Source organism: Nelumbo nucifera, chromosome 3 (genome assembly GCF_055504915.1).
Source record: "Nelumbo nucifera cultivar China Antique chromosome 3, China Antique-T2T, whole genome shotgun sequence".
Classification (NCBI taxonomy): Eukaryota; Viridiplantae; Streptophyta; class Magnoliopsida; order Proteales; family Nelumbonaceae; genus Nelumbo; species Nelumbo nucifera.
The window spans coordinates 40273664-40399630 of record NC_142651.1 but is presented as its reverse complement, the minus strand read 5'-3'; the positions used below and the strand labels follow the sequence as shown (position 1 = coordinate 40399630).

At 38.2% G+C, this 125967-nt stretch overlaps 2 protein-coding genes across 5 annotated transcripts; one reads left to right on the top strand and one right to left on the bottom strand.

The window, feature by feature from the left end:
* Positions 1-30632: 30632 nt before the first annotated feature.
* Positions 30633-73741, top strand: LOC104603993 (cyclic nucleotide-gated ion channel 1-like). Its single transcript, XM_010268192.2, has 8 exons — positions 30633-30976; positions 31794-31982; positions 38518-39091; positions 40012-40227; positions 66878-67161; positions 67526-67637; positions 68013-68249; positions 72823-73741. Exons 2-8 carry the CDS (start codon positions 31951-31953, stop codon positions 73522-73524), a joined length of 2157 nt encoding a protein of 718 aa, XP_010266494.1. The 5' UTR covers positions 30633-30976; positions 31794-31950; the 3' UTR covers positions 73525-73741.
* Positions 73742-80064: 6323 nt separating this feature from the next.
* On the bottom strand, positions 80065-92847 carry LOC104603994 (pyruvate kinase family protein). Of its 4 annotated transcripts, none has more exons than XM_010268193.3 (5): positions 92709-92847; positions 86670-86761; positions 85452-85882; positions 82572-84224; positions 80065-80406 (listed from the first exon to the last, which is right to left on the bottom strand). In XM_010268193.3, the coding sequence occupies exons 2-5, from the start codon at positions 86724-86726 to the stop codon at positions 80271-80273; spliced, it is 2277 nt and encodes a 758-aa protein (XP_010266495.1). In that variant the 5' UTR covers positions 86727-86761; positions 92709-92847; the 3' UTR covers positions 80065-80270. The 4 variants fall into 4 exon arrangements, 3 of the variants coding, with proteins under 3 accessions (XP_010266495.1, XP_088757258.1, XP_088757259.1); XR_016084044.1 differs by lacking the exon at positions 86670-86761 and adding an exon at positions 82012-82222 and having other exon boundaries at positions 80266-80406; positions 92709-92823; XM_088901132.1 differs by lacking the exon at positions 86670-86761 and having other exon boundaries at positions 92709-92821.
* Positions 92848-125967: the final 33120 nt, after the last annotated feature.

The window sequence follows — 125967 nt, the reverse complement described above, 5'->3', positions numbered from 1 at the left end:
GTACCAGATAAAATTTTTCTAGATATAAATGCAACATTGAATAAGTAATGTGTGAGCTCACACATTTAAAACTCCAGTCGGGGCTGGGCCGGGCCGGGTGGATAAATACCGCCACGCCTCGTCCCCGATCATAATAATTCCGGGTTTCCTCGAAACCCGCCCCGAACCCAGTCAAAAGTAAAAAAAATCCGCCCCGACCGGGGTCGGTGGGAAGGGGGCCCAACGGGGCGGGTCATCCCTAGCTCTTCTTATACCGTTATATTATTTTTTAAAAAGATTTACAAAATTCAAATTGCACATGAAATTGGCTTGTTCTCTCTCTTCTTAACTAGTAATTAAGCACATGTGTTCCAAGTATGAATTTTTTTCATATTAATTACTTGAATTTTAGATATATCATAGTTAAGATATAAATTGAAAATTAATAAAAATAACAATATGACTAAAAATAAACTTAAATACTTGTACTAAATGTGCACATACATAAAAACTATTATTATTATTATTACTACTACTACTACACTACTAAATTTTGTGTTCTATTTCTGTCTTAAATAAAAATAATTTAATTTTTATTTAATATGATGATTATATAACATTAGAAATGCTTCGAAATGTCTTTCACTAAACTCTATACTTTTTTATTTTTTGTGTTTGATCTTTTTTTTAAATATTTATTCTTCAATTATGACATCATGAATTTCTTTGAAAAGTTGGATCATTGATTTGCTTTCGGACCAGTTTTAAATTATATATTCCATCTACATTATATAAATATTTTTTACTTATCACACTTAATTTTTATTTAACATAATCAACATATAATTTTTTATATATTCTTTTGATTACTTGTATTTTTTATTACTTTTTAAATAATTATTATTTAATTATTATATCATCGATTAATCCATTTGACCTAAACTACTAACCCACGACAAAAAAAAAAAATTGATTTCTAGGTTGATATTAAATTTTATATTACATTTCCATAATTGATAAAGTTATATCTTATGTATAACATTTATTTTTGTGACACTTTGTATTTTCTATTTTTAAAAATTTTATTATTTAACTATGGCATCATTACATTTGTAGGTTAATTTTAATTTTGGCATTCCATTTTCATCATTTATACAAATGCTTCTCATATTTCATACTTATTTTTGTTAAGTATAATGAATATACAATATTAGTGGCGTGCCTAATTCTTTTTATTTTTTTTTGTATTATATATTTTATTTTTTATTATTTAATTATGCATGGTATTAGTTATTAACACATTTGACCCCAAATGGTTGAATTGCTTACCCACCACCGAGAGGGAAAAAATTGGTTTTGTTTTCAAATTATTTTTCAAAATATTTATCTTTATATTATTAAAATTAATATTGTGGATTTAATTAGTAGAATTTAATAATGAGAAAAATATATCATAAATATAGGATTTAATAAGAGAATATACCTTAGATATGAGATTTAATGAGAGATAATAGAAAATTAGTTTTACTTCCAAATGGTTTTAAATTTTACATTCCATTTCCATCATTAATAAAAAACATTTCTTATTTATCATCAATGTTTTCAACCTATTGCTGACATGGCCGATTGAACCATTCAAACCGTCACTTGGCCTTGATCCTGGGCTTGGTTTTGTTGAAACTCCCCTTTTAGTTAAAAACCGTCTAACCCAGGGTGGTTCAACCATTGTCTCGTTCGACCCAATAACCGGGTTACAGGTTGCACACTTAATTATGTGCAAACTTTTGGAAACCATAACCTTGCATTCCGATGTCTGATTGGGGTTATCTTTTTTTTTTTTTTTTGAGTAACTTTTCAAGATTTATACATCCCCCAAGGGCCTTAGGTGCCTTGCCTTGCTATTCTTGCGAAAACCCCCTTTTTGGCCCCAAATTGAAAATTTAATATTTTTTATAAATAAAAAAAATAAAATATGAATTAAAAACATAAATAAATGCAACATAATACATATATTATTTGTAATATATGTAAAACATAATTATAAAATATATGTAAAATATGACTATAATATATGTAAGACATAATTATACAATTTATTGATAAAATATGTATTTTTACATACACACACATATAGTGTTGATGCGGAGTCGCTTGACTCGTTTGACCTTAACAGTCGAACCGGTGACCTGTGACCTGAAGGCAAAAGTGGGTCGACCTCCGGGTTGGTTTTTAAAATATTGTTTATCATACTGATTAGTGTTTAATATGTCAAATATATGATGTTAAAATCATTTTCATTTTTAAATTTCTATATATTTTTATTTTATATATTTTTAAACTTTATTATTTAATTGTGGCAACATGGATTGGCCCATTTGACCCAATTTGTTTAATTTCTTACCACCACCTAGATGAAAACTGATGTAGGGTGATTCGGCCTGACCCCGTAGCACAGGGACACGTGTATATGACCTGGCATAAGCGACAATTTAGCGTGGCAACCTGGCCGCAACTTGGCGTAACAAACTCGCCGAGGCCCGACCAAACGACTCGACGGGTGTGACAACCCGCCGAGTAGCAAGGCCCAGTTCGCCCCAAGCCTGAAGGCAGAGCTCCCCGAGCTCCCTCGTGCAAGGGGACCCAAGCTCCCCTTCAGACTCGAGCTCCTCCTAAGGGGCCCCAAGCTCTCCCTTCCTAAGAAGGGAGCACCCCGGCTTTTGGCTAAGTGTCCCGAGGGAGAAACACCTCAGGGCAGCACCGTCGAGACTCCTGTTCGAACTTGCTTAAAGCTCGCCTCTAATGCGAGCACCTCGGTGCAAGGCAAATCAGCCCCAGGTGGTTCGGTGTACGGTAGCTCGACAGACTACAGGGAGATCTGCCTAACATCCGTGCCTGCCTGACATTCGTACCTACCGGATCCGGTGGCAGTGCTCAGATCCCTTGCCAAGCGGCGTTCTGCCTGCCGTCTCTGAAAAGCATGGCATGCCTGTCGAGTCCGTACCTTACAGTAGCAGCAGCCTGCACCTGCCACCCCTGCCCTGGTGGTAACGGCTAGGGCAGTGGCAGTTACACCTGATGTGACCGAGCTCCGATATAAAAGGACCCCAACCCTCACGAAACTAAGGTATTGAAGCTAGCACTTTCAGCACTCTCAACTCTCTGTATCTTCTTTGAGTTTTTCTCAAAGTTCTAACTTAACCATCAGAGTGTTCCCTCCGGGAGAGCTCCCCAGGAACCCTTCACCTTCCTCTTCCTCTTCCTCTTCCTCTTCCTCTTCCTCTTCCTCTTCCTCTCAGGTGTTTATAGGTAGGAGCCAATTCTCAGCCAATTAGGAGTGCACGGACTATTTTTTTTCCAAGTACATATTAAAAGTATAAGTTTTATATTATTGAAATTATTAATTTATTATTTATGGATTTAATTATAGAATTGAACATGAGAAAAAACAAAAAAGCCTTGGTGAATAGGGGTGAGCAAACGGTTTGTTCGGTTTAAAACTGAACCGAACAAGCTGAATTTTTAGAAACCGAACTATGAAATGTGGCAACTGAACCAAAATCGAATTTAGATTAAACCGAACTAAATTTATTTTTCGGTTAATTCGATTTTTTCAATTACAACCAAAAATTGCAAAAACTGACAGGAAATTGCAAAAAAATTGACAGAAATTTGCAAAATGAGAGAAGAAGAAAAAGAAAAAAAAACAATAATAAATATTACATACCTGAGAGTAAGAGACTTCGACAACCGACTTGCTGCTCGCCGTCGCCTTCGCCGGAGTATGAGACTATGAGGTTGTTGCTTCGGAGTTCAGAAAGAGGGAACTGGGAAAGTGGGAAGACAGTCAGACGCCAGATCAAACGCAAACATAGCACAACACAAAAATGGGAAAGTGGGAAGACAATCGACTCGCTGCTCGCCGTCGCCGTCGTCGGAGTATGAGAAGTGGGAAGATAGTTAGACGCCAGTTGCCAGACACAGAGACTTGGAGAGGAAGATTTACGCTCGTCGAGAAACGTTTGCTCACCCCTAATATTAATGGTTTTCCAATGCTCCTCTAGGAACCTCCTTCGGGAGTAAATGCAGAAACCTTTTTCGGGTATGCAACTACTGCTTTCAGTGCTCGTAACTAGTGAAAGAGAAGATAAAATAAAAGGACAAAGAATCCAGGAGAGGATGTTGGGTGTACTAATGGCTTTTCTCTTTGATGGACCGAATTTTTGTAAAGCAACTATATACGTGCATCATGCCATCATCCCCTGTTGAAACTTGAAAGATCAATTAACGATGTATTGACGGAAAGGACCCTTGTTAAGTGTTAACAATGTATTAGCTTGAAAGATCAGTTAAAGGGGTAGCTCACTTCAGCTCCCCAAATATGACAGAAAACAGAAAACATGATAGAGTGATGACGGGACATCCCGCCCTATTAGTCAGACGCCAGTTTGTCAGATGCCTGTCTAGCGTCTGACTAACTGTTCAATGCCTCCTAAGTCTCAATGGTTTTGGCGGGCCTAAACAAAAAGGGTTTTAGTATAATTACCAATATACCCTTATAATATCGGTTATTTCGGTTAACCGAAATGCAAAATACTCCAACTGAAATCGAAGATCGAATATTAAAGAACCAAAACCGAATCGAATATCCGAACAAACTGAGCCGAAAGCACCGAAACCGAAATTTCGGTTCAGTTATTCAGTTAAATTGAACTATGTTCACCACTAAAGGTGAATGCAAAATAATACCTTAAATTCTGGATTTAATGAAAGAGAATTGAATTCATTGAATATCTTAAAATTAACTCTTTTCAATCCATTTAATATTAATAACCAACTACCCTATTTTCTCTCATTTTTTATAAATCAATTTAAATATAGAGGGATGAGTTTTATCCTCATAAAATTTCATAAATATTTTTGAGGCTATTCGTACTTTTTAAAATAGTATGGATATTTTTTCCTTCTCCCCTTGCCTCATAACCAAATCACTATCTACCTCCCCCACAATGCCCTCGATTTGATTCCAATTCCGGAAGTTCCTCCCATTCCCTCTCATACTTCAAAATGTGTTTCCATGCACAAAAATTCTCTACACAACTTTCTCCCACCTAGGCACCCCAAAAACCTATTGCTTTTTGTCATATACTACGCCCCACAAATGCCCCACAACATATTCCAACCATGTATTGAGAACATCTCCTACCGACAATTCCAGGAGATGTTCCCAATACATGTTGAGATGTGCATATTGAGCGTTTGTGGGGCACATATGTGATCTCATATATACCAATATACCCATGCGGCTCTCCTGCTAGTGATATATCAAAGCAAAGCTCTCATGTAAAGTTTTCTCCTTCAAGCATGTGGCTAAACCTCCCACCAAAAAAGAGGGGTAAATAAAATTTTATCTAAAAAAATGTTTCCTAACTCAAGTAAGATAATTCGTAACTTCATATATTTCAATAGGAAATGCAATCTAAACTTGTTTCCTGATTAAAAAAACAGCACAAAAGTTTTCTCCATAAAATCAAATGAAATATTCAATCATTCTGCATAGATAATGTGCACTTGTACTTTCTCCATCCAACTATGGAATCATTAACTAGTTCTTTATCGGCAACTTTGGTACCATGCAGACAAAGTTGATTCTGATGTGGTTTGCCATTACATTGAGAGTAGCCACTCGCGTGTATAGAAATGATATCATTCAGAACTCCCTAGCTTGGATAATTAGATTCATGGGTTCAAAACCCTAGCTTAGCTGTAACCATTTCTTGCGTGGTCTAGACACATTGGAATTCTTTGCAAGCAAAAACTCTATACACCCTGTGAAAGCATTAAAATCCTGCCATACATTGAAAACATCTTCTTATAAATTTAACATAAATATACCGGAGATATTCCCAATGCGCCGCGGAAGATTATTGATGATACACAATCCGGCCGATCTTAACTGTCAACGATCTTGCCTCTGAACTGGGTGGCAGGGACCTGAAACGGAGGGAGAAGAGAAGCTCCGGGGAGAACCCGGGGTAAGGGCTTCGAAGCTCAAGTTAGAGTCTTTCAAAGACAAGATAGACCAGATAGCGCAAAAGTTAGCATACCTCGTTCCTAGGGGGTAGGAGTCTTTTATAACCACCTCGCGCACTCACTTCCAAGCTTCCGTCAGATCGGGCATGATTACTTCTGAACTCCTGCCAGTTCGGATGTCATTTCCTCTGGCCGGACAGAACCGCCACTGCTCCTTTTGTCGGAGCCGTCTCTGCGGCTAGTAACGACGGTGGCAAGTGGCGGTAGCAGGAGGCCGTTTGAAGTGCGGCTATCAGGCGTCAGATCCCAAATCAGTCAGGTGTGTCGCCCTTAGATACGGACGTCCTTGGTGTCAAGTACGTTTGGTCAGCCTGGTGTTTCGGAAGCGAAGTGTTGGAGTGGCGAGCGAGATGTCTTGAGTTCGGTTTGGGGAGTGTTCCGAGCTACCATGGGCCAGCTCGGGTCACAGCTTTGTGAGGCTTGGGGCCCAATATAGTTCGTGCTCCTTGCAGGGAGCTCGGGTTCTCAGTAGGGAGCTCGGGTTCTTAATAGGGAGCTCGGACTCTTGGTAGGGAGCTCGGGCTCCTTTTAGAGTGGTCTGGTGGAGTTCGGGCTCAGTAGTGAGCTTGGACTTGCTTTCGGTGCTCGCTTCGGGCGCTCTACTGTCCTTAGTTGCTTGTTTTTGCCACATGTCGGGTGATTGCGAGGTCGGGCCAAATTCCCCTTCATCAATTGCCCCCCACTCCCTGTGACAAGGGTCTTGTCTTGGCGTGGGGAGTTCGTAAGGTAGCAGGAGGGTTTTGGTCCGCGCTGAGGGCGCTCGCTTTAATTTGATTTTAAAAAAGGGCGCGCGTTTGGGAGACGTGACGACAGTCGTTCGAGAGTTGTGCTGCAGACGCTTTTATTGTGAGGAGACGTGCGCCGACTCCCCGTCAGTTTCGAGAAGGTGCGTGCTAACACCCGTCCTCTGACAGGACGTGCGCGACGCCTCGTCAGTTTCGGAAAGACGTGCGCTGATTGGCTTCGAAAGACGTGCGGTTTAGCGCGGCTGTGGGTCGTTGGATTGGCTTCGATCTAGGCCGTCGCTTTCCGGCCGCTGTGGATATAAATAGCGCACGGGGGGGGGCGTCCTTGCTACTGTTGTACCTCTTGAGCTCGCGCCTAAGTTTCAGTTCACGTCCAGGCTCTTCAGCTCGCGTCCCAGGTTCCTTGCTTGTTCGAGCTTTCGTGGTCTACTTCAGTCTTCTTCCCGGGTGAGTGCTTTTGGAATCCCGTTCCATTCTCTGATGTCTAGTTCGGAGGGTTCAGACTGTTCAAGCGGGTCTGATGTAGGTTCTACGAACCAATTTGCGTCCCCCGGTAGTTCAAGTGAGCCCGATGTAGGTCCTGAGAAAGGGGTTGAACCTACAGGCCGAGGTGCTTCGGGTAGGTCGGCGTCCACCTCCCGTCGTGGCCGGGTTTTAGATCAGTTCGGCCCTTCGACTATGACGCCTGAGGGACTTCAATCCCTCATAGACTACTACGACTTGCCCGGGGAGCACGCCTACTTCATCCCTACGGGTAGCTTCCCTTGGGAACACGGTCCTGATGAGATCGTGATTTTCCGGGAACAGCTTGCTGCGGGGCTGCGACTGCCTTTTCATCCTCTTCTCGTCGAGGTTCTAAACCACTTCGGTGTGACGGTCGGCCAGCTTCACCCGAACTCCATTAGGAATTTAGTGGGGACGATCTCCTTATTTTGTGACGAGAACTTTCCTTTGGATCTAGAGATTTTCTCATCTATTTTAATGCTGAAAAAGCAAGCGGGTCCCCTTCCTGGGCGTAGGCGGGCATACTACCTGTCTCCTCGCCCAAGTTTCAAGCTCTTACACGGACTCCCTAATAAGGTCCCAGCGTGGAAGCGGGACTATTTCGGGGTGCGAAGTGCGCTGGGGTGGTCGTTTCAGACCGGCTGGGGGATGGCCGCTCCCGATTCCGGCGTCACACTCGATAAGGAGACGGCGAAGGGACTCCGGCAATGGACGCGGCTTGGGCTGGAGTGTCAACGGTATCTGACGGAGGCCAAGCTTATTGCTGCGGGCCTGAGTTCGGGTAGGTTCTTTCCCTAGCGATCCTGTCTTGCTCTTCTTTTACGTGTCTTACTGATGCCGAACTCCTTTTCGCAGGTACGATGGACTCTCGAGGGACCCGAGGTGGGCACTTGTTCCAGGGCATGAAGAGGAGAAAATGGGTGGCTAAGCGAGCTCGCGCCGAACCACCCCAGGGTGCGGAGCCCGAGGTGCCTGACTATCCGGCAGAGGATCAGCCTATGGAGCCCGAGATGGTTCCTCCTATGCAGGAGCCGGCGGGGGCTCCGTATGCCGAAACCACACACACAGGGGCTCCCGCTTACTCCGAGTCTGCCCATACGCGAGTTGGGCCGTCGGGCTCGGAGGCCCCGGGGGACTTCAGGAGTGTGCTGTCGCCTGTTCATGCTCTTCAACGGAGTAAGGAGGCGATGTTTCCCGAGGAAGTTGCGGCGTGGACCGAGCTCCCTCTACACCAAGTGGCCTGCCGTGCCGTTACTCATGCTATGGTGGTAAGTGCTCCCTTCTTCAGAGTTCTTCGGCCTTTATTCTTCTATTCGTTCCTTTGATCCCGTTTCCCTTTGATAGGTGAACTCTTCTATTCACGCCTTAGCGAACCAGGTGGAGAGATGCTCGAGGCAGGCGCGAGCTGCCGAGGAGGCTGCTCGAACTGCCGAGGAGGCTGCTCGTGCTGCTGAGGCTGCTGCTCGCCTCTCGCGGTCTAGGCAGGCGAGGTCTTAGAGAGATGCCAAGGCCATGGGAGTGGTGGTGAAGCATATGGCGGAATTGAAGCTGGACCTGCAGCACCAGGTCAAGTATCTTCAGGAGGATATCAGGGAGAGGACCCATATCTTCTCTCAAGGCATCGAAGACGCAAAGACGAAAGCTGTCAGTGATTATATTGCTTCGCCGGATTTCGATGATCTGATGGTGGACTCCTACAGGAGGGGTTTCAAGCTAAGCCGGTGGATGATCCGGAATACGTACCCCGAGCTCGATACCAGCACCATATCCACTTCGCGCATTACTCAAGAGATGGCTAATGCTACGGATGCCGAACCGGACTCCGAGGGGGTGGCAGGTCCTTCGGGTGTTGTCGAAGTGGCTTCTGATAATGATGAAGTAGCCCCTGGCTTGTAAAATGGCTTTTTTTTTGAATGTACACCTTTATCTGAAATGAAATGGCTTTTTGTTTAAGTGCTGGTTGTCCTGTCTTCGAGTTGCGTTTTTTGCCGAACTGACCATTTCGGTCCTTCAGTTCATTTTCTAACACCTTTATCTGAAATGAAATGGCTTTTTGTTTAAGTGCTGGTTGTCCTGTCTTCGAGCTGCGTTTTTTGCCGAACTGACCATTTCGGTCCTTCAGTTCGTTTTCTACCTAGGCTTCGGGGTACTTTCCTTGGTAGTTTATAGGTAGTATCTTCTTAAGTTGACGACGTTCCATGCTCGGGGTACTTGTTTTCCTTCTAGGGTTCCGAGCTCGTATGCTCCCCCACCGAGTGCTTTCTTTACTCTGTAGGGTCCTTCCAAGTTTGGTCCAAGTTTCCCTACGCCGGGTTCGAGCACCATGACCTTACGGAGAACCAGGTCGCCGACGCGGAAGTTCCTCTTCTTTACTCGCGCATTATAATACCGAGCTACCTTTTGTTGGAAGGCCGCAGTTCGGATGTGCGCGAGGTCTCTCACTTCGTCCAGTAGGTCGAGGTTGGTGCGTAACTCACCCTCGTTTGTCTGTTCGTCGTACGCTTCTAGTCGCAACGTAGGCACTTCGATTTCCGCCGGGATCACCGCCTCGGTGCCGTAGCTGAGGTTAAAGGGGGTCTCTCCTGTGGCGGTTTTTTCCGTGGTTCGGTGAGCCCATAGAACACTCGGTAGTTCGTCTGCCCACAAACCTTTGGCTCAGTCTAATCGTGCTTTCAGTCCGCGGATGATGGCTCTGTTCATTACTTCTGTTTGGCCATTTGCCTGCGGGTGTGCGACCGACGTGAAGTTCTGACTAATTCCCATACTTTGGCACCATTCTTGGAACTTGATATCTTTGAACTGTTTGCCGTTGTTAGAGATCAGTACCCGAGGTAGCCCGAAGCGACATACAATGTTCTTCCAAAAGTTCTGTATGTTTCGGGCTGTAACTATTGCCAGGGGTTCAGCTTCTATCCACTTTGTGAAGTAATCTACTGCCACCGCTAGGAATTTTCTCCCGCCTATCGCAGGTGGGAATGGCCCTAGGAGGTCGATGCCCCATAGGGTGAATGGCCATGGGCTGGTGAGGTATTTGAGGTCGGCAGCGGGCTAATGGTGGATGTTGGCATGCTTCTGACACTTGTCGCATTTTCTGACGAGCTCGATTGCCTCTGTCTTCATCGTTGGCCAGTAGTATCCTTGTCGAAGTGCTTTTTGGGCGAGGGCTTTGCCCCCCAGGTGTCCGCCGCACAAGCCTTCATGGGTGTCGCGAAGTACCAACTCGGCTTCGGTTGGGCACAAGCATCACAGGTAGGGGAGCGTGTAGGATCGCCGGTACAACCGTTCGTCTATCATGACGTATTTGGCTGCCTGGCGCTGCACCCTCTTGGCTGCGTTGCGATCCGCGGGGAGGGTTCCGTCTAGCAGGAAGCTCGCGAGTGGGTCGATCCAGCTCGGCTCTGCTTCAGTGACGGGAGCGACCTCTTCTACCCCACCGAGAATGCTGGGCCGAGGTAAGTCCTCTACGTACACGGTTCTCCTGGCGTTGTGGCTCGTGCTAGTTAGTCGGGACAGGGCGTCGGCCTCAGCGTTCTCTGACCTCGGGATTTGCTTGATGAAGTGTGACTGGAAGCTGAGCAAAGCCTCCTTTACTTTTGCCAAATATGTAATCATTGTGAGCTCGCGCGCTTCGTATTCGCTTGTAACTTGGTTGACCACGAGCTGGGAATCATTGCAGATAACCATGTGCTTTGCTCCAACCTTGTGCGCTAGGTTTAGCACGGCTATCAGTGCCTCTACTCCGCCTCATTGTTGGATGCCACGAACTCAAAGCGTAGTGCGTATTCCAGCTTTGTTCCGCTCGGGCCGCGTAGCACTATTATGACCCTGCTGCCTTGTTGGTTCGAGGAGCCATCTACGTGAAGGATCCAGTGCTCCTCATCCCAGTTCGCGCTTGGTCTAACCAGGAGGGATGCCACACTGGCTGCTACTTCACGGGGTTCGGACTCGTTTGGCTTGGGAGCTCCGAGTTCGCCCGAACTGGAGATCTCGGGCTCGACCGGCTCAGAGGCTTCGAGGCTAAACGTACATTCTGCGATAAAATCTGCCAAGGCTTGGGCCTTAATGGAAATTCTTGGCTTGTACTGGAGATCGTACTCGCTGAGTTTGATGGCCCACTTCGTCAGTCGGCCGGAAACCTCGGGTTTGAGTAAAACTTGTCTCAGAGGTTTGTCGGTCAGGACGATGACGGTGTGAGCCTGGAAGTACGGGCGGAGTTTCCGTGCTGCTATCACCAGTGCATACGCTAGCTTTTCTATCTGTGGGTACCTTGTCTCTGTTCCCTGCAAGATTTTACTAACATAATATATGGGTCGTTGGACCCGGTCTGCTTCCTTTACTAGTACCGAACTGACCACCTCATCGCTAGCCGAGAGGTACAGTTCTAAGACTTCGCCTTCCTCGGGCCGAGCTAAGGTTGGCACACTGGCGAGGTAACCTTTTAGCTCGTCAAACGCGAGCTGACAGTCTTGGGTCCACTCGAACCCTTTGCCTTTGATTGCTTTGAAGAAGGGTAGGCAGCGATCTGCCGACTTGGACATGAAGCGGCTTAAAGCGGCTATGCGGTCGTTTAGCCTCTGAACTTCTTTTATTTTCCGAGGTGGTCTCATATCTATGATGGCTTTTATCTTGTCCGGGTTGGCCTTGATACCGCGTCGATTGACAACGTAGCCTAGGAATTTGCCCGAGGTGACGCCAAAGACACATTTGTTGGGGTTCAATTTCATGCTAAACTGACGCAGGATTTGGAAGACAGAGTCCAAGTCTTTTATTAGTTCTTGTGAAAACCGTGTCTTGACGATCATGTCGTCTACATAACACTCTATCTTTGTGCCAATCAGGGGCCGAAACAGCCTATTTACAAGTCTTTGGAAGGTCGCCCCGGCATTTTTTAACCCGAAGGGCATGACCTTGTAACAGTATAGACCGAACTTGGTTATGAAGCTGGTTTTTTCCTCGTCGGACTGGTCCATCCGGATTTGGTTGTAGCCTGAGTAGGCATCCAGAAAGCTTAACAATTCATGCCCCGAGGTCGCGTCCACTAGGCGGTCGATCCTAGGAAGGGGGAAGCAGTCTTTCGGGCAAGCTCGGTTCAGGTCGGTGTAGTCAACGCACATGCGCCACTTGCCGTTCGCCTTTTTCACCAGCACAGGGTTGGCCACCTAGCTCGGGTAATGGACTTCCCTTTTGAAGTCTGCCGCGAGGAGCTTCTCGACTTCCTCGTCGACCGCCTTCCAGCGCTCTGGGGCTAAGTTCCGTTTCTTCTGTCTAACGGGTCTGACTAAAGGGTCAGTGTTAAGTTTGTGAGTTATAAGACCAGGGTCAATACCGGGCATATCGGCCGCGGACCATGCAAAAATATCTAAATTTTGGAGTAAAAAACTTACCAGTTTGGTCCGTAGGGGTTCTTTGACGGAAGCACCAATCTGGAGTGCGCGAGCTGGGTCCGTAGGCGAGGTTGGGATCGCGACTGTTTCTTCTGTGGGCGAGGCTCGTTCTTCGCCTTGTTCCGCGGGCCGCTCCAGATCGAGGTCACCAGCCGCCTTGGTCTTTCCCTTTAGGGCGGCAACGTAGCACTTGCGAGACTCGAGCTGGTCGCCCCGCGCTACCCCCACACCGAAGTCCGTAGGGAACTTCATGGCCAAATAGTAGGTGGAGACCACCGCCCGCAGGATATGCGTGATTGGCCGCCCTATTATGGCATTGTATGGGGAGGGGGTCGCGACTACCAGGAAGTCGTGGTTGAGTCTGACCGCACAAGGCCACGTGCCGACTTCCACAGGCACCGTTATTTTTCCAAGGGGCCTGACTTCCTCTCCGCTGAAGCCCACCAGGGGAGTGTTTGTGGGCTTTAGTTCGCTCCTCGGCAGCTGTAGCCGATCAAACGCTGATTTGAAGAAGATGTCCGTCGAGCTGCCCGAATCTACGAGTACGCGTCTAACCTCGAAGTCGCTAATCCTTAGTTTAATGACAAGTGCGTCATCATGGGGGTAGAGAACTCCTCGCGCGTCGTCTTCCATGAAGAGGATTGGCTCTTCGGTCTTTGGCCTTTTTGGAGGGTTCCGCTCCTCGAGGACCGCTTCGTGAACTGAAATCCGGGCTGCCGCCGATGTACACCCCGCTACCACCGAACCTCCCACAATTACATGGATGGTTCCCCGAATTGGCCTCTCTACCGGGGGCTATCGCTGCAACGGTTCGATAGGCCTGCTGCTAGATTCGGGGGCGTCCTTTTCGTGCTCGCCTGGCCAATCCGCTTTATTGCTATTATTGTTGCGCTGTACAAAGTTTCTTAAGTATCCGCGACATATGAGCCCCTCTATTTCGTCTCGGAGGTTATTGCACTGCTCGGTACTGTGACCATGGTCCCTATGGAAACTACAATACAAATTCTTGTTTCTTTCGTTCGGATTTCCCTTTAGGCGAGGTGGCCATTTCACGTACGGGGCGTCCTTGATCGTCATTAAGATCTCGGTCCGCCTTGTGTTCAGTGGCGTGTAATCCATCCGAACTGGTTGGGGGGCTCGGAACGACTGGTTCGGTTTTGGGTCCCGGGCCGGGTTTTTTCGGTCGGCTGAGTTAGAGGGCTCGTCATCCCTCTTTCTTTTCTCGTTTCCGCTCTCGGTTCGTTGGTTGATTTCCTCCTCCGTCCTCATGAACTTGTCCGTGAGCTTAAGAAATTCGGCCACGGTCGCGGGCTGGTTAGCTACCATGTGCCATTTGAATTCTTTGTGCGTCACCTCTCTTTTTGCTGTCGTGAGCTGCACTGCGGGGTCTAACCGCGGTATCTGTAAGCATGCTTCATTGAATCGTTTGATGTAGCCCCGTATGGGTTCCCCTTCCCTTTGGACTACCCCGAAGATGTTTTCCTCTGCTCTAGGGCACCGTTTGCTGGTGACAAAGTGTGCAGTGAAGACCTGCACGAACTGAGCCCAACACTTTATCGACCCGGGGGCCAGGTTCCTGTACCAAGTGCGGGCTACCCCCCTGAGGGTGGTGGTGAAAGCCACGCACATGCATGATTCGCTGGCTCTGGCGAGGTGCATTTGGGACTGGAAAGCGTGAACGTGGTCGTTGGGGTCGAAGGACCCGTCATACTTGTCTAGAGGTGGGAGCTTGAAATCTCTGGGCAAGGGGACTGCCAGGAGTTCTGACGCGAGGGGGGAAGGAACTGAGAGAATCGGGGCAACTCCCACCTCGTCCGAGCTCATCTCGTCTTTGCCTCTGAGCTCTGACAGGACGCGGGTGGCGGTTCGTCGACCTCGACGGCGCCTTAGCTGTTGAGTGGGCCTTGTACTGGCGCTGCTGGCCTCCGTGTTGCCGAGCTCGATGGGCCCGGAGTGCTGGTAGTCCGCTGCTGCCAGTGCGCCGAATCGGTTTTCTACAAGTGGGAACTCTGGTTTGGAGCCCCGAGGTGCCGATCTCGCGGGCGAGGTTCCCGACCCGCCTGCGAGCTGCGAGGCGGGGATGACTTTTCTCTCTCTCCGGCCTGGGGATGAGGCCTGGCTGTTTGGGGGGTTCTGGGGCCTGGAGGCCTTTCCTTGGTGGGGGCGCCCATCCTGCGGAGAGGCCTTGACCGGCTTCGGAGCAGGGTGGCGAGGTGGAAGTAGTGGTTGGTTCGGTGGCAGTTGGGGGAACTGTTGTTGATAGTGATACTGGGAGAGGTTGTGCAACACTTGGTGCTGGTGTTGCTGGAATTGTTGCATCTGGGCTTGCATTGCCCGCATGCACTGCATCAGGTCGTCCAACCGATTTTGGCTAGCTGCCAGGGGGACGGCGGTTGGTTCAGCGAAGGTAGTCTCGATGGGGAGAGGAAAGGGGATGTTTGCGGCAGGAAGGTTTGCAGGCGCCACCGCTTGTAGCGTATTCAGATTGGGAATTCCGTCCACCGAGAGGGGGATGGTGAACTGCCCCACACACACCACGGGAACTTGAGGCTGTTCCCCGATGGTGTTTGTCTCTGTGCCGCATCCGGCGTTGCTGGAAGAGGCCATGAGTGTTGAGTTTTTCAAAGAAGAAGAAAGGGGTATGAAAGTTTTAGAGGGAGGCCTTTTTAAGCGTTCCCACAGACGGTGCCAATTGATGATGCACAATCCGGCCGATCTTAACTGTCAACGATCTTGCCTCTGAACTGGGTGGCAGGGACCTGAAACGGAGGGAGAAGAGAAGCTCCGAGGAGAACCCGACGTAAGGGCTCCGAAGCTCAAGTTAGAGTCTTTCAAAGACAAGATAGACCAGATAGCGCAAAAGTTAGCATACCTCGTTCCTAGGGGGTAGGAGCCTTTTATAACCACCTCGCGCACTCACTTCCAGGCTTCCGTCAGATCGGACATTATTACTTCTAAACTCCTGCCAGTTCGGATGTCATTTCCTCTGGCCGGACAGAACCGCCACTGCTCCTTTTGTCGGAGCCGTCTCTGCGGCTAGTAACGACGGTGGCAAGTGGCGGTTGCAGGAGGCCGTTTGAAGTGCGGCTGTCAGGCGTCAGATCCCAAATCAGTCAGGTGCGTCGCCCTTAGATACGGACGTCCTTGGTGTCAGGTACGTTTGGTCAGCCTGGTGTTTCGGAAGCGAAGTGTTGGAGTGGCGAGCGAGATGTCTTGAGTTCGGTTTGGGGAGTGTTCCGAGCTACCATGGGCCAGCTCGGGTCACAGCTTTGTGAGGCTTGGGGCCCAATACAGTTCGTGCTCCTTGCAGGGAGCTCGAGTTCTCAGTAGGGAGCTTGGGTTCTTAATAGGGAGCTCGGACTCTTGGTAGGGAGCTCGGGCTCCTTTTAGAGCGGTCTGGTGGAGTTCGGGCTCAGTAGTGAGCTTGGACTTGCTTTCGGTGCTCGCTTCGGGCGCTCTACTGTCCTGAGTTGCTTGTTTTTGCCACGTGTCGATTGATTGCGAGGTCGGGCCAAATTCCCCTTCATCAATTATGATAATTGTAAATGTAGTATCAAATAATTATGGAAAATATTAGAATTTTCCAATTATTTATTTGAAAAACTTGAAGTTTTATAATTTAACTCTCACTAAATTAAATAACCAAAATTAGTAATTAAATTACCAAAATTATAGTAAATATCAAAATTACTGATACTATAAAAAATAGATTTGTGGCAAGTTTAAAAATTTTATAGTAAAACTTATAAAATATTATTATTTATAATTCCCTAAATGGGATGGGGCACTCCTCCCTATTCAAATGGGGAATTATATGCAAACCCCATCCCCTCCTTGTCCCTAAGTTGGAGCAAAAATATTTTCCTTCACCCCACAATGTCTCTACCCCATCCCTATTTAAGATTCAAGAAAACTTGCCATGTTTGAGCTTTTATATATTTCTAAGAATTTTGATAACAACCTATTTTTTTTATATATTTACAATAATTTTTATATTATTGGCAATTTTCCTTGGGTTTTGGTATTTATTGGAAATTTTGTATTACGATGCATGGGATGGGGCGTTCCTCCATGTCCCTTGCCCCCATAGTCAAGACACTCTACCCACCCCCGCCTTGTCCCTCGTGGATTCGAGGCAAGGCACCCATTTCCCATCTTTGATGGAGAATCCCCAAATTTTCTCCACCTAAGCAACCACCTAAAAATAATATAATTTATTAATATTTTACAAATAATAATTATAAATATTATTATTTAGCTTTCGCTGAACAAAGCGTGCACGTCTCCACTAGTTTTAGTTTTGTTATACATAATATATATAAATATTATATAATGACGCATGTAATATCTTACATCTATATTTTATATTTATACAAATTATAACATATTTTATACATATACTATGTGTCGTAATATAAATTATTATATATTAAGTAAAAGCCCGCTTTGACCAGCCAGGTCGATTATCACCCCTTCTCCAGCTACCCATCTATATATATCCTAAAAGTCGATTTCTCTTCATTCGCTAAATGGAATATTTAGCTTCACAAAATGGAATCTACACGAGTGTAGATAGAGTGCGCGTGCGAAAATTTTAACGAAAAAGGTTTCTTTCCAATCTATTACCTTTATGGGGACCTGCACATGTAAAAACTCTTCAATTAATCTCATCAACCAATGGATTTTTTGCTTTAATTTTTTAAATGTTTATAAAAGCGAGTTCTCTTGGTCATGGGAGTGGCACGTATTATCCATCAAATCATCTCATCGACCAATGGTTTTTTGTTCTAGTTTTTTAAATGTTTATAAAAGTGAGTTCTCTTGGTCCTGGAAGCGGCATGTGTAAAAGTCCATCAAATAATCTCATCGACCAATGATTTTTTGCTCCATTTTGACTTACAAAAGTTGCTTTTAGGGGAAAACGTGTAAAAACCCATCACCTCATTCCATCAACCAATGGTTTTTTGCTCTAATGTTTTAACTTTAATTTTTTTAAATGTTTGTAAAGGTGAGTTCTCTTGGTCCTAGGAGCGATACATGTAAAAATCAATCAAATAAACCCATTGACCAATGGTGTTTTGCTCCAGATCTCTTTTCTCGAGTTTGCCTGTTTCCTAACAAGAGAGGAGGGAGAAGGAGGGGCGCAAAAGAAAGAAAGAAGGTAAGAGGGAGAGAGGAATGAATGTGTGTGTGTGAGAGAGAATGAGAGAGAGAGAGAAGGGATTGGGTTGGGCAGGTAAATAAACTAAATTAAAATGTGTTTTGGAGAGTCCAACCATTAAGTCTAAGTCTGTCAAATTTAAGTTTCAAATGAAGAAGGTGGCGTGGCAGTTTTCTATTGGTTGAGACAGAAATTTTTCTGTCCCATGTGTTTATGTTTTTTATATATAAAATGTTCAATAAATATTTTATATTTGTCATGTTTGTGCATAAAGTATATTTTGTATATTATATAATATAAAATATTAGATATACTATGTATTAGAAGTGTCATAACATAATATTTTTTGGTATTAGTTAATTGGTTTTAAATAAAATGTATCATAAATCCCCTGAAATCTCTCTTCTAAATCTTAGAAAATTTCATTATTTTTTCTATACATTTTTTTTTTCAAATTGGTCAAAAATATTCTTTCCAATAGTAGTAATAACATGATTCAGCGAGAGAAAAGGGGATTTTAGTGCTTGATTTATTCTATGTATTACAATTTTATAGAATTTATGTAGATGTAGGGATAAACATAAAAAAATATTAATCGAGGGGTCATATAAATAAAAGTCCAAACCAAGGAGTGATAAAAGACTAATAATGAAGGATTAAAAATTAAAATTTTCAAAAATTCCATTTCCCACAATAAGCTGGCAACTATTTCCAAAATGTTGAGAGCAGCATTCGTTTTATATTTATTTATTTATATAAAAGACTAATAATTAAATGTTTTTTGGGTACTTTCATTTAAGCAAGTCCAATGGTATTGTTAGACCATTGTTAATAATAATAATAATAAAGTTAAATATATTAATTAATTAATTAATTTCACTTAACTTTAAAATAAGTGGTGGTTAAAAAAACACCTTTTAACATAAGTTAGTTCAGAAAATGGGATCTTTTCTGGCTACAAGGCTGACAACCTATTCTTCAACATTATTAATTTAACAACTTTATTATTTTTGTTTTTATACTTCTTTCATTATTTTTTGTACTTTTAATGTTATACTAACATCATTAACTTATTTTTATGATTATTATTGTTTTTTAATGTAAACAAAAGAACATGATTTTTATTTTTTATTTTACATTTGTTAAAACATTTTTAATTTATATGTATTATTATTATTTCTACTATTACTAATCACTTAATTCTTATATTTTTTATTATTTTCTATTTCTTACCTTTGTTAAAATATCTTTAATTTAATCAAGTGGACTTAGATCAATCAATTAATTTATATTACACATTGATCAAAATGGAGAGGGAGAGAGAGAGGGGGGGTTATGTGGGACACGATGAACCGATGGGGCATGGTGTCATGAGAGTGAAAGATAGGGGTTGCGTAGGACTCGTTGTTGTAATCAGGGGGAGAGACCAGAGAGAGAGAGAGTGGCTTGTGTGGTGTGGTTTCAGGGGGGAAGGGATAGGGGTTATGTGGTACTCAGTGTCATAATTAGGGGGGAGGGAGAGGGGGAGAGGGATGGTTATGTGGGACACGATGAACCGATGAGTCCTAGTGTCAAGAGAGAGAAAGTAAAAAAAAGTGAGGGGGATGCATTGCATAGGACTTGGTGTTGTAATTAGGGGGAGAGACCGGGAGAGAGTGGCTTGTGTGGGACTTGGAGTGTGGTGGCGGGGATAGGGGTTATGTGGCACTCAGTGTTATAATTAGGGGGGAGGGGGATATACCAAGAGAGTTGGGGGTTGTATGGAACTTGATGGGGCCTAATGTAAGAAGAAGAAGAAGAAGTGATATGATTTCAATTGTAATATTTACACTGCAAAATCTATATTGCATCAATTTTCATAGAATATTTTGTCTAATTATAAGTTAAGCAAATTAATTTGATTTAATCATGATAAATTAAATTAGGTAAGTTAAGCAAATTAATTTAGTATAATTTGATTAGCTGTATTAGTTAATTTATTTGATTTAATCATGATAAAATAAATAGATTACTTAACTTAATTAATCTAATTACATGCTTAAACTACATTGATTACTCGAAATTTAAAAATTATAGTTACAACTAATAATTTAAGGTATTTAATAAATTATTTTAAAAATACATTAAGTAAGATTAATTTAACATACATTTTAGAAGTGTATATCCTTGTAGGGGACGGGTGGGGAGGGAAGGGGGAGGGGGGAAGTAGGTATTTAATGGGATTTAGATTATTTAATAGCTTTTCAAGAAAATGTGCCCCAGCTCAAAATAGGTTATAATGATGTATTGGCATATATATATATATAGTTTGGATCATTTATTTTTAGTTGATTTTTTTTGTAGGATACTTCCATGGTGGCTCTATATATGATAAAGTAATTAGGTAATATGCTTTTTAAAATGGTTTTATTCTCTCATAATATTAAATCATATATATATATATATATATATTTGCATCAATGTGAGCTTCAAAATTTGCTATTCTGGTAAATTGTCTATTATGACCCTAGTTAAGAACTGGGGTTGTGTTTGATTTGAAGGAAAAAAGAGAGGAAAACGTAGGGAAAAAGTAAGAACTAAGCCTTGTATAGGTTTTTCTACGCTTTCCTTCCTTTCCCTACTTTTTCCTTCAAATCAAACTAGCCTAAAATCAGATAATTGCATTTCACGTGATATGACGGGTATTAGTGTATTACTTTTCTGATGTATATACCTTAATTCTTTAAACAATATATATGCCTCCCAATTTTGCAGCTTTTTCCCTTCGTCCCAACTCCCAACTGCCGATATATATAGCCGTTGACACGCACCACAAATTCGGGTTGATATTATTAATGCAAATGCAACGCATCTAGCTCTTGTGGTGATGACAAATTGATAATAAAAATGAATTGAACGAGTCTTGGTCAATATAATAGGTTGGCTTCAACGTTTTCTAAATACAAATTGCAACAAATCAATTGCTAAATGTTGATATTTTCAATACAATGAATTATTTATCTCGACTCGTCGTCAACTTGTACATGGTTCTTACTTCTTAGATGGTTACAAAATTCAATTAAATATTGAATTTTCATATTGCAAAATAGGTTTTGTGACACCTTTATATAAGTGGCTATTTTTGTGTGGACATGATCCCTTTTGTACAGCTTGAGTAATCGGTTGAATGGTTAGTGCATGCCTGCGATCAAGTTGGCTTATGTTTCCTAATTAGCATTCAACCATTTTATTTAGCGATTCCTTTTTTAATAAAACGACCATTAAAAAGTCGACCAACCAAATCCAATTCGGATAATGTGGGTTAGTGTAAGAATTTTCAGTTGGACCGATCAGGTTGGGTAAGGGGTTTTTATTGGGTCGCCTCATTTTCACACCAACTTTTTCAAACCGATGTTGAGTTGGATGGTTGAATTGTTCGAACTGAATAGTTAAATTTGTATTTATCACTAAAAAAGCATTGACTTTGTAAAAAAACAGCTGACTGAAGTGGTTGAACCATTGATCCACCTAAGTGGTGAATCAACCCTAACCTAATATTTAGGGCTAGGTTTAGCCTTTTTTGAATGATGACACCAGGACTATGCTTGAAATTAAGGCTGTGTTTGGAATCGGTGTAAATCAAAAATGTCAATTAGATTTTGTCGGCATTTGAAAGGAGTGTGTAATTATGATTAACATAAAACTACAATTCTGGTTCAGTTTTGTATGCATTTGGATGGAGTGAAGTTTTATGTCATGAATCGGTGTAAAACCTCATTAAATATAAAGTTTTACATCGATTATCAATATAAATACTACATCAATAAAATCGATGTAAAGCTTTACACTGATCACATCATGCTTTTCAAAAGTGTAACGGTCACTTTTTAATGGTTCAGTGTAAAACGTCATTGTATACTTTTACACTGATAACATTTTACACCGATTCCAAACACAACATAAGTCTCAATTTGGAATGAATACAAATACAAATACGAAGAGTGCAAAAACTTATATTTTGTATGCATTTGTATTATACATATGTGTATTTATACTCTTTCCAAATTGAGCCAAGAGATTTCTTCAATGTTACTTGCATTTGAGAGGCACTTTTGGTTGAATCTTTTAACAAACGGAGTTCCTACAACTTAGTTGATCATGGATAGTTACCCAAGCAACGTAATGCTTTCGCAAGTGCTTTCTTGTGCTTAAGCGGCTTCAGCGAGTAGAAGGCGATTAAGAAGAATGAAATGACAAGGAAGATTGTGAGGTCTCAAGTTGCGTTCATGGTAAGGTTAGGATTAGATCTTATTTGAATTTGATCCGGTAAGAGCCAGGTTTGGACACCCCCTTATCCTGAAAAACTGAATTGAATTAGAACAGTCGGACCGTTTTGTCAATGGATCAAATTCGAATATACAATTTGATCCGCCACGACCTATTCGATCCGTTAGTTATTAAATATTAAATATCATATAACATTTATATACTTATATATAATATATTATTATATAAGCAAATTATATTGCAAATAAAAGAAGATAAAAGTAATTTAGAGTGAAATTTGATGGATCAACAATTTTGAGGATTTTGAATCAATTGGTGGCACCATCTCAACCTAAAACACGAAGAAGTGGAGATTTAATGCTTGATTGATATTGGCTAATATATATATATATATATACGGTCAATAATTTTTTTCCTTTTTTTTGAATTTTTTATTTTTTATTCTATGTCATTTTTGAAACAACCAATGAGATGCACTTTCCCAATAACCTAAATAATCTCTTCTCCTAAAATTTCTCCTAAACCACCTCTCCCACTTTCTCCAAATTATCTCTAATTCCTATTTATATTATAAATTATCTCTAATTCCTATTTACCTCCAAAATGATCTCTAATTTAGTAGGGAGTTTCTCTCCTAAATTATCTCTAATTCTTATATATCCTCTCCCCTATTTTTTATCTATATATATCTAAATAAATTTTTGATTAAAAAATTTAAGAATTATTTAAATATTCTAACAAATTTATATAATAACTTTAAAATATTTATTAAAAAGTCAAAAAATAATTTTATATTTTTACAAAATATATCACAAATTATGTACTAACAATTTAAATTATACTTTTTCTGGATTATCAATTTAAATGTTTTTCAAATATTTAATAATATGTAATAGATTTAAATAAACAAAATTAAATAACAAAAAAAATCAAATATTTTATAGATTATTTAAACATTTAAATAACTAAATATTTATCATAACTATATTTTAAATAGTTAAAATATCAAAATTATGTAGTAAATTTAGAAAAATTCTTCAAAGTAGAAAAATAATTATAACATTCAAATTAAAAATAATTTAATATACTATAAAATTAATAATGCTATTATGTAAATATTAAAACAAGGAAGTCTAGAAATTCTCTCCTTTATTTGAATTTTTTATTTTTTTAATTCCATGTCATTTTTGAAACATCCAATGAGATGCATTTTCCCAATGACCTAAATAATCTCATCTCCTAAAATTACTCCTAAACTACCTCCCCCACTTTCTCCAAAGTTATCTCTAATTCATATTTATCTCCAAAATTATCTCTAATTTTGTAGAGAGTTTCTCTCCTAAATTATATCTAATTCCTATTTATCCTCTCCCTACTTTTTATCTATATCTATCTAAAGAAAAATTGGATTAAAAAATTTAAGAATTAGTTAAATAGTTTAACAAAATGATGTAATAACTTTAAAATATTTATTAAAAACACAAAAATAATTTTATATTTTTACAAAACATATCACGAAATTATGTACTAACAATTTAAATTATATTTTTTGGATTATCAATTTAAATAATTTATATTTTCCGGATTATCAATTTAAATAAATAAATATTTATCATAACTAGATTTTAAATAGTTAAAATAAAAAAAAAATATGTAATAAGTTTAAAAAATTCCTTTAAAGTACAAAAATAATCATAACATAATATTGGAATTAATAACAATTTAATATATTACAAAATTAAAATTGAAATTATGTAATAATAGTATAAATTATGATTTTATGGATAATTAAATTCAATAAAAAATTAATATTTTAAAATTTAAATATATTACATATTATTTAAGTATTTAAATAACTATATATTTTAAATAATAAAATATTTAACATAACTGAATTTTTAAAATTTAAAATAAAGAAATTATGTAATAAATTTAAAAAAATTATAAAAAGTAGAAAAATAATTATAACACTAGCGGGGACCCGTGCGATGCACATGATTTATTAAGAGAAAGCTAAATAATAGAAAGGGTTATATAATAAAATACCCCTTATAGTTTCATGGATTTACTAAAATCTACTTAGCATTTTACTAAAACACCACTTATAATTTGCAATGGATTTAATCAATCTTCCATTAGATGACAGTGGAAAATGACAATGTTGACCCTAATGTTCATTTAAATAAATTTAATCAAAACAAAATAAAAATAAAAATACCATTTTTACCCTTAATAAGACACGGGCAACCACTCTATTTGCTATATTTGGTCAATTTTATTTTTTATACAAAAAAGTGTTAAGGGTATTTTTTGAATAAAAAATCAAGGGCCTAATGGCAAAACAAACACTTCTGAATGAAATGTTGATTAAGTAAATAAATTGTAAAATATATGGGATGTTTTAGTAAAATGAAAAATATAAGGTATGCTTAAGTAAATATGTAAAACTATAAGGTGTGTAGGAATGACAACGTGGCGGGGATCATATTCCCCGTCCCCAACCTCGATTATGAAATTAACCTCATCCCCGATCCCCGACGGGGATGGGTTTCCCGTGGGGACCCGAATCTCCAAAATGTTTTTTCAGATAATAGTATTTTTTAAATAAATTTATTTAAAATAAATAAAAATTTAAATTTAAAAGTCATGTTGTATATATATAATCAGGGTTGGGGCGGGGCGGGGACCTTAATCCCCATCCCCGACCTCGACCGAGGATTCCTATTAATCCCCGTCCTCACCCCCGCCCCGCCAAAACAATCCCCACCCCTAGCTCCATCGAGTTAGGGAAGTTGGGTTCCCGTCGGGGATGGGGAAAATTGTCATCACTAAAAGTGTGTTCTAATAAATAACCCTAATAGAAACACATAAGAGTATACCATTGTTTTATATTTTCAACTTTTTAAATAATTAATAATTATTCATATTTTATATACTACTTTTAATATTTTTTTTATAATTAAAAAATAATAATAATTAATTTCAGTTAGGTTTATTTATCAAACTGATGAAACCGACTAACCCAATTAACTCAACCCAAGTTTGTCAGTTTTCTAGTATTTTAGGTTGGCTTTGGTTTAAAAATTTTCCAATTCGACCAAGTTGGATCAGTTTCACTTTGCCCATTTGTAAACCGACCAAAATCAAACGACCTAACCATGGATATATATATATATATTTTTATATTATAAATATAATTTTTAATGTGGAAAACTAGGGATTTTCCCATATTTATTAGTTTAAAATGTTTTATATCATAAATCTAATTTTTAAATTTAGTTTTATAATAATTGCACTATAACTTTTAAAATTAAATTAAAATTTTAAGTTTAAATCTTTTGAATAGACTTACTAAACAAAAAAATTGACCAAAACCGATACAACTTGAGTGGGTCAGTTTTCACAAAAGGTTAGTTGGTTTCAGCTAACCAACTCCCTAACCTAACCAGGTCAATTTGGCTGGCTAAATAGCCTATGACCGAACCGAACCAACTCATGAATAGTCATAATTTTAGTTAAACTAATAATCTTATCTTTGACAAATAACAATAGTTTAATCCCCGATAATTATTGAAAATTTATAGCAAAAATACACAATTATTGAAAACATATAGATAATGAAAAATACAATAATTACAGAAATTACAAAAATACAATAAGTACTAAAAATATATTAACTTAGTCAATAAATAGTATAATCTCAAATAATAGTTTAATCTTTAATAAATATTAGTCAATAACTTATAACAAAAATACAATAAATTAAATTTAAAAATTTCAATAATAGTAATTTAATCTTCAATATTTATAGAAAGTTTTATGTTAAATAACAAAAAAATAAAAATAAATTTATACATAATCATTGATAATTCATTTATCACAAAAGACAATAAATATTAAGTTTAATATATATAATTATATAATAAATACATATTAAGAGTTTAAAATTATTACTAATAAATATTAGTTTTTTTTAAGTTATTTTCTCAAATTATTAATTGATATAAGTGAAATTATATTTTTACAATATTATGTGAAAATATTTAATTATTATTAATTTCAATATTATGTTATAATTATTTTTCTACTTTTTATATATATTTTTAAATTTATTAAATAAATCATTTATTTTAACTATTTAAATATAGTTATGTTGACTATTTTATTATTTAAAATATTTAGTTATTTAAATACTTAAATAATATGTAAAATATTTAAATTTTAAAATATTAATTTTTTATTGAATTTAATTATCCATAAAATCATAATTTATACTATTATAACATAATTTCATTATTAATTTTGTAATATATTAAATTATTATTAATTTCAATATTATGTTATAATTATTTTTCTACTTTGAATAAATTTTTTAAACTTATTACATAATTTCGTTTTTTCTAACCATTTAAAATCTAGTTATGATAAATATTTAGTTATTTTAATTGATAATCCATAAAACATTTAAATTATTTAAATTGATAATCCAGAAAATTATAATTTAAATTGTTAGTACATAATTTCATGATATATTTTGTATAAATATAAGATTATTTTTTGTATTTTTAATAAATATTTTAAATTTATTATATAATTTTGTTAGAATATTTAAATAATTCTTAATTTTTTTAATCCAAACTTTCTTTTGATAGATATAGATAAAAAGTAGGGGAGAGGATAAATAGTAATTAGAGATAATTTAGGATAGAAACTCTATAGTAAATTAGAGATAATTTTGGAGATAAATAGAAATTAGAGATAATTTAGAAGATAAATAGGATTTAGAGATAACTTTGGATAAAGTGGGGGAGGTAGTTTAGGAGTAATGTTAGAAGAAGAGATTATTTAGGTTATTGGGCAAGTGCGTCTCATTGGTTGTTTCAAAAATGACATGGAATAAAAAATAAAAAAAGAGAAAAATTCTTGACCACTTTGTTTTAATATATATATAGATAATATTGAAGTTACTAATAATTTAATATTATTTAATTTCACTTATATCAAGTAATAATTCGATAAAATGACTTTCAAAAAATAATATTTATTAATAATAAATTTACTCTTAATATGTATTTGTTATATAATAATATATACTAAAATTAATATTTATTGTCTTTTGTAATAAATGTATTTTCAATGATTATGTATAAATTTATTATGTTTTGTTATTTAACAAAAAACTTTCAATAATTATTGGAGATTAAATTACTATTATTGAAATTTTTTAAATTTATTTTATTGTATTTTTGTTATAAGTTATTGATTTATATTTATTAGAGATTAAACTATTTATTAACTAAGTTAATATATTTTTAGTACTTATTGTATTTTTCATTATCAATATATCTCAATAATTGTGTATTTTTGCTATAAATTTTCAACAATTACTATAGATTAAACTATTTCTATTTATGAGAGATAAGACTATTAATTTATCTAAGATTATGAGTGTTCATGAGTTTGGTCGGTTCGGTCATAGACTATTTGACAAACCAATTTGACCTGGTCGAGTTGGTCAGCTGAAACCAACTAACATTTTGTAAAAATCAACCCACTCAATTTGTATTGGTTTAGGTCGATTTTTTTGTGTGGCTAGTCTGTTCAAAATATTTAAACTTACAAATTTAATTTAATTTAAAAAAATTACAATGCAATTATTAAAAATAAATTTAAAATTTATATTTATGATATAAAACATAAATATATATAAATTCCCACTTTTTTCATATTAAAAGTTATATTTAAAATATATATATATATGGTTGGTTTGCAAATGGCCAAAGTGAAACTGATCCAACTTGGTCGGTTGGGAAATTTTTTAACCAAAGCTAACCTAAAATACTAGAAAACCGACTAACTTTAGTCAATTTAATTGGGTTGGTCAGTTTCATCAATCTGATAAATAAATGTAACTAAAATTAATTATTGTTATTTTTGTATTATAAAAAAAATTTCCCCATCCCTAACGGGGACCCGACTTCCTCGATCCATTGGTGCTGGGGCTGGGGATTGTTTTGGCGGAGCGGGGGTGGGATGGGGATTGAGGTCCCCGCCCCACCCGACCCCGATTATATATATTAAATATACTATTATATTATTTACATTATATATCAAAACATATTTAAAACATTATTTATAATTTAAAATTTTTATTTAAGAAAATACTATTATCTTTAAACATTTTGGGGATTCAGATCCCCATGGGGAACCCATCCCCGTCGGGGATTAGGGATGGGGTTAATTTCATAATCGGGGTCGGGGATGGGGAATATGACCCCGCCCCGTTGCCATTCCTGCACACCTTATAGTTTTACATATTTACTTAAAACCTACCTTATAGTTTTCATTTTATTAAAACATCCCATATATTTTACAACTTATTTACTTAATCAACATTTCATTAAGGAGTGTTTGTTTTGCCATTAGGCCCGTAAATTTTTATTCCAAAAATACCCTTAACACTTTTTTTTTTGTATAAAAAACAAAATTGACCAAATACAACAAATAGAGTGGTTGCCCATGTCCTATTAAATGTAAAAATTGTATTTTTATTTTTCATTTTCTTTTGATTGAATTTATTTAAATGAACATTAGGGTCAACACTGCCATTTTTCACTGTCATCTAATGGAAGATTGACTAAATCCATTGCAAATTATACGTGTTGTTTTAGTAAAATGCTAACTATAGGGTAGATTTTAGTAAATCCATGAAACTATAAAGGGTATTTTATTATATGACCATTTCTATTATTTAGATTTCTCTTAATAAATTCCGTGCATTGCACGGGTCCAACTAGTAAGGAATGTTCAAATGGAAATTCATCAAATTAAAATTTATAAGTCAAATAAGGGGAAACTTAAGTGGATTTTGGTAGGTAGGAATTGGAATTTACTCCTCGCACCAACCTTACAGCCATATCCCACTATGTATTGGAAACATCTCCCCAATGAATATTAAATACAAATACAAGAGATGTTCCTGATGCATAAACCAAGACATGTTGTGAGGTCAATGTGATGTGGGGAGCAGATACATGCCCACTAGGTAGGGGAATTTGGGAATATATAATTAATTGATAGGTCTGATTGGTTAGAAATTGCAATGTAATGGTAGATTAAAGTTTGGAAGGTATCAACTAAAGCTCAGTTTGGAAGGGGTACAAATATAAAATATATAGAGTGCTAAACCTTGTACTTTGTATATACAAATGCAAATATGTACAGTGCAAATACGTACAAAATATAAGGTTTTGCACTCTATATTTTTGCATTTATACTCCTTACAAACTGAGCCTAAGGAAGGAGTGAGATTGGCTTCAGTCAATGCAAAGTCTGTTTGAACACCGTTCAAACAACCTTTATAGCCTTACATTGGGATTATCTCCGTACTCTTGTTCTTTATTTCATGGGAGATATTCACAGTGCAAGGCTATAATGATTGTTCGAATGAACTTTGCATTGACTGAATCTGATTTCGCACATACACAAATCTGTAGAGTGCAAAACCTTGTATTTTATATTATTTTTCTATGAATTTGTATTATACATATTTATATTTATACTCTTTCCATACCGAGCCTAATGAAAATAGTTAAAACAAAATCTTGGTTCGATCAATGGGGTTTTAAAATGAAAATTGGCAGGTTAATGGAAATGGCTGAAATAGAATCTAGTTGGAATGAAAGGGTAAGCGTGGGTGTTTTAGGGAACTTTTAGTTTTGAGGGTTGCGTTTTTAACGTTCACCTTCAAAGGCAGAAGCATAAATACAAATATACAAAGTAATACAAATATATAGAGTGCAAATATACAAAGCAATACAAACCACAAAGTTTTTCACTCTACATATTTATATTTGTATTCCTTCCAAAATGAGCCTAAGTGCTGATAAAAAATTGGGTCCAATGAACATACCACGAGGAGCTTGCGTTGATCTGATGATTTCGCGCCTTCCATCTTCAAGGGTCAGTGGCAACTGGCAAGCGAAGACGAGGAATTCGAGTCATCCACATTTTCACTCACTACGTTGGGCCAATTATCACACTCCACGTGTCGGATTGACGTGCATCGTCATTTGGGCGCGAAGCGGGTGGAGGCATGCGCCAACCAAAATCATATTAGATAAACGGACAAAGGCTTCACGGGTCACGCTCAGTCGGCCACGATTAATATCGTTGTCTTTCAGGGATACAAAGGACAAAAAAGATTTATAACCGAAACCGATGCAAGATGAAACTGGATTAACCATTTTGGTGGTATTCGGCCTATCGTAGTCTGTAGTTCCCAAAATCAAATGCGTTTTCTGCAAAACCCGATACAATAGACCATCTAAAGGATTCTAATCCAACGGTTATATCTGAATAATTGCAACTCTGGCTCCTATTAGAAGTTCCACGGTGATTCGGCTTCGAGTCAACAGAATCTCTGCCGGGGGATTTGACTCGTGTAACGATTGCTTTTCTTCTTGCGCTACTTCCAAGTATCTTCCCCTTTTTGTACCCACAACACAAACCTTTCCCGTGGTCTCGATAAGAAATTAAAATCGTTCTCGCTTTATTCATCTCTGTCCTTGTTATGTTACTGTTCAAAAACCAGTCTTCGCTTTTTTATTCTAAAGAAAGAGAAAAACAGTTCAGACGGTCGTTGCCCTAGAAGTCTCTGCGAAGCTTCATTTCATAGCCGCCTGTAATTCAGGGAACTCTTTCTTCTTCAACCCAGAATACCTGTTCTTCCTTCTTCCCTGGATGAACAGATAAGCTTGTTTGATGCGCTTCATGTTCCGTTCTGGCTTTCTTTGTCCACTGGTTCTCCTTATCTGTCTGTGAACTGACCCGCCCATTAAGGCCAGGTAAGTCATTTAAAGCTGTGAGAAACGATTGAAAAGTTCTGAATTTCTGGACTAGTTTGTTGGTTCTTCCCTTTGCCTGCATAATTTGGTTTGTTGCCGTTCGGTCTGTGCATGCTTTGTTTGAATTAGGTATTGTGATTTTTCCTCTTTTGTTTCATCGAAATTTTCAGTATCCGCCGAAATTACCTTATAGTCTTGACAGGAGTAGTTAGAATTTTGTCCCCCCTTAGAGTTTTATTTGGAGTTTTAGGATACATGACCTTTTAAAGCATGTCCGTAAAGACAATCCAAAATTTTCCTGGTTGTTTATAGTTGGTTGGTTCGGATGAGGAGTTGGCGTTTGTCATCTTGCGATTTAAGACCGTTTCCACCTATGTGAAAGTTAGGTGATATGATTTATACTTTAACTGCCGTCAGTATCAATGGTGATGCCATATGGGAATCCGAATTCCAGAACAAAATTCCATAATAAGTCAAAATATGCTAATACTTTACTGACAAATGCTGAGCAATATGGTCGTTCTTTTGCTGGGAAAAAGCAGAATTTTTGGCCCAAGTTGCAATATAGGATGGTATTCATGTTCTTCTCTTAATTGCAGACTTTAATGTGTCATTCTGTAATCTATATATGGATATTCATTCAACCGAAACTAAAGAGGATGCACGGTTGCTGCCACTTGTTGATAAAGAGCTGGTTGATGTTATCATTCATTTATCATCCAAGCAAACCAACTATATTTTATCTGCTATTGAGCATGCTCTGTATTGAAAACTCTATTGAAAATTGTGTCCACTGACTTGCGACTTTTTTTTCCAGGTTATGTCTTTAGGGTACACTTTGAGGTTGAAAAAGAAGATAACACTTTTTAGTGGTAAAAATTAATTGTGTCTAGAACATGGAAGAACATCTCTGTCCTTTTTGAGAGTCTTAAGGCTAACACTCCATATCAGACACTGTTCCCAATCGAGCTAATATGACGAATTTCCGTCAAGATAAGTTTGTGAGGTTAGTTCCTTGAAGTTTGTGTACCTTTTTTGTGTTTATTAGTTCCTGTTTCAATATTGTGATCTTAAATAATAGTTTTGAATTTTGTTTCTTTATGGATTTTCAGTTCTTCTGTATTCAGTGTTGTAGTATTGATCTTGATAATTAGGTCGTGGTTATGGAAGATAAACAATAGTTGTACTGCTTAGTGGAGTAAAGAATTTGTCTTTAGCCTTATTACTAGTAGTGGTGATTTTGCAATGTGGACCTTTAAGATTTTTATTTCTATTAGGGAAATTTAAGTTGAAAACTAGAAATGAACTATCTTCATGTTCCATGGTATCATTTGAAATTGTTCTTTAACGTGTCCAAACTTCATCAAACAAGTTCTCCTGGCATACTAACTGGCAATATTATATATAGCTATTCAGACATAATCCCAGTACTCTTCTGCATGTTTGTTGTAGGATCAGATATCCTTCCTCTTAAACAGTTGCTTTACAATCTGCTTCAAAATTGGAAAGCTACCTCATTTTTTTAATTCTTTTGGATAAATTTTAAAAATAGTTATTACTTTCAAAACATGTTAGTTCTAGTTTAAAGTACATTATAATGTAAGTGTTCAAGGGGCCAGATGTCCAACCTTAAACACTATTAGCTATTACAATAAATAAATAGGTGAATTACCTTTAACTGCCAAAATTCTAATGTTTAGAAACTAAGGTTTAAGATATACTGAAACCCAGACGTACTTGATCAAGTAAGAAGTCAAGCCAAGTCATGGATGGACACCTCATTTTCTGTGGGATTCATGAGTTGACATGTACCCAGCAAATAAATGGGAAAACTCATCAGGGAAGTCTTTAGAATCAGTGGTTATTTGGTTTAAGCACATTATTGAATTACCTTTGAGTTGGCATTACCAAGCAATGGATCTTTATAACTGCATGTTCACATGTATAGGAGCAGCTATGCATATTTCTTGTTTGTAGGATTCACCCTGTAGAAGACTTCCCTAATGTCTTTGGAAGATGATGAACAGATTTAAGGGGGGAGAGGAATTGGATAATGAAGTGAAAGGAGCTTAAAATAATGAACGGAGGACAGAATCTGAGGAGAAAAAGAGAAGTATGGATTATGGAAGAGATAGTGGCTGTTATCAGTTTGACAGTTATTGGTTGGTTGCTGCTGCTTCCAGAGTTTCAAGGGTTGAGGAAGGAAGATTTTGGTGCTGATTTCTGGAACTCTCTGAATGCATAAAAGAATTGCTGATGTTCTGTTTTATCTTGAAATATTTGTTTTGTTTTGAAGTGAGGTTGTAATGATCTCTTGTTTTTCTAGTGGTGGTGACATCTGGTCACCTAGTTATGTTTTTAATGTTTTCCTTTTAGCAATCAATTATTTTCTTTATTTATCTTAAAAAAAAATATGAGAGCTTGGAGAAGGAAGAGACACAAATAGATGAAACCTTTGGATTGGATTGGAAGTTAGACTTGGAAAATAATTATCAAGAAGGAAGCCAGGTTTAGAAAGGAATTATGCCTTTTCTTTTTTATGAGGAGAAGTTTTTGCTTTTATGATATTTGCTAATTAGAAGAGAAGGATAGACAATGAGACATAGGAGTCAAAGAACAGATGGGATCATGGGTCTTGGTTCAGTATATCCAATACAAGTGGTTGACCATGAGGAAGAGGTAGGAAGGGAAATTCTTAGATTGGAGGGGAAGGGGATGCCACAATGGTGAAATGAGTGTAGGGAAGGGTAGTGATAGTGGGCTTTCTAAGTGTTGAGAGTTATATTGTATTTGGGTATATTTGTAATATTTGTAATATTGTGGGGACCTATTTGTATTTGTGGGAGAAAAAGGGGCTTCTATGTAATTCTGATGTATTTCGGTCTTGTGTTTATTTAAGCAAGTGGTTGTGTGAGATTAGGGTTTGAAGAAGAGTGAATGGGGAAGAGAGTAAGAGTGTGTGTGAGAGAGAGAATTGTATCTCTTTTTCTCATAGTGAATATGTTTCCTCTCCTCCCGTGGACGTAGGCTACCAAGCCGAACCACATTAAACCTTGGTGTTTCTCTATTTTTTCTTCTTGTTTCCTCATTGAGTTTCTATTCTATTTTATGTTGGTTGACATGATATTAGATCTATTTTATGTTGTTTAACATGGTATCGGAATGGGTGTTCCGATTGTTGTGAAGGTGTTCTGGTTGTTGTGAAGGTGTTCCGGTTGTTATGAAGGTGTTCTAGTTGCTGTAAAGGTGTTCTGGTTGCTGTGAAGGTGTTCCATTGCTGCTATTTCATATTCAGTTGAGGTAGTAGTCGACTACTACGGAATCTCTTCGTGTAGTAGTGGACTACTAGCCTCAGGATGCAGTATTTTGTGAGTTGAAAAAGGGGCTTTGATGCCTCAATTTGTGATTGTTTGTGAGTTGGTTGAAAACGGGATTTGATGCCTTAAGTTGTGGTTGCTTGTGAGTTGGTTGAAAAAGGGGCTTTGATGCCTCAAGTTGTGATTGTTTGTGAGTTGGTTGAAAAAGGGGTTTTCATGCCTTAAGTTGTGGTTGTTTGGAAAAGAGGTTGTGATGCCTCAAGTTGTGATTGTTTGTGAGTTGGTCGAAAAAGAGGTTGTGATGCCTCAAGTTGTGGTTGTTTGGTGGTTGGTTGGAAAAGAGGCTGTGGTGCCTCAAGTTGTGGTTGTTTGTGAGTTGATGATGGTTTTGTGAGTTGAAAAAGGGGTTTTGATGCCTCAAGTTGTGGTTGTTTGGAAAAGGGGCTTTGATGCCTCAAGTTGTGGATGTTTGTGAGTTGGTAATGGTTTGTGGTGTGATGATAACTTTGTTGGTGAACGTGTGAAGCTCCTTGGTGTATCAGCGAACTGTTGTTTCAGGGCCTTCAACATCTCAAGGTTCATGGCTGCTGCTGCTTCAATAGTAAACCTATTTCCATGAAGGTTGCTTCAACATCCTTACTTGCAAACTCAAGCTGCTTTTCCCACCTTGAATTTGAGGGGGCGTGTTGGGAGTTATATTGTATTTGGGTGTATTTGTAATATTGTGGATACCTATATGTATTTGTGGGAGAAAAAGGGGCTTCAATGTAATTTTGATGTATTTTGGTCTTGTGCTTATTTAAGCAAGTGGTTGTGTGAGATTAAGGTTTGAGGAAGAGAGTAAGAGAGAGAGAGAGAGAGAGGGAGAGAGAGGGAGAGAGAGAGTTGTATCTCTTGTTCTCATAGTGGATGTGTTTCCTCTCCTCCCGTGGATGTAGGCTACCAAGCTGAACCACGTTAAACCTTGGTGTTTCTCTATTTCTTCTTCTTGTTTCCTTCTTGAGTTGCTATTCTATTTTATGTTGGTTGACATGGTATCAAAGCTATTTTAACTAAGAAAGTTCTTAATTGCTAAATTAGGACTTGAAGGATATCCACAAAGGGGAAATAGGTGTAAGAAGTTTAAAACAAGGGATGCCTCTAAGGTTCAGTTTTTGGAAGACAATTGTGTAGCTTTGCAAGACTTTTTTTCTCTTTGGCCCATGGCTCTACAAATATATCAAACTAGGTTGGGACTTGGAAGGATAAGTGATGAATCTATTCCATGCAAGATACTTCATTTATTTAGTCTCCTATCTTCCACCAGCCTCTCCTAAGCAGAGTGGTTGATGAATGTTTGCTTTTTTCTCCGAAAAATTGGAACTTGTACCAACTTTACTGGGTCAATGTGATGGATCAGTGAGAAAGAGGGCTCTAAAGGCAAATTTTCTATAAGATCTTTCCATATTTTTGATAAATGGTAATTTTATTGTAAACTGTAAGATCTTTCAATATTTCTCTTGCTACTGATAGAGGCTCATCAGAATCCACTACTGCTGGATGAATTTGGGAAAAACAACCTTTTTTTGTGCTTTGTATTTCTTGACAAGGTTAATACTAGGGTCTGTCATACTTCACCTATTTCTTTGATGCTCTTAGGAATTTCTATATATGTGAATGTTTTGGTTCTATTTTTAATTGCCATCGGGCTCCTTCTTTGATCAAAGATGTGGTTTCCTTTGTTCTTTTTTGTCTTTAGGTTTTGCATCTGTTCTAATAAGGCTAATTGAAACAGCTTAGGTTTCCAAGCTTAAAATGAGAATCAGGAAATACAAAGATCAAGGAGGTGTTTAGATAGTTCTCCCAGCACAAAGAGTTATATTTTATTAAGAGTGAGCAGTAAAATGTATATAATTACAAAAAGTGTTTTCAGATGCGTATGGGGTGTATTCTTCATGGTGTGTACCTCAATGCCAGGCATCCTCAAAAAGCCTTGATGCACACTGTTGAGGTATTGCAATCATGTGAGGTATATGCTGCATGGATTGAAGCCTATGCTTCAACACTAAAGCATATGGACCACCTATCTAACCCTATTTACAAAAAAAAAAAAGAATTATTAGATGGACTGTATAGGCATATAGCTTGGGCCTTGGGGCACTTTGTGCAGGTGTTTCAAACAGAGGAGTTGGCATTTATTGGGGTGCTTCATGATGATGGAGGATGGTGTGTGTTGCTGGATGTTGGGTTTAGGAGATGTGGTTGGAAGGGGTTTTTCTTGTTTTCTAATTGTTTAGGTGGTTTTTATAGCACAAGGGGAGGGGTTGATCACTTGGTTGGGGTATTGTTTGTATTTCATGTTTTATTTTGTTTTGTTAGGGGTAAAGCAAGCTCAAAGAGGTTAGGAATCTGGGTTCCTCTGGCATTTGGGGGGGGGGTTGTTAGTGATAAAGATAGTCAAATATTGTTGCTTTGTATTGTTTTTTGAAGAGTAGAAAGAAAAATTCATTAAAATAAAAACTCAATACAAACATCAGAGGATGTTGTGGCAACACACAAAAACACTATCCAAACGCAACACAATTACATCAAACTAAAAAGGAAAATAAAAAACCACCCTCCAAATCTCTTCCTGAAAAAATAATCTTCTTCCTAAAACTTCAGACCCCAAACTCATGAAGCGATGCATGAAGCCCTTTGCTAGCTTGCCCACATCTTAATCTTCTTCTTCAAACACTTCTTCCTGCTCATCTCCTTCCTCGTCCCATGCCTCTTCTCCTTCCCCTACTGGGTCCTTCTTTAGACCCTCCTCCCTCTTTCTCCTCTTTCAAAATCTCCAAAAGCCCATCTAGCAAATTCTTCACCGCCCCAAAAGGACATATCTAAACTCTTGCCATTTCCGACATATGTTGCAATTAAATCCTCAATCTCCACCGATCCTTCCTTTTCTTCCTTGCTATCTAAAATGGACTAATCGGAATTCTTCTCCTCCACTCCTCCCCCTCCTTTTCGTGAGCCTCTGGCTCATTAATTAGCTCTAACTTTTTGTCAGATGCAACTAACACATGGCTCATTGCTCCATCTAACACTTGAGTCTTGAAATCTTTTTCAACTATCTCCTTAATCAAACCTCTGGACTTTGTTCCTTTTTTCTTTCAAACTGTCTTGAATTTGTTTGTTGGACCAGCCCCTCTTTCAATCTAGAGAACACTTTAGTAACATGCACTAAATGAAATTTATTTGCAACTCAGATTTTCTTCAACACCTCCGGCTCACCCCCAATACCATTTGAATTTGCAAATCTCCTTTTCCGACTCAAATTGACTCCCAATCTCTCAACAACCACTTCAGACCTTGGTAAGTCCTCACATATACAAGTGACTGTAAATTTTATTGCATATAATGTGCCTAACACCCCAGATATAGGCTGGTGGGTAATCAACTATCCTTCATAAATTATACATTAGATTTCAACCCAAAACAGCTGTTCCCTGTTAACCCTTTGTTTGGCTAGTCCATCTGCTGATCTCCATACCCAATGGAAAGTTGACCCTATTTCCTGTGCCAGGGGTTTAATTTCCTTCATGCTAGTGGTCTACCACCACCTTTAGATCTCTCTCAACCAAGATACCCATTGACCAACTTTCCGAAGCTTATTTACCGGTAAATGAATGGGGCTTGATTCAACCCTGACAAGGATGCCTGCATTTCAACTTTATGATATATATTTATCTGAATCGATATTGTTGTTGTTATATGGTGCAAAAAAAAAAAAGAAAATATTTATTCAGTCTCACTATTAGCAAATCTTGACATTGAGTCTCAAAAATATATCATAAATGTACTCAGTGGCATTTTGTTTATCTGAAGCAACGGGATAAACCATTTGATGGGCCTGATTTGGGGCTCATTTAGATACTTTTTCTATCAGTGATAATCTGGCTAAAATTGTTTGGAAGGGATAATTCTACGCACCTGTGCAGAGAACATTTTTCTTGAACTTGATCACATTATTTCACTCCAATTGATGCAGTAATGCATTCTTGGGGTCATGCAATTGGATTTACATCTGGGTAGGTGTTGTAGGAGGGTCAGAGTTCCATATTTGCTTGTGTCCTACCTGCTATTAAAAATTTTTATCTGGTGATTTGGTGGTACAAGTATTCAATTACTTAAAGTAACAATCTAGATAGTTTCTCCATGTTGAATTCTGACTACTTATTTATTTGTCTATCTTTGATTCAGGTTTCAGGATTGGAGTTCCGAGAGATCCTTAAGTTCTGATCAGCAATTTTCCTCAAGAGATGAATTTCATTCAGGAAAGATAAGAAGAGCAATAAGCTCAGTTTCAGAAAGGATCCAAAGAAGTTTTGAATGGGGTTCTGTAGGGATTAGAAGTATTGGGAAATCATTGAGATTCAGCTCACTAACTGATTCATTGATAAAAGAACCAGGATCTAGGAAAAAAATTCTTGATCCACAGGGATCGTTTCTTCAGAAATGGAACAAAATATTCGCATTGTCATGTGTTATTGCAGTCTCCTTGGATCCTTTATTCTTTTATATCCCGGTGATCAATAGCAAAAAGAAGTGTCTTGGTTTAGATAGTAATATGGAGATCACAGCTAGTGTCCTGCGATCATTCACTGATATCTTCTATATACTTCATATCATCTTTCAATTTCGTACTGCTTTTATTGCTCCATATTCTCGAGTATTCGGAAGGGGTGTTTTGGTTGAAGATCCATGGAAGATAGCTAAGCGATACTTATCATCCTATTTCCTAATTGACATTCTAGCAGTTCTTCCACTGCCACAGGTATAGATTTCCTTTGACAGCCATTGTATAGTGACATATTGTATGATTATATGTAATCATGATAAGAGCTATGCCTAACTGAATCATTTTTTTCCCTCTTATGGGTGCTCTTGTGTCTGTCTGGATAGAAGGAAATACTTTTTGCCCTAGCCTTTTTTTGGTAGATGGAGACTGGTATTCTATGCAATGTTTCCATCCTTATGGTTTTTCTTATGTCTGGGCCATTCCATGTTTCTTTGTTTGTCAAGTAGTGTGGATCATTAGGAACCAGGGTTTATGATGTTTAAAAGGCAAACGTGAGGCAGTTGGTCCCAAAGATGCAACGTGCCTTCCTCAAAGAAAAAATTGGAAAATTTGACAAAGGATAAGATAATATAAAAAAGAAATTAATATTGAACTGCTAATGTTAATATTTGGTCCTATGTATTATAAATCCATTTTGCTATACTTTCCTGCTCTTTTTTGTTATTTTGATGTATACTCTATCTTTTACAGTTTTACTAAAAGAAGGTTTTTCATAGATTTCTAACATTTTGAAATTTCAGAATTCCTTGATCTTCACCTTAGACCTAAATCCTAATATAACCCCTGATCGATGGTGGAAATAACGGTGAGAATCGAAATATTCTTTGTACATAGAAAGTGATTAGATAAGGGAAAATGTATCCTTAAGTAGCATTTTCCCCCACCAAAGGTCTGCCCATAGATTTGTTCTATTACCCATAGATGTTCAAAGCTTCCCTATGAATGCATATTCTAGTACTTTTAGTGCATTTTTTGAGTTATCAGAATAACTGTTCTGTAACCTGTGTAGCCAAAATTTGCAGTCTTTTTCATAACCTATCTTTTCATTGTAATCAGATGATTGAATTTATGTGAGGTGATAATTGAATTTAAGGTTGACTATCTACTCTGTTCAGATGGTAATTTTGGTTGTCAAAACTCGTCGAATAAGTGGCTCAAAGGCATTGCATACAAAGGAGTTGCTGAAGTTTGTTGTCCTACTCCAATATGTGCCAAGGCTGATTCGAGTATATCCACTGTATAAAGAAGTCACGAGAACTTCCGGCATAATTACTGAAACGGCATGGGCTGGAGCTGCTTTCAATCTCTTTCTTTACATGCTTGCTAGTCATGTAAGTTTGTTTATCCACGTGACATTAAAATTTATTATCTATACAAAAATTAAAAGTAGAAAATTATCCACATGATGTTTTTAACATTTTATAGAACTTATTAGTCCTTCATAGGATTTTCTAATGGGTATGACTCCATAAGATGTTTTTTTTTTTTTTTTTTTTTGTGGCTGGGCGCATTGACTTCAATGTCCTTCAGTGTTTTCTTTTTCTAATCATTAACAGATCAGGGGAAATTTTACTGAATTGTAATACAGGGGAAATATTTTTTTTTTGGAAAAGGTAAGGTAATTTTATTCAAATCAAAAGCACATACAAGCTGGATTCAGACTCAGAATGGCAGCCTGAAAACCACAGCAGTTACAATCTCCACCGGGAATTAGAGCAAGGGAAAGAAGACAATTTCAGACTTTTGAATTCCTTAGATACAGACACCCAAGATATCAGCTTGCCCACAGCTCTCTGAATGATATCTTCAGGACTTTTAGCTTTATTACAGAAAATTCTACTATTCCTCTCAGAGCAAATGGACCATAAGACAGCAGCAGGAATAGTCCTCCACATCAGACTCCCTTTCTTGCTTAGGCCTTTCACATTCCAACAACAGAGAAGCTCCTTAACTGATCTAGGCATTACCCAACTGAAATCCAAGGCTTTGAGAAAGTGTCCCCAAATCTGAGAGGAAAATGGACAACGAACACACAAATGATCTGTTGATTCCGCTTGGTGCCCACAAAGACTACAGGAAAGATCCATAACATGGATGCCCCACCTCACCAGATTAACTCTGGAAAGACATTTGTCAAGGGCCATCGTCCAAATCAGAAAGTTGGCTTTTGATGGACTTATAGAATTCCAGATCTGTGAAGCAGGAAAATCAGTGAGACCCAAGTAACGGATTTTAGAGGCAAGGGATTTCACAGTAAATTCACCATCCGAATTCCATTTCCAACACCATTTGTCTTCCGATTGCAGATCAATCTTCTGCTTTTGAAGAAGAGCCATCAGATCCACAGTCTCTTCTAATTCCCAACCAAATAGATCCCTCCTAAAGATGGGAGTCCAAGTAAGAGACCCACCAGTCGAACAACAATACTCAACTACAGAAGCTTCTTGGTTAGAAGCACACTGAAAAAGTAGAGGAAGAGACTCAGCTAGAGTCCCATCCACACACCAAGGATCCTTCCAAAACTTTGTTCTATCCCCTTCACCAATCTTGACTGAAATCCCTTCCATGAAAACAGAGAAATTTTTCATGATAGCTTTCCAAGGGGAACTACCCCAACTTTGGGGAGGATCCCTAGATCTCCAGTTGCCCCACTCCACCCCATATTTATCAGCTATGAGGGATCTCCACCAGGCCTCCCTTTCAGCTGAGAACCTCCAAATCCACTTGCTAAGGAGGGCAGAATTAAGACTCTTCAATTTCCTAATGCCTAAACCACCTTCGGCCTTAGGAAGACATACTTGGTCCCAAAACTTACAAGGTGAACTTTTTTCTCCTCATCCCAACCCCTCCAAAGGAAACATCTCTGAATCTGCTCCAATCTTTTAGCAACTTTGTTAGGGATGGGGAAGAGAGAAAGGAAGTAAGTAGGTAGATTGGAAAGTGTGCTTTTTATCAGAATAACCCTACCCCCAAATGAGAGATATCTAGACTTCCAGGCAGCCAATTTCCTTTCCATTCTTTCAATAACTGGATCCCAAATCGAGGAGGCAAGACAATTTTCCCCCAAGGGCAGTCCCAAATATTTCACCGGGAGGACTGATAAAAAAAAATAAATCACTGGGAGGAATTCAGTCCGACAAGCCAGAACCTCTGCACAATAAACTATGTTAGATACATGACCCACTGGAATGATTTGACTTTTGTTCCAGTTGACTTTCAGCCCGGAGATCACCTCAAACAATGATAGTATCCCAAGGACAATATCTAACTGGGAGGGAGAAGCATCCATAAAGCATAAAGTATCATATGCAAATTGGAGAATATTGATCTTTTCCCCTTCAGGAGAGAATGCAAAGCCTTCCCAATCACTAGATTCAGCAGCCTTTTTACAAAACAAAGTGAGAATTTCCATAACACAGATAAAGAGCACGGGGGATAAGGGATCACCTTGTCTTAATCCCCTAGAACTGTCAAAAAACCCTGCTGACTGACCATTAATCAAAACTGAAAATTTGGGTGTGGATACAGAAACTTTTATCCAGTTTCTCCATTTCTGCCCAAATTTCATATGCTGCAACACCAAATCAATACACCTCCAATTGACATGATCATAGGCTTTCTCAATGTCCAATTTGCAAATCAAACCAGGGGTACCCTCTTTTCTTCTTGAGTGAATCAGCTCATTAGCAATAAGAATAGAATCAAGCATCTGCCTCCCCAAAGCAAAAGCACTTTGATTGTATGAAATAACATTCCCTAACACCCCTTTCATTCTCTCGGCTAATACTTTAGCTAAGATCTTGTAGAAACTGTGCAAGAGGTTGATTGGCCTGAACTCTTTAACATTAACCGCCCCTTCAATTTTTGGAATGAGGGTGATAAAGGTAGTATTTAAACTTCTTTGAAAGGAAGCATTATCATAGAACACCTGAAATACATTCAAAATATCTTGCTTCACAAAATCCCAGCATTTGACATAAAAGAGGTTGGTAAGACCATCCGGCCCTGGTGACTTATCAGCCACCAACATAGTAATGGCAGCTTTAATTTCCTCCTCCGTAAAGCGTCTCTCAACGAAAGAAGTCTGATCTTCACTCAACTGTTTAAAAGGAAGGTCTCTAGGAAAGGGTCTGATTGGCTAAATCTCTCTATAAAGGTTTTTATAGAAGTTAGTTGCCACTACCTTCATATTTGCATCAGATTCCCCCAATCTACCTTCCCACTCCAACTTACTAATTGAAGAAACCCTTGCTCTGGCATTTTCCATTCTATGAAAAAAGTGAGTGTTTTTATCCCCCTCTTTTAACTAGGCCACTTTAGCTCTTTGCCTCCACTTAATTTCTTCTTCTACTGCCAATTTATCATACTTTATTTTTGCTTGAGACCTCTTCATTCTGCTTTCCTCAGATAAAGGACCTATCTCTTCTGTTGAATCAATTTCCTTAGTGAGACTCAACAAAGCTCTCTTTTCAGTTTCTGAATTCAAATTATTCTCCACTTTCCAGATTTTCAACCTCTTTTTAATGGCACCGAGTTTGTTTTCCAAAGCATACACACAAAGTTCTCTTGAGAAGCTTCTCCCTATTCTTTTGTGCTCATCTAGGGTTTCAGTCCTGGAAATTTTCATTATTCTCTCCGAGTGGATTCCACCTACTGCCAAAGAGAGAAAAGAACATATCCTGTACACCAGAGTATGGATTTTGCTTCTCTGTACATGACTTCCAATTTTCTTTTGAAACAATTCTGCAACTTCTCTAGGTTCATGTTTCATTATTATTTCTACTTATGCAAGTCACAGACCCTGATGACCTTATCTTGGTAGCAGTAGTGAGAATACATCCTTCCCATGGTTACGGTATAGGCACCTAACAAAATCTTAATGTGAGTGGTGTATCTTTTTTTGACAAGTAATGTGAGTGGTGTATCTTGAAAAAATTGTTACCATTGATTACTTGATCTCTTTCCAGAGGGATGTTCAGAACCAATACTTTCCAATTTCCATGTGATATTGAATTGGTGAAATGGGAAAACAGAGAATGGTTATGTGGAGACGTATTAGGGCTGCAGTTTGTTGGACTGTTTGGGAGGAGAGAAATTCACAGATCTTTTCAGAAAAGGAGAGAAGCTTGGAAGCAATATTGGAGGTCATCCATATTAGGGTGATACATTGGTTGAAAGCTTTGGCCTTGTTTGCAGAATTCTCAGTTGATGAGTTGCTAAGAAACTGGAAGGAGATCACAGAATTAGCTTCAGCTAAGAAGGCCTCAAGCTCTTGCTGGATTCCTCCACCTCACGGCTTTACTAAACTGAATTTTGATGGCAGCAGTATGGGTAATCCAGGGCCATCTGGAATAAGGGGAGCAATAAGAGATGAAAAAGGGAATCTATTAGCTATGTTTTCTGGACCAATAGGGGTGGGAGATTCCTTGAGGGCTGAGATACTAGCAACTCTTGAAGGGGCACAAAGGGTCAAGGACATGAATACTAATAAGTTGATCATAGAAGGAGATTCTGAAGTTGTGGTGAACTGGCTAAAAGAGGATAACTCTAGGCTTTGGAATTACAGCAATGAAAAGAGAAAATTTAAATGGCTGACTAAGGACATTGAAATTCAATGCACATGGGTAAAGAGAAGTGCAAACTCATTGGCAGATGGTTTAGCTAGGCAAGGGGTGAACAGAAACTCTAATTTTTGGGCTGTGTTGTAATTGCTTTATTTTTGTGTTCAATGGTTGTACTTGGGAGTTAAGATTGTTTACCTCCCCTGCTTTGTAATTTTTCATAATCTTACTTCAATTCACAGTTATTGATCAAAAAAAGAAAGAAAGAAAGAAATGAGAAAACAGAGAAGGGAGGGGAAAAAGGCTGGTTGAATTTGCTTGGTGTTACATGTTGCTTGTCTAGATTAGGCTGCAGTGGTATTAGTCTTGTAATCCTGTTGATGGAGTATTGTTGGTTGGTTTATGGCATAGTCTTAGTATGATGTGGATCCTTTTTTTTTGCTAATGAACTTATTTATTATTAAAGAAAGGTGATCGAAAAAATAGTTGGTGTTTATTGTCTGTTGGTTAGTGACAGGATTCGACAAAAAAGGTTATAAAGAAAGAAACGTTTGTGTTGTTGGGATGTGGCTTGGATTCCAAGCCACAACCTACCTATGGTTGGAAATGAGTAAATTGTTGGGTCTATTCTTCTTGGGTGGAGAGGATTTTGCTAGGAAAGCATTTACAGAAGTGGAAGAAAATCCCGGGGGGCATTTGAAGGATAGCAAGATGGATCTTTCGAGTTCCGGTGTTTCTGTTAATGGGGCTGAGAGGGGGGGGGGAGGACGGCAATTTTCAGAGTGAAGCAAGGACATCACATAATAATGGAGTTTTTCAGATGGCAAAGCAAGTGTTTGAGAAAAATGTGGACCTAGAGCTTGAAAGGATTAATGAAATTTAGGAAGAAAAGAAGAATTACAAGGTTGCTCCTAATGTGGTTAAAAGGTTTAGACATAAAAGCTCTAACAGATCGGTTCTAGTGTCAAAGGTGTTTGCAAGACTGAAGGGAGGCTTTTTTGAGGTTGGACAAAGCCTCTTCGTCTATTCTGTTGGTAGCTGGATCAGAAGGAGGGGACAAATCCTGTGGAGGTGCACCAGGGCAGCGGTTTGTTGGACAATATGGGAGGAAAGGAACCAAAGAATCTTTGCTGAAAAAGAAAGAAGCAGAGAGGCAATTTTAGAGGTGATTACTATGAGGGTGCCCAGTCGGTAAAAACAGTGAACATATTTGATGATGTTCCCCTAGAGATCATTGTTAATAGCTGGCAAGGAAATAGCAGCCTCAGCTCCAAGCAGATCTATCATCCAGCCTTCATGGCATCCCCCGATGGAAGGCTTTGTCAAGCTCAATTTTGATGGGAGCAGTGTAGGAAACCCGGGGCCATCAGGGATTGGTTGTCTTCAGATCGGAGGCAGGATCGGTAGTAGCTCTTTATTTAGGACCAATTGGATCTGGGGACTCACTGTGAGCAGAAATTCTGGCCTTGATAGAGGGGGTGAAAAGGGCTAAGGAATTAAATATAAATAGGTTGATCTTTAAAGGAGATTCACAATTGGTAAAGTAGAAAATTGCTGAATCAGAAAAATCTGTAAAAGAAAAAATATTTCCTGAAGAAGAGAAGAAAGAGAGAAGAGGTTTGAGAAAGAAAGGAGAGCAATAATCTGGTGCCTTCTTCACTGGTATTTATATTTTTAAAATAAAGAAGGGTACAAAGACCAATGTGCCCTTATGGGGTGGCTAACACCTAAAACTGCATAAAACACTTAAAAGAACACCTGAAAAAGGACCCAACAAAGGTTCTGTGGTCCCCACTTCCTATCTAAACAATAAATAAACAAAAAGCCATTGCTAAATCTGCACAAATCTGTCTAAAACCTCAACACTTCCCCTCAAGTTGGGAGTAAATGTCACACATTCCCAACTTGCGTAGATCATGTTCAGGCTTGTTCTTTGCAACTCCTTTGGTGAAGACATCAGCCAACTGTAATTTAGAGGAGACATAAGGCAAACAAACTTCTTTGGTTGTCACCCTCTCTCTTATAAAGTGTCTATCAACCTCAATTTATTTTGTCCTGTCATGCTGAATTGGATTGTGTGCAATATTGGATTGCAGCTTGATTGTCACAATATAATATCATGCTTTCCTCAGCTTTTATCCCAATCTCAATCAATAAGGTTCTAACCCAAAGTAGTTTTGAAACATCATGGGCCATAAGCCTATATTCAGCCTCTGCACTATTGACTGTTTTTTACTCTTTTGTGAAACCAAATTTCCACCCACAAAGGTGCATACCCCTGATGTAGATCTTCTGCCATCTAAACAACCTGCCCAATTTGCATCTCTATAGGACTCCAATTTCAAATTTTCATGGTCTAAGAAAAGAATCCCTCTACCAGGATGCTTTTTCAGGTATGCAAGTATCTTCTCAATGGCTTCCTAGTGCTGAATCCGAGGAGCATGTATGTACTGACTCACAACACTAACAACATAAGAAATATCTGGACATGTCATACATAAATATAATAGCCGACCTACCATCCTCTGATATCTCCCCGCATCCTTAACCAACTCACCATCCACAACATTAATTCTATGGTTTGGGTCAATAGGTGTATCAACTGATTTAGTTCCTAATTTCCCAGTTTCCTGTAGTAAGTGCAACACATAATTCCTCTGAGAGATGAAAATCCCATGCTTGGATCTTTTAACCTCAATCCCCATAAAATATTTTAGTCCACCTAGATCCTTGATCTCAAACTCTTGCTGTAGTGACTTCTTGAGTGCATCAATTTCCTTAAGATCATTTTCTGTAACAACTATATCATCCACATACACGATCAGAATTGACACAATTGCATCTCTCCTTTTTACAAAGAGTGTGATTGTATTGAGTCTGTGTGTACCTAAAACCGTTAAGTGTCTCTCTGAACCTATCAAACCATGCCCTAGGTGACTGTTTCAAGCCATGTAATGATTTTTTCAGCCTACAAACTTTTCCCTTACCAACATTTTCATAAAAACTAGTTGGAATGTCTATGTATACCTCCTCTTGTAGATCACCATTAAGGAATGCATTTTTAACATTAAGTTGGAATAGGGGCCATGAATAGGTAGATGCTAGAGATAAGAGAATTCAAACTGAATTCATCTTAGCAACTGGTGCAAAGTTCTCCAGGTAATCAATACCATAGGTCTGTGTATATCCTTTTGCAACCAACCTTGCCTTGTACCTCTCCATATTGCCATCAGCCATGTACTTCACAGTGAACACCCATTTACATTCAACTATCTCTTTGTCTATAGGAAGATAAACTATCTCCCATGTTTGGTTCTTAACCAAAGCTTCCATTTCTTCTTGCATAGCTATTTTCCACTCAGTTTTGGAGAGAGCTTCATTGACATTCTTGGGTATAGACACAAAATCCAAGGAAGAAAGGAAAGCATGATAGGAAGATGATAAGGCATTGTAAGAAAGTTGGTGTGAAATGTAATGGGATGTACACTTTCTTTTTCCCTTGCAGAGTGTAGTGGGAAGATAAAGGTTAATGGAATTGGTTGTAACAACAGTGTTAGGTATAGAAACATCACCATCAGGGAAAAAAATAGGCTTAGGCTTAAGGGGAATACCTGGAACTATATCGGTTGAACCTGGAATCTTAGATGAACTGACAGAGAGTGGTGTAGGTTCTTCTATTTGAGCTTGTGTGGAGTAGTGATTTAAAAGGTGTGTTTAGGCGCACAGGGGAGGCACATTTAAGGGTAGGCACCTTGACTAGGTACTAGGTGCAACCCTTTCAAAAGGCACAAGCCTGGTGCGCCTTGTGCTGACACTTTTTTGCTTTTTTTTTTGTGTCTGAGCCCCCGACCCCCTGTGCCACGCCCCTCGAGGCAAGCCCAAACAAGTCCATGTTAGGTCTTAAATTCTTAGTTATCACACAGAAAATAATGATTTTATAGTTTTAATTGCTTTTTAAGAAGGCATTTTATTATTAGGATGGGAGGCTTCGTGGAGAAAGTGGAGGGAGGTTTCGTGGAGAAAGTAAAATGGAGGTCGGCTCTGAGGATAGAGGCCAAAGAGTTTCTCTTCGAAGAGATACAGATCAAAGGAAGGATGGGTTTGAAAGTAAGAGAGAGCCACAATCCTTGTGGAAGGCTCAGAAATGATTGAGTGGGTGAAAGTGTTTGTCTTTGATGCAGCTGCTAAAGGGAAGCAGAAATATCGGAAAGAAAATTTCTCAGGATTGGGTAGGAGGTATGTGCTGGAGAACAAGAAGAATGCAAAAGGTGCATTTATTTCTTTAACTGAATATTTCTCTAAAGGAAGGAAACAAATGATTTGTCTTCCTCAAGGGAAGAATGATCAAGGGTGGAGAAGGATTGTTGGGACACTAACAAATTTTCTAAATAGAAGGAGAATGGAGAATAAAGAGAATATGAAGGTTGATGAAAGGGGACAACGACCAGAAACCATAAGTTGTGTAAAAAAGAGGATACAAACAAAAAGTTTGTTCCCATGGCAAATAGTAGGAGGGACCCTTCATTGGTAGCAGAGGGGACAAAAGGAAAATGGGATAGAATGCTAGTGGTTAAAGCTGGAGGAGTGGTGACAGACTAGTGGAAAGTTGCAAAAATGTTGAAGAGCAAGATGGAGCTAAGAAGCACCTTTATTGTGACCCCGTTCAATCCTGCTAAGGCAGTGTTGGACACTCTTGAAAACCAGGTAAATGTTAGAGCCCTAAGTATCCAAGATGATCTGGGAACCTTCTCGGTTTTTAAATGGTCGTTTTCATCAAATTCAAAAGTGTTCTCAGTGGAAGATAATGTAATTGTTTGAGTGCTTGGGTTGCCATTCCATCTTTGGAATAAAAAATCAACAAAGTTAATTGCTTTGTTGTGTGGAGCTCACCTTGATGGTGTTTTTTGGGGAGACCTGCGAAGTGCAGCCATTCTACTAGGTGGTGTAAAACCAGAAGATATACCGAGGAAGGTGAATGTAGCTGTGGAGGGTTTGTTCTTTCCATTGTGGTTACTGTCCTCCATTGAAGCTACCCTGTGGAGAGAAGCAAGGCAAGAGGAAGACGAAGTGGTGGAGGAGCTGTAGCTACGTGGCAGTCTGAAAGTGGTTGTAAAAATGAAACAAGGAGTTTTCACAAGAATGGAAGCACAGCCTTTAGGCAGGCCAAAAGACTCGGATTAGGAAACCATTAGAAGTGTTAGGCGTGTTACACAAGGCAACGGTGGGAAAACCAAAGTTTCTTTTGCTCAGGTAGTTGCTAGTGGACCTAAGCAATTTACTCCAGTGGAGAGGAATGGTCCGAGTGCAATACGGGAGGAGGGAGGTGATTCATCGGGTCGGACAGAGGTATTGGTAGCCTCAGGAATATGCACGGGGGTCCAACCAGCAGGCCCATCTCTAAATTGTAATTCTGGGCCCAGTAGGCCCGAAAAGTTAAGTGGGCTATGCTTAAAAGACCCAAGAGTGAGGGGGGCGCGTGACAACTTAAAGGAGCACGTGACAAGGTTGGCTCCTCAAGTAGACAGTAAAATCCGTATACCATCGTCTTCCTCATGCTCTTTCTCTCGTTCGAACAGTTCAACGAAGGTCTCCAGCTCGTTACAGTGGAGACCCTCGAAGAAGATGCCGCATAATGTATAGGAACGCCGTAACCCCAGGAGTGTGAAGAGCAGTGAGGTTTTCGACTCTGATTCGAAAAGATTGACACATGATGAAGTACTTTCTAATTCCGGTTCAGATTTGGAAGAAACCATTAGCTTGGGAAGTATCGACCTCCAAAAACCAAGAGATATACTGGAAGAGGGTAGCCTAAACACTGAACTGTTATTCCTAGAGGAGGAGATGGATTCGCAAGATTCTGGTAATATCAATGTAATCTGAAGAGCTATACTCGAAGTAGCAAGGAAGAGAAGAGAACCACAGAACTGAAGAGAATGTCGAACTGTACTATCCAGTCGACCAGTCCTTTATTTATAGATGAATATAGTACAAGGTACAAGAAATTACTGGGATGCCCCTGATTAGTGATAGGACACCCAGATGACTTAAATCATTAAACAGGATTAGGCCCATTAACACAAGCCCAGTTACAAGATAAGTTAAACATAAGAATGGGCTAATAAGAACTCTTATCAGCCGAACATCACTCTAACATTCTAACACTCCCCCTCAAGCTAAGCATGAATATCAATCATGTTTAGCTTGCCAAGTATGTCCCTGAACTTCGTTGATGCCAGCCCTTTAGTTAATACATCTGCAATCTGCATCTCTGATGGAGTATAAGGCACACAAAGTTCTCCTGAAATAATTCTCTCTCTGACAAAGTGTCGATCAATTTCAATATGTTTTGTCCTGTCATGCTGCACAGGATTGTTGGCAATGTTGATAGCAGTTTTATTATCACAATACAGCTTGAGAGGACCCTCAGTCTTGATACCAAGCTCATTAAGGAGAGTCCTGAGCCATAAGAGTTCAGTAACCCCGTGTGCCATAGCCCGGTATTCTGCTTCTGCACTTGATCTAGCCACAACATTCTGCTTCTTACTACGCCATGTGACTAGGTTTCCTCCCAAGAATGTATAGTAACCTGAGGTTGATTTTCTGTCTCCAACGGACCCAGCCCAATCAGCATCAGTGTAGGCTTCAATTTCAAGTCTGCTGTTTTTTCTGAATAGAATTCCTTTCCCTAGGCAAGTCTTCAAGTATCTGAGGATTCTTTCCACTGCTCTCATATGAGGGTCTTTGGTGAGTGCATGAATTGACTGACAACATGCACTGTATAGGCAATGTCTGGCCTAGTAAGGGATAAGTATATCAGTTTCCTACCAACTTTTGGTACCTTTTCTTATCACAGTATTCCTCACCCATTGATTCTTGTAATCCATGGCTTGGTTCTATTGGAGTGTCTGCTGGCCTGCACCCCATCATGCCTGTTTCCTCTAGGAGATCTAGCACATACTTTCTTTGACATATGTAGATTCCTTCTCTTGATCTAGCAACTTCAATTCCAAGAAAGTATCTCAGATTTTCCAGGTCTTTGATCTCAAATTCTGAAGCTAAGAACTCCTTCAGCCTCTTCATCTCTTTCACATCATTTCCAGTAATCACCATATCATCCACATACACAATGAGTGCTGTAAGTTTGTCATCCTGTCTCCTTGTAAACAATGTATGATCTACACTGCTTTGAGTGTACCCTACTTTCTTCATGACCAAACAAAGTCTCTCAAACCATGCCCGGGGAGATTGCTTCAAACCATATAATGCTTTCCTTAGTTTACATACCTTCTTTCCAACATCATATCCAGGTGGGGGTTCCATAAATACCTCTTCATGAAGATCACCATTTAGGAAGGCATTCTTCACATCCAGCTGATGAAGTTCCCAAGAGAATTTTGCTGCTAGTGACAGTAGAACCCTGATTGTGTTGAGCTTTGCTACTGGGGCAAAGGTTTCCTTGTAGTCAATTCCTTCCTTTTGTGTAAATCCCTTTGCCACAAGTCTGGCCTTGTACCTCTCAATTGACCCATCTTCCCTGTGCTTTACTGTGAATACCCACTTGCACCCAACAGTGCCTTTTCCTTCTGGCAGGTCCACCAATTCCCATGTCCTTGCTTTCATTAGGGCTTTCATCTCCTCATTCATGGCTTCTTTCTACCTTGGATCAGATGCCGCCTCTGAATACCTGGAAGGGACACATACAGAGGAAAGAGCAGACACAAAGGAATGATAGGCAGGGGATAAGTGTGAGTAAGAAACATAATCGGCTATGGGATGCCGAGTGGTACAAGAACGAACAGGCTTACGGAAAGCAATATGAAGATCCAAATCTGAATTGAGTGAATCAGAATTACCTTGGATTGCAGAGACAGATTGATCTGAGTTCAACTGGTTGCAATCATGAGGTTGAGGGGCCTTCTTCCTTCTACTGTATGTAAGTATCTCTTTCTCTTGTTTACTGGAACCTTCAGAAGCATCGGCCGAATCTGGAGAAGCAACTGGCACAGTGGAAGTCTCACTAGGTTGACCCGAAATGTTACAGCTAGTAGTAGTGGAAGGTGATGAAATGGGAACAAAAAAGAAGGGAGAATGAGAATCCTCTTCCAACCCACTACTCTCCCCCTGAAGAGGATTCTGAGAAGACTGGAAATAGGGTTGAGACTCAAAAAAGACTACATCCCTAGTGACATATTTTTTCTTGGAGACAGGATCATAACACTTATACCCCTTCTGCGTAGGAGAGTACCCCAAAAATATTCCCTTTGTAGCTTTAGGATCCAGCTTGGTCTTCTTTGGATCTTTCACATGTATGAAGCATGTACAACCAAAAACCCGCAGGGGAAGAGGAAATTCTGGAAGAGTGGGACACAAAACAGAGAAAGGGGTCTTCATACCCAATACCTTAGATGGCATCCGATTTATCAGGTATGATGCAGTGAGAACAGCTTGAGACCAATATTGCTTGGGCACATTGTGCTGGAAAAGAAGGGCTCGAGCTGTCTCCAATAGATGCCTGTTCTTGCGCTCAGCAACCCCATTTTGCTGAGGGGTGTAAGCACATGATGATTGATGTAACATGCCTGCATCTTCCATGAATGAGTTCAGGGATCTTTCAAAGTATTCAGCTGCATTGTCTGAACGGAATTGCTTGATCTTTTTATCAAATTGTGTTTCAACCATCTTGCAAAACATCATAGTTATCCGGGGAACTTCTTCACGTCCTTTCAACAGATAAATCCAAGTGCACCGAGAATAATGGTCAATAAAACTGATAAAGTAACGGAAGCCATCAATGGAAACAATGGGTGAAGGACCCCAAACATCAGAATGAACCAAATCAAAAGGGGCTTGAATTTCATTACTAGAAATTGGATACATTGATCTACATTGTTTTGACATTTGACACACATCACAAATTAAACTCTGACTCGGAATGCCCTTACATAATTCGGGAAACAACATTGCTAAGGAAGAAAAGGACAAATGACCTAGCCTAGCATGCCACAAGTGCAGCCTAGCTATTGACTCCACACTTTCCGGACTAGTAGTAGAAGCTTGCAAGGCTGAGCTGACATCTTCATCAAAATAGTAGAGGCCCCCATACTCATGACCACTCCCAATCGTTCTCCTCGTCAATCTATCCTGGAAGACACAATGAGAAGGAAAGAAAGTTATACTGCATTTCAAGTTTTTTGTAAACTTTAAAACAGACAACAAATTTGAGGTAAGACTAGGAACATGTAGGACTGATTTAAGAGAGAGATCCTTGCTTAGGTCAACCACCCCCTTTCCAGAGATGGTGGAGAGGGACCCATCAGCTACTCTCATCTTATCCTGGCCAGACAACAAATGATATGAGGAGAATAAGGAGGACATATGTGTCATATGGTCAGTGGCTCCAGAATCAATCACCCAAGAGGTAGAATTAATGGAACTAGATGCACTAAATGCAGAGGTTGTACCTGATTTGGCAAGAGAGGTGGAAGCTAAAGAATTGTTCTTCAGACGGGCTAATGCCCGACTGAGAACCTCTACCTCACTAGCTGTGAAGCCCAAAGTACTTGGTCCAGAGGAGTCGGCAGCCTGCCTTGCGGTGGAAGATGACACTGTCTGAATACTCTGTGAGTTGCCACTACTGTTGTTGGTGGCAAGATTCCCACTTACTGTGTGGCCCTTATGTTGCCTTTTGTCCTTTCTCAGAGCAGCTGGCTTCAGATGAGGGTACAGGACCCAACATTTCTCCTTTGTGTATTTCTCACCACCACAATGTGTACACTTGAGGGACTTCTTGTCTGAAAATCTATTCCCCTTAGTGGAGACTAAGGCTGAATGTTCTCCAGGTAGTTCTGTTGATTGTGTTTGGGAGTCAACTTGCATCTCCTTTCTCCTTACTTCTTCATTCCTCACCAGGTAGTAGACATGGTGAAGCTCAGGTAATTCATCTCTCCCTAGAATCTGTGACCTTATACCTTCATATACAGGGTCAAGACCCGCCAGAAACTTGAAGGCTCTGCCCTCCTTAATCTGCTTATCATGCCTCCCCTTATCATTAGCATTTTCCCAATCCAAAATCAAATGGTGGTCAAGCTCTTCCCAGAGGCCTTCCAGTGTTGCAAAGTAGGTTGCCACGGACATGTCTCCTTGCCTTAGGGCTGCAATGTCTTGGTTCAGCCTGTAGATTCTAGCATTGTTCTTTTTCTGGCCATATGTCTTAGATACTTTCTCCCAAATTTTAGCAACTGTGGGGAAGTGATGAACAGTTCTGGCCACCCTAGGAGTCATAGAGGCCAGCAACCAAGACATGACTGTGGCATTTTCCTTGCGCCACACGGTGTATTCAGGATTGCCAATTTCTGGTTGTTTCTTGTCTCCATCCAAATAGCCTGTGAGCTCACGAGAGGTAATGAACAGCATTGCTGAGACAGACCACTCTCTGAAGTTATACTCATCTAGCAGCACACTTGTAATCTGCAAGCTATGCAGATTAGGGTTTTCCAGGTTTGAGGACCTTGTAACAGGTCTGTTATCTCTAGAGGAAACTTCACCGGATAGTGAGGACATCCTGACTTCAGTCCAAGAGTTGTTCACGGTGCTGTAGGTGGTTCTGTTTAGGACTGGCCGAAGTGGTCACAGTATTCACAGTGCTGGTAGAAGTGTTCACAGTTCGGGTACTGTGCAGTGCTGTTTAGGACTGGTCGAAGTAGCAAGTACAGGGCTGTAACTGAACCAGTTCACAGTGCTAGTAACTGAAGTTACTTCAGTTAGGGCTTGTTCTGCAACCTGAAGTAACTGTGTAGTACAGTAACTGAAGTTCACAAAGTAGGATTGATAACCGACCCGAAGAGAATCTTTAACTGAAGTTACCACAGTTCTGCCCAAGTCTTGCTGGGGCACGAAGCTGCAACTGTAGAGAAGGCTAAGTCTTTACCACTTGTTCTGCGCAAGTCTTGCTGGAGCACGAAGCTGCAACTGTAGAGGAAGCTCTCCCCCTTTCGGCTAGTGCTAGGACTGCTGAAATCAGTCCTCAACTAGGTCTGTCCTATACAGACCTCTCTTAGTAGCCCAATAGCTACTATTTGCTGGAGATAATCTAGTAGGACATCTACTTCTGGGTCTTACTTCCCTTGAGTCCTACAACCAAGAGAAACCCTAGGTTCGAACTTGCTTTACTCTCTTACACTCCTAGGTCTTCACTGCAGCAACCCAGAAAAGGAAGAGAGAAGATGAAAAGACAGCAAGAGAAAAGAGTGCGCCTGTTGAAACCAGGAAGGAGCTAATGCTCTGATACCATGTAATCTGAAGAGCTATACTCGAAGTAGCAAGGAAGAGAAGAGAACCACAGAACTGAAGAGAATGTCGAACTGTACTATCCAGTTGACCAGTCCTTTATTTATAAATGAATATAGTACAAGGTACAAGAAATTACTGGGATGCCCCTGATTAGTGATGGGACACCCAGATGACTTAAATCATTAAATAGGATTAGGCCCATTAACACAAGCCCAGTTACAAGATAAGTTAAACATAAGAATGGGCTAATAAGAACTCTTATCAACCGAACATCACTCTAACATTCTAACAATCAAAACGCAAAGAAGAGTGAGCCTTGGTAGCGGAGAACAGATCTTTCCCAAACTGGGTATGCTATACAAAAGATAGGTGGAGTTGGGAACACTTAAAGAGGTAAGACAGAGTGCATCCCGGCCAATAAACGAGTCCATTCCATATGTGTAGCCTAGTTAGGACATCAGGCTAGAGAGACAGGAATCAGACTTGGAGCCTTACCTAAGGATTCACGCAGAGGGAAAGAGAAGTGAAGTTTCTATGACTGTAGAGGGTGAGGAAGTATTGGTTGTACCTAGTCCGTTTCCACGACCGAGTCTGGAAAAGGGGAAGGGCCTAGTCCTGACTCCAAGAATTGATACCCAACAGCCGGTCCACATGCAACCATCTATGCTAATTCCAGGTAAGCCTGTCCATTTGGTTTTAGATACTAACTTGGGTTCTTTGCCTGTAACAGATGTCCTGGAATCCCAACCAGACCAACCAACTGGTAGCAGGGAAGTGGCGATTGATAATGATGGAGTCCGATCAGAGAAGGGAGTTGGGTTGTTAGAAAGTAAACAAGAGGAGTTAGAATGGATTTGGGAGTAGATTTGTGCCCTGCTGGAGGAATATAAACAGAAGGAGGAATGATAGAGGTGGCTCCAAAAAACCCTGAATCAGAGGCAAGAACCAATAGATTGGGGCAGGAATTAGGAAATAAAGGGCAAAATAGGAAGTCAGTGGGAAATAAGGGTAGGAAAAAGAAGAAAAAGTCTGAAGTAGAGAGACTAAAAATGGACATTGAAGGGGATATCGAGTTCAGTGGTAGAGGGGAAAGAAAGAAGGGTTCTAAATGAAGGAACACTATATTGGAGGGCTAAATTCTTGAAAGATAATGAAGATAAGAAGCTAGAATGTAAGGGGTTTGGGTAGTGCCAGAAAAAGGAGATCGATTAAGGAGCTACTTAGGAGAGAAAGACCTGATGTTGTGATGTTGTAGGAGACAAAATTAGCTGAACTGGATAGAAGGTGGGTTAGGGAGATCTGGAAAATAAGAGGGGTAAGATGGTGCTTAGCTCCGTCGTGGGGAGCCTCGGGGGGAATAGTAACTGTGGAGGGAGGACTTCGTAGAACCAGTAGAGGAGCTAATAGGAAACTTCATTGTATCCCTAAAATTCAGAATGGTGGAAGATGGATTTACTTGGGTGCTAACAAATGTGTATGGTCCAAATAATCACAAAGAGAGGAATGAGTTATTGAAGGAGCTTCATGGAATTCAAGGTTTGTGGGAAGGTCCTTGGTGTTTGGGGGGGGGATTTTAATGCAATAAGATTCACAAATGAGTCAAATAATCCTACATAGGCCATTACAACTAGTATGAGGAAGTTCAATGACTTCATAAATTCCTGTGAGTTACGGGAGCTTCCTTTACTATAGGCTACATACACTTGGTCCAACTTCCAAGAAAACCCAACCTGCTCAAAGCTTGATAGATTCCTATTTAATAAGGGTTGGGAAAGCCACTGGAGAGGTTTGGTGGCTAAGGCCCTACCTAGGATAACCTCTGATCACTACCCTATAGAAGTAGGACAAGAACCTCTTGGTAATGGACCTAGACCATTCAGGTTTGAAAATATGTGGCTGACACACCTAGACTTCTTTCCTAAGGTTAAGGACTGGTGGAATGAAGAGATGAGAGAAGTGAAATGGGATGGGGTTAGATTCCACAAAAAATTAAAAAGGTTGAGAGGCAAAATAAAAGAATGGAATAAGGATCAATTTGGAAGAGTGGAGGAGGTAAAAGCTCGATTATTGGTTCAGATTGAGGAGTTGGATGCAAAAGAATCCCAAGGGATGATGGATGAGCAAGATAGAGAAATGAGGAGGAAACTGAAAAAGGAGTTAGAGGAGACTTTGTTGAGGGAGGAGATCTCTTGGAGACAAAAATCCAGACATAAGTGGATCAAGGAAGGGGATGAGAATACCAAATTCTTTCATGCTTTGGCTAATGGGAGAAGGAGGAAAAATTTGATACTAAAGCTTGAGGTTGATGGTGTGGAGATAACATCTCAAGAGGAGATTGCCAGTAGGACTGTGGATCACTTCAAATCCATCTTTCAAAGACCCTTAGAGAATCGATTAATAGTAGGGGAGGAGAATTGGCCAACTTTGAACCAAACAGATAAGGGATGGCTGGAAAGAATGATTGAGGAAGAGGAAATTAAACAAGCTGTTTTTTCTATGGATAGGGCTAAGGCACCGGGTCCTGACGGATTTACGATGGCATTTTATTAGGACTGTTGGGACATAGTCAAAGAAGTCTTAATTGGAGTATTTAGAGAATTTGAGGATAAACTTTTTGTGAGTCTTGGAATCAATGCCACCTTTATAGCCTTAATTCCCAAAAAGAATGATGCCAGACACCCTAAAGATTTTCGGCCAATTAGCCTGGTGACAAGCATCTATAAGATTCTGGCAAAAGTGCTCTCTAGAAGGATCAAAGCAGTTCTTTCCTCTCTCATTAGCTAAGCACAAGGACTCTTTATACAGGATAGACAAATAGCATATCAGATCCTTATTGCAAGCGAGAGTGTGGAAAAGATGAGGAGATCGGGCAGGAAAGGATTTGTTTGCAAACTGGACTTGGAGAAAGCCTATGACTTAGTGGATTGGAGTTTCCTGCTGGAGATGTTAAGAAGACATGGATTTGGGGATAAATGGTGTAATTGGATAAGAGGATGCTTAAACTCTTGTCGTTATTCAGTGTTGGTGAATGGGGTGGTTAAGGACTTTTTTCCAGCCAATAGAGGCTTAAGGCAAGGGGGTCCACTCTCCCCTTTCCTCTTTACACTTGTTGCTGATGTCTTTAGTAGGATGATCTCCAAAGAAGATGAGGAGGGCCAAATAAAGGGATGGAGAATAGGGAGCAGAGGCATTCCAGTAACTCACCTCCAGTTTGCTGATGATATTGTTATTTTCTGTGAAGGGAATGAGTTGAGCAAAGTGGAGAACCTTAAGATTTTAATAAGTACTTTTTGAGAGGGTCTCCAACTTGAAGGTAAATTTTGATAAAAGTTGTGTGGCTGGAGTAAACTTGGAGAATAGGGAGATTGAATCCATTGTAGAATGCTTAGGTTGCAATATTTCTTCTTGGCCTTTGACATACTTAGGGCTACCCTTAGGAGCCAACCCTAAAGAAAGTAGTTTCTGGGCCCCTATTGTGGAGAAATTTGATAAGTGCTTGGCGGCTTGGAAAAAGAATCACATTTCAATAGGGGGTAGGCTGACTTTAATTAAGGCTACACTTGCCAACCTTCCAACCTACTTCCTTTTAGTGTTCAAGATTCCTCCAAGGGAGGCTAAGAAACTAGAGAAGAGAATGAGGGACTTTCTATGGGAACCAGGAGAGGTGAAAAAGGATCATTTGATCAGATGGGAGATAGTTAACAAATCAAAGGAAGAAGGGGGTTTAGGGATAGGGAACATAGTGTTGAAGAATGTAGCCCTTCTAGGGAAGTGGCTATGGAGATGGCCCCGAGAGAGAGAGAGATTATGGCATGAGGTGGTGGCAAGCATTCATGGTTGTGTAGGAAATGGTTGGGATTCCGGGATATCTCGCCGAGCTACCCTTACTACACCTTGGAAGGCTATACATGGTATTCTCCCTCACTTCCTTAGATTCATCAGGTATGATGCTTGTTCTGGTAATGCTATTTTGTTCTGGGAGGATATTTGGGTGGGTACTCAACCCTTCAAAGATTGTTTCCCCTCGCTCTATTCCCTTTCCCTTCACAAACATGAGCCAATTGCAACTTTTCTCTCGAGCCCGTTAAACCCCTTATCTTTAAATTGGGACTTTGGGTTTCGTAGAGGGTTGAGGGATGGTGAGTCAAGTTGTGTTATTGAGCTAATTCATTTACTAGAATCCGTTTGCGTGGACCCCACTTCTTTTGATCAAAGGGTTTGGACTCCTCTTCCAAAAGGTACTTTTACTTGCTCTTCTTTTCTAAAATCCCTCAGTTCTAACCCCATTTCCCAAGGATTCCTTGTCAAAGAAGTCTGGGCGCGACCTATTCCCCCCAAAATTGCTGTATTCTGCTGGGAAGTTTTCTATGGGAAAATCAATACTTTGGAAAACTTACAGAAAAAGAGACCCTCGCTTTGTCTTTCCCCAAATTGGTGTTCCTTGTGTAAGGCCGAGAATAAGGACTGTTTCCATTTGCTGATCTTTTGTTCCTTTGCTACAACTATATGGAGGTGGAGCCTTTGTTTATTTGGAGGTAGGTGGTCTATGCCTTCTGATTTAAGCTTGTTATTCAACCCATCTGTCTTTGTTTGGCACACTAGAAGAGGTAAGGTCGTGTGGAAATGTGTCAGGGCAGCCACTCTGTGGTCTCTTTGGGAGGAAAGGAATGCAAGAATTTTCTTAGAGAAGGAAAGAGGGTTAGATGAAATGAAGGATTGTATCCTAACAAGAGTAATCCATTGGCTGAAAACTGTGGATATCTTTGATGACTTGTGGAGGAATTGGCTAGTAATAGCTAACACTTCAACAAAGAAGGATAGAATTCTGTCAGAATGGGTTCCGCCTTTGGAAGGTGTCATCAAGCTGAACTTTGATGGAAGCAGCGAAGGCAACCCCGAGCCTTTAGGTATAGAGGGTATCCTGAGAAATAAGGACAGCAACATAATTTCCCTATTCTCAGGACCGGTGGGAGTGGGGGATTCCACAAGGGCAGAAATCCTTGCTGCAGTACAAGGAATTCAGATCACCAACCAGCTTGGGGTGGAGCATCTCCTAGTTGATGGGGACTCTCAGGTGGTAACAAGGTGGCTCCTAAACTTGGATATTGCCATTTGGGGCTACAAAGATCTCATAAAAAAAGTAAAGTGGTTAACCAACAATATGAGAGTTGAGGTAAAATTAATTTGGAAATCTGTACTTAACTAGCCCGGAGAGGTTGCAACTCGTGCCTTTCCTTGGGGATTTTGTACTATTGTCTATTGTTGATTAATAATATTATTTTAATTATAAAACAAGAAGGCATTTTATTAGGATGAATGAATGAACAACATTACCAAATAGGGAATATAGTGCACTGACGCAATAAGAGGGTATACTTCACTCAAGATTTTAAGACCTAACTTGGACTTGTTTGGGCTTTCCTTGAGCGGCGTGGTACAAAGACGGCTCGTAGGATCAGGAATGTAATATGTTTTACATCACATTAACTACTTGAAGTAATGCAATTGAGAAAAAAAGAGATTGTGGGTTTTATATGCTTGAAAATGTTTTATATATTTGATTTGATTTTTAAATTCTTATTTGAATATGCTTTACATGTTATATTTTTGTATTTTAATATTAGATAATAGGTTTTTTAAAAAAATTATTTTAAAATTAAACTTTATATTTTTATTAATATTATGTTTAATATTTTTTTCATTTTTTGATTTTTTTTTAAATTTTTGTGCCTTGCTTAAAAAGGCGTGTGCCTCGCCTTGTGCCTTGCGCCTCAGGCGCAAATTGACCCTTGTGCCTTTTTTGCGCCTTGCACTTTTAAAACATTGGTGTGGAGTTAACCCTCTTCTGGTGGTGCTGATAGAACTATGAGGCTCGCCGTAGTGGAATTGACGGAGTTGCTGATGGTGAAACTGATGGAGAAAGAGAAACAAATGAAACGGGAAGAGGAACCAATTGTGAGTTCTCCTCCCCAAAATACTCCCCCTGAGGAGAACCACCCGAGAAAAAGAATGTAGATTAAAAAAAGGTAACATCCATTGTGACAAATCTGCTCCTCGACACCGGATCATAACAGCAATACCCCTTTTGGTTTTGAGCATACCCAAGGAAAACACATTTCTTGGCCTTAGAGTCCAATTTCTTGTGGTGAATACCAAGAATGTGAACAAAGGAAACACACCCAAAAACTCTCAAAGGTATATAAAACATCTCCACATCTAGAAAAAGAATGCGTGAAGGGACATGATTAATCAGATGCACAGCTGTGAGAATTGCATCCCCCCAAAAACGAATAGGAATTGAAGAACACACCATAAGGCTTCTTGCCACTTCCACAATGTGCCTATTTTTCCTCTCTGCTACCCATTCTATTGTGGTGTATATGCACAACTACTCTGATGAATCACACTATGCTCCAAAAAATGTGGCTGTCATTCTCAAAGTATTCTCTAGCATTGTTCGATCTGAAGACCTTAGTCCTCATTGCAAATTGTGTGAGAACCATTTGGTAGAATTGTTGCACCAAAATAGGTACATCATCACGTGATCTCATCAAATATATCCAAGAATACCACGTGTGGTCATCCACAAACAAAAGGAAATAACGGTAACCACCCATGGAAGAATATAATAAGGTCCCCATACGTTAGTGTGAACAATATCAAAAGAAAAAGAACTTCTTTTATTACTTGGTTTAAAAGAATGTCTACAATGCTTTCCCAACTGGCAACTTTCATACTCCAAACTAGATAATTGAACAGACTCAAATAACTTTGGAAACAAAAGTCTTAATGAACTGAAAGAAAGATGACCCAAAGGATTATGCCAGAGCATAATCTGATTCACTGAATCTGATCCACTACTACCGTTGGTTGTTGCTACTAACATGATGGCTCTGATGTTTTGGAATCCCATCCAAAATGTAGACTCCATTCACCTCACGACCACTCCCAATTGTCCTCTTTGATTCTAGATCATGCAAAACACAATTACCAGGAAGGAAAGTCATTGAATAGTTCAAATTTCTTGTCAGAGAACTCATAGAAAGAAGATTACTATAGAGTCTAGGGACATTTAAGACAGAGGATAAAGTAATGTTTTTGGTCCCCATCAATGGGAATATGGGAACCATCTGCTGTAGAGACTCTATCTCTACTAGAGCACAACTTGTACATACTTCTCCAATTTAGTTCTAACTGCTATTACTTCAATGAACTCCCAATCAGCTTGGGTAAGAGGTCCCGAAGAGTCTCCTATAATTGCCACATTTGCATTTCCCTTCTTGTTCTTGACTTGAGCTGGTATGAGGTGTGGGTGAAAGCTTCCAAAAAGTGTCTCTGGTATGCTTTAGTCTTCTTGCAATAGTCACACACCAAGTCCTTCTTACCCTACCTCCTAGTCTCGCTACTCCCCGTCTCCATTTGGCTTAGGTTTGACTGTACTAATCATAGCCAACCGATCACTCCCAAGCTGTCTTAACATGACATTCCTTCTACTCCCAAGCTTGAGAAAGAGTTACACTTTCTCTAGAAAAGGATGTGTTGCCTGGAAATGTCGAATTCAGGGTTTAGCCCCCTAGCTAAGAACTCAAAAATCATATTCTTCTCTACCAACTTTTGATAGGTTGCTGCATCTTTCGTACTCTCCCAAACCATGGTTTCTAAGTGATCTATCTCTTGCCAAAGTGTTTTTGGCATGGAGAAATATATGGCAAGAGGTCTATCTCCTTGTTTTGTACTAATCACTTGATTCCTTGACTGGTAGTCTCTATCTACATTTTGTTTTAGGGAATAGGTTTCAGTCACTCTATCCCAGACCTCCTTTGTAGTATTAGCCAACAAAAAAAAAATTTTTACCAATGTGAGAACATAGAATTACACAACCAGGCCATAACCATGTAATTCTCCTATACCCACAAGGAGGAATCTATATCAGGTTTCTTCTCCTCCCCAGTGATGTACCCCAATTTCCCATGAGCACCAACGGCCATCTTGGCTGATTGTGCCCACTCTAAATAATTTGTACCATCCAGTTTCACTGTGGTAATAATTCCATACCCAAAAATATCACTAGTACCTCCAACACCCGACCCATGTTATTGGTGGACTTCTGCTCAGTACTCTAACTCTCCATTTCAACTTCAAACAATTCAAAAACAGGAAATAACTAGGTAGAAGGCCTCCAAGATCAAATCAATCTCACACATAAGGGTAGCTGACCATTTCAGAAGAAGAAAACCCTATCTGGAGAGGAATCTCTCTTCTTCCACCATTTCCCACCGAAGAGAAGAGTGAATCAGTCACTCTCGAAAGCCTAAAAATTCCCAGAAACTTAATAGTCCCCTATAAAAAACTTAGAGAAGTCTAACAAGGTCCAAGCGCCCAAGATCATATCAAAATTGAAGAGTCCAACTTAACTATGACTCTTCCCCACACTCTAGTTCTTCCTGATTTTGATGCCAAAACATAGATCACCTTCTTGGTGACTGAAAAACACCAAAAAATCCAAGAACTGGGCAGTCTGAAGTAGATCGATCAGCCCTTTATCTCCTCATGCAATCGGCTGATCTAGGACTGCATGAAAGAACTCCAAGAAACCCTAGCCTTGATACCAAGTAGAAAACTGCTGAATCAGAAAAATTTGTAAAAGAAAAAATATTTCTTGAAGAAGAGAAGAAAGAGAAGAGAAGAGGTTTGAGAAAGAAAGGAGAGCAATAATCTGGCCGCCCTCTTCACTTGTATTTATATTTTTAAAATAAAGAAGGGTACAAAGATCAATGTGCCCTTATAGGGCGGCTAACACCTAAAACTGCATAAAACACTTAAAAGAACAACTGAAAAAGGACCCAACAAGGGTGCTATGGTCCCCACTTCGTATCTAAACAATAAATAAACAAAAAACCACTGCTAAATCTGCACAAATCTGTCTAAAACCTCAACAGGTAATTGGATGGATAGAGAAGGCAAGTGATGGGCTGTGGATATACATTAACGAGCGAAGATAATTCAAATGGTTAATGCAGGTTATGGAAGTGTGTACACAATGGGTTAAAAGGTGTGTCAGTTCTTTTGCAGAAGCATTAGCCAAACAGGGGGTGGGAAGAAGGCAATTGTTTTGGGCTACATTGTAATTTTCTCTTTAGGGGGAGAGTTTACCTCTCCCTACTTTTGTAATTAAATCTTTCTTATTAATAATTTTTTTTTGTTAATGATCAAAAAAAAAAAGAGGTTGCTAACACTCCTGATGGAGGTTAGGGAAGGGTGTATTTTGTTTCCTTTGAGCAGGTGTTTGCGGATAGTGAGGTTTTCTCTGCTTGTGTTCTTTGGAAGGTGAGCTAGGGATCTAGCATGGGGTTTTGTTGTGATCTTTTTTTTTTTTTTTTATTCAGTTTTTGGGTGCGATGTGGGGTGATTTGAGTTTCGTTTGGGATTGGGTTGGTATGGGGTGTTTCAAAGTTTGCATGATTAGGTGTTTTTGCATCTCAGTTATTATGTTCCATTTTCGGGTGATTTCTTATCCGGTTGTATTCTTCTGCCTATTCTTAGTTAATGATTTTTCTTTATTTATTTAAAAAAAATGGTTACCAACTTCATCTTCCTTTTAAACACATTTTGGAGAGCCATGGCTTTTGTAGTTCTGGTATTGGTAAAAGGAGGAAGAAGAAAAAGGGACTTAGTACAGAGTTTTTTTTCTTAATTCTAAATTATATTAGTTTTTTTTATTGTTAACTGTCAAACTTTATTTATTAAAGAAATTAAGCAACATGTATAGAACCTTATCCCTGACTTCCAATCCCCCAAAATAATTGCCCTTGATAAACCCCTAGTTTGGAATTTTGGCTAATCCATCATCCAAACTTTTTGCTGACCTAGGAATCTAATAGTAGTATGTCTTCACTGGCATTTTGGATGTTGGGTTTTTGACTTCGAGCATGGTTTTGACTTGGATTGAGATTGGTGTTTCTCTTGGGACCTCTTTGGCTATTTTGGTTTGAGTTTGCCATAATCCCCTTGGGTGTATATATATATTTCCTTGACCTGTCAACATGGACATCCTGCCAGACCACATGAATCCTTGTGACTTATGTGTTCTGTTCTTTTCTACTATAATCATTCTCCATGCAACATACTGGACTATTGTTCCTTTATCATGAAGTTTTAGACTTGGCCTGCTTTGCAATGGCTAGCAAGATATTTATTTTTGGTACTCCAAATGCTATATTGGTGTATATTTTGTGCATATTCCTTATTTTTGCTTTTAATGGGAATATAATGGAAATAAATCCCCTTACTGTTTATGGTTTGCAAAACTAGCTATACTCCACCTAAAAAGGTTATTACCCAATGTTGGTCTTTGCAATCCAGGGTCTTGGGAGGGTGGACTAAACTGGATACAGACCTAACCTTTGTCTTTTTCTGCACAAAGTGGTTGTTCTTAGTCTTGAACCCACATTCTCAGGCTTGTCAGTCTGAGATTTTACCATTACATGAAGCAATGACCCCTAGCTATAGTCTACCTACACATTCTCAAAAATGGTCAAATTTCTAATTTTGCTTTCTGGGTCCTTCTCTGCTCAACTTAAGGGCAGCTTTATCCAAATCTGTTGGAGATGCTTGGGTAATCCAGGTTATATTAGAATGGAGGGCTGAGATTTTGTTTTAGTAGGTTGGCTGCAATTTTATTGAAGATAGTAGAATTTCTGTACTGTTCAAAAGAGATGAAGAAAACCAGCCTATTGTTGGACTGATTTTGAGTGTGCATTTGGTTGCTCTCACTGCTTAATAGCTCATATATGTCCTAGTTTCCCCTTGTTCGTATTACACTATTACTTCTGCATGACGCTCCAAGAGGTTATTGTTTAGTGAATGACAAGCAGGGATGCAACTTGGACTGGCCTGGGTTGAACATTTGTTGAATTTTGAAAGGGCTTGGCCTGAGGGCCCAGGTCCAAGCAGTACACATTCTTTTAATTTGGACCCCTAATTAAAAGTGGTTTCTGTGTCTTTGGTGATAGGACACAGCTTTTGTTTCCATCTAAAATTTTCTATTATATTATGATTATGATTGCAATGAGTGGGTTTATTATTTATATTCCTTATTATCCTTCTTACCATTAAATTAATGTCCTACTAGGTACTTGGGGCCTTTTGGTACTTGATTTCAATTGGACGAGAAAATGCGTGCTGGCAAGATGCCTGTAAGAATCAGACTGGCTGCAAAAGTGATTTCTTGTACTGTGATGTAAATGCAACCCAGGATCTTGGATTTCTAGACGTTTCTTGCCCTGTGATGGAGCCAAATAAAACATTCTTTGATTTTGGAATATTCCTTGATGCTCTTCAGTCTGATGTGGTGGGATCAAGTGATTTTCCACAGAAGTTGTTTTATTGCTTTTGGTGGGGACTGCGAAATCTGAGGTTTGTAAATGTAACATTCTCTGCTTTTTCTTAATTGTCTATTTCCTAACAATACTAAAGTATGGTAGCGCTGGAGTTCTTGCATGCTTATTGAGAAGCACAGACAAGATTCAACTTCAGAGATTTTAATTTGTCACAGTTAACAGATCCCATGTATGGTCCTGGTATATTGCCAGTATGTTTGCATGCTGTTGATGTTTGGATGGTCTATCAACATATCTCTATGTATATGGAATATGATGGTTCCACCCAAGAAAATTACCATCCTGAATGCTGAAATAAGCCCAAGTGACTTTTTTCATATTTCGCATCATAATCACTAGATACTTGTAGCTAACTCATTTCTACTTGTGTTGTTCTACAGTTCTCTTGGACAAAACCTTGAGACAAGTACTTATGTTTGGGAGATAGCCTTTGCTGTTGCCATCTCCATCTTTGGTTTGGTTCTGTTTGCGTTTCTTATTGGAAATATGCAGGTTATTACCACTTTCTTTAGAAACTCTTCACTATTGTACATGTAGGACATGAGTGGGGCTTATGTTATTTGTGTACATGCTTATCATCTGGAATGTTGATCCACTGAACCCACTACAGATACTAGATTCTGATCATCTGAGATGTCTGATCATGTATATTCCTTCTGATGGTCAAGGAACTGATTGGATGGTTAGGATGATTTGATTGGATTAAAGATGCAGTCATCTGAGTTAGGGTCAATCTTGAAACACCATATCCCACCTTATCTGTTTGTATGGTGGAGAACCCTGTTGTATTTAAGTCCAAATGTTGTGTTTCACTCTTTTTATATATATTAACTAAAAAGCTGTTCATTATTTCTCATTCTGTTACAGACATATCTACAGTCCTCCACTGTTAGATTAGAAGAGATGAGAGTTAAGAGACGAGATGCAGAGCAGTGGATGTCCCACCGGTTGCTCCCTGAGAATCTGAGGGAGCGGATCAGGCGGTATGACCAGTATAAATGGCAAGAAACAAGAGGTGTTGATGAAGAGAATTTGCTCCATAGCCTTCCTAAAGACCTTAGAAGGGACATAAAGCGGCACCTCTGCTTGTCTCTACTCATGAGAGTGAGTACTTACCGCCTTAAATACTTATTTACACCTTATTCTATCTGTTTTTAAAATGGGACAAATCCCTAACTTTCTTGGAGTCCCGATGAGCTTAAAGGTAGGATTAATCTTGGTCTGATAAGGATTTTGAGGGCTTCAGCTTGTCTCAACTATCCTGCCCATATCTAGCTGCAATATTGAATCTATGGGACTAAATGCACTAGTACCACAGGCCCACACCCTAGGTTTATAAAAAAGGAATGGGGAATATTGTGTAATATTTTGATTTATTGCAAATAATGTTTTACTTATATAAAAATTTAGCACTTGAACAATTCAAGGCCATACACTCAGCCTTGTTCAGATAAATGAGCTGGGAGCCTGGGACTTCTTTATGAAGAATAATGAAAAAAATATTAAATAAAAGGAAATAAATGTAAAAGAAAAAAAAATATATATATATATATATATATAGAGAGAGAGAGAGAGAGAGAGAGAGAGAAAAGGTATGAAGTGTGAGGCCTCTCTTACATTGTTTTTAATATCTTAACTTTATAAAAAATGAACAACATACCCCTCAATCATATACCCTTTACTGTTTACTCAATTACATATATATTTCAACACGCTCTCCCTCAAGTGAGTATAGATATTACTCATGCCTAACTTGCTGAGACTATTGTCCAATTTGGACTTTAGAAGTTATTTGGTCAATATTAATTGTAAATTAGACTTAACAAATATAAGACAAACTTCACTACAGAGATACTCTTTCTCATATGAAATAGTGATCAACTTCGATGTGCTTCATTTGATAATATGCTCTATGGGGTTTTGTGCTGTATTGAATGCAACTGTCCAAATGCAACATAAATGATTTCTCATATGCAATAATGAGTTCTTCAAGCAATGAACACAACCAAAGAAAGGACTTGAAAGAACTCATTATTTATTATTATTATTATTATTATTTATAGTAAAAGAAAAAATTTATTAAAGGACTCATTATTGCATATTGGAAGTTGGTTATGTTGTATGCAATAATGAGTTGAGCTCATTATGTTGTATTATGCAATAACCCACTACTAATCCTACTAAAACTAACTTATTGTAAAGGCACCAGAAAGTACTAAAAATAGTAAATCACAATTTTAATATAAACAGTAATTATGGGAGTTTCTATAGATAGTAAGTCCAAAGTTGCTATATTTTGCTAGGAAGTCATAAGTTCAAAGTCACTACAAGTAATACTTTCAATTTTTACCAATAATAGTAAATATCTAAAAGACTTAACCCTAGCCTTAAGACACTAACAAACCATAAATAAATCTGAAAAGACTGAAATACTAAAACTCGAAACACTCAAACACTCAAAATTTGTGAAGTTGCCATTGGACGATGATTGATGAATTGGGAGAAAACTGATTTCTTTCTCCATGGATTCTTTCATTGCTTCCCTGCCTGCATCATGCCCTTAGAGAATACATACTACCAAACCAGAACCAGCCAGATTAATAAGTCATTACAGATGATGACCAAGAGGACATGAAGAGAGAAAGCCAAACCTAACACAGCAGGGCAGTATGCCTGTCAATGATCCTGGTTGACTCAAATGATCTTAACGTTTCTGACCCTATTGTATGGTCTGGATCCACATTGAGTCCTGATAATAATTGGGTTTAGCTGTTCAAATATAATTAAACCTAGACTAATTATGTATCTATGTATGTGTATAACATTTTAATTTAATTTATATAATCACTAAATTTAGTTCTACATCTGTATGTGGCAGATCCTAAAAATAGTCTAATCAATTCCATAGATAATTAGACCTAGAACTTATGCTTGTAATGTTGGTTTACCTGTAATAGCAACAAATCAGATGCCTAAAGTTGTTGATAAGCCTGAATGATAATAGGGCCATTCTGGGTCTAAATAAGACTCTATAGGGTCTAGTCGTGTTTATGTGTATTTATTTCTGGTTAGGGACCAGGTCTGCACAGACCTTAACATGGAGGCTATTTGTATGGGTCTTATTACTTTAAGTACTGAGTTCTCCCTCTCTCTCTCTCTCCCCTCTCCTGTGGGCCCCACCCATTTTTCATTTCTTTTTCGTTTTTTTCCTTTTCTTTCTTCTTCCTCTTTCTTCTCTCCCCACAATCTTCCCTCCCTAGTCTTTGCCTCTCATTTCCTCTTTCTCTCCCTCAATTTCCCCCCTTCCATCTAGGTTGTGGCTCCCATTTTCTCTCCCTCTTTCTTTTCCCCTGCCCCCTCTTTCTTCTGGGAAGCCCTAACATCTCTCTCACCTTTCAAGGTCCATTACAAAAACTCAAAATCATGATTTTCAAAGCAAGATTCATTATTCAAAAATGACTCTCAAGTCTTAACAGGTTCATGATTCTTCCTTTCAAGAGATGAATAACCTCTTCGACTCTTTCAATAATTCTCTCATTCTCAACAAAACTCTCCACAGAACTTTTTTTGTTTCGTTCTCACATCAACACCACTACTCAACAACTCTTATTACAATCCAAAATGGGGTAAGCAACTTCTGCAATCGACCTTTGGCTCTACAACAGGGCTCTTGCAGCCCACCTTCAATTACCCACTGATGCGGACATCATATGCAAGACAGAAACCCTCCATTGACGTAGGCAGCAGCTCTTCCCCAAATAACAGGGAAGACCTAAATCCGTCTGATTTAGTGGTTTCATTTATTTCATTTCATTTTATTATATAATTTGAAATTAACAACTTTTTTGTTAAACATATTCCCTTCATTAGTTTGAAATAAGATCCAGTTAAGTGATTTGCATACTACCAGTACCAGACTTGTTCTTATTATTTTTGACTTATCGTTTGTATTTTCTGTATTGTATATTTGCAGACTTGTAAATCTTTAACCTATTACCGATTGGCTTAATTTTAGAATTCTGGTTTATCACCTATCATAGCAAATTTGACTTCTCATTCATATTAGTCTCATTCTATTTTAATACCAATATTTCTATTTTCCTTTCTTGGTTTTGTATGTACACTGTATCTCCATTTTGTAATTTAGTTGTAGCTGCCATCTCTGTTAGTAACTGGTTTGTGGTGCTTCTTAATTAATTACTACTGCTGCCACAACTCATCTAAGCTGCTTGAACCATCTCAAACTTGCTGTTTGTGCTCTTAATTCTCTGGTTGCTTTCACAGATTTTATCAGTTATTTTTAACCTTTTGTTCATCTTTTTGAGTTGCCCTCTATCATCTCTATTTGCAATATACTTTTGTGGTCTAACAAAGATTTAGCCATTGTTTTACCTTTTCTTTGGTTCCTTTCCTGCTTAGTTATTTTCTTTAGATATTTCTGATTTGTGTGATTCAATTACATAGTTGAGTTTAGTCCCACTAAATGGTTAAACAACTTTAGTTCTCATGCGTGAAGAGACAGCAGCTTGCTGTGCTCTAGGGGTGATCATTCTTGGCCCATACCAGTCTGGGCCTCATCAAGCCCGCAAAATTCCGGCTGGGCTTGGGCCCGATACTTCAAACCTGGCCTGGCTTGCAATATATAATATCCATAATATTTGTATATGTTAGTATATTATATATAGTAAACTAAAGATACTTAATATTATATATTATATCAATATTATAGATATGAAAATATGTTTTGTTTTATATTAAATATTAAATATTTTATATAAAAATTTTGTCATATTACATATGACACGTCAATATATGTCAACAGACGAGTCAATACATGAGTCAACTCAAATATGAGAGTTGTCCTCATTAGTGTCATAGGCAATGCCTCCATTTTCCTTTCCCAAGCAATGTATCATACATTTATAGGCTAGGCCATTACCCTTGCCCTACTGTGTTACTTTTGTTGGATAAAGTCCAAGCAAGTCAAACATCACACTTAAAGAGGTAAATATGATTGGGAACATACAAGGAAATAACTCACAAGCCAAACTTAACGGCGCAAGAATTATCAAAGCCTAATTGCCTAATGAGGAATTGACATCCTTGTGTTGAACCAGAGTTTGAAGTCTTGGTCCTTGGATCAACAGCCAAGATCAGAATCGTCTCTTGATCAGCATTCAGCACCAGTAACTGGAAAGCCATCATGACATCTGGTTTCTCAGTAACATCAACTGGAAAGCCTTCATGACATTTTCTGTTTTTATCTACCCAGACTTGGGATTCTACACAAGCATCTTTACTTCTTGCCCTTCATTCTTTTATGATTTTCTAATTCTTTTTGTTCTTTGTGCACACAGGTTTTATTACCTGTTTCTTAATACTACAATGCTCATAAAACTTTTGTAAATGTTATTCAATTCTCTTAATTTAGTTTCAATGCAAATCACATCATCAATACTCGTCAGAAAATGAGAAAGAAAGAAAAATAGGGGCTAGAAATGAAGCTAAGAAACTAGTATTTGAAGAAAGCTTAAAGCAGACAAAAGACCTTATGGTAAGCTAGGCATAAAAGATGGCTAAGTTGATTATATGAACCTGCAAGGATAATGGAGAGAAAAACAAAGGTGGAAGTCATATAGATGCATATGTATATCGTAACCTCTTCTTTTTTTTTTAGGTTCCAATGTTTATAAAAATGGATGAGCAATTACTGGATGCAATGTGCGATCGCCTCAAGCCAGTGCTTTATACAGAAGAAAGCTATATTGTTCGTGAAGGTGACCCGGTTGATGAGATGCTTTTCATTATGCGTGGCAAGCTATTAAGTGTAACCACCAATGGTGGAAGAACTGGCTTCTTCAACTCTGATTATCTCAAGGCTGGCGACTTCTGTGGAGAAGAGCTGCTCACGTGGGCTTTGGATCCCCACTCCTCATCCAATCTCCCCATCTCAACCAGAACTGTGCGAACCATTACAGAGGTAGAAGCCTTTGCCTTGAAGGCAGATGACTTGAAGTTTGTAGCCTCCCAGTTCCGACGTCTCCACAGCAAGCAGCTCCGGCACACTTTCAGGCTCTATTCACAGCAATGGAGGACATGGGCGGCCTGTTTCATACAAGCAGCTTGGCGTCGGTACTGTAGGAAAAAACTAGAAGGATCTCTACGTGAGGAGGAGGATAGGCTGCAGGATGCATTAGCTAAGGGGGGTGGGAGCTCACCAAGCCTTGGAGCCACCATATATGCCTCACGGTTTGCTGCTAATGCATTACGGGCTTTAAGACGCAATGGTGCACGCAAAGCTAGGTTGCCAGAAAGAGTACCGCAAATGCTGCTTCAGAAGCCAGCAGAGCCTGATTTTTCTGCTGAAGATATTAGTTAATATCTTTGTAACGATTTATGCTTTGCGTTCCCTGTAAAGAGTCATGAAAATTGGGACCCTACTTCACGTGTTGGGACAATCATGATCTCATATCCACTAAATCAAGCCATTGTATATAGTAATTGTATAAGCAATCTCCTATCCCCGTCTATATAAATGGTCAAGGTTATGCAGAGCAATATTGAATATTTTCTATTTCATTATGTTCATTTTGTTATTTTGTGTTCCTTTGCCAATTTTCCTTGGGGAGGGAAAGTTGGACGGTCAAGTAAGATGTGATACGAATGAATTAAGTTATCCGGTATTAAATGATTTTTGTCCTCCTGAAACTATGAACCTTGATATCCCTGAGTCATTTGTTTTTCTTTGCTGGGAATGGGAGTCTCGTCATTTTTCAATGCTTCAATTATGGCAAGAGAGGTTAGGGGAGCAATGTTTGGGGCCACCTGGTTATTATCAGTCGTTGAGAATTAATAATAAATTAGTAATACCACTAGATATCAGGGTGTTGAGCAGATCTGGAATTCTTATTAAAACGCCCAAAAGGTCAGAAAAACCTTTCCACCTAGTTTGGAAAACTGGTTCAAGGTTATCAGACTGAAATTTGGAGGAATCTTAAAATTGCAAAAAACATTTTTGGTGCCTCTGATCTCATTGTTACAAGGTAATGAAACTGAAAGTTGGGATGATCTACTTCTACATGCTTTTTTTTTTTGGTAAGCCTAGGAGTGCAGGAGATGGGCTTAGAACTTCTACATGTTAGTATGTGTATGAGGACTACTGGCCGATGCGCCGGTAGGGCGTATCGGCCTGTCGGTGCTTTTTTTTTTTAGTTTTATTTTTATTTTTTGTAATCGATTTGGAGGGGCCGATTAAGGCCCAGCTACTCTGGACCAGTGGCCGTCCCGATACAACCCCTGTAGGGGCGTATCGGGAAGCCACCGGCATGATTTTTATCGGCCAATATGGGTCATTATGTATCGATACTTTGAACCTTGTCTCCAATAATCTATGTACATAAAAATCCTGATTGATGCTGTAATAATAGACTGCAAATGATATTACTTACCTCTCCTGCTGGCAATTCTGTTCTGGTACTGGATATACATATTGCAGGGGGCATGTGATATCTTGTTTTTTTGAGCAATTCATGACAAATTTATATTGCAAGAAAGAAATTGGGGCAATCTGTCAAATTGATTTGTTGTTTCCCTAAGCTGCAGATCAAAATATTGTGCCTGGTGATTTCAGTTTTCCAAAGTTGCAGCTTAAACTTCCACGGCTAAACTAATATGTTAACCGGGTATAACGTTAGTTTGGGTTGACCTCTTCATGGGCTGGGCTTCGGGCTCGGGCCATGAATATTTTACATTGCTTTGGGCTGGGCCCATTCAAAATTTTGGCAAAAGCTCAATCCGAACCCAGCCCATGAACAGGTCTAGTTTTGGATATGCAAAGAGTTATGTAGGTGGGGCTGCCAATTGTACTGCATTGGTCTATTTGTAAGTAAATAATGGGATCAAAATACTAACTAATGGTGGCTCAATTAGTAGGTTCTCTGGTTGGTTGTAGCGGAGATTGGGCTCCATTTCTTTGCAATTCACGGTGTAAATGCATAGGAGTACAAATAAGTTGAGTGTAAGCCCTGGTTTATTTCTTTATTTATTTTACAAATTTGACTTTTGTTTGTTTTAACTTTTAACTGATGCTGGCTCAATTAATAAGATCTCTGGCTGGGTTTTGTGGAGATTGGGCTTCATTTGTTTGCAATTTTCCCTGGTGTAAATGTATTTGCAATGCATTTGCGGTTCAGTTTTGCATTTTTTTTTGGTAAAAATTTTGCATCCATTTTCTTGTAACTACAATTTACACCATGTATATTCAAGATTTGCACTCTGTCCAGTGCAAATTGTGAATCTGCTCAGTTTGGAAGGAGTATAAATACAAATACAAATATGTAGAGTGTAAAACCTTGTATTTTGTATGTATTTGTACTGTACACATTTGTATTTGTATTCTTTCCAAACTGAGCCTAAAAATTGATGCAACATTTGCACTGGTTTTCTTAATTCTTTTTCATATGAAGTGAAGACCACATCAATTGTTTCCAACCTTGTTCCTCCCTATTCTCAAACAAATAGTGTTCAGCCAGACTCCATTCTCTTTCATATAAAGTGGGGATCACATCAGCTTTTTATTTTACTTCTTAAAACAAACAAAAGTCAAATTTGCAAAAAAAAAAAAATGTAAACTGCAAATGCATTTACACCAGTATAAATACAAACATGTACAAATGGGCTGAGTGTAAATTCTGGTTTATTTTTTCAAATTTGACTTTTATTTGTTTTAAAAAGTGAAATGATGTGACCTCCACTTTATATGAAAGAGACTGGAGTCTGGCTGAACACTATCTATTTGGAAATAGAGAAGAATAGGGTAGGATTAAGAAAATCAGTGCAAAACTTGCATCAATTTTTTAGATTCAAAATTTGCATTGTACAGAAAGTGCAAATCTTGCATCATGTAATGGTGCAAATCGTAGTTACGAAAAACGGATGCAAAACTTTTTACCCAAAGAAAAAAAAAAAAAACCAAAACTGAGCCGGATGCCAAATTTGTATCAGGTTCAGGTTTGTATTGTAAATAAAAATATTGCCTTAGGGCCAAATGGCCCAAATCCCACTGCCAACACGGTTGGGAGGGTTTCTGGGTAATGAGAACGGGCTGCCCCTTTTGTGAAGTCCCGAAGACCAAAAAAATATCAATTTAATAAATAAAATTTAATATCGATGCACCCCTATTTGATCCAAATAAGATATAAATAGATATTGACTCTCTTAAAACGGTGGCTCGAACCAGATCCCAATATAATGATTATTTGATTTGCCACCCCCACCCCTATTTGAATTGAATTAAGGTTGAATTGGTGTTAATTGAATCAACCTCAGATGCTGGTGAGCCCAACAGTGACTCATGTAGAACGTTATACGACTATTCCAATTTCGATAGGTGTAGGATCCGACTGGATTTGGTCCAATCCAATATGAATCCATAGCATATACGAATATTTTGGACCGTTTTGAAGCAATCTAATTCAATGTCTAGACCGTCCAATCTGTAGGTCAATTGACACCTGTATTCTTCTCTTTTATTAATGGATCGGATATTGGTTCAGTCCTACCCAATTCAATATGGATGGATTAGGTCCAATCCAATCCAATAAATACCTTGGACCATCAAGTTGGACTGGTCCAATTCAATGTCTTATTGGTCCACCCAAATTGATTTTGATTTGGACAGGTCCAATCTAAAACCGGTCTATTGACACCCCTAGATGGGATCAAACACATACTTTGAATCGACCACAAATCAGTAAATAATCAGATCCCAACCAGCCAGACAACCAGCACTTAATATCTAACTAGCGGATGTTAAGCTAAAGATAAACAATAGAAACATGTAAGGGTATACAATTGTTTTATATAATCATAGTTTTCAAGACACCAAGGCGAGGCTGGGCATCAAGGGGATGCCTTGTCGCCTAGTTGCCTAGGCGATGGATTTTTTTATATAGAAAGCATAGATCCTAGGGTAGTTCCCTAGGTATCACAACATTTAACAATGTTTGTATTGATAAAATCCTAACAAATAAGAAAATAATAAAAACAAATTAGGTGAGACGAGCCTCATAGGGCGCCTTGTCGCCTAGGCGTTGCCTTGAAACTATGTATATAATAATTAATAATCATTTATATTTTATATACTACTTTTAATAATTTTTTTATAATACAAAAATAACAATAATTAATTTTAGATAGGATTGTTTATCAAACTTAGGGATGACAATTTTCTCCATTTCCTTGATCCCTGTGAGGATCTGCCCCGAATGGAGTAAGGATGGGCATGATTTCCCCCCGCGGAGATGAAGATGGGAAAATTTTCGTTCTCGTTGGCGGGGACGAGGAAAGCACTCCCTGCCCTACGAGGACCCTGATCCCCACTAATATATATGTATATATACACACGTTTATATATTTATAAAAATATAGTTGAATACGTTTGAGTCTTTTCTAATAGGATTGTAAATTTAAAATTTTTTATTTTTATTTTTTAAATAAAATAAAAAACAAAAATGTAATAGTTGACATTATAAAGAATCAGGTCGATTTGATTGCCCAAACAACCTAAAACTGAACCGAACCAACCCGTGAACAATAGTTTAATCTCCAATACTTATTATAGTGAAAATACACAATAAATTTAAAAAGATAAATAACAGTAGTTTAAACTCTAATAATTATTAAAAATTTTCTATTAAATAACAAAAAAAATAGATTTATACATAATTATCAAAAATATATTTATCACAAAAACAATAAATAATTAATGGAATACAATAAATATTAATGTTAGTATGTATAAATATATAATAAATATAGATTAAGTTTTTAAAATTATTATTAATAAACAATAATTTTTTTTGAAAGTTATTTTCTAGAATTATTAATTGGTATAAATGAAATTAGTTATTTACAATATTATTTATTTATTGAAATAATATCATTATTTAAAATTTAAAATATTAATTACTTCTTGAATTTAATAATCCATAAAATTTTAGTGCTATTAATACATAATTTTGTTATTTTAACTATTTAAAATCCAGTTATGTTAAATATTTTTTATTTAAAATATTTAGTTATTTAAAATCTTAATCTATTTATTATAATTGAAAGTTATTCAATACCTATTTAAAATATATTACTAATTGATTTAAAATATTAATTTTAATAGTTTGTCATTTAAGATATTTAGTTATTGAAATATTTAAATAATATTTTATTTTTAGTGTTAGATTTTTATTATTTGAATAATCCAAAAAATCATAATTTATATTGTTTGTACATAAATTTGTAAAAATGTATAATAATTAATGACATGAATATTATTAAATAAATTTTAATTATTTTTTGTCTTTTTAATAAATATGTTAAAGTTATTAAATAATTTTGTTAGAATATTAAAATAATTTTTAAATTTTTTAATTCAAACATTCTTTTGATAGATGTAGATAAAAAGTAGGGGAGGGGGGAGATAAATAAGAATTAGAGATAAATTAGGATATAAACTCTCTACTAAATTAGAGATAACTTAGGAGAAAGTTGGGGATAGTGGGAGAGGTTGTTAAGAAGAAATTTTAGGATATTAGATTATTTAAGTTATTGGAACGTGTGTGTGAGAGAGAAAGAGAGATTTTAGGATGATTTTTTTTGGGAAAGTACAGTTTCTAATTGATAGTTTCAAAAATAACATAGATAAAAAAAAAATTCTAGACTTACCTTATTTTCATATATGTAAAAGGTCTCAAGGATCAATGTGGCCTTATATACAAACTTCGATACAGGCCCAACTTCGATAGTCAACCGTAAGTTCATTTATATGTAAGGTTTCAAGGATCAATGCAGCCTTATATACAAACTTTAAGCTCAGTTTGGAAGGAGTACAAATACAAATATGTAGAGTGCAATATTTATACTATACATATTTGTATTTATACTTTTTCCAAATAGAGCTTTAGTAAATGTAATAGAGACTTAGTAAATGTATTTATATTTGTATTTATACTATGATCACTGGATTGACATGAGTGGGTTACTGCCCCGTTACAAATAGACCTGGCAAAAAGTTGACCCAACCCGCAAATCCGACCCGACCAACCCAAAAAAGCAGGGTTAGGGTCCCATATTTAACTACTCAAATGTGAAAATGACCTGATCCAAAAAGAACTGGGTTGGGTTGGGTCATGGGTCAACCCATTGACCCGATTGTCAAGTCTAATTGGGATGATTTATACATTGTTAGAAGTTTCCACTCTTCAAATTTTTCTATTTAGTCTCTACTTTTTATTGTTTACTCTTTAAATTGTTAAATGTTCAAGTTTTTTATTTTATATTTGGAATTTTAAGGTTAATTCTTTTAATTTTGACATTTTTCATATAATTTTTTTTTATTTTTTAAATTTCAATTATTTTTGGAGATGACCCGAATTGACCCATGGGTCAATCCTAACCCGAATATTTAGGGTTAAGGTCTAGCATTTGACAACCCAACCCGAAATCAATCCGAAATACCTTGACCCAACCCGAATCCGACACACCCAACCCAATTCCCAGGTCTACTTACGAGTCAGTTCAAATGGTATACGATGAGCAAGAGAGTCAGTCTCGTAACAGTAAATAAGTAGAGATGCTCAAGGGAGGGCTGAAGGCACCCCACCAAGACAACCGTAATAACTTCTGTTCGAATCTTGTTGCAGGTGTCATTTCCCACCCCCTCCAACGCAAAAAAAAAGTAAAACAGGAAAAAAAAAACATCTTCCTCCCTGGCTTATGAGAACAGTAAGCACCCCAGTTCTCATTGAGGCCCGCAGATCTATTCAGAAACCTAGAAAACTACGACATTTGGAAACATAATCACTAAACAATGTGTAAATGCATTAGCAAAGGATGGTCAAGATAACAGGGAACTAACAAGGAAATAGAATAGGAACCCACTTTTTGTGTTAAGCATTCATTGATTGATGATACAGATCTTTAATAAAGTGAAAAGAAAAATATATACAGAACCTGAAATATCATCCAAATCAGGTTTAAGTATCCTACATATTGTAGTTGGACTAGAAAAATTCCATTTCCATACCTACGTATTAAAGGAAACAGATATGACACATCCAAGCAAAGGACTTGCTACAAGAGGCGGCTGGACAGCACAAGAGGCTTCAGCTCAGCATTCACTTTACGGGAGCTGTTGTTCAAGATAGAATCCAATGTTGAAACAGCTTTGGAGATATACTTCCCTTTGTTCAACATAATGCAACTTGCCCTGCCAATTAAATCCAGAACTGAGTAGTCATGTTTGGATCTTTTATTGCACTTAAGTCTAATATGTACTAAAAAAACTCACAGATCCATCCTACTTTAGGGAGGTTAGGACCGGCATTGCCAGATAAAAGATCAAAACTAGTAATGTTTCCAAAAAAGAAAGAGTATCTCTTTTGAAGTCCATTTTGGACCAAGCAGAGTTCTGAGAATATTTCTTCAGCTTTCAAAAGAGAGGCATCCTTATATTCTTGGGGGATAACTGGATAAGCATGATCCCACCCTAACCTTCATCTTTGTGTTATTGGGGGATAGCAAGGTTTAAGATTAGAAATATAAAGCAACAACATTAATCATCCTTTGGACAGGAACATATTAATTGACACTTTAGCAGAAAATATAGCAAGACTACAAGGCTCTAGAAGGCAAAGCCTGAAATGAGGAAGCTAGATGGGAAGGTGCTAAAAGCATAAACATCAAAATACTTAAAAAGCATATCGAGAGTAATGACTAAATTTTATATGTAGTATTGTATATATCAAGACTAATCCAGTATTAGAATTTCAACCGATGAATATATGAATGCAGTTAAAAATTTTCCGTATGGTATTGGCTGAAACCATGTTCTGAACACTTTGACATTTAGTCAAAGTAAAAAAGGATTAAACAACATATTAAAATAGAAAATATAGAGAAAAAAACAGTGTATAAAATAGAGATGTTCAAAGTCTACAAACAAGAACTAGCCTCTCTTTTGTACTAGATGACATCAGGGGCTGCAGCAAAATTTCTTGTCAATATTCTAAAGAATTCAAGCAACCACACTTAGAAAATTCCATGGGCTTTTTACATTAGAAGTTGTTGCTAGTTATAGGATTCTGAGGTCTCTGCCATTTGTGTGCCCTTTCCCTGCCTTTGCACTCGAGGCATACATCTAGCAAGTGCAAGCCTTAGGCCTTACTGTCCATGCCAGAGGCTATAATTTAATGCATTTTTGTAGAAAACTGATCAACTGATCAATGCCCCTTTTTGTAGAACTCCATGCCCTACTCTTTCAGTCATCCCACAGGCACCCTCATTCTTCAAAAGGGAAATGCAATTTCTGAGCTAGGGAAATACAGAGGCAATACTTGGAATTGAGAAATTAATTATCAGAGGGTATAATTTTAGGCAACTCATTTGTGACCCCTTAAAGTGTAAAGAGTCTCAGACAGAATGATAAAGACCAATTTTCATTATTGCAAATATCAAGAATTATGAGACGGGATTCATAGAAGGATATTTTAAGAGAAGAGAATGATATTGCTTTAATAATATCATGAAATTGGTTTCACAATTATCCATTAGGGGTGATCATGAGCCAGGATGCACTTTGGACCTATGTCATTAAATAAATAGTATTAAATAATATAATATTATATGTGTCATTTTACAATATTTATCTATATATTAGATCTATTATATATATATATATGCGTGTGTGTGTGTGTGCGTGTGCGTGTGCATGCGTGCGTGTGTGTGCGTGTGTGTGTGTGTGTGTGTGTGTGTGTGTGTGCGTGTGTGTGTGTGTGTGTGTGATATATAAATATATTGCAGACTGGATAGTTACCCTCCATCAGTTAAGTCCATTTTGTATCATCTGTTTTGTTCCACCTAAGCAACCTGCAATTGAACATTTTCCGCTCTACTACGTGCTATCTGAGGCCATATCTTCTGTTATGAGCTACCATAGTTTATCATCTTATTTTCCTTCTACCAACATGTGTTTAAGCATATCATAGACCGTGCATCTGGAACATTATCTCAGCCCAGACGGGTCCCTAACAAAACATTTCAGACATATGTTGTAAGATGCACTTGTAAGCGGTACAAGGAAAATATACTTGAGCATTTCTTATATTTAAACATGAACATAATTGAGCATAGGTGGGACCAACATTATTGAGCAAAATTGATGGAGGTTGAAGATCCTAGAATAAGGGCAACAGTGAAAATTGGAAGCCATTATAATGGCTTTAAATATTAAATGCAAACATAATGGAGGATATATCTCCAGATATGATGGCAAAGAGAGAATGTTCATATAGCCATTGCAAGTCCAACATTCTTCCAAGCACAACAAAATCAACTTGAAGAATTAAAAAGAAAAATGCTAGTTTTTCCACTTACTTCTTCCCATTAGCAACATCTGTGATCTCGGCCCTAGTAGGAAGACCTGATTTGACAAGTGACTCCAGAACCTGGGTTGCCCAGATAACAGGTATGTGTGCAGCATTACAAATAGACAGAATCTCTTCCTGGATATCTGCCAGCCTTTCCCATCCACACTCCACTGCAAGATCTCCTCTAGCAATCATAACTCCCACAGGATTTGGAGCCTGCATTGCCTGAAGTAGCAGCAGAGGCAACTTCTCAAAACCGCCTTTGGTCTCAATCTTTAGCACAATCCCAATGTTAGAAAGGTTCCGCTTCTCCAGTTCTTGGCAAAGAACCACAACATCACGGATGTCTCGGATGAATGAGATTCCCACCATATCAGCATGAGCAGCAACAAATTCAAGATCAACAAGATCCTTTGAAGTGAGTCCTTCAAATTGAATATTGCTCTCAGGAATGTTGATCGATTTTCCTGCACCGAGTTTAGAACCCCTAATACCTGCATGAGTGATTGATACTAAAATCTCTGAAATACTAGTTCCCTGTACTACACCCCAAATCTTTCCATCATCAAATGCAATGGGATCTCCAGGTTTGACTGAATCAAATAGATGGCCAGAGGAACAAGTAATCTGTGGGACATCATCTGCAGACTTATCTGAAACATCTTTTGCAGTTAAGGATGAATCTCGAGATATAATTAGCAAGTCTCCAATTCTCAATCTGATAAACTGTTCTACAGCAGGTACATCCACTACTTGGCCAACAGAAACCCTGCCCTTCTTCCCCTTCTTATACAATTCTGTTCCTGACTCCACATAAGCAGTATTTGAACACTCAGCAATACAACCTATACCAGTAAAAACATGACTTTTTTGAGAAATCTTTAGCATTCTCCGTTTTCCTCTAGCATCATGGAACCGTAGAACATTACCAATTTCAAGCCCATTGAGAAATTCTTGGTCATCTATATGCAGAACTGCATTTATAGAAAGGTGAGAAGGAGGTGGTCCAGATCCTTTGTAACATAACCAAACTTGGGCAGGGAAAGTTACATTTCCACTGGCATCCTTCTCAGGTGATATTTTCATCACACATGGACCAACCTTCATGGGACCTGTGCGGAGTTTTGGTCCAGCCAACTCCATGAGAATACGACATGGCTTCTCTAGCATCTGGGAGCTTCTCTTTACCCTTCTAATAATCTCACTCCAAACACCTGGGTCTCCATGTGCACAGTTGATTCGGAAGATGGTGGCTCCTTCCTTGAGAAGATCAGCTATAAGTGTTTCACTCTCAGTAGCTTCTTCACCAACTGTTACCATAATATGGGTAGTTCTGCCATCTCGAAGTGAACCCAACAAAGATTCTCTATGACACAACGCCTTCTTTCTCATTGTTGTAATGGTGAAATCGGCCTTTTTATGTCTGTCTGAACTTCCCATATCATAAATACCATCTCCTATATTCTCTTTGCTGTTCAAAGAGTTAGATTTAAGGTTTTCCAGTATTTGGATACTAGCAGTAATACTTGCAAGAACATTTGGATTGATAGTTTCCAAATTTAAAAGACCAACTGAACAAAGGTCGTCTTTGAGTTGCTCCACGTCAAGGCATTTTAATGCCAGATAATGCATTAAGTTTGTTACACTCACCAGGTAGTTTCTGCCAAGACAAGCCAACTGTAAATTAATAAGAGTATAACGAAATTAATAAATACATACATATACATACGAGTATGTATATGCATGGATCATAGTTGTCAAGGCGTCGCCTAGGCAACTAGGCGGCCTTGGCTGGGCACCTTGCCCAAACGCCTTGACTTTTAGCAACTAGGCGCCCGCCTAGGCGACAAAAATGACAAGGCGGGCACCTTTTATAATATCATTTATATTGCTGTATCTTATTAATGTATGTGTTAATACATTTTATTATATGCTATTTATATCAATTATACTTTGTTTTAATGTTTTACTATTGAAATTCAAAAGATCAAAGGGTTTTGAGAAGAGAAAAAGAAAGAAAGAAAAGAAAGAGAAGAAAGAGGAAAGAAAGAATAGAATAATAAAGTTCTATTTTTCTATTCTCTCTCTAATTAAATAAAACAGAAATTCCATCCTTGTTTTTTTTTTCTATTTTACTTTCCATCTTGAATATTTATCATATAAAGTTAATAAACTTCTTTAGCTGCTAATTAATATGAATTTGCTCTATTAAAGACTTAATATAGTAGTACTATTTTTGAAAATAATGAAATTAATATATGTAAAAGATTTTTATCTTTTAGATGTGATGATTTGCCACATTTTTGGAGGAAATTTAATGTTCTTAATAAAGAGAATTGCTATTTTTTCAATTAACATACATGCTGAATGGTATATAAAACTAGGAAACTAGCCAAAAGTCAGTTTTTTATATTATAAAATTTTTATCGCCTAGGCGACTAGGCGCCCCAGTGTCGCCCAGAATCGCCTAGATGCCTTGAAAACTATGGCATGGATGTATGTGTAACATAGTGTATGAACTCATATAGATGTGGCAAAAAACTTGGTTTCATCTGGCCAAGAACCTTGCATTTTGAGGTAAAATTGAATAGTTAGCCATAGAGGTCCAATAGTATAACTGCTGTCAAGAAGAGCCGCAGAAGATGGGATGCCTCTTGCATAAATAATAGACTAGGACTCACATTGATATAAACTCTTCTAGCGTTCAATTACTGGTGCTAGAGCCATATGTATAGTAGAGGAAAGATTTTTTTTTTCCTTTTCATTTTTTTAATGGTAAAGAGTTCACTATTACAATGATAAGGGCCATTTATTTGCATAACTTATGGGAAAAAATGCTATCCATGACATGAACTATCTATAGGATGGTCAAGATCAATGGCAGTACCTGTGACATAATTTAAGCCAACAAGCATTCCATTGTTCCATTGCTAGTACATGCAAGTGAAGAGCCTTTAACTTGTCAAGAAGGTTCCCTTGGTTCACTGGATTCTCAGCACATTCAGGAAGATTCATTTCTGACTCTATGGTAGATGCCACAGTTTCCAAATTTGGATCCTTGGGGATCTGAATACTTCCAGAGTCCAATGAGAATATCTTTCGGGTTTCTCCATTGGTCTGAGGTTTCACACTGCTTCTTTCTGGTTCATCTTTTCCATTTAGAGTCGCAGAAACTATTAGCCTTGGAGTAAGGTACCTTTTTTGGTTTGCTAGTAATGGACTGAAATAATACCCATAGTCTGAACTCTTCAAGTAAAATCTACACATTGGGTATAAGAACTTGCGATTATGAGATGTAAAATCAGAGGCATTCGATCCCTGAATGGGGAAAAAGTGAAAAACAATGGAAGAAAAAGTTAGAAACAGAAGAGATAGATATAGAAATGAACAACAACCAGATACCTTATACCCCCTGAAGAAAAAGAAATTGGCCTACGACATAAATATATTATTAGCATGTGAGAATTGGAAAGACTCATCCTACATGCACACAATAGATGTTACATGCATCATAGGTCAAGAATAGTATAACATGCTATCCTACAAATCTAATCTCCACCTCTTTTCTTGACAGTTGACATTATTCTAAACCATGCAAACCAATGTCAAGTAGTAAACTGTATAGGGTGTAGAATCCTCCTACAAGGAGGATATTTCTGTTCAGGTTTCTTTGCGAGCCAGGGACCAATTATCCAGGCTTTGACACAAATACTCAATTATTAATGGTTAAAGAGAATATGATGCAGTCCACCCAATAAAGTTTTATTGTTTGGATAAATAGAATAATGTGGATATTGACTTGCTGCGCTGCTGACCATCTAGCCAATCATACTATGTTTGACATGGAGTTATGACACCACGATCATTGATAGTGGGAAGTGACATGCTATATTTTCTCAATAATTGAAACAAATTAGTAAACATCATTTAAATCATCATCATCATCAATGCCTTATCCCAACTATATGAGGTCGGCTAGTAAACATTATTTAAACAAAAACTAAAAATATATGAGCTCTAAAACTATAACATATTCATTTCATATACAATTTATGGGACAAAAGAAGACCAAATACACAGTTGGGAGTGTTGATAAAAAAGTTACATGACTTTGAGGTGAGCACTGGCTAGTAGTAGAATGAACTGAAAGTGCGTGCAACATTATCTAAAGGATGGCGTCCAGCATTAAGTTGACACCTGCGAAATTTGAAAGATAGCATGCTTATTTGAAAATGTAGAACATAATGAACAGGAAATTTTAAACTAACAACTAATTATGGTACCTAGATACAGATATGACATGGACATGGCTATGGAGATAAGACTCCAATCTCCATTTCCTAAAATCCTGGATACAGACAAGGGTATCCCATATAATATGCTTATGCCATGCATTTATATCTAGTTTTTGAAGTTAAACATCATATTTCTGAAGACTTATGTCTTACCAAATTTAATTTTCTAACATGTGCAGATTTTTTATAGTATAATTTCTTGAAACATATCATTTTTACACATTTTCTAAGTATTAATGCAATATAGTACATCTAGAAGTATCCATGTAGTATCCAATATTGTATCTGACACCAGTATACTTGGCATGTACAGGTAGGGGTGTGAGTCAAGCTGGTTAAGGAAAGATTAAGGCCAACCCTAGCCCAACCCAAAGTTATGAACCCTCAACCCTAACCCAACCTAAAATCCCTCAACCCGATCCAACCTGAAGTTGACTTCAGGTTGGGCTGGGCGAAGCCCAACCTTTCTCCCATTCTCTTAAAAGTCTCAAAATTTACTTAGTCTTCGACCAAAAGACCTCAACTCAACTTTCATGACTATATGCTGACTATATTTTCTATTTGTATTTGTTTTATTGCTATCACTATCATTGGTTTTTTTACTACAAAAGTTTAAAAAAAAAAAAAAGAACATTTCAAATGATTAGAGTCTATTATAAATTCTGATAGATCTCCTATTAAAAATATAAAATCATGAAATCAGCAATAATAAAATATAAAATTATGGAATGAAAGTCACTAATGGCAACTAATAAGATCAAACCAATAATTTGATACATCATCCATTGGTCACAATAACAAATATGGGAAAGAAAATTAGAAGAAAACAAAACATACAAAATGGACAAGCACCTGCAAATAAATGAAAAAAAAACAAAACATATAAATCCATATCCATATGGGCATATATGGCTATGAATTAAGATGAATGAATTACGATAGCATGCACCAAGACTATAATACATACAATTGGGTTGGGTTGGGTTGCCCAAGGGGTGGTCAACTCTAACCCAACTCCAAGTGAATGCAGGTTGGTAAAAGTCAACCCTAATCCTAACCAAATTGTCAACCTGACCCAACCCAACAGTCTTTTTCAGATTGGATTAGGGTTGGGTTCAGGCTAACCTGGTTCGAGTTGCAGCCCTATGTAGTATGTACAGGTATCCGGGTATCATAGACAACTAGTCAACATGAAAAAATTGGAAAAAAAAAAAGAACAAAAGCATGAAATGATTATATGCTGACATGGTTTTCTGACTGCTCCACCTAAGATTGGGGATCGTATTTTTGAAAGAAAAAATTATGCAAGCAACATTACTATTGTTTTGATGCAAGAATTCTCACCTTTCTAGAGTGGGATTGTGGAGAGATAATGACACTTTATGAACAGGCTTGACCCTATATTGTGGTAATCCTCTAAGAAATATAAAGTGGTTTGAAACTCAATGCAAAATGTGGATGCAGTACCATATTAAATATCATGAATATAATTGGATGAATTTTTCTACCCAAGAAAAAAAAAGAATATAATTGGATGAATGGGTTTTCCTGCTTATCTACCCATGTATGACCATTAGACGCATTAGGAGAGGACAAGAATTTGCAAAAAGTTTGGCCATTGTGAAAAAATCCTAGTTGGCATTTAGCTGCATTAAAGACTCAACAAGGATAATAAGTCAAGTTGCTAGTTGTTTATCTGGGGGAAGTAGAAGAAGATCCCTGATCAATGTGCTATTAAGGGTGTAATGAGCAAAGCTTTGTGCATCTACACTTCGGCTTGTGAACTAACATTTCAGGCTCATTTAGCCAACCTCAGCCTTGGATCATATTATTTTATGTGGTATTTTGATATTAGGACCATTGAAGCACAAACATAGAGCGCATGTTTTGAGAATTGACTAGTATCAGTGCTTTAAAAAGTGTACAAGGCTTATACCTTGTAATTTGATGTTAGCTGTTCATTATTCTAATTAAGTCCAACCTGAATATAGAGGTTACTAAACTCGGTTGTATACTCCAATATCATATTCCTTTGCCTTAGAGAATGGAATTTAATTCCACAGTATAACCAACTGGGAGAAATTGCTTTTACATCTTAATTTCCATCTGTTCTCAAGTGATGTTTTTTGGCTTCTCTTAATAAGATTGTCACTCCTCAACTCTCTTCCACCATTGAAATGCAAGTCCCTTCCAATTTCAGCCAACGCCTTCCTCTCTTCCACCATTTGCTTCCCACCAAAATAATTCTAAATGCTGGTTTCTCAATCCAAGTAGTCCTCCAAATGCATTTTCCTATGAAAATCAACCACCTCAATTTTAATTCAAAATCTATTCAAGGCCTTTCTTCAAGGCCACCATGCCCCATTTTTTCTCTGTTTTCATCATAGTGGAAGAGGTTTTCTTCTTCTTCATTGTATTTATCTTCAAGACTGCCTTTCAAACATAGTTTTCAAGGCACCAAGGCAAGGCTAGGCAACAGGGGAGCACCTTGTCACCTAGGCGCCCACCTAGGCAATGTGTTTTTTTAAGTAAAAAACATATATACTAGGGTAGTTCCCTAGGTTCCATAACCATATTTCCTTAAATAATTATCCATAATTTTCATAGGAAAAGTATAACCTTCATGTTTTTTTTTTATATGATAAGTATAACCTTCAAGTTAAAGTACATAAAATCAACAATATTTGTAAGAAAAAGAAGAAGGAAAAGAAAATTCGAAAAATGTGGGGGCTGAACCCTTATTTTGTTATAGGAAAAGAAGAAGAAAATACAGCATTTAGCAATGTTTGTGTTGATTAAACCCTAACAAATAAGAAAATAATAAAAGGAAATTAGAATATAAACACACAAAATGAATATTTTAGTTTAATAATGTCCAATTTATAATTATAATCTCAAAAAATTAAGAATATAAAAGTATTTTAGCATAATGTACGAAACTACTTAGTAATTAGGCAAGGCGAGCCTCCAAGGGCACCTTGTTGCCTAGGTGCCCGCCTAGGCATCACCTTGACAACTATGCTTCCTATATGTTTAAAGTTTCAAGTCAGGCTTCTGAAATCTCCATATGCACCTAGCCGCTGCCTTGACAACTATGCTTCCAATATGTTTAAAGTTTCAAGTCAGGCTCCTGAAATCTCCATATGCGCCTAAGCGTTGCCTTGACAACTATGCTTCCAATATGTTTAAAGTTTCAAGTCAGGCTCCTGAAATCTCCATATGCGCCTAGGCATTGCCTTGACAATTATGCTTCCAATATGTTTAAAAGTTTCAAGTCAGGCTTCTGAAATCTCCATATGGGCCTCTTTGCACTTGCATAAACACAATGCTTGAGCATCCATGACAAATCTTCAATCATGTGCCTCATATTTAATATCTCTCCATTCTAGGCCTAATTTCCTTTGCCTTCACGATCTCTACCATGAGAAGCAATGGTATAGATCTAGTTCCTTAGGCTCTAATACCGAAAATGGTGCAGCAACAAGAGAAAAACAAATCAAACCACCTAGTTAAGTGTTGGATTCAGTCCCAAATGTGTGTGGATGTGCACATGTCTGTGGAAGGAATTCAGTAAAGTGGGAGAATATAGTGTTTAGGCATCCTCACTAGTACTAGCAGAAGAAAGAGTTTTCTTTCTTAAGAAAATGGTGCAGCAACAAGAGAAAAACAAATCAAACCACCAAGTTAAGTGTTGGATTCAGTCCCAAATGTGTGTGGATGTGCACATGTCCGTGGGAGGAATTCAGTAGAGTGGGAGAATAGTGTTTAGGCTTCTTCACTAGTACTAGCAGAAGAAAGAGTTTTCTTTCTTAAGAATATGCCTAGAGTTCAACCTTATATATTCAAACCCTACTAACAATAAATCCTAAACACCAATTTCTATTAATCTGGACCATCAAAATAAAACAACTTACTCATCCAAAAATACCGATAGCTTACATAACTACTTAAAATTCAATGGACTCTTGAGCACTCAAATGGCTTTCTTTTAAACTGAACTACTAATGACTAAAGTACCATGCATAAAAGGCAATCTACAGAGCCAGTAAGAAGTGATCTACTACAAGTTGAAGGGTCTAGAAGTAGGGCTGCAACTTGATCTGGGTTAGCCTGAACTGAGCCCAAAAAGGTAGAGTTGGGTTGAAGTTCGGGTTAGGGTTAGAGTTGAAAAGTACGAACCTGATTTAACTTTGGGTTGGGTTAAGATTGAGGCCTTGACCATCCCGAACCCAAACCCGACTTAACTTCATATTTGTATTTATAAATAATATATAAAAATGCACTTATGCATGTAAGTACTTATGTATTTATGTATTCACTATTCACGCATGTATGTATATGCAACCATCCATTGTATTTATGTATATATGCATTTATATATTTATACATGTATGCATGTAAATTGAGTGTCAACAATTTTTTCTAGAAGTTGATAACCATGTTAATGCTAAAATTGAATTAACATGAACCCTTAGGGTCTGATAAATAAGAATATTTGACAAAAGAAAGTAGAGAAGTCAGGCCAACCTGAGATTAACCCAAAGCCAACCTGGTCATAACCCAACCCAAAGTTTTAGGGTGGGTTAGGGTTAGGGTTGGGAGTTCAACAACTCGGGTTCAGATAGGGTTGACCTCAACCCAACCTAAACCGGCTCAACTTGCACCCATATCTAGAAGAACTAGGTCCAGACCAAAAACGACATGGGTTGAAGTCGTAATAAATTATTTAATGCCCATAAGTTCACAATGGATATGACATTGAACAGAGCGGAATGGCAGGATTTATGTAGCTGATCCCACATAGTTGGGGTAAGGCTTAGTTGAATTGAGTTGATGACCAAAAGTAACTCTAAAAAACAACAAACATACAAATCACTAAAAGCAAAGATTTTGCATGATCAAATTGGTCCTCCTGCATCACTCCTACTTTGCATCCTCATACATGAATGACCACAAGCAAGAATTAAAAAGTTTTATATAATGGATAATATTAAGACAAAGTACATATATTGATAAAAAAAAAGTAAAAAATGACCTCATCTGACAAGGGAATAGATGCTCATCTCTAAAGCATTCTAAAATATGATTCCTCACCGACTTAAATCAACACTGTTTGTTTGGTGCCTCTACACCACCAAGAGAAAGAAAGAAGAACGAAAGAAGAAGAAGGACAAAAAAAAAGAAAGCTTTACATGGAAAGAATGAGAAATATATTTTTCGTGTTCTTGTAATCTGTGGCTAGACAAACGATCCGACCTAGTAATATATTAAAACATTGGTTTTTGAAATTATTTCGGAAAAGTTCAACTTTCAAGTTCATATACTTTCAAATTTTCCCTTAAATAGCGAGGACAAGCACACTGCATGCCAACACCCAGATAAGATACTAATACTTGCTCCTGTTCCTCATTAGAGATTCTGGTATTGTTGTTGAAGCGGCGGGACTAAATAATTGAAAACTTATCTTTGAGTAGCTGTTTTCAACTTTTCAATCATGACGCCTCTGATCAATAGCTCATATCAAAGCATCATCGGAGAGAAACGCGTAAAATTTTCGAATTATGTAAATTCTGTATAAACCCAATTTGCGAACAAATTCTAAGAAAACAAACAAAGGAATAAAAGATGTACGAAAAATTCGATCTCATTATGCTTCAAAACATTCCAAAATATCTGAACCCAATTGATTGAAATGAAAAGGCACATCATGCAGCGACCGCCACAAGATAATTACAGTAAAATAAATTAGTTAAAAAATCGGATGTTACTTTATTTCCAAATTTACAGAGAAAGAAAACATGAAAATGAAAGCGAAATAGAGAAGAAGTGATCGCAACATGCGCGTATACCTTGTTGATGTTTGGTTGGAACTTATTAGAACACGACCTTTTCGACTTCCAAATTACGATCTCCTTCAGTCTGTTCTTTGGCGAACGAACCCTGTTAAAGGGAGAATCAGAGGAAGGGGATTTATATAAGGGGTGTGTGGAGAGCGCGTGCCTCATTTTCCTTTTGCAACACGTGGCGAACTCAGAATCAACGCAACACTGCTAGCCGAATATGTGAGCAGTAGACTCCAGTAGCTGCAAAGTTGCCCTTATGAGCCAATTAGCTATTGGTCATAAAAAACTAGGCCTGTTATCGGGTCGATTGGGTTCGGTTTCAGTTAATTTTACCAATAGAATCGAATTTATCGGGTTAATTTTAATAACAATCAAAATCGAATATCGGATGATGATATTTTTGACCAAAGCTATCATTTTTTACGGATCACACACTTTTCAATAAAAATATAGGATTCATTATGTAAAAATTTAATTAATAATTAATAAAAAATTAATTAATTAAAAATATTAGATAGAAATTGGTTATTAGCAAGGATTAAAGTATTAGTATCGAGTATCATATTGGACAGTTTGGATAGGAATACGCTTGGAAAACGCATGGATATGGACAAAAAATATGAAAAATGCTTGAATACGCTAAGGAAATGCATATAATTACATTATTAACTTCAAGTTTAATGTCAAAATAACTATAAAGATCGTATAAATACATAACAATTGTATATTTTAATGATATATCTGAATAAATATATTATTATTGATATAATGTGATGCATAGATATTATACGATTTTATTGATAATGCATCAATTTTTAGTTTTATTAAAATCCAAAGCACAAAAAACACGCAACCATATATTTGAATTATTATATCAATTATTTCTATTTTACAATTTTCAATTTTTAACATCAACAAAAAAATCAACTAAAAATTAATTTGCAAATGTTCAATAAATAGTACTTTCACTTTTGTAAACAATAAATATGTTTATATAAACTGTAAATGAAAATTTGAAGGTGCATATCATATGAAAATTCATAAATTTTAATTACTAAAATAATTATTCATTATTAATATTTTTATTTTTATGACTTTTTAAAATAAAGACATAATTTTTATTTAAATGTAGATTAGTGGATTTGATAGATTCAATTTATATTATATTCTCAAATATTTTATAAACAATTATTAATAGAATATATTAATAATGCAAATTAATATAATAATTATTCTATTAATAATATTGTATAAAATATAATAATTAATATTTTATAAACAATTATTGTATTGTTATTTAATGCAAATTAATATATTAATTAATAATTTATAAAATAATTATTGTAATTTATCAAGTCTACATAAATAACTCTAAGTATTAAAATAATTATTCTATTAATAATATTTTTATTTGTATAAATTTATTGAAATTTAAAATCATTTATATATATATATGTGGATTTGATAAATTATTTATTTTGTTGGTTTATAAAATAATAATTTTGAATACAATTCTTGTTAATTTATACTTGGAGTTATTGAATATACTATTTGTTTATATTAAATGTAAGAATTAATTTTAATAAAAAATAATTTATTTCATTTATTATCATGAAATGGAAGGTGGCTTGATGGTTAAGATCCTTGCGGTTATATGGCTCGGGTTTCAGGGATAGAATCATGTTAAAACTTTTTTTCTAGTGAAGCACTTTTCTATGTGATACGTGGGTTCGGTACGCCTTTGTGTCAGTGTGTATCAGCTGATACGCGCCAATGCAGTGGCATATCAGACCATTACGCACAACTGATACGATTGTCGTGGCTATCTCATATCTTCCCTTGTCGATATTTTAATCCTTAATTATTAGTCTCACTATTTTATGCAAAAGGCAGAAATAGTCAAATAAAAAATTAAACAATAGAGTACTGACTTGATGTTAACTTTTATTGGATTGGGAGAGGGAGATGAGTGACTAGCATCATATTCAAATAACAAAAGAAAAAACTAATCGATTTTTGACACCAAACACAAATAGACAAAATTGTACAAAAAAAATCAGGAATATGTTTTGAAGCTTTTATACTTACATCGGTTCGGGTCGGTTTCAATTTGATTTATAAAATCATCACTCAAAACTAAACCGAATGATCGGGTTCTAAAGTTTTTCAATTTGAAACCGATTGATTGTCTTTGAGAACCGAATAAATCGGGTTGAATCGGATTAGTTCGATCGGTTTTTACAATTTTGTGAACAGCCCTAGCTAATTTGCTAATGACTAGTCAGGAGTTCTACTTCCTCTTCCCCTTGTTTTAACTCTTCTACCTTTTTCATTGGATTATAAATATCGTTAAGTAACAGGGTAAAAGACTTTCAACTTCGCCTAAGATTTCTTCTAAATACTAAAACATCCCCTCAACTAACACCTTTCCTGTTTTTTGGTATTGAATCATACGCCTTTGGCCCCGTCTCGACATAGTATAATACATTTTTTTTTCCTTTCGCAACAGTCTAAATACTCTTCTTTCACAACAGTATATGTTTGGTTCTATGAGAGTTTATTGAAAAAGCACTGCCACATCAATGCCACATAGGCATTGGTGTTTATTGCATATGAAACCATTGCTTGATTTCACCGTTTATCAAATAAACACTAGAAAACTGAAACACTTTGATTTATGTGCATGGGGCATTTGGGGAAACATTAAATTCACATTTCCCTCAATGCTTGGGAATTTCTTGAAATGAAATGTTGATGTGGCGCACTTTATTTGATGTAGAAAGCAACTTTATGGGGTGTTACTTGAAACACCCATAAAACATCAAACCAAATAGAAAAACCAAAAAAACGTTTAAGTAGTGTTTCTCATATAAACGATTATAAAAAAAATGCCTTTTAGGAAACTCCCACAGAACCAAACATACACAAAATTAGTGGGAGCAATAGCAGGATTCAAATCTACATCTCTTTTGGGACAAACCCATTTATAAACCAATTGAACTATCACTCAGTTGGCTAAGATTCCTCTATTGGGTAAATGCATCAGTCTAAAACATCAATTTGCCTTCTTCTTTTCTTTTTCTTTTTCTTTTTTTTTTTGAAGCCATAGGGCAAGTGCTTTATTTAACTTTCAACTTGGAGGATACATCTCATCCAAAATAATAGATCAGGTGCAATCTAGAATAGAGGACCAAGTAAACTATCGGTTTTGCCTTAGAGCAAATTGGGCAAGCCCATGTGCTGCTCTATTATAGGACCGAGGGGTGTGATACCAAGCACAGGATGAGGATTTTGAGATGGTTTTTCCTTCTTCGTTGTTCTTTTTTCTTCCTGACCTTTATGGTTACCCAATGACACCATGTAGTATTCATTTGAATACTTTATTAAATCCCTTCATCTACTTGCTCTTTTAAGTTGCGGTTCAGTTCTATCAAATTTTGGTATGCAAGAAGGGATCATAGTGGGTAGGGTATTCCTACAATTTGGCATTTTCTATGCTCGAACCCATTTAGGTAATTTTGATCCCAAACCTGTTTAACTTTTCCTCTCCTAATTCCCCAAACTTGTTCTATCCAAACCAATCTCATCTGATTATCATTTGACATATCCTATTGTTGCTATTATTTTTTTTTCAAATTTGAAATTCAAATTTAGTTACCTTTATTATAATGCCTATTAAACTTACTATAATTGATTATATTTAACACTCTATTTATATAATTAACCTCATAACTAACCTTATTTAACATACCACTTATAACATTACTTAGTTCCATTAATTATTTCCATCTCATATTTAATTAAATTAATTCCATTGAAAATATATTTAAAACTAGCCTTGTGTAAAACTAAGATGTTAGAAGTATTTGAACCTAGTTTGATTACTTGAAGAATAAGCATTCTAACCACTCACTTTGTGATGTCTTGTGGAAGGAGCATTGATAAGAAACCATTTTATATCTATGCATATTAAAGTACAAAAATATTCATTTGCAAATACTAGGTCTCGAGCCATAAACAAACTAGCACTAAATAATTTTGCCTCTATGATCACCTTTATGTGGCAGAGATGCCTATAATGGGACATATATACATACATATATATATATATATATATATATATATATATATATATATATATAAAGAGAGAGAGAGAGAGAGGTCTATAATCGGGTATGGGGAATGAGTATTCACATTAAGTAAAATTGGCTTTGGGTATCGTAAGGTCAAAATCCAAACCCCATAGGATTAGGATGGATAGATATCCTAAAATTCCCACGAAATTGCCATCTCCATATGCAAGAAATCAAGTTTTTTTGTTGATATTTTACTAGATCCTTAGGTTCACAAATGAATCTATTCAGTGGTTTGTTCTAAAGTTTCAATTGACAACAACAAAGTAGGGTATGATCTATGTCGATTAGGACTCCAACAGACATCTATATATATACTAAAGTAGAAGCATGCCACGTCATGGCCTAAGCTTTCTCCCTTACTCCAATCGAAAACTCTCAGCCCCTCTTCATTTTATCCTTCCTTGCCCCCTCATGAAGCCACCTTATCACTCCCTCCTCTCGTTTTGACATCTCAGCATGTCTGGCCTATCCATCTTTCCTCTATGTTCATCCCTTTGGATATCCCTTCCTAAAACTATTCTTAAAATTTCTCTCCACCAAAATCTAATCTAATCTAGCTAAGTAGCAACACTAACCCCCACTTTCTCTTGAATTATCTATAATTTCTATTTATCTCCTAAATTATATATAATTACTAATTATCTCTAATTCAGTAAAGAGTTTATCTCCTAAATAATCTCTAATTCCTATTTATCCTACCCCACTTTTCATCTATATCTATCAAAAGAAAGTTCAAATTAAAAAATTTAAGATATTTAAATATTATAATGAAATTATGTAAATTCATAATTTTATTAATAATCTTATACTATTATGAAATTCATAACAAAATTATGTACTAACAATATAAATTATAATTTTATGAATTATTCAATTTAAATATTATACAAATAATAAAAAAGTAAAATTTAAAAATTTCAATAAGTAAATACTATAAATAATAAAATATTAAAAATAATTAAATATTATATAAAAAATATTTAATATTATGTAATGACTTTAAAATAAATAAAACTTAAATAATGACAAATTTTAAATATTTCACATTTTATTTAAATATTTAAATAACTAAGTATTTTAAATATGAAATATTTAACATAACTAAATTTTATATAGTTAAAATATCAAATTTATGTAATAAAATTAAAAATTTTATTAAGATTAGAAAATCGTTATAATAGATTCCATAATATTTGAATTAATAATTTTATATTTTACAAAATTAATAACAAAATAATGTAATAATAGTATATCTTATGATTTTATAGATTATGAAATTCAATAAATAAGTAATATTGAAATAACTAAATAATGATATTATTTAAATAGATAAATAATATTGTAAATAACTGATATTAAATATTTTAAATATTAAAAAATGAATAACTAAATCATATTTTAAATATTATTTGAAAACAAATAAAATAGATTAAATAAAGAAAAAAATATATTTAATAATATTTGATAATAATAATATAAAATATAAATAATTGAAAATTTTTAAATATCATTATAATAATGAAAAATAGATTTAATAATTTAGAGGTATTGAAGCTTTCAAATAAGCAAAATTGGTAATAACTTTCAAAAAATATTTTTAATAGATATTAATAAATATAATAATAATAATTTCTATATCAATTAATAATTCTAGAAAATAACTTTCATAAAATTGATATTTATTAATAATAATTTTAAAATCTTAATCTATATTTATATATACAAAAAATAATATATTTTAATAATTATAAATAAATATATTTTTGTTTTGTTATTTAATAGAAAATTTTCAATAACTATTAGCAATTAAACTATTGTTATTTACTAGATATTAAACTATTAGTTTAGCTAAAATTAGGAGTTTTTACGGGTTGGTTCTATTTAGATGTAGGTTGTTTGGCCAACCAAATTGACCTAGCTGGGTTGAGGAGTTGGTCATATGAAACCAACCAACCATTAGTGAAAACCAGCCAACTTGAGTTATATTGGTTTGGGTCAATTTTTGGTTTGGTTGGTTGATTCAAAAGATTTAAATTTAAAAATTATAGTGGTATTAGTAAAAAGTTTAAATTTACAATATAAAATATTTTAGACTAAGGAATATGAGAATTTTCCCACTTTTCCAACCTAATTGTTGGACCGAAACCCACTAGAAATACTAGAAAATTGACCAACTCGAGTCAAGTTGGTTGGTTTCACTTAATTATATTTTTTGTTTTTGTATTGTAAAAAATATTAAAAGTAGTCTATAAAATGTAACTAATTATTAATTATTTAAACGATTAAAATATAAAATAATTGTCTACTCTTATATGCTTTTATTGTTTAGCTTTCACTTAACAAAGCCTATGCCTTGCACGGGTCCTTACTAGGTGCAACTTGAGTGGGTTGGGTCGGGTTGAGGGTCAATCCAATCCTAAATCTCAAACCTCAAGCTCAAACTTGGTTCAATTCAATGATAAGCCTGCATTTACTAACCTAGCCCCAACTCAACCTTAACTATGAATCTTGGGCTTAGGGATGGCAATTTCTACCCCATCTGGTGTGTATCCACCCCTACCCACCTCGATGGGGTGTTTTTTTATTTTTATTTTGTTTGAATGATGGATTTTTGGGGCAAGTTGGGTTTTGGGATTCTACAACCCATATGTTATGGGTAGGGTACATTATTAGGCTAAACCCAGCCCCCTTAACTTGCATATTGTTGGAAAGCATATAAACTTTATGTACTAGGTGTAGAATTTAATAATATTTTGAATTAGATGTAAAAGGATAATAGATGGTTTGTGCGTTCTTTTACATCTTAATCAAATAATTGGAAATTTTGTTATTTATTTATGTTATTTTTCTTATTTATTGCTTTTATATAACAAGAAATAATAGGAAATTAGATGCGGGTTTTAAACCCAACCCATCCTTACCCTTGAATACGGGGACAATTTTGCATTCTCATGTGCGGGGAGGGTTTGGTTCTCAAAATCCAATCCGTTAGGCGGGTAAAGTCTATAATATATATATATATACATGTCATAAAATGTTGGGCAAACTTAAATTGCATTAAATCATTACCCGAGGCCTCAACCTAAGCCCAATATGAGTTTAGTTTAGGCCCAATTTTTTTTTTTTTTTTGCTCAAACCCATCTTAAAGTTAAAAAAACTCAAACCCAACCTATACAAAAGCTTTGATTGAATTGGGTCGGACTTGGGTACACCTAACCTGCACCCTTAGCCCTATTGCTTGAAACTGTTTTAACAAGTCGAACATTGCATGGGTCCCTGCTAGTTATTATTTAAAGAAGAACAGAGTGTAGCAGCATATGTAGTGGGAGATAGTGGCAAGTTTCTGCATGCAGCAGCGTCAAGGGTGAATGGGATGGATGCTTAATGTAGTGAGGTGGCAGCACTTCTTATTGCCATACAATATGTTGTTCATTTCCTAGGCCAAACTATTCTTGGGTGATTATCTTCCAATTGTGAAGCTGGTGTATCATAAGAATCAACTTCCTCCCTTAATTGGAGATGCGGGTTAATTGAAGATGCTTGATGTTTTGCAGATGGGTGTTCATCCATTTTATTATTAGAAAATTCAAACCACTTGGCTCATTTTTTAGCAGTGTTTTTGGTGTTCAAATAATTCTGTTGAAGAGTAAGTGGATTGCCATCTTGGAGATTACATTTCCTGCAACCATCGTCGCAGGACAAACCTGAGACCCCATTGATTTTTGAATGCACCAGTGTTTTAATTAAACACCAATTTAATGTTATATCTTGTCTGTTTTACCAAACAATGGCGTGTTCAAAAATCCCTGGGGGGTGGTTTCGGGTTAATCAAAATAAATTAAAAACAAAAATGTCATTTTTGCTCCTAATAAAAAATGGACAATTATTTTATTTTTTTATTTGGTCAATTTTATTTTTTATAAAAAAAGTGTTAATGGTACTTTTGAAATAAACAACCATGGATCTATACCCTTGAACATTTTTCACTCAATTTAGAGGTATTTTTAGATTAAACAACCATGGGTCCATGCCCTTAAACATTTTCTATTTAATTTAATTGATCATGTTATTATTTTCAGATGACAAAATAAATAATTCTTAATGGAAGGTCAATTAAATAAATAGGTTGCAACAAACTATAGGATAGGTCTAAATAAATCTATAAAACTATAAGGGTATTCTAGTAAATGACCCAAAATTTAATGAATAGGACAAAAAGGTTTTTTCATCAATTTTGGTAAATATAATAGTATATGTGTGAAAAAAATAGATGGAAGTATAAGTATTTTGTATTTATCATAAAACTCAGGGTCATAGGAGTTTTGAATTTTTTTATAGATCAAATCCCTGTCGGTACCATATCTTTCCGGCATCATATAATTTTTCAATAGAATATTGCGTAGGAATGGGCTGAGGCTTTGGTGATCCGTTTACCCAATCCCAACCGAATTGGGTCAAACCCAGCTTCTCAGGCTCATCCATCCAGGGCTCAAAAATCTATGTCCAATCCATGCTGCCATATTGGGCTTGGGTTGGGTTGGTTGGCTTCACCAACTTGTAGTCCCCTGTTCATGGCCCAGTCTCGGGCTTAGTTTTTACCAAAAATCTGAAGGGGCCTAGCCCAAAGGCCGAATCTTGAGTACCTTTTACTGACATAAAATACACCGACTTTTTTTTATTTAATTACCACGTTATGTATTTAATTATTCTATCAACTATTCAGTTGTTCATGTTGATTTTCCATTGCTCCGTCCATTTTCCTTGGTGATTTAAATACTTCTTTCTTCAGTTTATTTTTATTAATTTCTTAAGTATTTTCCAATTATCCCATGCATCATGCAGATTACTTGCAAATGTAAATATATATTTTGTATAAATATTTTTTTTTTGGTTTGAGAATGTAAAGTATATTCAAAGTGTAATCCGTTTTTTGCATTTTTCATGTTTGTTTGAAATCGGTGTAAAGCATAGGCCCTATCATTAAATGCCTTAAGCTTTTGGTCAATATACCAATTATCAAAAGAATACAAAAAATGTATCTGAAAAATGGGTACAGTAATGTGCTCTCTTGACGGCACAAAACTGTTAGAAAACACATTTTTGACCTTTCAATCATTGCATTTTTGCATGTCAAACAAACACTCACAAAAATGGGTGCATGTTAAAACTCTTTTTGTATCATACCTTTTGGCATCATGGATATGAAGAATACATATAATATTAAAGACACGTTCAAATTTTTTATAATTTTTATATTTTGTATTTTCATTATTTATTTTTGACACCAAAAGTTAACTTGTTTGAATGGAATGGAAATGCAATTGCAATTGACTTTTAGAAATATTGGTTTTATCCTATGTTAAAATCAACTAGTCAAATAGTTTAACCCGCATAACTTCGCAATGATTCGGAGTCCATTTACCACCAAACCACTTACTTGCAAAAGGCCATTTACTTTGTTACCAACATGGTGACCTAATTGAACTTAACCTAGTTAGTGGGATCACGAACTAGACATTGATTTTTCTAATTTTTGTATTCCACTTCTATCATTAATAAAAACAAATTATTTTCGGTGTTCAATATGTTAAGTATATAATATTAGACATATCCCCGAAATTGTTCTATTATTTTTACATTTTTTTCTTTTTTTTTGTTTTTTATTATAATACCATGTATTGACCAATTTAACCCAAATGGTTGAACCACTGACCTACCACCTAGATGGAAATCAGTGTCTTTTTTGATTGATTTAAAATTTTATATTCTATTTCCATCATTAATAAATACTTCATATTTACTTTTTGGGTTACCATTGTATGGCCTAGTTTTTGCCTAATCTATGATGATATATAATAATAGTGGTGTCCAAAATTGTCTACAGATTTTCTTTATTTTTATATTTTATATATTTACCTATTTTTATTTATTATTTAATTATGGCATGATGGGTTAATCCATTTGGCCCAGATGGTTGAACTACTTACCCACCATGTAGATGAAAAAAAAAACAACGGTTTCATTTTTGGGTTTCTTTTAAAAATAATTATTTATGGACTTAATTAATGATAAAAAAAGCAAAAATACCTTAAATACAGGATTCAATGATAGAGAATAGGATTTAATATCTTAAATATGGTATTTAATGATAGAAAATTGAATGAACTCAATAGTGGTGCTGAAATCATATTTTGTCCCCAAAATGAAGAATGTCCAAATTCAAAATAAGGGGTATTTTAATTGAGAAAATTTCTAGAAACCAACGGGAGTTAATAACTTAATATAAGATTTAATGAGAGAGAATTGAATGAACTGAATAGTGGTATTAAAATTATATTTTTTACCGCCAAAATAAAATTACCCAAATTCAAAACGAAGGGTATTATAGTAAAAAAATCCAAAAAATTTCAGGCATCATTCATGATACAAATATATGTAATAATAATTTTGTATCAGACTTTATTTTAATTGGATCAGATAGTTTTAAATCCACGTCTAATTTGATTATTAACCAAATGCAAATTCCAACATTCAAATCCAAGATAATTAGATATATTAAACTTTTAGAATTCATTAGCAGCCCTGCAAGGGTGGAGTGACTTACTAAATCATGGTTTTAAATTTTCATGAAGCTTATATACAAACAATAATTTAAAATCTAAAACTATTTTGGCTGAATTTTCAAAATTTGAGAACTATTTTTTGGGATATATTTAATTGAAATATCAAAATAATTCACAAATTTCAGAATATTCTGAAACAGTTGATATTTCATTTGATAACTAAAGTCCTCACTCTTTTATTCATACCTTTTAATTATTCATCTATCCTCATTTCGAAATCAAAGTTAGTCAAAAGTGATTAGAAAAAGACAGGGTGTAGCACGAGTCTTTGAAGGCTTAGGCAGCCCAAACAGGGCACGTGCAGTAAGTATGGATCCTTTTTTTATTTATGGGACTGATGATCAATCACATGGAGGGGCCAGGGGATTTGATTGATCACATTGTTGAATGTCTCCGGATTTCTTGACTAGGAGCTTCCATCGATGGCGACATCATCTTTTGCATTCCACACCTTTGTACACGAGGACTCGACTTTAGCTTTCCGGTTCTACCTAACGGCTAACCCGAACCGAACAGAATGGTAGCGACGATTTGTTAACTTGTTATAGTTCAAAATTTGAGGAATTCAATGCTGGTTAATAGTGGGTTAGTTAGAAATTAAAATTTTAAGCACGGTTTTCAAAACTGGACCGGACCGGATGGTTGGACCAGAAAAGAAGGGAAATGGTCATCCATTTTTCTCCAAAACCGCTTCCCCCCCCCCCAAATTGTTGATTTTGGTCAGCAAACCGTTGAACCGTTCGAACCGTTTGAATCATTTTGACCGTTTTCCAATTTTATTATTTTTTTGTCAGAATGGGCCAGCCGTTCGGGTCAAACGGTCAGACCATTCGAATCAATAACCGGACCCCTGACCGGTTCGTTTTTAAAAACAATGAATTTAAGGACCTCGTCTAATAGCTTAATTTTTTATTGATCAAATAGTTTACATCAAGGCCTTGCATGCTTTATGGGAAGTTATTTATCCAAATAAATATTTCTTAGGAAACATTTATTCGGGTAAGTGCATTTATTCATCTTCTTTTATTTCTCATGTAAATAGGACAATGATTATTTTAATCATAAAAATTTATTATTAAAAGGGACAGTTTTACTTATCCAATTGGGAAATGGGTATCACTACACGGGGAATAAATTTTTCATGGATCCCACATAAATATGAAAAAGAAAAGAACATGAGTATTTTGGACAATCAGAACCACAATCCCATTGACCAACTCCCCCCCCCCCCTAAAAATGCAAACAAAAAGGCTTTAGGGTAAATTGCTGAAACCTCCCTTGAAGTTTTTGGTTGTTATTAAATCTCTCCTGAAGTTTGGCAATTGTGATCACCTCCCCTAAACTTTTTGACATGGTTGCAAGTTTACTCCCCTTTGTTAGAATCCTTTGAAAAGAGGCATGGAAATGTCCAAAATACTCATTTAGTTATTTTTGACCAAAATCTTTATTTTTATGAATGGCCAATCCAAACCCTTCTAATCTTTGTTTTGAAGTTGATTTATTTTTCAAATTTGCCCTTCATATCAATTGCTCAAAGGTAAATGTGCAACTTTAAATTATCTTTTTGTTTTGTTGTTTATAAAGTTTGTATTGTTCTTTTCTATAAAAACCAGCCTGGGTAGTAACTAACTACATTGGTATTTTGGACATTTTTGTGCCTCTTATTAGAGGATTCTAATATAGGAGGTACTTGCAATGTGTCAAAAGTTTGGGGGAGGTGATTACAATTACCAAACTTCAGCCGGGGGTTTAGCAACAGTCAACAACTCTGATAATTAATTTAATATTTGTTTGCAATTAATCCTCATAGTAAATGAGGTAGTGTTCAATTCTCATCACTCCATTATAATTAGGGTAAATTGCTAAAACCTCCCCTGAAGTTTGGTAATTGCAATCACCTCCCTTGAACTTTCTTGACACAGTTGCAAGTAGATTCCCTTGTTAAAATCTTCTAAGAAGAAGCACAAAAATATTTAAAATAGCCCTACAATTACTTTTGACCAAAATGTTTGATTTCCAATTTTTTCTCCATAATATCAATCACAAAAATCTTCCAATTTTTTCTTCATATCAATTACTCAAAGGTAAAACCACAACTTTAAACTCTTTGTTTATTGTTCATAAAGTTTGCATTGTTTTTCTATAAAAATCAGCCCCTGTATTACCAGCCGCACAAGTATTTTAGACATTTTAGTGCCTCTTATTAAAGGATTTTAATAGAAAGGATCAACTTGCAACTATGTGATAAAGTTAAGGGGAGGTTTCAGCAATTTACCCTTATAATTAATTAAATTTTAGTACACGGTAAGAATTGACCCTATTCATGGAGCTCACCTAACATGTTGAACACTTGAACTTGAATGTTTCGTTGACAGGTATTACTGATTTTACAGGTGATAAGTCAAGGGTTTAAAGATGGTGAATCACCTTCATGCGTACTCATGTGGAACATTGTATAAGGAAACCATTTGAACAAGTACAATTCCATACGTGTGGCACATTAGGAATTTTTATCCTCTTCAAGTAGGGGTGGCAATTTTTCACCCAATCCGTCCATTTAAATGGATTGGGATGGGTTGGGTTGTGGATAACCATTGGGCTAATCATTATTAAGTCCTTAGCTTTTTTTTTTAATTTTCTTCATTTGAATTAAATAATTTATAATTAATGCATTAATTTTATATTAATTATTGACTAAATTTAGTATTGTCTTGAATCAACACACTTCACCCAACATAAATCTAAATCAATTTGACATGAGTTTGGACCAGTTCAATGCGGTCTGACCCAAGGTTCAAAGTATCGGAAACGCAAGGTATATCGGAAAGGTAATTTTAAGAGACGTATCAAGATACGCTTTGGAAACGCATAGATACAGACGAAAAATCAAGATACGCATGGATACACTAGAAAATTCAAAAAATCTTTAAAAAATATGAAAAATAATAAAAATGAGTTTTATGTGATTTTAATTAATTTATTTAAACATAAAAGATCATTCTTTAATGATTTATATGAAGTATTGGGATATAATTAGTAACCATTGAAAAATAATAGAAGAACTAAAATGTATGTGTATACATACTAATATTTATTAGTTAAGATTTTTTTGAAGTCATTTATTAGTTAATATTTATTATATATAGATTTAGATGATATTTATTATATATACAAGTTAATATATTCCTTAATTTTTAATAAATAAATTTAACTTGTATCCATCTTATTATTATATAAATATTAATAATCAAATTTATAGCATTTGTTGGGAAACATCCACCAAGGCAAGAAAGATTACTTTAAGTATAAAAAAACATATTGTTCTAATAAGTAATTGAGGTTGGCATAATGGTTAATTAATTAGTGTTGCAAGCAAATGACTTGGGTTCAAAACTTCTTACCTTTGGGGGTAGGATGGTTCGGTACCGCTTGCTTTTCCCCAGTTTGGGTCATTTGGTCCAATCAATGTTCATGCAAAATGACCCGACCCGTACAAATCGATCTGGGTCGAGCCAAATATGAAACAGTTTCGGACGAGATGGTTCGTTGTCCGCGTGCTTTGCCCAGTCTAGACCGGCTGGCCGACCAATAGCCACACTTCCCGACCCGATTTACTTACGTTGACCCACTTCGGGTCAGTCAATTCGGTCTCAAACCCGTGCACAAACGTGATATGGTCCGGTCCAAGTCAATCCACCATTGACTGAATCAGTCTGGTCTAAACCCGTGCACAAGCGGGTCTAAACGATTCAACCACCCTTGATGTGATTAGCTCGAAGATAATCCAATTAGATAGTTCAAGTTGGTCTGACCGGTTTGACCTAGGTGGTTCCGTCAAACTCAAAATCCGAATATAGTCAAATAGCTTCGCGGCTTATATAAAAATAACATACATGTAATATGATTTGAACCTTAACCACTTATGTAAATAATAGCTATAATTACCATCAAGCTATGACCAACTTATTTGTTAAGAGAGAATTAGTTTGTTTTTTAAGCTAATAAATATAAGATTAATGGATTTAAATAGGTTGAATTAAATTAAAGCGGATTTAGATTGAATCCAACCTATTTAATTTTATATAACTGGATCATTAATGAGTTGAAGGATTGGATTGAAGCTCAACCCAACCCGCCCAATTGCCACTGTAAACTTATTAACCGCAGTCGTACGTACTTTTTATTTGAGAAAAAGCTATGATTTTAATTCTATATACACTACGCCAATTGCAAGTTTTGGTTTACTTCTACTTGAGATGGATTTAATTTTGCCTTATTTATTTGTGACAAGTGGGGATCCTAATATTATCATAATCAGCATATTCTTTTAACAAGCCTTATAAATCAGACTGTTCTTCCTATTTAAAAACATAATTTATATGTATCAAAGAAAAGAAAAGAAACTTACGTGGTTATAGTACCCCTGAGTTGTTTTTAGTCCTATTTCATTCACCATATTATGCATACTATTTATAATGGCTTCTTTACTTCCTTGGCAATAACTGGCTTTCTTGAAACTTATAAAAATGAAACGGGATCTCGGCAACCAAAGTATCCCCTTTCACACTACACGGAAATAAGATATAACCATTTCAGAGAGATTACCGTGCAGGGCTCTAATAGAAGATTGTTGTCACATTCTCGTCCAAGAATCAAAGAGAATAGGATACAACCACACGAGAAGAGAAGGAAACCGTGCAGCAGACTGGTCGACTAACCAAGGTCTAGATCTATTGAGAGGAGTTCTGGTATCAAGATTTTCCTTGCGACTTAAAATTATGTTTGGTTGAAGGAAAAAAATAAGAAAAGGAAGGGAAAGATAAGGAAACTTATACAAAATTTGTAAAGGATTCGTTACCTTTTCATTCATTTTCCTATTTTTTTCTTCAAACCAAATACAGCTTAAGGTTTAGGGAGAAGTACAAATCAGCCCAGCTCAGAATTTACTAGGCCCAAAGTACAGGGGGAATGCATCCTGACCGTGAATTGATGCCAAATTCACGGGCAGGATGTGGTTTATAGGGGGGATAGGGCTAGTTGTAGGGGGGGGGGGCTGGAATTCAGAATTCTGCATCGTGTGTCTCCGTACTTTTCCCTAAGGTTTATTGCTTTCTTAGACGCTGCGGACCATGCCTGGCCCCTCTGGTGCTAATTTATATTCCAATTTACAAAAAAGTACATACACGGAAAATATTACCAGTGTTAGGTCTCCAGCAGGGGTAGAGCCAAGATTTTATGTTAAGGGGGCCAAAAGCTAATAAACATGGATTGGGGTAGACCTTTCATGGACCGGGTAGACCGACGGGCCAGTCCAGCCCAACCCGATCTAGGTCAGGCTTGGACAGGATTTCAGGCCTGTGGGTTCGGGGTCGGGCTTAAAATATCAGGCCCGACCTTTTTTCGGGCTGCACTTGGACTTTCTCAAAAAAGCCCGGCCCGATTCCAAGTCCGAATTGATAATGTATTATATATCCATAATACTTTTCTTTATTTTTCTTCTCTTTTTTCAAGTAATAATGAGATATTTCATTATTTTTTTAGGTTTTTGGTTTTTTAATATAAATAAAATAGTTTCTAATTGAATTAAAAAAGAAAAAAAAATCGTTTTTTTCCAAATTTTTGGCTGAGCTTGGATTCGGGCCTGAACATATTCAATAACATAAAGGCAAAATTTGGCCCGACTCGTAAACAAGTCTAGATTGGGGGGAGTTAAAATTCCCATTTTACCTTTAATGGTCGCTTTAGTCTTTAAGTGTGGTGATCCAGCCATGGTGGCATTATTTGGAGTAGCTTCCTATTTCGTAGCCACGTCAGTGATTAGTTTTCTGGATTTTCATCAAACACAATTGATGATACGCAATCCGGTCGGTCCTAACTGTCGTGTCGAGCTAGCGCTTCTGTCAAGTCACTCTCGGTTGCCAATTAACATAGTAAGGCTATACGCCTGATCTATTCTCCGCCCGGGTTAGTTAACATAGGCTTAGAATTGGGCCCTGGGCTATGCACCTCGGGATCCATACTCGTGCAGCTTGCTTCGCTGATGAGGTGTCGAGGTCATCTTTAGCTCGGCATTCTGGCCCCTACGGTGCCGAGGTCCTTAGCTCGGCATTCCGGCCCTTACGGTGCCGAGGTCCTTGTTAGCTCGGCATTCTGGCCCTTAGGGTGCCGAGGTCCTTATTAGCTCGGCATTCTGGCCCTTAGGGTGCCGAGGTCCTTGTTAGCTCGGCATTCTGGCCCTTAGGCTCTGGTAGTGGCTCATGGCCTGCTTAGTTTGATAATTTATAGGTAATATCGTCTTAAGTTGACGATGTTCCATGCCCGGGGTATCTGTTTACCCTCCAGGGTCTCGAGCTCGTATGCTCTCCCGAGTGCTCTCTTTACTCGGTAGGGTCCTTCCCAGTTCGGCCCGAGTTTGCCAATGTGTTATGGACACACCGACTGGTAGCGCACTGCGGCACAGTCATAGGTAGCAGCACGCACAGCAGCAGGCACCGCCCGACAGCGCCGCACAGCAGCACGCACCGCCTGACAGCGCGCAGCACGCACCGCCTGGCAGCACGCAGCACTCACCGCCCGGCAGCGCGCAGCATGCACCGCCCGACAGTGCCACACAGTAGCACGCACCGCACGACAACAGCTCTAGGCAGTAGCACGCACCGCTAGACAGCAACTCTAGGCAATAGCACGCACCACACGGTAGCAGCACGCACCTCACGGCAGCAACACACACCGCACGGCAGCAGCACCGCAAGACGCGCGCACCGCCGACAGCAGCAGTAGGGCGGGGCCCACATGATAGCTCATCAGGGTGGATCCACACTTATCTTACCACATCAGCTCTGCTCGCCAGCTCGCCGCCAGCTACACCATTCCTCATCCCTTATCCTTGTCCTTATCTTGTCTTATCTTAAGTAAGAGTTGTGTTACCTTTAGGAGTAGGTAATTAGGAGTTTGAGTTTAAGTTGGATTACCCTAGCCTAGCCGAATCCAACAAGGAATTTCCTTCTGTAATCTCTTATTTAAGGAGCTACGAATTGAAGTAAAGGCATTGAGTTTTCAATCAATGAAAGAGCTTAGGAGAGTTAGGGTGGTCTCTTGGACAAATCACCCATTCGGAGAGTTCAGGTGGTCTCTTGGACAAATCACCCACTCGGTTTTCCACAATAGGTTCTGCACGCAAGGGAAGACGCAAGGGAAAGTAGGGCTTTCTCCCCGCGGGCCGACTCGTGACGAGATCCTATGCCAGGGCCCATAATTTCTGGTATCAGAGCCAAACGTCATGGGCGATATGGAGCAGCTATCATCCAAGGTCCACGAACTGGAACATAGGCTAGCAGAAACTAGCATTGAGGTTCGTGAAGTAAAGGAAGATGTCTAGGAGCTGCGACGCCGATTGGAAGCATTCCTCTCCAACAAAGAAAGGAGTTCTGAGGGAATCGCCAACACAAACAGTCACCGTCCGGACTGGGCAGAGGCATCCAGCAAATAGCAGATCGCTGCCCCGACATCCGCAGTTATTCCCAAGTATAGTCGTTCGGAGTTTCCCTCATACAACGGCAGCGGCGACCCACTAGGATGGTTGTACCGCTGCGAGCAATCCTTTCGTAATCTGCACACGGAGGATGAAACTATAAAGTCTCCTCCTTTGGCCGGGGATGGTAACTATGCAGAAGCCCAAGAAACAGGAGTGCGCAAGAGATATAAGGTGGATGGGCCGGATATGGAGGTAACTTCCTTCCAAGCTTATATTGATGGCATGGATTTTGTGTTCATGGACAGCCCTATGTTTCGCAATATTGAGAAAAATATATATGGGGGAGGCCGAGGGTATATTTTAAAACGCATGGTTCTCTTTTGTAAGTATACCCGATGCGTTCCTGTGATCCACAACATAGCACACTGGGGTCGTGGTCCAGTACGCGATTTTCGTTATGCGGATCTTCCACAAAACTACTTCAAACTACATGACCCAGGAGGTGGGGAACACTTCAATGTCCTTGCAGCTGGCCTGAAAGTAGCAGATCGTGTAGTCACTGTAAGCCTTGGTTACGCCTGGGAGCTGAAAACTAAAGAAGGTGGCTGGGGTCTGCATCAAATAAATGAGTGTGATTGGGGCATCGTGAATGGGATTGATGCAAACAAAGGGAACCCATAGCTAGATGTTTACCTGACATCGGATGGCTACACCAATTACTCTACGGAGAGTCTTCGGACTGTCAAGCCTCAATGCAAAGCAGCTCAACAAAGGGAGCTTGGTCTTCCTCTTCGGGAGAATGTTCCTCTGATTGGGTTCATTGGCAGGCTTGACCATCAGAAAGGTGTTGATATCGTTGCTGAGTCCATTCCTTGGATGGTGGACCAAGATGTGCAACTAGTCATGTTGGGCACTGGGAGACCTAACCGGGAACAGCTTCCCAAACATTTTGAGAGTCAACACCATGACAAAGTCAGGGGTTGGGTTGGTTTCTCTATGAAAATGGCTCGTCAAATAACTGATGGTGCAGACATCCTACTCATGCTTTCTAGATTTGAGCCATGTGGACTGAACCAGCTTTATGCACTGAGCTACGGGGCAGTCCTTGTTGTCCATGTTGTTGGTGGACTGAGAGATAGTGTGCAGCCGTTTGATCCATTGGCAGAGTTCCAAGCCACGTATCCAAAATTCGAGCTTGAGGACAAGCTCGTTGTCCAGGAGGGGTGTGATGTTATTATGGACACACTGACCGGCAGCACACTGCGGCGCAGTCATAGGCAGCAACACGCATAGCAGACCGCACAGCAGTAGGCACTGCCTGGCAACGCTGCACAGCAGCACGCTCCGCCTGGCAGCACGCAACACGCACCGCCCGGCAGCGCCGCACAGTAGCACGCACCGCCTGATAGCGCGAAACACGCACCGCACGACAGCAGCTCTAGGCAGCAGCACGCACCTCTTGGCAGTAGCACGCACCGCACGACAGCAGCACCGCGAGACGCGCGCACCACCGGTAGCAGCAGTAGGGCGGGGTCCACATGACAGCTCATCAGGGTGGGTCCACACTTCTCGCACTTCCTGACTAGCCCGACAACGTCTGCTTTCATTGTTGGCCAATAGTACCCCTATTGTAGTGCTTTCTGAGCGACGACCCTGCCCCCCAGGTGTCCGCCACATATGCCTTCATGAATGTCGTGGAGTATGAGCTCGGCTTCGGGAGGCCGCAATCAGTGTAGGTAGGGGAGCGTGTAGGATCTTCGGTACAGCCGTCCGTTTATCATGACGTAATTGGCTGCCTAGCGCTCTACCCTCCTGGCGGCGTTGCGGTCTGCGGGGAGGGTTCCGTGTAGCAGGAAGCTCGCGAGTGGATCAATCCAGTTCGGTTCTGCTTGGGCGATAGGAGCGACCTCCTCTGCCCCTCGGAGAATGCTAGGACAAGGTAAGTCCCCTATGTACACAGTTCTCAAGGTGTTGTCACTAGTGCTGGCAAGCCGGGACAGGGCGTCAGCCTAGGCGTTCTCCGACCTCGGAATTTGCTTGTTGAAGTGTGACTGGAAGCTAAGCAGAGCCTCTTTTACTTTTGCCAAGTAAGCGATCATAGTTGGCTTGCGGGCTTCGTATTCCCCTGTAACTTGGTTGACCACGAGCTGGGAATCGCTGCAGATAACTATGTGTTTTGCCTTTACCTCTTGCGCCAAGGCTAGCCTGTCTATCAATGCCTCGTATTCCGCCTCATTGTTGGATGCGGTGAACTCGTAGCGTAAAGCGTACTCCAGCTTCGTGCCACTCGGACCGTGGAGAACTACACCGGCTCTGCTGCCCTGCTGATTTGAGGAGCCATCTATATGGAGGATCCAGGGCTCTTCATCTCAGTTCGCGCTCGGCCTAACCTGGAGAGATACCGAACTGGGTGCGACCTCACGGGGGTCGAACTCAACCGGCCTGGGAGCACTGAGCTCACCCGAACTGGGAGCCTCGTGCTCAACCGGGCTGAGGACCTCGGAGCTGAACGTGCATTTTGCAACAAAATCCACCAAGGCTTGGGCTTTGATAGCGGTTCGTGGCTTGTACTCGAGGTCGTATTCACTGAGTTCGATGGCCCACTTCATCAATCAACCAGAGCCCTCAGGCCTAAGTAATACTTGCCTCAAGGGTTTGTCGGTGAGGACAATGATGGTATGGGCTTGGAAATACGGGCGGAGTTTGCGAGCCGCGATGACCAGCGCATAGGCTAGCTTTTTTATCTCCGGATATCTTGTTTCTGCTCCCTGCAATATTTTACTAACATAGTAGATGGGTCGTTGGACCCGATCTGCTTCTTTTACCAGTACCGAACTGACCACTTCGTCGCTTGCCGAGAGGTACAGTCTTAAAACATCGCCTTCTTCAGGCCGGGTTAACACTGGGATAATGGCGAGGTATTTTTTGAGTTCGTCAAATGCGAGCTGGCATTTCGGGTTCCACTCGAACCCTTTGCTTTTCATTGCCTTGAAGAAGGGCTGGCAATGGTCTGTTGATTTAGACATAAAATGACTCAGAGCGGCTATTCTGCCGTTTAATCTCTGAATCTCTTTTATTTTTCGGGGTGGTCTTATATCTAGGACGACCTTTATTTTGTTCGGGTTGGCCTCAATACCGCGCCGATTGACGATGTATCCTTGGAACTTACCCGAGGTGACACCGAAGACACACTTGTTTGGGTTTAGTTTCACGCTAAATTGACGCAGAATTTGAAAGACAGAATGCAAGTCTTGTATTAATTCATGCGAAAATTGTGTCTTGACGACCATGTCGTCTACATAACATTCTATCTTTGTGCCAATTAAGGGTTGAAACAGCTTATTCACAAGCCTTTGAAAGGTTGCCCCAGCATTTTTCAGCCCAAAGGGCATAACCTTGTACCAGTACAGGCCGAACTTGGTTATGAAGGCGGTTTTTTCCTCGTCGGACGGGTTCATCCTGATTTGGTTGTAGCCCGAGTAGGCATCCAGGAAGCTTAGCAACTCGTGTCCTGTGGTCGCGTCCACTAGGCGGTCAATCTTTGGGAGGGGGAAGCAATCTTTTGGGCAAGCTCGGTTTAGGTCGGTGTAGTCGACGCACATGCGCCACTTGCTGTTTGCCTTTTTTACCAAAACTGGGTTGGCCACCCAGCTCGGGTAATGAACTTCCCTTATGAAGTTTGTTGCGAGGAGCTTCTCGACCTCCTCATCGACTGCCCTCCAGCGTTCTGGGGCAAGGTTGCGTTTCTTCTGTCTAATGGGCCTAACTATAGGGTCAGTATTCAGCTTGTGAGTTATAAGGTCGGGGTTTATACCTGACATCTCTGCCGCGGAGCATGTAAAAACGTCTAAATTTGGGAGTAAGAAAATTACCAATTCGGACCGCAAGGGTTCTTCCAGGGATGCTCTGACATGAAGTAATCTGGCGGGGTCTTCTGCCAAGACAGAGATGGGAACAGTTTCCTCCGTTGGTGCAGCTCGCTCCTCGTTCTGTTCCACCGGCCGCTCCAGTTCGAGGTCGCCAGTTACCTTGGCTTTTTCCTTGAGGGCAGCGACGTAGCTGGTCGCCTCGCACTACCCCGATGCCGAAGTCCGTTGGGAACTTCATGGCCAAATAGTAAGTAGACACCACGACCTTTAAAACATGGGTGATTGGCCGACCTACTATGGTGTTGTAGGGGGAGGGGGTCACGACCACCAAAAAATCGTGACTGAGTCTTACCATACTAGGCCACGTGCCAACTTCCACGAGTACTGTGACCTTTCCCAGGGGTCTGACCTCTTCTCCGCTGAAGCCGACCAGCGGGGTGTTCGTGGGTTTCAAGTCATTCTCTCGGAACTAGAGTTTGTCGAAGGCTGCTTTAAAAAGGACGTCTGTCGAACTGCCGGAGTCAACGAGTACGCGCCGGACTTCGAAGTCGTTGATCTTTACCTTTAAGATAAGTGCATCATCGTGGGCGTAGTGGACCCCATGGGCATCGTCTTCGGTGAAGAATATGGGGTCTCCCATCCTAGGCCGCTTTGGGAGATTTTGTTCTTCTCTGGTGGCCTCCCGGGTTGATGCTCGAGCTGCTGTCGAGGTGCATCCTACTACGATCGATCCTCCAACGATCACGTGGATTGTTCCCCGAATTGGTCTTTCTTCCGGGGGCTGCTTCTGCGGTTTAGCTAGTCGGCTGCTGGACTTAGGAGCATCTCTACCGTGTTCTCCCTGCCGACCTGTCTTATTACTATTATTATTATTATAATGCTGTACAAAATTCCTTAGGTACCCGTGACGGATAAGTTCTTCAATCTCGTCGCGGAGATTATTACAATGTTCGGTGCTATGACCGTGGTCTCTATGGAAACTGCAGTACAAGTTTTTATTCTTCTCGTTTGGGTTTCCCTTCAGACGAGGTGGCCATTTCACATACTGGGCATCTTTGATCGTCATTAAGATCTCGGCCCGCTTCGCGTTCAAGGGTGTGTAGTCCGTCCGACCTTCTAAGGGAGCTCGGAACGGCTGGCTTGGCTTCGTCCTCTGAGGTGGGTCTTTCCTTCTCCTGTCATCTGGGTTGGAGGGTTTTTCTTCCCTCTTCCTTTTTTCGATCTCGCTTTCATTCCTTTGATTGATCTCCTCCTCTGTTATTATGAATTTGTCCGTGAGCTTGAGGAATTCAGCTATGGTCGCGGGCTGTTTGACTACCAAGTGCCACTTGAATTCTTTGTGTGTCATGCCCCTCTTGGTTGCCGCGAGCTGTACCGTGGGGTCTAGGCGCGATATCTGCAAGCACGCATCATTAAATCGTTTGACATAGCCCCGGATGGACTCTCCTTCCCTCTGGACTATTCCGAAGAGGCTCTGCTCGGTTCGGGGACACCGCTTGCTAGTAACGAAGTGCGCGGTGAAGACTTGCACGAACTGGTTGCAGCTTCTTATCGACCCGGGGCCAGGTTCCTGTACCAGGTGCGGGCCACTCCCCTGAAGGTGGTAGTGAAGGCCACACACATGCAAGACTCACTGGCCCTCACCAGGTGCATTTGGGACTGGAAAGCATCGACGTGGTCATTGGGGTCGAAGGACCCATCATACTTGTCTAGGGGAGGGAGTTTGAAATCTTTGGGCATGGGAACCGCAAGGAGTTCTGATGACAGCGGGGAAGGAATTGAAAGAATAGGGGCAACTTTCACCTCGTCTGAGCTTGTTTCTTCTTTATCTCGGAGCTCGGGCAGGATGCGGGTGGTAGTTCGGCGACTTCGCCAGCATCTTCGCTGCTGCTTAGAAGGCCTGGTATTGGCTCTGTTTGCCTTGGTGTTGCCGAGCTTGATCGGCCCGGACTTTTGGTAGTCTGCGGCCAGGACGCCAAATTGGTTCTCTACGAGCGGGAGCTCGAACTTAGAGTGCCGAGGTGCTGACTTCGGCAAGGAGGTTCCTGATCCGCCGGCGAGCTGCGAGGCAGGGGTAATTAGTCTTTCCCTCCTGCCCGGGGATGAGGCCTGGCTCCTGGAGGGGTTCTGAAGTTGGGAGGCTTCCCCTCGGTGAAGGCGCCCGCCCTGAGGGGATGGCTTGACTGGCTTCGGAGCAGGGTGTCGAGGTGGGAGTTGTGGTTGGTTTAGAGGCAGTTGGGGGAACTGTTGTTGATAGTGACACTGAGAAATGTGGTGCAGTACTTGCTGCTGATGGAGCTGATGTTGCTGGAATTGCTGCATTTGGGCTTGCATTGCCCGCATGCACTGCATCAAGTCATCAAGCTGGTTCTGGCTAGTCGCCAGAGGGACAGTGGTTGGTTCGGCGAAAGTTGTCTCGATAGGGGGGGAAGGGGAACATTCACAGGTGCCACCGCACTTGGTGCATTGAGGCTAGGGATTCCGTTCGTCGAGAGGGGGACGATGAACTGTCTGATACATACAGTGGCGGGTTGAGGGTGTTCCCCTACAACATTCAAGTTGGCGTTGTGCCTGTTGCTGCTGGAGGAAGCCATGGAAGTTGAGGTTTCTTTGTGAGAGAGAGAGAGTTAAAGGTTAGGGGAGGCTTTTTGAAGTCTTCCCACAGACGACGCCAAATGATGATGCGCAATCCGGTCGGTCTTAGCTATCATGCCGAGTTGGTGCTTCTACCAGGTCACTCTCGGTTGCTTCCATGTGTCGTGTGGCCAAGGGGTCAGGCCAAATTTTCCTCTATCAACAACTTTTGGCATTTCGATATAGGGCCAACTTGGAATGTCAGAAACTGTCTTAATAGCCAGTGCTTTTGCTTTGGATGCACTGTGTTAATTGAGCTGCGGTGGTTGAGCACCGCTATTCCGAAGAAGTTATTTAGAGTATCTTCAGATTTAGGCAATGGTTTGGGTGTTTAGAAACTTTATATTGGCTTTGAGTTTGGCTTCAGTTAGGGCAAAGTTCATTCGGACAGTTTTTATTGTCTTGTATTAAGAATATCTCTATATTTATATGTTTTATTTCATGGAGTAATATTGCAATATAAGGATACAATAGGCTGTTAGAATGGTGTATGCATAGATTTGCCCTGATAGAAGCAGATCTCATTGAGTCTTCGGTTTTTACCAAATACAGCTTCTAGTAGGCCCAATTCAAAATGCCAAAAGTCACATCCCGAAAGCACTCCCAAACAGGCGCTAAAATTAGCTTCACCCGATGATCAAGTGGGCTTTTGAGTTGTTTTTTATTTTTATCGAACATAAATTCTAGACTTCCTGTGTGAGGAACATTTTTCAAAGTCAGAAGTGACGGTATGAAAACCCTCCCAAACAGGCCCCACTTAACAACACGTCAACAACTTGTGGCAGCAACTTCTGAACTTGTGTCAAATGATCCATCCACGTATATTGTCAAATGATCCAGCAACTTATGAACTTTTTTTTTTTTTTTTTATATCTTGTGAAGGACTAAACAACGAGAAGAAGCCAAAAGTTGAAAGGAGTTTTTATCCCAACCACCACCACAGATAAAGCCGAATGCTTCACTACTTCAATGCACATTATAAGCAATGACTTGTCTTATAAGCATTCTAAAGTAATTACTACATACGTGGTTCAGTGAACGAGCTTTCTGGTTGAAAAACGAGCTTCTGTAATCTTTACTCAGAAAGAAGGCAAGCTTCAATCTTTTCTGCCACCGACCACCCTCCAAAACAAACGGTTCTTTAACTTGTAGCCGTCCAAAATTGTACTTTCTACTGACAGTTAATGGGGTAGGATTAAGGAGTTGGCAGAGCTATAGAAATTCACGGGACAGAGGACACCCATGAGACTACTGACTACTGCTGACTGCTAGAACAAACAAGACAAGAGAGAGGATAATAAAATACAACAAAGGCACAGAAAGAGGGGGGGCCAAGAGATCATTCCGCTTAAAAAGGCATTCGATCGTTTGGATTCTGATGTCGGCTATCAAATTTTGTTTCTAGAAACTGACGGATTTCCTATGCTATAAAATCAATCCATTATAATTTTTGAAGATCCTTGTTGATTTCTGAGTTATACATTATATCCAAGGCTGATCCTCTCTCTCTCTGTGAAATCTTTATCTGTAGCTTTTTTTTCAGACTTATTATTATTATTATTGATTTGTGTTGTTCAGTCTTCAAACTTTTTTTCTTTGGTTGAAAGTTGTTCAGAATTCAAATACTTTATTGCTGTTCTTCCAAAAAAAAGATGGATAAGACATGCAAATAAATCTAGTACAATTACACCTAGTTTTTTTTCTTTTAAGTTGATTAGTTTAATCCTATTGTTCAATAAAAAGTTTATGTTTCATCGTTTAGGCTGTCTACACATTTTTGAATGTATATTTACATTGATAATAAGATGTAAAATTACATCAATTAAAAAGAAGTAAATTTGCATTCAAGTAGATTTTTGATAAAAAAAGACATACTTTATTGAAATTTGTATTAGCATCCATTACAGTTAAAAGTCTATTTGGTAAGAAGTTAAATTTGTCAATGCAAAACTAACCCAACTTTGATATTTATATGAACCGTTTTACATTTTATATATTTGCGTTCACACTTATTTGCATCGTTTCCAAATACAGCGTTAGACTCAGTTCGAAAGAAGTACAAATACAAATAGGTAGAATACAAAACCTTATATTTTTGTATTATTTTATATGCATTTGCACTATAAATATTTGTATTCTATCAACTATGTGGAAGAGTGCAAATATAAATATGTTCAATATAAATACAAATACTGAAATACATGGTTTATGTACATAGGCTATTTTTGTATTAGTACTCTTTAAAAATGGAGACTTAATCATATTAAAATTATAGTATCCTAAATCAAATAAAAACTCAGTTTAAATGTGTCTGTACTATCTGAAAAGCTTATTTTTTTTGTCTTTTAGTGAATAATTTTTTAAGTAGGTTGTGAGCTCTTTAATGGCTGAGTCTGAAAGTTGGGCAAATTGTTATATGCTTGAATATTTTACTATTTAATTATTTTATCTACTAAGGACAAAGCAATAGTTTGTTCAATTCAGCAACTTTAAGTCATTATCAAACAGCCCCAAAATAGGGTATCTTGGTATGTATTTGCATGTGTACACATATATACGCATTATCTTAATCTCTTTTGCTTTTTAAAAAAGAAAATAAAAGAAAACGAAGGAAACTGAGATGAAACAAAGGGAAAATCTATGATGTAGAAAATATATGGTACGGAAAGAGTTTTGAACAATCAAAATCCACCCATGAATTTTGATAAATAACACCTAATTGGCTACTACGTTTATAACTCCAATTGACTGGTCAGAAAATTTTCAGATATCATATCTTTTCCATATCATAGTCGAACCTACAAACAAAATAATCTACCCTCTCTTCTAAAGGAAAATCTTTATTCTCTTTTTTCTTTTCCTTTTCCTTTTCCTTTTTTATTTTCTTTTCATTTCTTTGATTTTATTTGCAACCAAACACAATGTTCTGAAGTTACCTTTAATTTAATAAAAAAGGTTCCTCTCACACTTATTCCTTAATCTAGTTAAAAGAAAGCAAAGTTTCTCTCTTGATAGCAACATCAATCAATATATCATACTTCTAACAAAGCAGCAAGTAACAGAAATAAAAATAATAATGAGTATGAATGATTTTGTTTTCAAGAGACGAGATTAAAGAAACTGAATTATAATAACGAGTATGAATGATTTTGTTTTCAGGAGAGGAGATTAAAGAAACTGAATTACACAAATCAGATTGTAGTTTGGGTCAGACAATGAATTAAATAAAATGTCAATCAAGATCTGACCAGATTAAAAATTCATTGTAGTAAAAAGAATAATAAATAAATAAATCAGGAAACGAAAAAACAAAAACAAAACTAGTGAATGTGATAATCAATGACTTGGACCCTTAAAGTTTTAAGTCATATAATGGCATGATCAATATGAACATTTTTTGTCTCTTGTTTCTAAATAATGCTACATAACATAAAAGGTCATCATCCAATTTTGGTCCTAGTTATCTTAGAACGACGATCCAACAATTTTCACTCATGATCATTGTGGACCAGATCATCCATATAGGATATAAAAAGAGATTCCAGATATTTGATATCCTTATTTTTTTTAATGAAACCTCAATTTCAATTATGATCTTATTAAATAGCTTATAATTAAAACCTCTTTTTCTTTTCTTTTTTTTTTTCAATTCGATTTCTCCACCACCACAAACCCTAGTTATATCTAAGGATGATACACTTTTTATTTATATATTAGGAGAATCCAAATACTCTAAAACAACCCTGGTAATTTGGCAAGAGAAACGTGAAACCCAGACATTATACAGTGCCACAAGCATAAATTGAGACTGCTGCAAATGGAGAATGGACCACCTGAGAATCGGGTTCTGTTATTTTGCTTATATTCATCCCACGTTCCCATAGTAATTTTCATATCCAATACATGAAATCAGTATATTGGGCCGAAAGTACTCAAGTTGGATTTGATGCATCATCATGAATAAGGTTGTATGTAGGGGCCCCATCAAGTTATGACTCATGAGACTTCTTCAAAATTGTTCCCCCCTGTACCCCACGCTGGGTAGTCGTAGGCCTAAAGAATAAATTAGAAACCCTCATTCATGAGTAACCTAACCTGTTCATGGGCCGGGTAGCCCGTTGGTTTGGCTTGGCTTGGCCCGTACCCCGGTCAGGTTTGGTCATGTAATTAGGCCTGTGGGCTTGATCTCAGGCCTAATACAGTAAGTCCGATTGTGTTTTGGATTGGATTCGGGATTTTTCAAAAAAGCCCGGCCCGACTCAGCATTACATATTTTATAAAATATATAATATGTATTTTATAAAATATATAAAAAATATAATATTTATAATTTAATATATATAGATATATAATTCTTTTCTTTATAATCTCTCTCTCTCTCTCTCTCTCTCTCTCTCTCTCTCTCTCTCTCTCTCTATTCAGCCCCTAACAATATGGGCTAAATTTCGGGCTCGGGCCCAGGCCCGGGCTTCGGGCTTTTTATGAGGGTCGGGCTCGGGCTTGGGCCTCAGAAAATTCTGTTAATACAGAGTGAAAGCTCGGCCCAGCCTGGCCCATGAATCATGAGGAGGCCCACTAATTATTCAAATTGACGCTTCGGGTGAAGGATAACATAGGGTAATCTATGATGCCAGAAATAGGGATACCAATTTCCCCTGTAAAACCGGGGTCCTGCTCCGAGTGGCGCAGGTTTTCCCCAACCCTAAACAGGGATGGGGAAAATATTTTTTCCCCGAACCAGGGATGGGGCATTGATGGATTTTGTATATAATTCTTCGGACCTGCCCTAAACCAAAAGGCAAACTAGTAAAATATCTCTAGATTTAATATTGATATTTAAAATATCTCTAAAAAAATCCTAGGATCCCATAATTTTATTTTTGAATTACCCCTAAAGTATTATAATTCAATTCCTAAAATACTCCCAAATTCCTACATCTTATGTGTAAATTATCCATAAAATAGATAATTTTTAAGTAGTTGCCTTGGAGCGAGAAAAATTCGGAGATTCCCCGTCCCTGACAAAAGTGGATGCCCCACCCCACCACCGGGGACAGGACAAGGATAGAGCAAAGTAAGTTGACTACGAGGCAGGGATGGGGAGGGGGTGCTCCGCCCCAAACCTGCCCCCCGTTGCCATTCCTAGCCGGAAAGGTATCATACCAGATGATTTTGATGAGACCATCTTATGACAGGTAAATTCGTTATAAATTTTCGTAGTCTCATATCATTCCAGTAGCATTGTGGAACCCAATTATTATAACACAAGTAGAAATAAAGAAACCATTTTGTTGAGTAAGAAATTCATCGTTGAGAGCTTTTTGTTCTGGGTCTTTGGGCAAAGCGGGCTAAGTCCTCTCTTGTTATTCTTAATTTTTCATGTGATATTTGCTAATAAAATTTAAAGGTGGCTGCCCTTCCACCTGGAGTAAAGTTTGGGGTAAAAAAATTAATTTGTTACAAGGTTCAAACTTCAAATTATTGAGACATCCTGAGGATATGTTTTTGGGGGTTGGGAGAAAACGTTTTCCCTTTTTTATGTTTTTTATTCAAAATCTCATGGGGCCGGTCTTAGGCTTGCCTATCCCCTAGAAATATCAAAAACTCCAAACACTCTTTATTTAACGTATCAAGTTTCAAGAGTTTCCCTCTCTCGGTTTTGAGAGATTCTCTCTCTGAGTTTCCAGAGTTTCCCTTTCTCTCTTTGCTTTGAGAAAGTCTTCGTCTTAGGGTTTCCTTTGTTATTTCTCTTCGTCCACCTTTTTTCGTCATTCTTTCATCTTCGGTCATTTTTGGAGTGACTCCCCTCGGGGATTTACCCCTATCCTCTTTCTTTTCTTCTCCCTCTCCCCCTCTCTTCTCTGTTCTCCGCTTCTCCCTTTCCTTCACTCCTCTCTCTCCTTCTTGATTTTCTTGTTCCACTTCTTGATCTTTTCTCTCACTCATTCTTCTCCTTTATCTTTTGTTTTTTCTTTCTGTTATTTTATGCAAGGATTTTGATACAAGAGGCAGACTCTTCCTTGAAGATTTTGGTGTTGGGCGGTGGCCTTCAATTCACTGGCGATTATAGCTCCGATGGTTATAGTTCCAACAGTTACAGTTCCAATAGATATAGTTCCAGATGGTTACAGTTCCAATAGATATAGTTCCAGATGGTTACAGTTCCGATGAGTACAGTTCTAGCAGTTACAGTTTCGGGTGGCTCCAGTTTCTGAGTCACTACTGTCTTTATCCCTCACTTTTGGTGGTAGGAGATGCGCTCAATTGTTTCTTCTGTTGGTGATTCTACCTCACCTTATGTCAGTTGCAGAAGTTCTTTTTTGTTCTCCTTTATTCACTGTCTATATTTTGTTCTTTCTAAGGATTTGTATTTGCGCTTTTTGCTTGGTACTTTGATTACTTACCTATATTCATACAAGTTTCTTAGTTTGAATGAAATATGATTCTTGCCTAAAAAAACATATTAGGGTGGGGTCGGTACGATATGATATGATACACCTAATACACTCTAATATGTTACAAAATTTTAAAACTTTGTGATGAGGGCGGATTTGGCCCTCCAGTGACATTGTGATACGAGATATCTCGGAACAACTGGGTGGCACCCGGAACCACTTAGGCAACAACTTACCTTAGCCAAGATGATGGCGACCTGTGTCAGGTGCCGACCTAGAGGCCTGACACAGGCACCAAACTGGCAACTTGGCACAGGCGCCGACCTGGAGGCCTGACACAGGCGCCGACCTGGCGGCTTGGCAACTTCGACCACAAGTTAGGTCGGCTAGAAGCACCTCGTCCAGGGCCAACCTGTAGTACCTCGTCACTGGCCGAAGTGACCTCAACGCAAGGAACGACCTCCCTTGAGGGCATGCTGGCCTGACTGAGGTCCAGGTGGTGACCTGCGAGACGTGCTCGTCGACAAATTCGGCATGCATATCCCAACACTCCCACGATCCTTGGAAATTGGCCCACGTACTGTACGTTCCGGAGGATGGTCAACGTGCATGGCGGTTGCCTCCGGGAATCTTAGACCACTTAGACGACCTCTCAGAAATCTCGAATGCGATGCGTGAAGCCCACGTTAAACAACACCTATATAAAGGCACCAACCCCAGTGACATAGGGGGGGCAAGTAAGCATGTTCTATCTCTCATACTTTGTGATTTTTAGCTCACAGTCTACTATGAGAGTATCGACTTAAGCATCGGAGCGATCTCGCCGGGTTAGCCACCCTGGGTCCTCTGACATTGATTCCTTGTAGGTCTCTAAACAACTACGAAGCTCAACAATCAATCCAACTCGGCCCTTTGGTCAGTTCAGCACCTAACTTGCCCAGCTCGGCTCAGTTAGTTCGGACCTAACCTGCCCAGCTCAGCCCAGTCAGTTCGACACCTAACCTACCCAGCTCGGCCCAGTCAGTTCAGCACCTAATATGCCCCCAGCTCGGCATTCAGGTCCTCATCCAGCAAAAGTTCTCCACTTTGGCCTCTGAGTCATCGACCACTTGGAAGCAAACCAAATGACGAGGTACTTAGCGCAAAAAATTGATTCGTCAATTGGCGCTGTCTGTGGGAAACGCTACAAAGGTCAAGTTCTCATCTTCTAAAAGGTTAAGTCCTCTTCTTCCAGAAAGCTAAGTTCTCACCTTTTAGAAACAAAAGCTCTCACTTTCTAGTTTCCATTTTCTATGAACTCAAAGACTAAGCAGGAAGATGATGGCCAACAGACTAAGCAACTCTGCCGACTTTATGTCAACTCGGATAAAGCCTCATCAGTCCTCTTTGCGAGGTACCCTCTACAAGATGAGCTCTTCGTGGCTTCCGTGGGAGTTAGTGACCAACGGATTGCACGGACGCCCCTGTCAGTCGAGCCTTCCAAGGCTTCCGTGCGAGCTGGTGACCTAAAGTCAGTAGTGCTGCCCCCATAGGTCGAGCTCCCAGTAGCTTCTTGTAGGAATGAGTGACCAACGTCACGAGGCTGATGCAGCGTAACTATAACTCTAAAGTGTCGAACTAATAAATGACCTCGGCACCACTTAAGACCCAGTCACCTCTTAGGCATGGGAAAAATCAAGGAGAGTGGACTACGAGTCGCTCCCAGAGCCTAAGGCTAAAGTGTCGAACTAATAAAAGACATCAGCACCACATAAGACCCAGTCACCTCTTAGGCATGGGCAAAATCTTTGAGAGTGGACTACAAGTCACTCCTAGAGGCTAAGGCTAAAGTGCCGAACTGATAAAAGACATCGGCACCACATAAGACTCAATCGCCTCTTCGGAATGGGCAAAATCAAGGGTAAGGAGAGTGGATTGCGAGTCGCTCCTAAAGCCTAAGGGTTAAAGGTGCCGAGTTGATAAAAATCCCCGACACCACGTGAAACCCAGTCACTTCTTTTGCATGGGAAAAATATAAAGTCGTTCGTATTCAACACGAGAAAACAAAGGAAAGGCTAGTTCGCTCTCAACACCATGATGGATGCAAACTTAATTTCTTCACGGCCAACCTCCACCTCGATGGCAAGCTCCGCA

Bases quoted from the DNA above. Each gene is read 5' to 3' on its own strand.
- LOC104603994 (XM_010268193.3), bottom strand. From the start codon at position 86,726: ATGTTGCACGCACTTTCAGTTCATTCTACTACTAGCCAGTGCTCACCT. The intron at 85,883-86,669 runs GTAACTTTTTTA...TTCCCCATTCAG, and splicing joins AGTGCTCACCTCAAAGTCAT to GGATCGAATGCCTCTGATTT. The intron at 80,407-82,571 runs GTAAGTGGAAAA...TTTAATTGGCAG, and splicing joins GATGTTGCTAATGGGAAGAA to GGCAAGTTGCATTATGTTGA.
- LOC104603993 (XM_010268192.2), top strand. From the start codon at position 31,951: ATGACGAATTTCCGTCAAGATAAGTTTGTGAG. The intron at 67,638-68,012 runs GTTATTACCACT...ATTCTGTTACAG, and splicing joins TTCTTATTGGAAATATGCAG to ACATATCTACAGTCCTCCAC. The intron at 68,250-72,822 runs GTGAGTACTTAC...TTTTTTTTTTAG, and splicing joins GCTTGTCTCTACTCATGAGA to GTTCCAATGTTTATAAAAAT.